The sequence below is a fragment of the Xenopus laevis genome, chromosome 7S, assembly GCF_017654675.1.
Source record: "Xenopus laevis strain J_2021 chromosome 7S, Xenopus_laevis_v10.1, whole genome shotgun sequence".
Lineage (NCBI taxonomy): Eukaryota > Metazoa > Chordata > Amphibia > Anura > Pipidae > Xenopus > Xenopus laevis.
Genome location: NC_054384.1, coordinates 71,497,509 through 71,641,687, shown reverse-complemented (window position 1 = coordinate 71,641,687; position 144,179 = coordinate 71,497,509). Strand labels below are relative to the sequence as shown.

Here is a 144,179-nt window from a genome sequence, read left to right as displayed (position 1 = left end):
CCAAATGAAAACCCAGCATCCATACACACACCCCTCCCTACTTTTAATTAAAATTCTATATACCCATACCTATATTAACTATAGAGTTTAGTATCACAATAGCCTTTGATATTATGTCTGTCCAAAAAATCATCCAAGCCATTCTTAAAGGCATTAACTGAATCAGCCATCACAACATCACCCGGCAGTGCATTCCACAACCTCACTGTCCTGACTGTGAAGAACCCCCTACGTTGCTTCAAATGAAAGTTCTTTTCTTCTAGTCTAAAGGGGTGGCCTCTGGTACGGTGATCCACTTTATGGGTAAAAAGGTCCCCTGCCATTTGTCTATAATGTCCTCTAATGTACTTGTAAAGTGTAATCATGTCCCCTCGCAAGCGCCTTTTTTCCAGAGAAAACAACCCCAACCTTGACAGTCTACCCTCATAATTTAAGTCTTCCGTCCCTCTAACCAATTTAGTTGCACGTCTCTGCACTCTCTCCAGCTCATTTATATCCCTCTTAAGGACTGGTGTCCAAAACTGAACTGCATACTCCAGATGAGGCCTTACCAGGGACCTATAATGAGGCATAATTATGTTTTCATCCCTTGAGTTAATGCCCTTTTTTATACAAGACAGAACTTTATTTGCTTTAGTAGCCACAGAATGACACTGCCCAGAATTAGACAACGTGTTATCTACAAAGACCCCTAGATCCTTTTCATTTAAGGAAACTCCCAACACATTGCCATTTAGTGTATAACTTGCATTTATATTATTTTTGCCAAAGTGCATAACCTTGCATTTATCAACTACTCCGTTCCAGTACGTGTCTATTGCTAACACCTTCAGCACACAGGCAGCAGTATAGACCAAGTGGCAGGTCATTTCACTAATGTGCCCAAATATTACTGCTAAGATTACTCAATTCCTGTAATTTAATGTTAATGGTTCAAAGAATGTCGGGCTGAATGGTCGGCCCCCACATGTTTTCACCTCACCAAATCTGGCCCTCGTTGCAAAATGTTTGGCCACCCCTGTTTTAGACTGTATATTTCAATTATGGACAATTTTGAATGAACACATCTGGTCATGAATGTGAAGATCCAGCTGGTGGACCAAATCTGTCTTATCTGATCAAGTGCCCCAAACATAAAGAGGGTTATTTACTAAAATCTGAAAATTTCTCATTATTATAACAAAACCATTTCGACCAAACTCCCATCCACATTTTTACCGTATTTACCGTATTTATTAGGGATGCACCGAATCTACTATTTTGGATTCAGCCGAACCCCTGAATCCTTCGTGAAAGATTCGGCCGAATAGAAAACCGAATCTGAACCCTAATTTGCATATTCAAATTAGGGGTGGGAAGGGGAAAGCATTTTTTACTTCCTTGTTTTCTGACAAAAAGTCACACAATCTCCCTCCTCGCCCCTAATTTGCATATGCAAATTAGGATTCGGATTAGGTTTGGCCGGGCAGAAGGATTCGGCCGAATCCGAATCCTGCTGAAAAAAGCTGAATGCTGACCGAATCCTGAACCGAATCCTGGACTCGGTGCATCGCTAGTATTTATCAATAAATTAACTTGGTGCGGGAAAGAACTCTTTTTTGGGATTTCTCTTCTGAAAACCATGTTTTTTTCTGATTCTTGTATGAAACCCAGTGAGATCATGATATCTTCAAGTTGTAAAAGGGACATCTGCCACTGAATTCTACATGACCTCAGCAGGTTTGAAATGGGGGAACTTTTTTATTCTGACTTTTAGCAGCATTGAGGTTTAATAAATCATTAAAAATTTAATTTTTTTCCATGAAAAAATTGTGTTTTCCCCTTTTAAAACTCCAACCAGAAAAAATTTGACTTTATGAAGATCCGTCAACAGAGGACTGCATCAGTGGCCCAGTCCTTGCTCTGGCTAGATATCACCAAGGCAGACTATTGTTTTGGTCTCATATACGGCCAAAAACAATGGTCTCCATAATCTCAATGGATTGACACTATAACTGCTTCTAGGGAAACAATTTAACTCAGTATTATTATGGTTTATGTATAGTACTGACTTCTTAATGTCCTTGATTATTTATATTAGGGTAGGTAATGTAAATAACAGGTCAAGACAGAGGCTGAGGCTTTATGGACCTTTAGTCTGCTTCGATTAATTCTGAAGTAATGTAGCCAAATAATTATGCATATTTTCCTTTTTCTCTTAGGGGTTTATCAGATGCATCAACTCAATCAGAAACCAGTCATCAAATTTTCTACAGTAGCTTGTCCTGCAATGTTTTACAAAACCTTTCACTGTATAGCCACACGTCTCCTACAAATGACCTACTATGCATGTTAGCCAGCTCTTCCTATTCCCTCCTTTTTTGTCTGAAAGTGCTGCGCAGGGTCAGTTTGTGCAACCAACGACTGACTTGCCTCAATGATTTTCATATCTTGTATTATCATCCACACACATATTTTGTTGCTCTGTACTAATTCAGTCAGCCTCAAAAGCCTGATCATTAGATAGTGAAGCCCATTACCCTCATATAAATGCAAAATAAAAATATATTTATATACTGTATAATCAACATGCAGGTCCCTTACCACTTATGCCGAGTCTGATTTCCCTAAAATAGCAGGGCTACCCCCAGGTTGTGTATATATAGATAGTGCACTTGCCACCCCCAACTGGGCAAAACACCAACCAGATAAGCAGCACCTGCCCAGCCTGCAAAAGTTCAAAGGCTGATACAACTTGGGCACTGCACGAAAAATATTTCGGTAAGTAAAAGGTGGGCATATGATAACTTCTATCACACCTTTCCCAGAATGTTCTGAACACAACTGTGCAGTGTGCCACCATACTGTTTTACAGGTACGTATTATTTTAAGCAGGAATATGATGCCATATTATCATCATATATATGAACTTGTTAGCGTAAAGGCTACGGCTATGGGCACAAAGGTTGAATGGCTCAGCTGCTCTCAGCCTGTGTATAGCAAAGCGTAGCTGAAGCTGAGGTCAGCCCGGGGATGCCTTTTTTCTCGTATTTGGCTGACCTCAGCTTTAGCTCCACTATGTGAATGGGTTCACATTAATTTGAGCAGGGGTACAGAGCAGATCTGGCGCTGAGTCCTTCAGCCTGTGTGCCCGCAGCCTAAGTTCAGTGTAAAATACTGCAACACTTTCAGGGTAACACTCTAAAGAGAACTTGTGCCATGTGAATTGATGCAACCTTCACTGAAACTTTGGATTCTGCTCATAAACAAAATACACTGTAAGGTTTATCAGAAATAAATAAGGTCAAACTCCACAGAAATGAAGATTAACCTTGTCTGCTGCTTTGTCCCATCTTATCTTTTAGAGCAGAAGCAGAGTCCACTTTGAGTCTCATATACTAAAAATGGATTAGGATTGCACAATTATTCACAGCAGTGAAGCAGAAAAATAAATGTCAGTTTCTATTGCAGTTATTTAGCCAGTCGTTTTTTGACCCCAGTGGCCCTCTCAGTCTCAGGCACTTACTCTATATCTTCTGTGCTTCACTGATGGTTCGCATACACATCTGAATAAATTGTTGCTTCCACCCTGCCCATGTACTGCTGAGCATAATGAAAAGCTTACTGTGTGAATGTATACTGGCAGCAGCTTGGACTCCCACCCAAGTGCCATTGTAATTAGTATTAATCAATAACAATCTCTTTTTTTAATTCAGGTATCTTATTGAAAGGTAGCAATCTTGAGATATGTTTTGCTTAGTAATGCTGCTGTGTCTTTTTCAACTTGGGCATGTGTTAAATCCACGTTCTACATGAATGCCCCCTGCAGGTATACTGATTTCTGTGGAGCACACTTGTGTGTACATTTTGGATTATGTGAACCATTATGTGGAGTTTATATTTGTGAGTGTGCATCACTGTGACTGTATGACAGAGAACCAGTTCAGATAAACATGTAAGTTACTACAAGGTTAAATCTGACCGTTTGGAGGCCCTGTGTTGGCTAAAACTATGAGTGGGCGTTCACAGAATTGAAAAACATTCATAGAAAATAGGTTTATTAAAATAAACAGAGTTTAGGATAGAACAGAAGACAAGCAGAGTAGGCGGCAGGCTGAGATACAAATATTTGATTGTTTAACAGGTTAGAGGTCAGGGTCAACGTTCGGCAAACAATATGAGGTCAGAACTGGGGAGCCAACACATACAGGGTAGGACCAGAACACACAGTCAGGGACTGCATGGTTAAGTCACAGAAAAACCTCAATGACCTAGCAACAAAGGTTTGGATAGTCCCTTATTAAGGTAACTACAGGCAGCTGGTGTAAAAGGCCTGGAGGGGTGAGAACATAGGAGACCAAGGAGGGATAGTATATTATAAGAGAACAAAGATAAAATCACTGGGGAGTGACATGTTTAGTTACTTACCTGCCACAAAGGGTAGGTGCTCCTCTTCTTCAAAAAAAAGTACAGTTTCTACAAGCACTGCACTTTTTTGTAGATATTTATACATCCCATGCACCACATTTCAACAGGCACAGGCACAGACAAAGCTTAGGACCCTGGGACAAAATGGTGGTGCAGTGCTCACAAGGAGAGACAAGAATCATTGGAGGGGAGGCATAGCAAATTGGCACACCCCAAAGATCCCTTATAGATCCTGTTGGGGATTTAACCAGGAAAAATATTGGAAAGTAAATACAAAATCCTCTTGTTGCATATTGTTGCATAACAGACCATGGGTTACAATCCTGAATACTAAATGTGAACCCTTGCATATGATGGAGAATTGTTTGCACTAGCCAGTTTTACAGGGTTACATTTGTATGCCTAAAGTTGGTCATACTCATGAAGATCCAAGTGATGGGTCAAATCAAGTTGATCCAATCATTAGACCCTTCCCCCTCATACAACGAGATTATAATAGGAAGCTATGCAGACCCATCATAACAGGATTGCAAATTGCAATAGTCTGATGTAACTATGTGATATAATTTTGAATTCTCTCCAGTAGATATCTGGCGGATCTCTGATTAGGAAGGCCACAGTGGTTTGGCATCACATTGGCCAATAAGGTGCCACCTAACTCTGAGGTTGCCAAGTCAGAAATGTCTCTCGGTGTATGACCAACTTTACGCTGCCTGTAGCCTGTAGTTTTTGAAGGAAAGAGCTGGTGGAAGTGGTTAAGCATGTTTAGCGAAGGTTCAGTAGCAGCTACATGGACACAACAGTATTTCAGAGTTTTTCAAAAAATTCAAGATTTATCATACTCCGGCCCTTTAAGAACTCAAATTCAACTATTCACCACCTAAAAACTGCAGAATTGCTGTTTAAGTCAATGGGAGTAGTCCAGGGTTCATTTTTGTGTTGTTTGCAGCCTTCCTAACATTTGAGTTTTTTTCTGAGAAAAAAACTTGAATGGAGTTTTTAAAATTCTAATCGAATTCAATTCAAATTCTATTCAAGTTTTCGGAACGATCCTATTCACCCTAATTTGAATAATTCGATTTTTAAAATACATTTAGATTGGTCGAATTTTGAGTTCATGGGTCCATGGATGAATGGACCTCAAATATTGAGATGCATTTTAACACAATATCAGTACAGGTATAAGTTTTCCACAAAGCTCTGAATTACAGAAAGGCCATCTCCCATAGACTCCATTTATTCCAAATAATCAAAGTTTTTGTAAAAATGAAATATTTCTCTTTATATGCTCTCTGGACAGACATGCAGTGATCCCCAATCGATGACTCGTGAGCAACATGTTGATCTCCATTCCTATTTATGTTGCTCCCAGTAAGAGCCCATTTTTAAATTCCTGGCTTTAATTAAAGTTTTGGAGGCATAAAGACACAGGTTAACTCCAACAGAGCCTCCTGTAGTCTAGCAGTCTACATGTTTGTGTGGTTCCCCAACCACTTTTTCATTCAAGTGTGGTTCACGGGTAAAAAAGGTTGGGATCTCTGCTATAATGCATAATAGCTTCAAGTAGAATAGGTTAACATTATTACTATGCTTTACTTTTATTTTTTTTATTGCATTGCATTGACAAAAATAGTATAGGCAAACCTTTACTCAACTTTAACAAGGTCAATTTTGCCTTTCATCTTGAAGTATTTATAGTAATAAGTAAATTCAACTGGACTTGCTGTATTTTCTTCTTCCTGGCCAGTAAAAATCATGGCTGATCCCAATGTTATTAATAGGGAAAAAAGATTTATATAAAGGAAGGCCGGTATTTTTTTTCCAGAAAAGGTGGCAAGCCTACTCTGACCCCGTGCTGGTTTTATGAATCATATTATACTGATTGGAGATAGAGTCCAGGGTATATATAACCACAAAAAATGTTTTTCTGAACTGAGATGAACTGAGATGACTAGCGAAACAGGAAAAAGAAAATGAAGTACATCCATTTGAATTGACTCATTACTATAAATATACCATGACCTTGATGAATGAAAACCTTCTCAGACATATATCATCTTGAAGATATATATATATATATACAGTATGCACATTAAAACTTTAACTTGAGGTAAAGTTGTTTTCTTGCTAAACTTTAGCTCACAGTCATCTTTATAATAAAAAAAACTCACCTTTGTAGAAGATGCATGAACATTTATAAAAAAAATGGCTTCCTAATTTGTTCCTGCCACAAGGAATATAGAGAGGTAATGGCCTATGTAATTTGATAACTTGCTAACAATTAAAAGAGCAGTAGTACTCTCTAATCTGTTCTTTCACTTCAGTTTGGTCTTTTAGTCAATTAGTTGTGGTTGGAAGAGGGTTGGTGTTTCACCTAATCAGCTTCTGATATCTTAAAGAGGTCTTACAGCTGTACGAGGAAATGTTACAGGATTTGTAATGTTGTTTGTGGGCTTTATATGTGAGTAAAATATTCTTCTAGCTCATTTCTCATTTCATCACATAAACAGCCGAATATATCACAAAAGTGAATGTCAGGTGGACCAAGGAACATTGGTGGTTTAGGGCAAAGAATAGCAAAACAGAAAAGCAACTCATTCAGTGGGGGAGAATATATTATAACAGCTGGGGTAAATGACATACTGTGTGTCATGCATTGTGAGCTTTGGTAGTCATGTTGGACAGAGCAAAGGTTCAATGGCAGGAGGTTTGTGTAGGATGGGTGAACAAACAAAATTCTGTGCAATATTAGCACAATTGGAAAGTAGACCAGATCAAGTACTGAATGGTCATGAATGTTAAAGGAAAACTATAGCCTCTGAACAATATAGGTCTCTATAAAAAGATATTGCATAAAACAGCTCGTAAATCCTGCTTCATGTCAATAAACTATTTTCATTATAATATACTTTTTAGTAGTACGTGACATTGGGTAATTACAAATAGAAAATTGCCATTTTAAAAAAATAAGGGCTGGTCCCTTGGGATCCTAGGATTCGGGGTGCACACAAATAAACCATAAATGTTAGGTCACATAAACCAATTAAAAGACAGAGTTCTGTCTTTTGCTTCCACACTTCTTGTTACAGTTAGAGCTTTAGTATTTCTGTATAGACAAATACAAGAGTCCTCTGCACTCAACCCATTATCAATATATTTAAGACAGAGACATTTTGTGCATACTGCTACTGAAAAATGCCTTACCCTTTAAACAAAACAGGGATTGTTTGTCCATATATTGCAATATATTTAAGCTGGCCAACTACGTCAAAGTCATCCCATATCTGGCCAGTCCTACGCTTAATTTTCATCTGATTCATTAAGAATTCTATTGCTTCATTATACATTTTACAAAGGGACTATCTACTGCAATATATGGACAAACAATCCCTGTGTTGTTTAAAGGGTAAGGCATTTTTCAGTAGCTGTATGCACAAAATGTCTCTGTCTTAAATATATTGATAATGGGTTGAGTGCAGAGGACTCTTGTATTTGTCTATATGTATTTTGTGGTCACAGCCTCATTGCACCCCCGCCTAATGGTTTTAAAAATTAGTGGTGAGCACAACTTTCCCTTGTTTGCTGTAGTATTTCTGGTCAGGTGATCTCTGAGACAGCACAGAGACCATCAAGAAATGGTGGTTCAAGGCAAGAGAAGTAAAATGACCAATATTTACTTAAATGTATATACCAGTTTGGTAAGATTCTTTAATATGCCACTTAATCTTATATAAACTATCTGGGGGTCATTTATCAACACTGGGCTAGCATGGTTTCATAGGGGACACTGATAGAATGTTCACGCCTGGATTTTTCACGGGCAGGCACCCCTAGGCTGCATGGTCCTAGCGTCCCAGTGTTCCTGAGAAAGCGACTGGGCTGCATGCCGCCCCTAATACTTTGCTGCCCTAGGCCCGGCCTTTGTGGCCTCACCACAAATACGGGCCTGAGAATGTTCCACAATGTAAACACCTTCCTACTCATTCTTGTTGCTTATCGCTCACTCCGCCATTCTTTGACTCTTCCAATGCCTTGCATCTTTTAGAGGGAACGTACTTTATATCTTACTTTATTCAGGGTTACACCTAGCCTTACTCATACTGACTGGCTTTGTACATGCATTTATTTTTAACAAAACCGCCTACTACAGCATTATGCAGCCTCTATAAAAGATGCAGCAATCTTCCATTGGACAACTCTGTAGCTTCAACTAGCTTCAAACTGGTGAGTAATCCACCAATTTAGGGACCCAGGTGTTTAGAGTTAGGGTAGAAGTGAATCCCTGGTAGTAGGCAATTCAAGTACTGTACCCTAGAGCTACTTTGAGTATTGTGATGGTGTTGAACTACCATTATTATATCATTATTAACTGTAATAGAACTTATTTCCATACTTTTTGCATCAGACTTGTTGGTACATCCCAGGTTACTATATGAATAGAACTTTACGCATTCTTATTTACACTGTTGGGACACACTACAGTCAACTGTGGTTCTCCTCTTCCAATACAGAACAGTTATTTAGTCACAATGTTTATTTAATTACCTATGTGACATCCATGTCATATTACTGCACTACAGCATGGCATCCAGGGGCGCTCTGCCAATGAGGCGAGTTGAGACACACATCTCAGGCGGCAGCGCCCCCCTGGTTGCCAACCCGGAAATTAGGTTCTTCTAGTGCTTCAACTGCGCTCTCTGCACTAGCAAGGTGGACCCCCCCCGACCCCCATCCGGTGCTGAAGGTGAGTGCCGTGGGGGAGGCGGGGGCGGCAAAAACGAAGGCCGCCTCGGGCGGCAAATTGGGCAGGATCGCCCCTGATGGCATCATAGCTATACAGCACCTCTATATAGTGAATGGTTATTAACTGATAATATTTTTTAAAAAGTATGTTTTGCATAACCAGCTTACATGAGAGCTAAATTGCATTAGCAGGGGAAGTACAGGGGAAGACACCAGTCACAGAAAACACTAATGTACAATCCTACATCAGCACTTTGATCCCTAATATGAAATAACCCCAAAGAAACAAAAAAATATACAACCTAGAATTGTATTCCATGATAAAATTCATAGCTATCCAACTAAAGCAGTTCTGCAAGATATTTTATATTTGTGTTTGCAAAATTATTATTGTGTCCTGTCCTCCCCTAATGTCTATCAAAGGTAGCATATGTATCCTTTAACAGAGAGGAAACAGCAAGAGGAAATGAGAATAGATAAAAAAAAATTACAATTATTCTACAAACACAGAGGCAATAGTAAGGGTTAGATAGCAGCACTAGAGACAAAAAGCAACCTGTGAGTATACAACTTCTCGTGATGAGAAAGAGAAAAATGTACAGGAACAAAGAATAATGAAAGCTTGAGTTTGGATAATAGACGCTTTAAAATGTTTCTGCAAGTTGTGTTGAAAACTTATTAGCTATTAAGTATATCTTGTTATATGGTATGTGGTTAATAAACACACTAAACAGACACACAAAATGTTATACCAATATCTTTATTTTTACATTGAAATTCATGAGAGAGGACCATGTGCCCTCAGGATGGAGGTAAATTATATGAAATATGTAAACAATACAAGATATGTACTAATTGATTTCATATTATTAATAATAGTTGCCCTCTTGGAGATAATGTAAGGGCTAGCAGCATGTAAACGTGTCCTCTCTCAGGCCAGCATCTTGTTAATGGTATATGATGAGATAAGAGGTTGTGTGAGAGAGATGTTAGGATGAGGATGGAAGCACCAACATAACATCTTCACATATAGGGGATGAAAAACTTTAGGCATCCTGTCTGAGTCTAGCTTTCAGATTTTCCCAAATCTTTGCCAAGTTGCTTCTGGCTTCCTCTGCATGGGGCACCAGACGTTCCCGAATGCTCTGGGCCAGGGGTCCATACTTCTCCTTGACATTCTCAATGTACTGTGACAGTTGGGTTCTGTATTCCTCAGATTTTGGACCTGCATTGGCCTTAAGCTCTTCCAGTTTCGCAACCAGCTTTTGCCTGATCTCATCACTGTAGGGTGTGAGTCTTGAGCGAAGGGCGTCAACATCCACTCTCACTTTGTCCCGAACTTCTTCAGCAATGGGAGTGATCTTTTTATACAAGGAATCCAGGTTGCTCTTGGTTTGCTTTTGTAGCTCAGCTACCAGGGGCGAGATTTTCTCCTGGTAAGCCTTTGCATCTTCAGCCCAACGTTTCTGAAAGCCTTCCAGGATGGGGCGGATTTTCTCCTTGATTATTGGGAGTTCCTTTTCTAGCTCTTTGGACACCTGTTCCCTGATATTCTCTACATAGGGATTGATTTGCTTCCTCAGGTTCATAGCATTGGTACCAAAGGTGTCAAGTTTCTCAGTGATCTTCAAGCTATATATTGAAAATAAAACAGAAGGATGGTTAAAATAATACTGGTAATGGGAAGAGTTGTATTTAATACTCAGTGTAGGCAATACTCAGTGTAGGCAAAATTCATCCAGTAGCTTACACAATCCTAGCCATTCTGCTGTTAGTAAAATAAACTGACCAGTGGCTATCTTTGATTGCATTACTATTTATGTTCTATACTGGAAAAGGGCATATAATGCATGTTAGTCTATTTAGTATATGTTGTCACTATTAAACTGAAACGTTATTGTTTCTTCTAAAAAATAATTCAGGAGGTTCTTAACTGAGGTTCTTAGGTGGAAAATTTAGAAGTAATTTGTATTGCAGAATCCCATAATAAACATGGATATTTGGAATTTACTTAATTTTACACATTTGCATAATTTATCTCTCTGTCTGTGTCCTCTTCTAGTTTATTAGACCAAACCAGACATAAAACCAACCTCAAAGTTGCTTTGTTACTGGTATTGTTCCATTGCATCCCATTCAAACCTTGTTGGTAGGGAGCATGTCTACAGTTTACAACCCTACATATGTTTTAGTTTAGCCGTTTCCAAAGGGTTTTGTGGTTCCTTAACTATTAACACAGATCCACCAATTAGCAAGGAGTATATACTGCTCTGATGTTTAGCTGCTACACTTGGAGCAAATCTTGTGCTTGTCTTAACATTACCACCTAGCTCTGATCCACCATCACATAGGATTATTCTGTACCACCCAGTAATAGTAAGAGTACAGGGCCTTACTCAAGTTGTTTTCCAAGATCAGAGGTCTCCAGTTGGCTCACAGCTTCTCTTCCCAAGTCACGAACTTTGTGTACGTAGCTCTCTAAAACCTCCCGTACCTGCTGAACTGGAGTGCGGGGCTCATCGTGTTGCCAAGGGAAGTAATTTGCCTGTGTTCCTGTAGAGGCAAAATATACATTTGTCAGTGGAACTCAGCTTTATGTCATGTTGGTCCATAATATAGTCATATCACATCAAGCAAATGTATCCATTATGCAGACCTCCATCTGTTGTTGAACTATCATTAATGCTGAATTTCATTAGCTGAAAAGCTATAGCTTGGATATCTCTGTTGTGTCACAGAATTCCAGAAAGACTTTTTTTAATAAAAATTATTTCACAGCAACCCCTCTGCAGTTGCCAGAATCTACAAATTCATGGGCCTCTGGGGTATATTTACACCGACTAATTTAATGACAATGATGCATCTAAATTTCAGAGAATGCACATATATTACCATTGTACGAGTACTAAAAGAAAAACCATCAGTTACATGGCACTGTTTATTTTGGATATGAGGAGAGACATTATAACAGTGAGATTGGAGCTTGCCTCAGAAAAGCTCACCCACTTTCTATTCATTCCTATGGGATTTTTAGAAGTGTATTTGGCATTTTCTATAGCAATCTCTAATCTCACATTTTCATAAATCTGACCCTTAGATTAAGAAATTAGCTCATTCTTATTTTAAATTGGTTGCTGTGAATTTACCAACAAAGAATATCCTTTAGTACAGTTCTGTAATTTCTTTTCCCTTACAGTTAGGGGCATATTCATCAAGGGTCGAATTAAGAGTTTATGGGAGTTTATAAAAACTCCCATCAACTCCCATAAACTCTAAATTTGGATTTTTTAAATTCGGGTGAATAGGATCGACTTGCAAACTTGAATCGAATTTGAATCGAATTTAATTCGAGTTTTTTCACCAAAAAAAATTTTTTTTTCAAAAGTCCACCAAATGACCCCATATTGGTTGTAGAAGGTTCCCCGTAGGCTAAAACACCAATTTGGCAGGTGTTTCGATTTTGAATTCTTAAAGGGACAGTACATAATAAATGTAAAAATTGGAATTTTGATTTTTTTTTAAACTGGAATCGAATTAGGACTATTACCTAGTCAAATTACAGTAAATTTTCAATTGGACCCATGATAATTCTGCCCCTTAGAGTATTATGTATGTGGGTGATAATTAAAAAGTATGCTGTGTTCGACTATCTTGTTTATTTTGTTGTTTTTCAAAAATAGAAAATTAATCTAAAGTACCTATCCTAGGTAGGAGTGGTGGTAATAAAGGAAGTGTGAACACCGCCACCCCATCACCTAATGTGCTTTTCTTTTGCATATATTCATGTAATATGGATGCTTAAAAACAAACATTTAAGACCTCTGTAAATGTAAAACAATATTTTATTAGTTATGCACTTATATACAATTTCTAATAACATAACTTTATCTTTACCAAAGTGAAACCCTTTGTTTAAATGTGCTGGACTTTCAATAAAAACTATTTTGGAAAATTTAAAAAAAAAAAAAGTATGCTGTGTAACTGTAATATATATTGAACTATGATGGCCAGAATGCTGAAGTCAAAAGCTAAACTTTGGGAGAAATGTTTCAGCTCAGGAGAGATGGAAAGGTACAGGAAAAAGACATAGTAAAAAGACAGTTTCAACCTATACCACTCTATCACCAGGTAGGTCTCGTTGGTCAAATGAAAAAAAGACTAGTAAAATTCTGGTTGACTACTGATTGACATTTCTAGTGTTCACACATAGCAGACGATCATATATTTAGTCATAAGGGAGCTTTGTAGATACACAGGGATACAAAACACTACTACATACCTGAAAGGAACAGTACTGCTAGTAGGACTAGGCTCTTCATAGTTGCAAGCTATGCTCTCCAACCTGTAACAAAAGGACACTGGTCTGAGGACAGCAAGAAATAAAATGCCGAGAATATAATGTAGAATGTTCATGGGCTCACTCCAAATATGCAAACAACTGATTGTCATACTCATAATCTATACATTAGAATTATAAACAACAGACAGGTATCTTGCATTTTCACCACCGCATTTCCCAGAGCACTGTGCATTGAGATGAGATAGTACAAGTAGTGGTCCTGTTAGAACAGCACCGGTTTCGTTTATGTTAATCTAACCTTATATTCCTGGCAAAGAGTAGGAGTGCAATCTCATCTTATTTTAAAAAAATAAGAGATATATATACAGTATATATATATATTCTCTCTTTATCTTAATTTTTCTTGGAAAACAGCTTGTAGGTTCTGCAGTTGACCCATATAATTTAGTGCAAATGTCATAATGTTGCGCTTTAGCTATTGCAGAGCTGGCAGCAGGAGCTGAAGGTTCAGAAGTTGCCGATGTAGTGTAACTACACAGACTTTACCTAAAGTTTAAAACTCCCATTAGCCACTGACAACGTCAACTATAGTTCAAAAACAGTTACCTTTAAATGTTGGATATAATATGTGTCTAAAGATTTTTTTAGAAAAAAAATTATAATAGTTATAGGGAACAACAATAGACTTATAAACAATAAATGTATAAACCCTTAATGCAAATTACCGTTACAAAACTAAACTCTCTTCTATCAACTCTCATACAGTGCCTTCCTCTGCCCCCTAATTTCTTTTGGACTAAAGACATCCAAGGAAGACTGAGTACTTACCTGCTTTGCTGGTTAGATGCTCCTGTGATCAGTGCTAGCCACTGCACGCATTTTATACTCTGGTATACATGCAGGCTCATCTTATCAGCTGAGATAAGCAGGATTTGCAGAATGTGATGTGGAGCTGTGGGTTTAAAGTTCAGAATGATGTACTAAGGAAAACACAAGGTTCTTTGGTTTTATCTCTGTATCACCACCTCAGACCTTTGAGAACATGATCTTTCATTATATTTGGCAAGCTTCCATTAAGAGTCATGGTGGAATATCTGGCAACTCATGCACTTCTCAGAGTCCATACACCAAAATATACTATCTGTCAGTTAAATAATATCTGGGCTTGTTTATTTAAACCTTCATATAAAAGATTCCACATAAATGCCTTATGCTTAGGAAAAAAGATGGTTTGAAGTAATCTTGTTACATTAGCGGCTGACCCCCAAACAGGTCCTGACTGAGAATTAAAATAGGCTCTGGCATTTCAGGTACACATAGGCCCAATCAGCCCACATAGAGGCCCAAACAGCTCCCACCAGCCCACTAAATACTGACTATCTATGGAACCTTATAGCAGCCCCTCTGGCATCAGAACCCTCCGAATGTAGTATGGAGCCAAAACAACAGCATGTCTGACGATTGGCCAGATATCTCTTGAAAAGGTTTAAAATGCCATTTGGCTAGGAACACATTGGGCCATCAATGCAGATCTCTCCTGACAAGTCTGCGTAGGCCCCTATAATATTATAATTATTACTATCAATTTTCTGGCCGATGATTAGATGGGCCCAATGTGTCTTACAACCTAGCGGACCTTACCAGACAAGCAGATCTTTCCATGTATAGCTAGTTTACTGACCAGAGTCAATTGCTAATACTATACTTGATACCATCCAGAGGAACATAAATTCCTAAATCGAAATTTCTGTGCACAGAAAACCCATAGCAAAAAAAAATGGGTAACTAAATATTAATCATTATGTTTGTACAAATTAAAGTTAAAACCCGTCTTTATGACAAACCTAATAAAATCTACACTGAGCCCACACAATTAGCCTAACAGTTTTATGCTTACCCAGCACTTTTTTATAGGCTCCCTATGATTAAGTGCTCAAGCCTATAATTAAGTGCTTGGTAAGCATTAAATATGTTGGGCTAATTGTGTGGGGGTTGGTGATTTTAAAAATTGTAATAAAGACAGTTTTTTAACCTTATTTTATGCAGTTTGTGTTTATTTACACGCTTTATGGCAGGTTTGTATTAGGGATGAACCGAATCCACTATTTGGGATTTGGCCGAATCCTCTGTGAAAAATTTGGCCGCATACCGAACCTAATCCGAATTTTCATATGCAAATTAGGGGGACAGGAAAGGGAAGAAGTGGAAAAAATTCTTCTTTTGTGATGAAGTCACGTGATTTCCCTACCCACCCCATATGCAAATTAGGATTCGGTTCAGCCAGGCACAAGGATTCGGCCAAATCCGAATCCTGCTGAAAAAGGTTGAATCCTGGCTGAAACCCAAACCGAATCCTGGATTCGTGCATCCCTAGTTTGTTTAGTAGATACAGTATGTGCAGGATCCCATACATTCATACATTTTTAGGTGGTGGCTCTTCATTAAAGAGTATATCAATGCAGGTTGAAAAATGGTATTATGTTTTGTGTTTATTTCCATATTCTTTTCCAGGTTTCTATAGTAGAAACAGTACATGCAGGATCCCATACATAAGTACTTACTTATTAGATGGTGGCTTTTTTCAAAGAGAATTTCAATGCAGGTTGAAAAATGTTGTTGTTTATTTGGTTCTAGACTCTTTGGTGTACAGTCTAATACTAACAAATAGAATATTCTAGGTCACTAATGATTCATATGGTACCCGCAAAAATTATTTTTAGTAGAAGCATACAATGGTTTCCTTTAATACAATGGCAAAAACCAGGGAAATTGGTCCATGCACATATGCTTCCCGTGTTCATTTATTCTGTACAGGTGCATACATTTTCAGAACCAGGGGGTTTTAGGGACAAAAACACTGTTTATTTACCTCTGATCATTATTTATAGACTGACACCCACAATGTATGAAATGGACAAAATGACAAGGAAAACTATACCCCCCGAACAATGTAGGTCTCTATAAAAAAATATATTGCATAAAACAGCTCATTTGTAAAATGCTGCTTTGTGTAAATAAACCATTTTCATAATAACATGCTTTTTACTAGTATGTGTCATTGGATAATCATAAATAGAAAATTCCCATTTTAAAAAATAAGGGCCGCCCCCGGGGATCGTATGATTCACGGTGCACACAAACAAGCCATACATGTTAGGTCACATGAGCCAATTAACAGACAGAGTTCTGTCTTTTGCTTACTCACTTCTTCCTGTTACAGTTAGAGTTGTAGTATTTCTGGTCAGGTGATCTCTGAGGCAGCACAGAGACCGTCACAAAATGGTAATTCAAGAAAAGAGATGTGAAAGGGCAATATTTACTTAAATATATATACCAGTTTGGTAAGATTCTTTAATATGCCACTTAATATGATATCTGTTGCTTAAGTGTTCATTTTGGGGGTATAGTTTTCCTTTAAAGAACTCTGTGGGACTGCCTTCAGCTATCTGAAATTCCATTGCACATTTGAGTGGTAAAAACTAAGCTGTATTACAACGGCAGCAATAACCATAACCAAAATTAACAAGTTGTTTTTGTTTTTTATAGGGGTTTACCTCTCAGTGTGCAAACCTTGTATGTTGCCCACTTCAAGTTGCAAGGTTTACCTCTGTCCTACATGTGCCAGGCCAAAGTAAAATCAAGCAATAATCTCTAAAGAAACCATGTTACTCATGCAAGAATACCTATTTATAGATTAGAATTGAACCTCAGACTCGGTACAAATTACAACAGGAGCCAGATATCTGCATATCACAAGTTTATTTCCAGGAATTTACTTCCAAAATCAGTTTCGAACGTCTCAAAAATTATATTAATCACTGAAAACAGCCATTTTAATACACTTTTTTTTTTCTAGTCCAACATAAAGAAAGAAAATAAGATTTCACCCAGAAAACAAAACAAAAGAATTACTTTGGGACATATCCCATATAGAGCGCAGTGTTCTTACATTCGGCAAATTTCAGCATGTATTGGATGCACAGAGATGGCTCAGGCTACAAGTATATTTACTGTATTTAACACTTTTTTCTTTTCATGTAGGAACTGAAATGCAGATGAAAACCTTTATGTAGGAAAAATGGAGCCGGAGAGCAACATATGGCTATACAAGTCTTTCTAGAACACGAATGCTGCAACACTGTGTCTGGAATGTAGAAAATGTGCCTTGGAAAAATGTGTTGGTAAATCAGAATGAAATCGACTGTTGCCAAATTTTAAAGGGGACCTGTCACCTTAAGAAATAATTCCAAATCCTATTTTATGATGTTAGTCAAACAAATTAAACTTCACCTGCACTTCAAAAAGTATTTAAATCTCGTTTTTTTTGGCTTGGAATTCACAATAACAGCAAGTAGGCAGCAGCCATTGTCTTAACACTGTTATTAAGGCAAACATTGCATCATGCCAAAATATTGTTTATGTACTAGAATGGAGCACATGATACCCATGCACTGGCTATGCAATTCGATGGTAGGGAGATTTGGGAGGGAGAATGCGGCGAGTGCAATGACATCTAGGAAGTGCAGAATGGAACGTGAAAGTAATTTCCTGCCTAAGGCATAGAAGCGGGTCAGGCAATATATGATTGACAGCTGACTTTCAAACAAGTTTATAACAGGTATGGATGTTTTAATAAAAAATGAATTTGGATTTCATGTTTAATTTAGAAAGGACTTTTATTATACAGATCTGCGTGACAGGTCCCATTTAAGTTTGAACCTCACTAAAAGAGTTTGCAATGTTCAATTGAGCATACATTTTTTCGAATAGCCTCCGAGAGCCTTCAATGTCACATCCAGAGGGACATGCATATTAAATAAAGTTGTAAACTACTGAACTTCAACCTGCTCACCCTTTCAAACATTTGGGTACCCACATATTGTGTAATTTGGAGGTTGGGATGACATTCAGAAAGGCCATTATTTTTTTCAAAGGCTAGTTGAGCGGTTTTATGCGGATTGGCATTGTAGGAGAACCAATCCTTTCAAATGAATTTATCATCTACGCCCCTTCCACTCCTTTGTAGTTGCACTGGCCCTGGTTTGACATTTGCACCTGGTTTAATGGATAATGAAGGAAGAGTTTTCCCACATAGGAGGGAGCCCTCAATTTTTTCAAGTGACTTCAGAAGGTAACCAGTATAGGGCTTTCTTTGTATGTTGCTCCTATACATGTTCCCCGTTATACCAGCTGAATCACAATTGTTCTTGCAAGCCTGCACAAGTTTTAGTGCTACCTGTGCCTAATTTACAGATTGGGTGCAACTTTTGCCCCAGGATTAAAGTATCAGGTCTAGTAGTAGGGGCATTCAGGTAGAATGTTACTGTAGGTGTTAATGTTCTATTGAGGGCAAAAAAACATGGTCAGGTGCACCAATTGATTTCCATTTGGCACAGAGTTGGTAAATGAGTGCCATAGTCTGGTAATCTCCATCAAATAAATATAATTCCTATTTGGGTGAAAAGGAACCCTATATAAATATGTACAATCTCTGTAAAAGCTCTGTGGAATATATCTGTGCTATATAATGGATGACAATAATAAATACACCCTGTGTTAGATTAGTGCTGAGCGACTTTATACCGATTGTCATGTCACAACAGAAATATATTCAAATAATGAATACAAAGTAGCCTTTGGAGCTCTTGATCAGATGAAGCCAGAGCATGAGCCAAAGTCTAGATTTAGTGCATTCCTGGTCAGAACTCTTTTAAACCCAGGAGCAATAACGCATTCCCAATACATATTTCCTAACAAATCTTGCCTTTTATAGTTATATCAGACATGAAATACAGTTTCAGATTTTGATTCAAAAACATTTCCAAGGCAGTTTTGGGTTTTATAAAAATAACTTATTTTCAACTATCTAATGAGAGGCAGCTATTAATTATTAAAAGGCAGAAAAGGTGTAGTTTTAGAAGTATCTATACCTGGGACACCGTTTGAGCCGTGTTGGGTTTATCCATTGACAGAACTAATGCGGGTTACTTTAGAATCAGCACCACCAGGTTAAAAAAAATGTTCATCCTTTGTTTCACAACAACACAAAAAATATGGTAACAGAATGGTACCGTATATACTCGCGTATAAGCCGAGTTTTTCAGCACCCAAAATGTGCTGAAAAACTCAACCTCGGCTTATACGCGGGTCATACCGTAGATACGCTCCTTCCGCGGCCCCAGCAGGACTGTCTGTGACTGACTGTCACGATCGCCGCCCGGAGCAGGTCCAGGAGCTCCGGGCGGCGCGTCCTTCCCTGCCGGCGTTCGCTCCCAAAATGGCGGCGCCCATGGCCGCCACGTGGGTAGCGGCCGGCGCCGCGGCGGTCAGTCACAGACAGTCCTGCTGGGGCCGCGGAAGGAGCGTATAGCCGAGAAGGAATAAGAGGGAACATTAGGTGGGCCCCCAGGGCCTCGTCAGCCCAGATCCACTCCTGCGGCTGGCAGAGCTGCTTCTTGCCTTCACTCCTTCCTGACCTCCCCCACTCAATAGCAGCTGTAATACACATGAAGAAGGTAAGCACTGGGGGAGAAGGGGGGACAGAGGGGAATTTGTGGCTGGGGGCCCCGTGCGGGTGGTGGGGAGGTAGTGTGCAGCCTCTGATTCCATAGTTTTCTGTTCCATAGTTTTTGTTACTCCTTTTTCTCAAAATTGTCTACAAACTTCTCAATATGATTTTATCTGTTAAATCATTTCTTTTAAATGTAAAAATGAGCTGACTTTTATGTCTCGATATTCACATTTTGAAATCTGACATGGGGCCCCTAGGCTTATACACGAGTCAATACATTTTTCCAGTTTTCTTAGGTAAATTAGGTACCTCGGCTTATACACGGGTCGGCTTATACACGAGTATATATGGTAACCTAAAAAATAGATTTCTTTTCTACCCATTGTAGATGATTAATCAGTGATTACTGAATGTTTTCTATGGGTTACTGCACTTTGAACCGTTTGAAAATAAGGCTCAGAATGGGAAGTGGACATTTCTTTCACCAGTAGTCAGGAGAATGTTTAACAGAAATGAATTTACGATTCAAGATTTAAGATGCTGCTGCAAACATTTACTTGGGGAGCCAATATCCCTAAAGTTTACATCTCAGCATTTCTTAAAAGTATTGAGATTAAGCTTGTTTTCAGGAATTGGGCCCAATGAAAGCATTTAAGAAAAGTGTTTAAAAAAAAAAAAAAAGTCACTGACAAAATGACAACTTCTCTTCTGTATAAATAGTAATAAGCACCATTTGGCATACTTGTGCCCATGGTAATCACAAAATACTGGGTCATACGTGTAACAAAAAAAAAATGAAAATCTCTATTTACACATTGCTAATTTCTAATGATAATGCAGTTAATCACATTTTCTTGGTGTTGCCATCACCCAGCACAGCTCTCTGTTGTTATATATTAAGGGGGTTATTTATCAAAGTCCAAATGTATCTCAATATTTTGTGCTACAAACTCCAATCAAATTTGCTCTGGTTTTTACGCTTATTTATTATTACATTTTCCTGAAAATTTGCTTTGCGGAAATTTTTATTTTTCGGAATTTTCACCCGAAAACTCAGATTTTTGCCTAAAAACTTCCAGGTATTGCACAAAACCCAGCGCACATCAAAAAATCATTGGGACTTCTCCCATTGACTTATATGCAACCTGACAGGTCTGAGATGCTGGATTTTCTAATTCTGACTTTTCCATCCTCGGGGTTAACAAAATTCCGAATTTTTTTTTAAAAGTCCGATTTTATAAAATAAAAATTTTTTTTCATGATTTTTGCATTCGGAGTTTAGTAAATAACCCCCTAAGTGTACTGCCTATATACTTATAGGCATTATCTTTTAGATTGTAAACTCTTTGGGCAAGGGCCTCTTTATCTCTTGAATCGGTCATGGCTCCTTATAAATAATGTTTATAGTATTTCAATGGATCTTGTGCCAATTTTTCTCCCCTCCATTTTAGAGAAGGTATAAACCAGACATCTGAAAATATTTCTACAGTAAAACATATATTATAAAACCCAATAGGCAATTCCATCAGTGCAAATATGATGCCATACAATACGTATCTCATGGTTTAGGACATGAAAAGTCATGGACAAGATTTAATTTGAGGAGAAACTTCCTCCAAATTCAATTCCAGTTTTATTTTACCATAGACTTCAATAGAGTTTTCACGTGAAATACAATGAGAAGTTTTTCTGAATTGAATCTCAAATTGAATCTGGTCCATTATGTCAAAGGGTTACACAAAATGTTGCACTTTGCTGTTATAATGAAGGTATTGCATTAAATAATAAAGGTATTGCATTGTATGCTATGAGAAACTGTGGGTGTTCATGGCTTGTGAAACCAAGCAGTGGTCTAACCTGCACTACATTATGTAGGTTCCATAAAGCCATTAGGATAATTAACAAAATTGACCAAATAGTAAAAGTTAAAAATATAACATAATTTGATCTTCAAGCACATACGATTTTAAGGAAGAATTTACACCCTGTGAATTTGCTTCAGATTATTTGGGAATACCTTGCAACTTTATAAAGAAATAAATAAAAAATCAGCATAATGTTATGCAACTGGTGGGTCAGAGTTAATTGTCTAATGCAGAAATTCTACTTGTAACTCATCAGATGAGCTCTATACATCTAAATGTATTTGTTAGCAGGTACATGCCTTATATCTGTAAACTGTAGATCCCAGTTTAGTGTTTGATTTCTCCTATGTATTTCTGGACCACAATTCATAACACGTCCATCCCCTACAGCAATATAAAGTCTGTTTCTGGTGCACTTTTTTAATATATGCTGTACATACTATTCATTCACCTGCCAGTTGAGGAATATTGTCTTTATTTGACATTTGTTTGGTCCTAGTCATATTATGTAAAGGAGATAATAAAACAAAAAATGGAAGCTAAAAGGTGGCCATACACAGAGATCCACTCGTTTGGCGATGTTGCCAAACGATCGTATCTCTTCCCGATATGCCCACCTTGAGGGAGGCAATATTGAACTGATTCGATCGTGGGCCCTAGAGCCCAACGATCATAATCATAATACAAGGATTACAGGCGGCCGGATTGCAGGACCGCATCAACAAACAGATGCAGGATGATTAGCTCTGCACGACTTGGCCAGATATCGATCGGGGAAGCCCGTCGGAGGACCCAATACAGGGGTCAATAAGTTGACAACTGTCGGCAGCTTTTATCAGCCTGTGTATGGCCACCATTAGAGTGATATTCTAAACACTTGTGTTTCAGTTCACATTCAGTTTTTTATATTATTGGTATATTCACTTCCAGCCCATCAACTCTCTATCAGTATTTCAGATCCCATCTCAAGGGCAAAACATGCCTAAAAATGGATTAAGATTAAGGCATGACAGTAAAAGTGAATCAGGCTTTAGCAATACCATTACATATATTTGCATGATTACATACTTTTACAAATGCCCCCATTTGCCATTGCCCTAATAATAATTACTTTTGCAAAATAAGGGGAATCAATCATGAAATCAGGGCTCCTTGCTTATAGTGCATCCAGTGTGCCAATCCTGAGGACAAAACCTATAAACTACCCACTAGACAATTTCTGTGCAGGTGAGCTTGTCAGACAAGGTGTTTTAAAGTAATAAAATTATTGTTGTCCTGCACTGGTAAGTTTGCTTCAGAAACTCTTCTAAACAAGCTGTTGTGTAGCCATGGGGGCAGCCATTCACTGCTGGAAAGGCACAGGATACACAGCAGATAACAGATAAGCTCTATAGTATACAATGGGATTCTTCAAAATGTATCTGTTATCTACGGTGTATCCTGTGCTGGAATGGCTACACAGCAGCTTGTTTATATAAACTATTGTTTTATTTCAGAAGCAAACACACACATTTTACCAGTACAGGGCGACAGCACATTATATTGTCATTCCTTTAAAACATTTTCATTTTTTAGGTGTTACTGTTAAGTGAAGCAGCATGAGCTTATGCTGTGACAACATTCTTTTGAAGAACATAGCCGAGGCAAAGACCTCCCTGTTAATTTGGCCTCTGAATGTGACATTGTTCATTTACCTGCTTACTTCACACGAGTAATATAGATGCCAGTGAAAAATACATAGATCAGTCTAAAGGAAAAGTCTTAAGAAGCATATTATATTGGTTAAAGAATTTCTCAAAACTCCAGCATACACAAGTTGGTGGGATAATGATTAAAGCCCCATGCTTCAATTGGACCTTTCCGGGAATTGGGTTGAAGACATTTGCCCCTGTAAATTTTTCAGTGCAAGTCTCCTCATCTGACTTAGCCCAAGAATACTGATGATGGTAACTCTGTAGCTGGTAGCACATAGTTAAGGGGACCAGTCACTTGATAGAGATGGGAAAAGAAGCGAACATGCCTTGGTGAGTGTAGGTGAAGCCCGAGCATGTGTATTTGGTGGAAGCATTCTTTGTAAGTCTGCACTGGAAATTCAGTGTGTGTGTTTGTTTTTAAGGAAGGCAACATGGGTATTTACAGAAGCATCAAGCAAAAGCAAAGCAGGCAAGATATCTGACTAGAAAATAAATCAAAATAGTATATGGATAAAGCAAAATGTGAAGAATGGGTGAGTATAACAAAATCATGCAAATCAAAGATACATAACATCCACCATAACTTCAAGAAAGTATTATTAATCACCACTTTAGAGGCTGCTGGAATGTAGCTAACGGCACTCAAGAAATGGCTGTGAAGCTGCACAAGCCTCAAGTTGCTCCACCTCCTGACTGCCATAACACAAAATAAATCAGAGTAAACGCTCATCCCATCTCTGTAATTTCACCTTTGCCAGATCCCAGAAAACCCGTGGATGCCTACTACAAGGGGGTAATTTTCTGTACAATCTTAAAACAAAACTGAGTCCATGTTTAAGTCCATGTTTAATCTGATAAATGGGTGAGGTTAAAAAAAATGGTTTTACGCTGGCATTTCAGGTACATCCGGCATGGTTGCAAAATAGGTTATTCAACATGTGCAACCAAAAGTCAGTCTAACTGGGAAAGTTAGGGATTCCATACAGGGGCGGCTCAGGAAAGAAATAAAAGGGATTATATAGCCCCAAACCATGTATATTGTAAGCACATTCTCAATAATTGTAACATCTGCTGAAACTGTGTTACTTCTTATGATAAAAACAAGTTGAAGAGCAGTGCTACTTCTGACAACGATTCTGCTCAATGAGTAGGAGTGTGTGGTATGTGCCTGGAAATCTTCCTCAGGAATAAAGCACAGAAACAATTTACACCATGTTTGTAAATTTGTAGAATGTCCCAGTTCTTCATCCGTGCTTCTAGGTATACCAGAACAAGTATAGGCTTAACACCAGTCCACTCACCAGTACTTTTTGTTTTCTTACCAAACAATACACAAATGCTATATGATTCATTAGAAATCCAAAATGGCATCTCCATAGGATGGCCAGGGAAAAGGGAAATTAAAATAAATGACTATATTTAAAATGAAGCTTTTAAAGTTTTTAGAGCATTTTTAAGTAATATGCTTCAAGTAACAGAGAGGACATATAAAATGATGAATCATAAAAAGCATTCAACAAAATGGACAAAGTGAATGATGCCCCACATACAAAAATGCATTTTCTACGCTCTTAAAACACAAATTTGTTTTTTTTATTATTATTATTATTATTAACAATAATATTATAACAAACATGTATGGAAAAAAAAAAGGAAAAAGAAAAACATTTCTTACATCAGACAAAATAAGGGAGCAGGATACCCTGCACTGTCTGGCAGGGTGGGAATTCCATTTATACTTTTTTTTATATATATATACATATATATTCTTATATATTTGTGTTTGTAAGAGAAAAGAGGCTTCAGGGGCTAGGATTGAAATGAGGTGAGGAGTGCAGGGACAGACACACAAACATTCACTGTGTATATAAAGACTTATGGCTGACCTGCACACACCTATTGCGATGGCTAATCAGTAAGCAATTAACAACAGTCTGAAACTACTACTGACACGTCTCAGATAACATATCAAAGGGCAGCTCTTGACCAGAGTGCAAAACATCTGACCTGATTTTTGAAAGGGGGAAGGAAATGAATTGGCAACATATGAGAGAATAACAAACTGGGCACTGAAAAAAAGTCAGGGTGCTGGGAATGTATTGTCACCATTTTAGTTGACTGGGCGAGCAAGGAACATGCAGTAATGTGGCAGATGCATTGTCAGGGCTAACAAGTACAGCAAACTGTATGAAGACAGAATGGAAATGGTAGATTTGCTAAGCAAACAGGAGTGAAATGGGATGAGATTATAAGTGCTAAAGTGGCTATAGACACACAGATATTAGCATACAAAATGAATTTTTGTACGATATTCGTTGCGTGTATGGTGGGAGACAAGCTAACTGATATCGGCAGAAGACTTGGATATCAGTCGGCCCCTCGATCGACCCAGGCGGAAAATTTTGATTGGGCACCTTTGTAGGCAGCCGAACATCGCCCAGTTAGTGCTTAATCATCAGATGCAGGTAGAATTCTATTGTTTTTACTTGTATATCTGATGATTCTGCTGTACACATGTGTATTGAAACAAACAATCTTTCCCAGGAAAGATCGTAATTGTTAGGTCTATGGCCATCTTAAGGAACAATAAAATACATTTCAGAGAATCGAAAGTGGATTCCAAGTGGATTTTTTACTAGCAAATCAAAGCCTGGAACTGCACATGCCCCAGCCCACATAAAACTTCCAGTACCAATGACAGAGAAATGTCTGAACTGTATCGCCATCCATAGTCTGATACCATAAATATGATCAAGATTAGACATGCCTTAGTGAGTATTAAGAGACATTTCCCCATGATAAAGCCCAATTGCTGTACGTAATGTGTTTTACTGGCGTTCACTGGAATGATAGTCAATGGGCCTATGGTATCACAGATTGATCATGGGGTGACAAATCTCCAGGTCTGCCACCACCCTTAAAGTAGACGGAAAGCTACAGACGCAGTTTCTTGCCAACAGATTAGCCACAATAGTGCAAGCTAGAATGCAATATTTATTCTGTAGAATGCTTTACCATACCTGAGTAAAGAGCTCTAGGAGCTCTCTCTGTTTGTTTAGGATAGCAGCTGTCATATTAGCTTGGTGTTACATCACTTCCTGCCAGTATTTTTTGAGCCAATTGGGCGCCTTTGTAGGAACTCTAACATCGCCCACTTTTAGTGCTTAATCAATTCTATTGTTTTTACTTGTATATCTGATGATTCAACTGTACACATGTGTATTAAAACAAACAATCTTTCCCAAGAAAGATCGTAATTGTTACCTCTAAGGCCATCTTAGTTTTAACCTTTCCTTCTCCTTTAAGAGAAAATATATCCCCCCCAAACTATTGATATGAGCTCATTTAGTTGTGCTTATGTACTTCCAAAAATATAAACTGTTTTTTATTACACAGATATAGCTGACTCTTGAAAGAAACCATGATAATCTAGCTCTGACTTGAACAAACCATTTTCCAACCTCGAATAGGCTTACAGTGACATGCAACCCTTTACCCCTGTTCCACTGTGAAGTGATGGATGCTGGAACTTGAAGTGGAACTACAAAGCCCATTACTTCACAACAGAACAAGGTGAGGCTGGGTTGGACAATGGATGGTACCAGTCAAGAGAAATATCAGTTTCCTTTCAATGTGGAATCATGTATGCCTATGTAAAAAAATAAAACAAAAATAAACCCACATTTTGATTTTTGAAAGTTCTAAACTGTTTAAGCACCTTTTATACATAAGCCCATTTCAATTTTTCAAAATGCACACGTAGGTCTCTTGGCTACCGGTACGAAACATGATGAATTAAATGGGCTCCTATAAATTATTTTAATTTAATTGACAGAATAGCATGTTTTTAACATGCTTAAGAGATATTAGTTTGGAAAACACTACAGAAGAATGTAGAAGAAAATGCAGTCAGAGCCTTGATTATAGGGGAAAACTAACAAAAAGGCTGCCATTTTGAAGTAAATGCCAGTTACAATAGAAGGAGCATACAGTAGAAGACAGAGGTAAAAAATACAGGCTGCAATATAAGCATGGAAAGACTGCTATGAAAGAGAATGAGGAAGGATACAGTGCAGACATCGCCAACAATTACAGCTGTTTTTGAACTAAAATTCCCCTGCAACTCCCAATAGCCTTTAGCTGCTGGTGGATGCTGGAGGTGTATTTCTTCAACAGCTGGAGACATAATTATATAGTGCAAATACATTTCCATTTTTCACAAAGTGGACTTTAAGGGGAAGATTTTTCAAGGGTCAAAGTGAAAATTCTAATTTTGAAATTTGAATTTTCAAGCTTATTTTTGAGAAATTCGACTAGGGAATAGTTAAAATTTGTTTCAAGTTTTTAAAAAAATTTGAATTAAATTTTCGAAATGTATCATGTACTGTGCCTTTAGGAATTCGAATTCAACTATTCGCCACCTTAAACCTGCCGAATTAATGTTTTAGCCTATGGGGGATGTCCTGGGATCAATTTGTAGTTATTTGCAGCCTTTCTGAAAATAAGAGTTTTTTTCAGGGGAACAAATTCGAATCAAATTCGATTTGAGTTTGCGGGTCGATCCCATTCACCTGAGTTTAAAAAATGTAATGTTTCGATAAATTTCAATTGGTTGTTTTTAATTCGGATTTTGAGTTTTTACTCAAACTCCCATGAACTCAAAAACTGACCATTGATAAATCTGCCCCTAAATGTCCCTTTGGCCTCAGATTTTAGAGCTGTAGCTTGGGTTCCATTCAGTTGTTTATTATTGCAGATATGCGTGTTATGCCTTAGCACACAGGCACCCTTCCCACAGGCTAGTAACAAATCATGGGGTTTAAAATCTCTTGCCAATTTTTATAATGCCAAGGACAAAAGCTGTCCCTATTGTAACAGTTGAGTACAAAAAAAAAAACCGATGACTGCTGCCTAAGCAGATAAACTGGCACTGAGCTTGGCGGAATCACTAGCAGCAGTGGAATCACACTACTGGTGACAAACACAGCTATTTTGTATGGACCACAGTCTTTATATACACACATTCTCACTATATATACATACACACTTTTATATACACATACATATATACACAGTCCCCACTGATACTCCACACAGAACACTTGAAGATAGCACTTTAACCCTTTGCCATTCAGCTTGTATGCATCCCTGGCACAAGGAGTTAAGCATAAATCATGATTAAAACAAAGAAAATAATAAAATTGTATGTAAAATAAGTAGCATATTGCACCAGGTCAAATATTTCCCAAGGGCCTCAAGGGCATAATGCAGGGTCTGTGCATCATGTAGGTAGCTGAACAGAAGCTGGCACCCTGAGAGTCCATATCCTTTGTACAACCTATTTAAAACACTGCTAACTGGCAAGGCAAATGTTATATACTGCTGTTAATCTAAATGGCCCAAGTATAGGGCTAAATGTTGCAGTTACACAAAAGCTATGATTTTCAGGCTACATCCGATTGCCATGATGAATTGTACATTACAAGGGGGCAGATTTATTATTATTATTATTAACATGTATTTATAGTGCGCCAACATATTCAGGTGCTAGCAAAATTGGCAGTTTTACATAGTTATTTAAAAGTCAAATATTTTAATTTTATGTTCACAGATTTTTGTATTATTTGCACTATTTGACAAAGCATTTCTTCGCTGAAATTTTTAAACAGATCTGATGAGGAGAAATCCTTACGACGTACAGCAAAAAATAATTACAAGCACATCAAAATCGGTCAACATGTTTGTGCCATGCAAAAACGTATTATTATAGAATCCTAAGAGCAGGGAAACGTTTTTTCTCCCAGTGAGAAAAGTGAAAGGTCGAAATTATGATATAAAATAATAAATGTGCCCCCTATGTTTTGCATTTTTCCAGACTTCCCTATTCCACAATCGAGTTTATTCTGTGAGTGATGCATCTGAAGCTCTCTGAAATAATGTATCCAAAGGCATCTGCAGCACTGCACACCGCTAAGGCTTATATCATATGGGGCTTTTTACTGGCCTTTGTTTGCTAGCATGGATGAAAGCTTCTCAGTCATCAACTGGAAGTGCCATAAATGAAAAAGATTCACTCCCAAAAGGGAAGCATTTTTTTAAGTGGCAGGCATGTGGATGAAACAGCTCAGTGTATAATAGCCCTTAAAAAAGGATAAGACACTATACTTTCACTTATGGGCAAAAGTGCCTGTAAATGTATACCATCTGATAATGAAAATGACTGAAGGAAGAGTAATAGGATCATCCCAATGTGGGTGGTCAAATCAGACAATGATCTGCTTTTTCCCCAAAGGTAACATGAAACCATTGTAAAACAAACCTATTCTGAGACAAATTTAAGGTCTTGTACAGATTCCTGAGTGATCTAAGAAAATATGCTTATGATAAACACCGAGTTACTACCATGCCACAGAATGTACTCAACTAATTTGGCTGTTCTGATCAGTGATTTCCAATTTTAAAGGTTTCCAGTCAGAAAAGAAAGGAAAAAGTGCATATGAAATACATCATGGGCAGCCTCAATATTCAACCTTTGGATTAAATAATAAAAAGTGCTAACATTGTGAACTTGGGGGATTGCTGCTTTGAAGTCTAGTGTACAAACCCTGCCGAGTCCCAACCTCACAGAAAAGATTTTCAATAAGTCTGAAGAGGAGAATAAGAGCGTGGAATCTTTCCAATTATAATTTTCAAAGATATTTTGTTTTTTTTGGAAGGATAACATAGTACACAAATGGCCTCCATATAAATCTCTACTGATTTTAGCCTAAAGCACCACAAGCACGTGCCTTGTGCATTCAACAACTAACTCTCTGTTGTCTGCTTGGAAAACATATCTCTGAGTGCCAGCCTCTGCAAAAAGTCTCAGCTAGTATGCCAGCCTGCTTTTGGCAGTACCCTATGGACAAAACTGCAGCCTTTGCCCTTGCCTCATTTGGTGCCAATCTCCTGTCTGTATTCATACAGCACCTTTGCTGGTTTTACTATACTTAGAACAGTTTACCAAATTGTCCCCGCCAAATATTTTTCCCTTCTTCCCTGGCTCCCATGATTAGAAGCACTGCCAAATGTCATCGTCATTCCCCAAATGGGAAGCAGTACACCCACTGATTCCAGTTTCCCAAAGATGAGAAAGGTGGCAATTTCACCACCACTTACTCCTCACCCTTCCAATTATGTCCCAAGCTCCAGAATGGATCTGTTAAAGTGGGCATATATGACAAGGAAATTAAATACAAAGGTGAAGGGAAAAATTTTAGAACCAGTTTAAGAGAGTGTAATGGCTGGTCGTTGTAAGGAAAGGAAAATTAGATGAAATTTGGCGCTAAGCTGCAGATACTGTTGGTGTTCAGAAGATGGGACCCTCTGTTGTGGCAGAAAACCTAAGGGGTGAAAAGAAATTCAGCTATTAGCAATTTTGGACATAAGTTAATTAAGGTACAGTCTTAGTAATTATAGGAGCATAATTAAAGGTTAATAGTTTGGACATGTGTCCTAAAAGCATCCTTTCTTAGGCAGAAGTAAACATTATGGCAGAGATATGAAACATTTTCACATTGTATCGGTCATAGAACTTTGATATGACTTGTATAATCTTTATGTTTTTGGCACAGAGAAATCGTTATGCCTAAGACTATGGGCACAGGCATATTTTTGCAGGCTGAGAGAAGCAGATCTGCTCAGAGACCCTGCTCCATTGTTTGAATTCAATCAGCCTGTGTGCGGTCACAGACAGGCTGAGGTCAGCCCAAATATTGACCTCAGCTTTAGCTCCACTGTGTGTGACTGTACACAGGCTGATCGGATTCAAATCAATGGAGCAGAGGTACTGAGCAGATCTGCTTCTCTCAGCCTACGACACAGGCGGACAATAGCCGCTGAAAATAGCCTGTATGCCCAAAGCTATGAGTTGGTCAGTCAGAGAACACATCTATAAAGAAGTGCAAAGAGCCCAAATTAATTAGTATAATTGTTTTGACTTATCCAGACAGCAGTACTGGATTTGTCTTGCAACTGTGTATGAATGGTGTTTGTATTAGGTAGTTATAATCGATTGTTTTCTATTGGCATAAGGTTGATAATGGTCATTTCTTCACACATTACTCTTGTAACCCGGTCTGTAAAAATGGACACTTCACGAATTCGGGTGTGACTTACATATTCTCAAACTCCTGCCTGCTCCATGCTGAAGTTCAGATCTGTGTGCTTGTAACCCAGTAACATAGTGGAAGGATAGCAGGAGGTTGGTAGATGTTGACCACTGTCACCCAGTGCAGATAAATCGGTTTCTTCTAAATTTTCCACATAGTCTAAAATGTAACCAAAGAATTAGATGCTTGTGAAGATAGGGTAGATGCCTATTTATTGTGCTATAGGGAGAAATCATCAGATCATTGCTTTTGTTTTGAAACTGTTGAAATCTAATTGCTGATCACTGGTGTTGTTTCTCTCCACTGTTTAAAATGGCATGATAAATAGGCTTCACAGTGTCATAGGGACTGTCACATTCTAATCTACAGTTAGTGGGGAACGGCTGTTGTCAGCCTGCATATGTTTGCGAAGCAGATCTGCTCAGTGCCCATGCTCCATTGATTTGAACCTAATCAGCCTGTGTGTGGTAACACATAGGCTGAGGTCAGCCCAAACACCTACCTCAGCTTCAGCCCTCCTGTGTATGACCGCATACTGGCTGATCGGATTCAAATCAATGGAGTAAGGGCACTGAGCAGATCTGCTGATAACAGCCTGTGTGCTCATAGCCTTATACCTTTATATAACTGCACTTCATATTTACCATTGCTCACGAGAACACGTTTCAGGCTGGCACTAGTACACCCATCTTTATTCTTTATTTTGAAGAAGAGTTAACCGCAATTAAGACAATAGTTGAAGGGAAGGGGTGGTGAAAAAAAAAACAAAGTCTTACCTTCACTCTCTCCATCATGGAGTTGCTGACTTCCCATAAGTGAAGACTGACTCAAAACGGCATCAGCCATGCGAGCAGAGCTGAGAGCTTTTCCAGCCAATAAACTCATCCCAGTCAGATTATCGAGTTGTACCTGTGAAAATATAAGCCATTACAAACTGCTGCGATAAAAAATAACCAGGTTTATGTGAACACCCCTTAATAATTCTTAAAGGGATACTGTCATGGAAAAACATCCTTTTTTCAAAATGCATCAGTTAATAGTGCTGCTCCAGCAGACTTCTGCACTGAAATCCTTTTTTCAGAAGAGCAAAATGATTTTTTTTATATATTATAATTATTTATAATTTTGAAATCTGACATGGGGCTAGACATATTGTCATTTTTCCAAGTGCCCCCCAGTCATGTGACTTGTGCTCTGATAAACTTCAGTCACCCTTTACTGCTACACTGCAAGGTGGAGTGACTGCCCCTGCCTCCCCCCAAGCAGCCAATCAGCAGAACAATGGGAAGGTAACTAGATAACAGCTCCCTGGTAGATATAATAACATCACTCAATGGTAAAAATCCATGTCCCACTGCAACTCCTTCATTTACATTTAGTAGGAGAAACAATAGCCTGCCTGAAAGCAGTTCTATAGTGCAGCACTAGCTCTTTCTGAAAGCACATGACCAGGGAAAATGATCTGCGACGGCTGCCTACACACCAATATTACAACTAAAAAAATTACACTTGTTGGGTTAGGAATAACATTTTACATGGTAAAGAGAATTATTTGCAGCATAAACAGTGTAATTTAGAAATAAAAAAAATACAGCATAAAAATCATGAGAGTCCCTTTTGTCAAAATTGCATAGAATATGTTTAATATGAACTTGCAATTCCACCTCCAAATACATTGCTTAAACTTGTATAGATTCCCAAGTAAATTCAAATACTTTCTTATACTGATACCACAGTTTTAGTATTAACGCTGGCTTTGAACATTGTCCCAACAAATTTTTCCTGCATCTCCCTGCACACCCCTCTTGCCCAGTGTTTTACCGCCTCCTCCCCAGACATACATAGGCATCATCACTTGTATGGATGGTGTGGTGCCTTTGAAGCATCCTCGATCGGCCATGCTCACTGGAAGAGGGTCTTGGAGGATAGGGAATACCATTGTGGTCAGGAACATCCATGACATGGGGTGGGGAGACTCTCTCCATGCAATTTGCAGCAGGGCCTGGCTCTGTTAAAAAAAAAAATAGCATGAATATGAATGGCTTACTGCCTGACCCAAATGTGCCTAAAATATATCCAGACACAGCCTAGCAGAAGCAGAAGCCACTATAATACAGCATCAGTATCATAAAGCGGTTCATACAGCATGGTATTTGTGAACAATTTAGATTTTTCTTGAAGGAGAATAATAATAGTAAGATGCACTGCAAAGAAAAATCAGTTATTCATAACTTGCATAATTCTCTAAGGTTGTATATTACACTTAGCAAGAAATGAGTTAATGTTGTTCACAGACTTGCATGTTTAAGCGATGGAAGATGCAAAGTCTGTCTAACAGAAGTCTAAAGCTGGCCATATAGACGCAAAGATCTGATCGTACGAATCGAGGATTCGTACGATTTTCGGAACGTGTGTGTAGAGTCCCAACATTTCTGTCGGCTGCTGATAATATCTCTGCATGTATTGCCGATCATACGATTTTCCGTGGGAGACTGTCACTAGCTTTTGTCGGACTTAACTTTTGTACGATTGCTGTCAGGGGCAGAACATCGGCTGATCTGTTCTTTTCTACTTTATTTGATCTGAATGGTTAGTGGCAGGTCGGGAGATGGGGAAGTCCGATTGTGCGATGATTCGTACGATCGGATCTTTGCGTCTAAGGCGAGCTTCAAGCAGATCATTTAAGGCAAATAGAAATTAAAAAAGGCAGTCACGCAGATTCCTGCAGTTCCTGCAGTTTAGTACAAGGTACTGTTTTATTATTACAGAGAAAAAGCAAATAATTTTTTAAAATGAGAATTATTTGTTTAATATTGAGTCTATGGGAGATGGTCTGCTCATAATATGGAGCTTTCTGGATAATACATTTCCAGATATGGGATCCCACAGCTATTTACAACTAAAGATACACAATCTGAGGATAAAATGATATTTCTGCTATATATTATAACTTAAAACCTACACCATTTCCCCCTCTAAAATTGCTAAACTGACTTTATAGGAAAACTATAGCTCTGAACAATGTAGGTCTCTATATAAAAATATATTGCATAAAACAGCTCATATGTATAACCCTGCTTCTTGTAAATAACTAATTTTCATAATACAATTAGAGGATCCATTATCCGGAAATCCATAATCCAGAAAGCTCTGAATTATGTGAAGGTTGTCTCCTATAGACTTCATGTTAATTAAAAAATTCAAAATGTTTCCTTTTTTCTGTAATAACAAGGCAGTACCTTGTTATTGATCCCAACTAAGCGATAGTTATTTCTTATTGGTGGAAATATAATCCTTTTTTTGTTTTATTTTTTTAAGTTTATATGATTTTCAGCAGATTTAGGGGAAAATTTAATAAAATTCGCAAAGAGCAAAATTTAAAAATAGAATAAATAAAAAAAGAATAAAAAAGAATTAAAAATTCAACTGTCGCAATGTAATATTCTTTGGTAGACTTTTATTGCATTGTGAATCTTAAATGCACTTTGCGAACCTTTAACACCTGCTCTAGAGTTTTGTTACATATTTTGTGGCAAAAAAAGTTTTGTGATTGAAAAGTTTTATTACATCCATTGCGAAGGTTCGCAAAAGCAATTTGGTCGCAAACTATATGTTTCACCTTTGATTTCTCCCCCAATAGGAGATGAAAGGGAGATGTTACTAATCAGAGCATAGTCTCCCTGTTTAATGGATATTGCTATCTGCTCCTGGATGCTATAGTGTTCTGGAAGGAACAGGCAATCTATTCCAGTGGTCCAGTTTGCATTTTGGAGCTCAACTTCCCCAGGAAGGCTATCCTGTGGAAAGGGTATTTAAACTTAATTGGAAGTTTAGAGGGTGTCTCTCAGCAGGGCACAGCAGGTAGAAGACCTGTCTGTGTTAGGAACTACCAGTGAAGCTGGGGGGGACGCCTGCTACTGCAAGAAGCAGAGGGAGCCTGTGGCTGTGACTAAGAGCCAGATTTTGTTGTCTGTGTGGGACATTGAGGAAAAGCCAGGAGGCTGAGAAATTCCCTCAAAGACTGAGTACAGGTGTGACCCCAACCTATGTTTTGACTGGTAGTCCACAAGCGGCCCAGTATAGTGTGGGAACACTTCATATGAAGGTAGCGCCCATTGGGCAAGGATTTATTTTTGTGGTTTGTTATAAATACTGAAATGGTCACCCCTGTTTGTGAATGACTTACTGTTTGGGAAAATAAACCAATGTTTCTTTGAAGAGCCTGTGTGTCGCTGTTTAACTGCTCGTTTTCCAATGCTGCCTGCCCTACCATTTGCTAAATTCCCCCCAAAGTTAGGTGTTCAAGCCACCAGCTTGCCACAATACATATATACATACATTTATATATATACACCTATACAAAGTGGCGCCAAATTCACAAAGATGACGTCATCATCAGTGGGTGTCAACATTGCATACAATGAGCCAAAAAAAGAATCATTGTGATATACTGTAGGTGAATTGACTATTATGAATAATGCATTAGTGTCCGTATCTTAGTGCCAATTGTGCCCCGTGCGGGTTTAAAAACGGCCATCGCTTAGTATGGCGCTGTCACCCCGACTTTTGTCAAGGTGAGGATCAAAACACTTACCCCCAGGCGATCTAAGATTATGGCTGATCGTTCCCTTATGGTCCCCTTATCGGCAGATCATTCCAATGTGGATTGCTGCGTCCCCTGTCCGCCCATTGATCATCCGGTTCCCAGAGACACCAAGCTCACAGTTTTTCCGTTTGCATCCGGCGTTGGCCCCATCCATGTTGCCAAGGCGAGCCCGACACTTCATATGTGGGGAATGTATTTACTCCGCTCACCGCCATCTGTGGCAACTAGCAAGCGCACATATTTACCAGCTTCTGACTCTTTCTTAGCCTCCATTTCATCGCTGCTTTTTTCCTTTCTCCTGAAATCTGGGTGTGCACCGGCTGTTAACCTGGTAACAACCCATTCTGTCATTGGGAGTGCAGTCCTATCACGCAACATCGGGTCCTGGTATTGTACATTACACTCCTCGGATTCTCGCCCTGAGCTTATTGGTTCTCAACCCAATGAGAACCAATAAGCTCAGGGCGAGAATCCGAGTTATGGAGTGTAATGTACAATACCAGGACCCGATGTTGCGTGATAGGACTGCACTCCCAATGACAGAATGGGATGTCATCGGGTTAACAGCCGGTGCACACCCAGATGTCAGGAGAAAGAAAAAAGCAGCAATGAAATGGAGGCTAAGAAAGGGTAGCAAGTTGGTAAATATGTGCGCTTTCCACAGATGGCGGTGAGCTACGTATGAAGCGTCGGACTAGCCACGGCAACGGAGAACTGGCAGCTTGTGTCTCTGGGAACCAGATGATCAACGGGCGGACAGGGGACGCAGCAATCCACACTGGTATGATCTGCCGTTAAGGGGACCATAAGGGAAAGATCAGCCATAACCTTAGATCGCCTGGGGGTAAGTGTTTTTATGCTCACCTTGACAAAAGTCGGGGTGACAGCGCCATACTAAGCGATGGCCGTTTTTAAACCCGCACTGGGGCACAAATGGCACTAAGATACTGACACAGACAGTAATGCATTATTCATAATAGTTTATTCACCTACAGTATATCACAATGATTATTTTTGTCTCATTGTATACAATGTTGACACCCACTGATGATGACGTCATCTTTCTGAATTTGGCGCCACTTTTCACTCTTAAATTGATTCACTGCTGTGGAGTTTTCACTTTCCTGAATATAACATATATACTGACAACAGGGACAGTTCGCTGCAATGCTCCTAAAGCAACTAGGGGCAACAACAGACAAAGAACAAACTGCCCCATGATCCCAAATTTAGCAAAAAACTTTTCACAAATAAATCAGTTGGTAGTATTGTCAGCTTTCTTTACACTAAAGTCACCAGAAATATTTTAAAACTAATACATTTCTTGTATACAAGATTTACCTTTCCCTCGTTATAATATTTACCTCTGCTGGCAGACTTGGCCCGGTTATAGGAGGTCTGTGTCTGGTACTGCTGTACCCCCCTTTCCTGTTCTTTAAGCGCCAGTGTCCCAAGCAAAGACTCTGTGTCCCCATGCCTAGTCTCCTGGCAAGGTTTGCACAGGCTTCTTACAGTCTCTCCCTCAGCTTCCTTTTGTCCCTCTCCAGAGTAGTCCTCCTCCATGCTCTCTGAATGAAGCATGGTTGGGTGATACTGGGATACAGAGGTGGCCGTTGATGCTGGGTGGATCTGGAGAAGGTGATGGTATGGCTCAGAAGCACTCTGGTATGGAAGAGTACCTGGGTCACCTTGGCTCAGCTGTTGGCTAAAGAGTTCATTGAGCTCCTGCTGCTGTTGCTGGTGCTGTTTAATTAGCTGCATAAAGTCAGCTGGGGGCAGACGTACATCTGTGTGGCCTGTGAGGGAATGTCGTGGGGAAAGAAGACCCTGCAGCATGTGGGGCAGCTGCTGGTGATGCCTTGTGTAGGTGCCTGGTGTGGGGGAGAGCAAGGCCTGCTGCAGGGATGAGGCTGGATAGTTCTGATGAGAAGCTGTGGAGAATCCTTGGTATTGCTCCACCTGAGGAACATTTAAAGCCTGTGTATAGGCTGCAGTGCCCCCAGATGAGCTGTATCCAGATCCTGTGGATGTGTAACCAGCTTGAGGAGGCCTTGGCTGCTCAGCAAACACATGAGGGTGCAAGTGAGTCTGGTCATAGTTTGCAGATGTAGAGAAGTGGGCCATATTCAAACTGTAAAGCAAACAATTTATGTTACCAATATAAATCATACAATTAGATTGTAAGCAACTAAACAAACCAGTACCAAGCTTTATTCTTTTTCATTGTGCACTGTATGAAAATGCAACATTTGTATATTTACCTATTACTGTTAAATGGAGCCTCCATCACACAGAAAATAAGAGAATAAACTTACAGCAATGAAAACAATTTACTGCAGAAGGCAATCTAGTGACTCTTTAAGAAGGCCACATGGATGATGTTTGGTGGACTCCAAAGAAACACTGGATGGTCAACCCTTCTGAATAAGAAGTCCTGTCAGCAGCTGTTCTGTGTATGTGGTTATGATGATAAATGAATTCTGTCTCTCACTGCACACACAGGGCACCCTGTGTGCAGGGTCAGAAGGATCTTATTCATTCCTGCCACTACACATATGGGGTGGTTGTGGGCAGGATTGTTCTTAATGTAGTGGGCGTTTTCAATCAGAGTAGAAAAAATGTGGGTCTTGTATATTTGAATAAACATTTGAAATTGGCTCATAGGTAGTAACCCATACCAACTAATTTACTTTTTCAGCCAGCTGAAGGTAGAACAATGAATCAAATATCTAACTGGTCAGGTGCTAATTTGTCTGATGTTTATAAATGACACCCACAGTGTGCCATTAGCCTTAGGACCACAAATCATGTCACCTGGGTAGTAGAGACCTGCAGGGGAACAGTTCGGCAGACCCCTTTCCAAAGCAGACCCGGATATTATTGACCCGTTAAGGCCCTTCCCACGTCCCTACCTGTAATTTGTGTTTTATTTTTTTTTTTCACAAGAAACCCTGAAACCCGGTATGGATGTTGCTGTTGGCTGGAAGTGAAGTAAATCCAGAGGCAGATCAACCAGGTCGGGGGTGGGGGAAATGATCTTTTTACTGGGAGAGATAGTGGCATGAGAGCCTGCAATTGATCCAGATACTGAAGCAGGATAGCCACAGTTTGTCTGCATGGCCAGGGAATTCTACGCGTAACAAACCTGATCCAGGACTCTAACCTGTGCCAAGTGGCAACACGAAATGGCAGTTGGTTTCACAGTATTAGTGAGATAATAGAGGTTGTAAGACAATTTATTTAAAACACACAATCTGGCAATCTGGACCCAAACAAAATTACCAAACAGACAAAATTTAAATAGTTCCAATGTGTAGTCACATTAATATGCAATAGATACAGATTTATTGGTATAAATATTGTTTTGTAGTCTGTAGTGTTCTAGTTAATAGAATATGCTGTGCAGTAACAATAAAACCAAGAAATTACAGTGCAAGTTTTTTTTCGGAATCGTAAGAGATACTTTTATGTTTACATAATAGCATGAGATAAAATCACAGTCTGGTACCTGTGCACCTCAGCATTGTCTGCACTCAGCTGCTTGGAAAGGGGTCTGTGGCTGTAGTTACCCATAGAAGACATTAACGACGCCCTCTGCTGCATCTGAATGTGGTTGGCACAGGGATTTATTGGCATGCCACGAGAGGCTCCTGGTAAATCTGATGCCTCTTGCACCTGGATGGTCACTTGCTGCGGTGACTGCTGCTGGCTTTGTTGTTGCTGGATACTCATGCGTGGCAATGCCATGCTGGGCGGGGGTGATCCAGTGCTAGAAGGCTGGTATATTGAACTGTGTGTTGGCATTCCTGGATACTGAGATGAACAAGAGGCCCCTGAAGAGAGGGATAATCGTTATAAGGGGGTGCATCAGGGTAAACTATAAGTATATAATCAAATATGCCATTGTACATACCATGTGTCTGGAGCATGGCACTCGATGATGGAGGGGGACTACTATTTGGCTGTCGGAAAAGGTGGTTGCTGGCTGGGTTTGGGGGTGGACTAGAAGGCTGGATACGTAACCTGAATGGGACAAGTGTTGCAAAATGAAGCTTGTCAATAATAAAGCAGACATTGAAATAAAACTGCAAATAGCAAGAAGATCCTCTGAAAAGGAGAACATTATTTGAATCTCCTGATATATTAGGCATCTTCTCTTTCTCAATCTGAAACTCCCTCACCATTTTAATTATAAATAACCATTTTTCAACACTATTATTGATATAAATACCCTCTCCCCATGGCCATTTCCCTTCACTACTTCATCATGAAAATACACGATTCTGCCTCCATCACAATCAAATCTAGTCTGGGCCACTGGTACCTTTGTAGTTGGTGTGTAAGCAGGGCCGGTTGATTTTCAGAGGCTGGGGCCATAGAAGAGGACTGAAGAGGAGGAGATGGCTGTGCAGGTCGTATACAATCCTGAATATAGAAAAACAAAAAGGGAAGGGAATGGGAAAAATACTGTAATGCTTTATGGAGACACTGCAACTTTTCATCAGTTAAAAAGTCCATGAAATACTTGTGTCTGCCCCCCACACTATCATCTATGGAGTCAAAATCCTAACCATCTTATCCAAATACACCTAAGAGGTATGCGACAAACATTATCCCATTGATTTAAATATTAAACCTCCACCACAGCTATATTTCAGCCTTTGCTAAAAGTAGCTCCAGGAACTAATATAGAACAATTATGTGAGAATGTATTCCTTGCAAAGAAGCAATGGAACCCCCAAACAGGTCTTCTTGTAAGAATTAGTTTGAGGTTCCAGAAAATGTTTTATCTACCTCATAAGGACTATATATGAAGTAGCTTCAACTCAAGTGCAGAGTAGAGCTTGAGTAACCAGTTTGAATGCTTTTCACGTGCTCTACCTGAATCTGATGCTGTAGGAAATGTTGCTGATGCTCGTGTTGGTACATGACATGCTGCTGTTGCGTGTGCTCCAGAGTTCTTTCATCCATGTGCAACCCATACATTTTTTGAAGCTGCTCACATTCCTGGCAATATGAAAAACACAATGTGCTCACAATTATGATAAAATGTATTATTGTGCATTCTGAGATCCCAGATTTGCATTACAATTCAGGGATACCCGCTTTCTCAGATAATGGTGGCCCATATAGGAAATTCTGGAAAGTGAATGGCTTTCAGTAGTATTCTCGACCAACAGAAAGTATGGAGTTGCAAGCATTCTAAAACTCTGGTTATACTGCTTACATATACAATATGAATTAAGAGTCTGTTCAAAAAGATGGAGGAGCGGTGTTAACTATAGAGGGACCACTTACATGCTGCAGCTGTTTGATGCTGCTATTCTGATTTCCCATCTTCTCTAGGTGAGCTTTGAAAGCTTGGATTGTAGCTGCACCATCTGAGAATCTCCGAACTGGAGAGAAACGCTCAGCAGGAAGATGAAGAGTGTTTGAGTCTTTATACATGTAGCTGAAAGAAATAGATGGTCCTTTATTACAATGACACAGCGAATAAAACACATATAAACAACTTTAATAGTTCTTTTGTTGAAAATCAATGTGTTTTCTCTACAGGCATATATAAGGTGGCCGGAAAAAATCAATCCATTGCCTTCTTTTGCATTTTCATTCCAAAATCACTGACAGGTGGTGGCATGCCAGTCAGTGCAACTGTAAAGATGAGGCAGAAGGCAGCAGTACAAATTTCGCTGCTGACAGAATTTAAAAAGGCATAGATTACCATATAAAACACCTTGTGTGATTACTTTACCTGTGCACAGATAATCCCACATCATAGTGAATTCTGTTAACAAAACATTCACAACAGGGGGGTGTATACTTACAATCTAATTATCTACCTCGCAAGGAACACACATGGAGAAGATTCAATCTCCTGGTTTGCCCTGGTTATCTTAAAGGAGAACTAAAGCTTAACCAAACAAGTATGGCAGAAATAAAAAGGCACAGGTTACACGGCAGACAACAGCTCAGCTCTATAGTAAACAGTGGGATGCTACAGGGTATATCGGTTATCTATTCTGTATCCTGGGCTTGGGTGGCTGCCCCCAGAGTTTCTGTAGCAAACACACCAGTTTTACCAGTGCAGGGCAACAGTTCATTGTATTTTCATTACTTTAAAGGAGAATTCAACCCTAAAGTTAAAAAAAAAACAACCCTACCCCCCTATCGTACATAGACCCCCCTCCCTCCTCCTCCCAGCCTAGCTGCTACACCATCTGAATTCTCCTTTAAGAACATTGAGCTTGAGGACTTGAGATGTCCCCTAAGCTTTGCTTTTCAACAGCTGTTCCAAGCACACTGAGCATGTACGTGTCGCAGTGGCTCCTAATGAAATCCAAAATGGGAAACTCCAGTGACAGCTTTGAAGGCCTGGATCATTACTACTACAGAGATGTTGGTTCAGTAAGTTTAGTATATAAAAATATAGCATTTTATGCCATATTCATTTTTAAGGTTTGGTTGCCCTTTAAGAAATAACAGCTACCATAGATATGTTTGTGAATAAACAAAAAGCAAAAAGTATTTGTTTTTCTCACAGATGTTTATCCCCCATAGGCAAAGGTGAGCCTTTCATAGACCAGGAAATTATGTAAAGAAAAAAGAACCTGAACCAACTAATCCCTCCAACACCCATTTAGGTTGAATAGGCAATAACAATAAAACAGCAATTTGTCAAGTAGCTAAACAGACGGAACAAATGAGCACAAGTACAAAGGTGAACAATAGGACTTGTCTGACAATAAACAAATGAGATCTTATAGGGTCAATGGGGAGCCAGTAACTGTCAGGCAAATGTTCAATAGTGCACTGATTTTAATCCAAAACTAGACACACTTGTAGTCTGCACCAAGACCTCAACCTTTTTAAAGATCACTATGAAAATTTTGATTAATGAGATGATTTTCCAACTTTATTAGTTGAACTCCCTTATTGTCTGAAGGCATGAAAACACTGTAGTAAACATCTCAAGACAAGCAGAATATCTCTCAAAATAGACTAAGTTTGGCTTCCAGGAGAGAATAAAGAAAAGCAAATAGGGTATCTGTTTACATTTCTCAATAACGTCTTTGAGGCTATCCACTGCCACCACTACTCTAGTGGGAAGGCAAAAGAAGCATGTCTCCTTCAAGGGGAGCGACATGAGACTATAAGGATGGAAGCGAGGCGGGCAGCCTTTTTGGCCATGCAGTTGAGGATTAGGATGGAGGGAAGGCATTGCAACAGGGCATTATGACATGATGGCAACTTGTATCATATGCACATGGGAAGAAGCCAAATTTGCAGTGCTTGGAAGGGGTATAGAAGCTGTAATGGTGCAAATACTACATTACTTTTTTTTGTGATTTCTAAGATATTAGACTCCTAATACCAAGCTTCTGACTCAGTAGCTCTTTCAGAGTCCAAGCACCAACGACTCTAGCATTAAGTGACTGCAGGCAATGCTTAGCTAGTTAGCTGGTACTATAGCTTTAAAACAGAGTTGCAGAGCCTAAAAACCTGGTATTATGAATGTAAACCTTTTGTAAATTGATCATAATATCAACCAGCAACAAGATTTCAGTCCAAACTACAAATGTAACTATTGCACCAACAGTCAAAAACATGAAGAAAGAATAAAAATTAAGAAAAAAAATAATATTGTATAGTTTAAATGTAAAAATAACATTGTGTTTGTATTAAATGTAAATTTAAATTTAAATGCAGGTTTATTGGTTCCTGACAAAATTTAACCTTGTGTGTGTGAAGGTGACAGGGCCCTCAGACTGCTTAGAATAAATGTGAACTGTTCAATGTACCATAGAGTAGCAGATAATATCTGCACTGGCAGATAACTAATGAGCTGACCAACATTCATACTACATGGATAGCAAAGCCAGGATTGTGAGACCTGCATACAAACACCAAACATTGACCAGCCAGGAAGTTAATTGCTTCCCTGTCAAGGGCAGTGACAGATGGTCATCTGCATGAAATCACCTCTCCTGAATGAGGAAAAATGCCTAAAAATACCTTTTGAGTCAAAAGAATAGAGATTGCTGTGATTGGTGTACATAAAACACTTAACGGGACTTGATCCACCTTGCTAATGGGAAAATGTGAAAGACGACAAAATAATTTTTTGCCACCCGCTGAAGAGCCAATTTCCTGCAGGCAACAAAGCATCCACTTTGTCATTGCCCTAACACTCTTTAGTCCTGGAATCACAAAAACACAAACCTTCATGGACAGTATTCTTAAAGAAATAGTAACATCATAAAATTAAAGTGTGAAATATTCTTCAGAGCTAATCTGCTATGTAACTTGTGCCCTTTCTCCTTTTTCAGACTGAATAACTACCAAGATACTAAGGTAACAATAGGTTACTGTGGGTGGTTGATCCTGTGTCTTGTTATTTTTCTCCCTTTCATTCATTCTCGGAGGGGGGGGTGTAAAACCCACCAAGAGAACTGTAGAATGAATCACTTCACCCACAATATGCTAATACAGCATGTACTAATAAGGCAGAAGCAGATTGAAGATTTTGGTTTTACATTCCTGGCCCTCAAGCAGTAAAGCATACATTTGGGCATATTGAGTTTTGTATTGGAAACTAAATACTGTACAGTGTACAATATAAACCCAAGTAAATAACTAAATTTGCTTCCAGAACCATAATTTTTTGTTGGGGTTTTCAAAATCCGGGAGATAAAAAAAAAACCTGATGACCATAACCTGAATCACAGCTCTTGTGGCGTTTCATGTGAAAACAAAGTAAATGTTTTGTCAGCTCCAACGTGGCAATCAGTTTGCATAATTGTGTGCACTCATCGGTCAAAGGTTTTTAAGCACAATAGTTCACTCTATTCCAAGGAAAAGAGAGGACTATATTTAATTTCCAACAAAACATACCCACAAATTATTAGCTGGTGACATGTGAGGACATAGGTGTAAGGAAAGGATTAAGAACCCCCCCAAAACTTATGGACCCTAAATATAGGAGACCACTGACCATAATAAGAAATAACACAACCAGAAGATTTCACACTACAAGCTAAAGCAACTTTAGTTTTTCAATGCTCACATGTATAATCATATCATTAATCACTTGGTGCACACTGTAGGCCCAGACTGCCAATCTTAATATCCTGGCAAATGCCAGAATGGTAAAGATAGTCACTGGGTATTGGGTTTACAAGGGGTTGCATTGACCTCTGTCCACTTGAAATTGCCAGTAAAATGCCAGTGCCTATTTTGAATCACAGTCTGGATCCGGAAAACTGTGCCTTTAGTTTAGAATTACTTACCGGTGTAGATCAGGAGCAAGGTGGGGGGGCCAGGCCCGGTTCCGGAAAGATTGCTGTTGCCCTAACTGACGCTGGAGATCAGGTGGAATCTCAGCAGTGGGACTTGTCATCGCTAAGGTGTGTCGCTTTGTTCGATTAGCAAGGTACCTGTAGTGGGAATATATAAATGTAAAGGAACCATAAAATATGAATACAAAACAACTATCACTTCTATCCATCAAATAATAAAAAATTTTAAAACCAAAAAACAAATAAAGCTCTTTTCTTCATTTATACATTATTGAAGGTTTCTTATTAAATAAAATTGCATAGTTCACAACATAGATCTTTCATTTTATATACAGAAAGGAAAATCACTTAAGGGGGATGTAAAGGCAAAAAAAATAAAATCCCATTTTTGCGTTCTTTAATGAAAAAGAAAATTAAAAATGTGTTGTTTTTATAAGAAACCTGACTGCATGCAGTAAAATTCCCCCTTCGGTTTACTTGCTCTGACTGCTGCAGATAGGAAACTTCACATGGTCCCTAGCTGCTCTGCAGGGAAACTATCATACTTTCAAATGGCAGGAGGGAGGTCCCCACCTTACTTTTCAGTACTCAACCAGCTTTGCTTGTTTCCCTGTAGAGCAGTCGGCGACTGTGTAGAGATTTGTATTGAATTTTATTTTTGCCTTCATATCCCCTTTAATTCCAGTGGCTGGGACAAAGATCATGGAGCCAGATTTAAACAGATAAAATGGGATTCTCATTGAAGAATTATTTTGCTGCAGACACTGGTTCTGCAGAGTTGGAGAAAGTTTGTATTAAACAATACAAAAACTATAAAATCCACATTAGATTTAATGACAACACAGCACCCAGTGCAGTCTGCATATTCTGATTATTAATCAGTCTTGTTGTATTGGATTCTTTGTCAGATATTATTTCACTTGTGCTGTTTTGATAATTTATGACAATCCCTAAGCAGCCCAGACCACACTATGCATGTGCATAGTCTTGATCTTGCAAAGAAGTTTAACATAGTTACAAGATGGTGACCCCCTGTGGCCAACTTTGAAAGCATAAATCATTTGTTTCATTAGGCTAGTGGTTCAGTAAGTTAATGTTTATATTTAGTATACAAAATACAGTATTTCTAGCATTATTCTATTTTAGACTTTAGTTCACCTTTAAAGTCAAAAAGGATAAGAACTACAGGTGAAATAGCTATAATAAAAACAATATATCTTACAGATGTAGCCAATTAAAAAATGTCAGTCTCTTAGATTATTTCTTGCCGACCCCTTCAAAGTCTCTCAACTGTATATAAGTCCAAAATCAAGCGTGTATATACTCCCAAAGGGGGTATGTATAAGAAGAGATCAGCGCCTGTGTTTGGGGGACACAACAGCCCAGAAGCAAGGCACCACAAGGGAGTCTGGAGTGAGCTGGCAGGACCATCCCTGTGAACCCCATACAAACTTTTTATTGGACTCAATGCGCAAAACCCGCCAGGGTAAATGTGAGTGTGAATTTTTTAATTGATTTTAATTATTTTTTAATAATAAATGGTATTACACTATTACTGGTTTTATTCCTGATTTGGGACCTGGAAGGAGCGGCGAACCTTGAAGGAGGGACCAGAAAGGGCGCCTTGTTATATGCATAATACCACAGTAGTGGTCTGTAAGTAGGCATTTTATATAGAAGGTGGAGGTGCTTCACCGCTGGAATATATTTTATTTTACAAGAAAGGCACCATCCTTCCTTTACCTCTATCGCTAATCTATACCCCTATCACTAGCTACTTGAAGGAAAAGGAGAATACACCTATTCAACATCTAGTGTATGCACGGGGTGATTTTTACACTATGAACGTATTACGCTATGCTTGTTTTTAATTTCTGTTGCCACAGGCGCTGATCTCTTCTTATACATACCCCCTTTGGGAGTATATATACGCTTGATTTAGGTGAAATAGCTAGCTACACACTTAAGGAATATTTATTAATATTGGAGACAAACATCACCGGTGATGTTGCCCATAACATCAGCAATACGATTTGAAGCAATCTACAAGCTAGAAAACACAAGGAAAGATCTCAATGATTGCTATGGACAACATCACCGGTGAGGCTTGTCTCCAACATTCCCTGCAGTGCCGATTCTGGGGCTGCTGCTGCCTGAGGCCAGATGTCGCCCACCCTCTCCCGCTCTGCGCTTAAAAATCAGCGTTGGAACAGGTCAAAAGGGAGCAACATCGCTAGTGCATTGAGTGCAACCCGGAAATTCAGCTCTTAAAGTTACAAGAGGCTGCCTTTTGCCACCCCTTGCAACTGGCCGCTCGCTGCCGCCTGAGGCAAGGTTGTCACCTTGCCCCATGGCAGGAGCGGCCCTGATTCCCTGCACTGTATTCTGATGCACTAGCATCTAACACATGCTTTCTTTCCCCCAGATGGACCTGATGCAAACCAATATATTAGGTCAGGGTCAGGCCCAAACTGGCAATCTGTGGGTTCTGGCAAATGCCAGAGGGGCTGCTGTATGGTTCCATAGAAAGTTACCATATAGTGGGCTTGTAGGAGGCTGTTTTGGGCTGGTAGGGGGCTGTTTGGGCCTCTGTGTACTTGGAATGGCAGGACCCCCAGTCCAGGCCTGGTCAGGGTGTAAATACAAAGGAAAGCAGACATTATAACTGTGGGGGCGTCCAAGAGATATAGGATTCCCCCACGAGACACCAAATAATAAAGCATGGTTAGAGGCTGGAGAGCAATCCGATTGGCTTGGAGACCCAGTGCATCTCTGAAAGATGAGGAGGAGCCAAGGGAGTGCCTTGCTTTGGAGCCAAATGCACAGGGTTACAGAGGGAACCCCTACTGCAGCAGCCAGGACCAGATCTGTGGAAAAGTGAAAGTGCAGCGTGTGATTAAAGAAGCTGCAGTAACAAAGAGACTGTATGTGTGTGTGTGTGTGTACTCAGCTGGATAGCTTTGACTTTTCAGTCTAAAGGGACAGGTTGCCCTGCGTCCAGTTCAGCTGTTAGATGCTTGTTGAAAGCCTTGTGTGTCCCCGGTGTGAAGACAGGTCTTGCTTGTGTACCTTCCACGTGAAAGAGGCTACCAAATCCAGGTAAGGAAAATGTTACACATGCTTAGTAAAAACTAGGGATGCACAGAATCCACTATTTTGGATTTGGCCAAACCCCCGAATCCTTCGCGAAAGATTCGGCCTAATACCGAACTCTAATTTGCATATGTAAATTAGAGGTGGGAAGGGGGAAACATTTTTTACTTCCCTCAATTTCCCTCCCCGCTCCATAATTTGCATATGAAAATTAAGATTCGGATTCAATTCAGCCGAATCTAAATCCTGCTGAAAAAATCCGAACCCTGGGCGAATCCCAAACCGAATCCTGGATTCGGTGCATCCCAAGTAAAAACATATGTTTACAAAAATAAAAATTAACGGGGGGCCCTAAAACTATTTTGCAGTGACAGTATACAGCATTTAGTTCAGGTATATAGATGGTGTTTAGCATGTTACTTTCCCAAAAAACAATAGTTTTTGGAGTTGATTATACAAAAGTGTGCCAATTGTGTGCATAATGCTGCTACTGAATTTATGACAAAATATCTTTTTGACACTCGCATCACTGGTTGTTGCGGTCTGGCTTCACTTATTGTGCCCCAGCCTACTTACTGTACAAACGTATCTATATATATATATATATATATGATACTCTTTAAGCGACTACCCCATATCACCTTAGGCAGGAGAGAAATATGATTTCTTTTATTTGATAGTTAACTATGTATCATTTATTTCATGAGTAGAATCCCCCCCCCCCCAAAAAAAAATAATTTGCTGGCAAATAAACAAGCTGCCATATTTTAACTTGTCAAGGCAGACGTAAACCGGAAAGTTGTCTAAGAACAGCATCTAGAAGATGTCCTAGACAGTATGGTTAAATTTGCTACAGGATAAGAATATTTATATTGAACCTGGCTGAGGCAAACCAAATATAAGTTCTAAAGATAAAGTAAATATGCACAGAATTCAAGAGTCTGCAATGATGTATGACCTTATACCTTACAGACAATTCAAAAAGGCAGACAGCTTAAAAAGGATACACTTAAATGGATTATATCCACTTGCTATTAATTCTTCATTAGTACTGAAACAACACCATTATATTTAAGAGAAAATATAATCTATACCTGTCATATAGTTAATATTACTTTTCCCTTCAATACACCATAAACAAAGTCATATCTTGTCTGAGGAATGCCTGAGATTGTCCATAAAGCAATAGCACCCTCAAGTGGTCTTATATAGGTGGTGCTAAGCACTTATTGTCTAGGCCAGACATTCTAAAGATCCAGGCCACAACATATTAGGGAAGGCGCTTTGTAAAAGAGGTGCCATTTCTGGGAGATGTTCTTTTAAAAAAATGCTTCCATTTGAATCATTAATTTTTATTCTGCAACATAAATGAAAACTGGGTGTTAATCAGCAATCCACAAGCACACATTAATGACAGTACTGGCTACTTTTAGGGGGTTATGTATTAATCTTCGAATGCCAAAAACCTGAAAATTTTTATTTTTTACTATAAAATCCAAATTTTCAGTAGAAAAAACCCACAAATTTTTCGGTATTTATTATACCCTGAGGATGTAAAAATTCTGAATCTGAAAATCCGGCATCTCAGACCTGCAGAGGTTGCATATAAGTCAATGGGAGAAGTCCTAAAGATATCTTGATCTGTGCTAGGTTTCGTGCAATAATCTAAAGATTTCACAGTTTTCGAGGCAAAAATCTGAAAAAAAAGTTTTCCGGATTGAAAATCCGAAAAATTCATACAATTCGATTTTTTTTTTTCGTGATTGTTTCAGGTATTTACCCACAAAGGAAATTTTCTGGGAAAGTGTATTGATAAATAAAGAGAAAAAAACTTGTGCGGAGTTGGTCAGAATAGTTTTAAGAAAATATTGAGATAAATTCGGACTTTGATAAATGGGCAGGGTTATTTATTTTTGTTACTATAATTTCAGCATCACAATACAGGGCCCTAATAAGTGCTACTGCATGTGGAAACTTATAAATTCTCAAACTATGTGGCATATACCCAAACAAAATGTTTCTTAGTGAATTACTTCCTATTATGTGCTGAATCAATGTTTGGTTTACTTAACAGAGCTGTGCAGTGAAATGTTCCATACCAAGACATCCTGATATCAATTAACACTTGGACTGACAAGCTTGGCAAACTAGAGATCACGGATTGCTTGTGTGTATGTGTTCTTTCCACATTCCCCACCAACTCAGTGTTGCTAATGCAACTGAGAATGTTAGGATGTGGAGAATATATTAGACATTAATGTGTAAACGCATAACTGACAGTTTTGCAGATGTGCGGTCTCGGTACTGCTGGTTTTTAGCTGCTTCTTACATTTGCTTTTTGAGAGCATAAGCGAATGTACAAAGGAAATTTCATATTCACAAACAGTTACAGTGCTGTCCGTGGACGTAATGTAAAAGGGAAAAAGTAAAGATTTAACACACAAGAGCCATAAATACCCTAAAATCATGTTTGATGATGTCAGTGAGTACATGACTCACTGAAAATTGTGTATTATAACAAATAATGTCCTTTGAAGGATCTGGCTTTGCAGATGAATTATAATGAATTAGACCTATGGTAAAGAAATGTATGTACACACCAAATTCTAGACTGACCGTTCTGACGTAGCGCCCAACTTCCTTTAATGTAAATCCTTTTACCCAGTTAGGGCTAAAACAATATAAAATAGTATCTACTTCAGCAATTTTTTTACATATTTGTCACTGAAGGAATTACTGAGAAAGAAGAGATAGTAAAGTTGAGTTGCTCTATGCTATGAATGCGTTTTATAGTCACTCTCCTTAGCCGAAGGTGAAGCTTTACCAGTACAGAGATTATTTTAGTCAAATATGTTTAAGTACTTTTTGTTATATTTAATGTATCTTTAAGAGGATAATGTAATAAAGCAGCAAAGTCTGCAACATACCTAATTGCAACCAATCACATCTTTACTTTAATATAGAGCAATGCTATAGATAATAATAGGTGTAAAGTGTGCCCTTTGTTACATTAATCAATAAATGTCTAAATGCAGTTGTGGTCACAACTTTAAAGGAGAAGGAAAGCTACAGAGGCATTTTATTGCCAATAGATTAGCTGCAATAGTACAAGCTAGAATGCTATATTTATTCTGTAGAATGTTTTACCATACCTGAGTAAAAAGCTCTAGAAACTCTCTGTTTGTTTAGGATAGGAGCTGCAGTATTAACTTGGTGTGACATCACTTCCTGCCTGAGTCTCTCCCTGCTCTGGGCTCAGATTACAGTAGAGAAGGGAGGGGGGTGGGGAAGAGGAGCAAACTGAGCATGCTCTTGCCCAGGGCAATGAGGTTTAAGATGAAAACAGGAAGTCTGATACAGAAGCCCATGAGTACACAATAGAAGGAAAGAAATGCTGTGTTTCTTTTGACAGAGGACTCAGAGCAGCAATACTTTGAGGGTTTACTGGTATATTTAGGTGGACCTTTCTGATAAGGCTTACTTAGTTTTAACCTTTCCTTCTCCTTTAACACCCCCAGTCAAATTAGTTTATTTATTTATTTTTTTTTAAGTGAAAGGAGTTACCAAAATCTCTGCTGGGAACAAACTTAATTGTGTATCTTAACGCCAAGCTGTACATACACTTTGAGACAATACCTGGCAACACAGGACTAGTTGCTAAGTTGTGCCTGCAGCATTTTATTTAATAACTACAAATTTGTTTCCTTTGGAACACAGGGTATAGGTAGCAACTTTTGATCTTTTTCGCTAGAGAGTCAGGTCCAGAGCTTTGGCATCAAGGCCTCTTACCCTGTCGGATGAGTTATTTAGAGATTCAAAATCTCACATGAATCCTGCTCAACTATTATGACCGTATTCGAATAAGGGCAAAGAAACAATCAGATCCGGGTTTTAGTCGCCCAGTGATAAATCGCCTATTCTTCGGGGTGACTAATCTCCCGAACTGCCTCCCATGGCTAGAATCTAAATCGCCATCGTGATGGCAGTCGGAGAGCTTTGTTTTGTACAGTTGCCCGAAGTTTCCTCGTGAGGCAACTTCGGAAAACTAAGCGCACTGATTGCCTTCCTGCCGGCGACTTACATTCTAGCTGGCAGAAGGCAGTTTGGGGAGATTGGTCGCCCCGAAGAAGAGGAGATTGATCGCTGGGCCTGAGGTGTAGTCAAAGAATTACATTTATTTGTACTGTTATAAGAGAGCAGCTGCTTTTTAATAAGAGCTTCAAATATCTTTACCATATGTTGATGTAGGATATGAAATGCATTAGCGGAAGTTTTTTTTTTTTTGTTTAGTTTGTTTTTCATCAACAGATCTAAAACATAATGAATTATTAGCCCCATGGTTCTCAAGCATCCAGATCTGCATTCTTGTTTTTTTAAAGAAATTGCTTTCCTTTCCTACACATAACCTATAATTTTGAAAAATTTATTCAGAATCACTGGATTGTGCGTCACTGATTTGTTTGCATGTTATTGCAAGGCCTCTTAATATGACATTAATACCCTTGATTAAATTCCCAGTAACACCAAAAAGATTAAAGTATATGTACTTAAATAAAATGTATTGTTTTCCTGTAAAACGTATTGTTTTCCTGTAGCTTACAGTAGGTCCCTACAACATTCAGTAGTGTAAATTTTATCAGAAGACAAAAAAAGCTGCTGGTACGTATAGGAGTGTGGGAAGAAACCAGAGTACTCAAAAGAAACCCACACAGACACAGGGAGAACACACAGTGCCCAAGTATGGAATTCTATGCAAGGTGTTTTCCCCCACTTACCCAGGGATATCTTGAAAAATGTGCACTTACCTCTGAACTGCCTCCTGATCAGGTTCTCCATCTGAACTCTCCTCATCCACTGGTGTAACAGCGGTCACAGTCTATGGAAGAGAAATATTCAAACTGCACCTTAGAACAGCTCGTAGACACCTTCCTAATGGTAATAGAAGCAAAAACTACACATTGCAGTTTTCCCAAACTGCTTGGCATGGCACTTCATCAGGCTGATTTTACCCGCTGCTTACCTCCTTTCTCTCACTACTCTGCCCCCACATCATGCCACAGAGTAGAAGTTTATATACTAAAGCTGTTTTGTTGAATAACACAGTCATATCAGCATTTGTGAATAAAAATGTTATTTTAGTGCAGAGGCAGGTTGGAATTTACTTTTTTGGGGAGAACAATGCATTGCTATATATTTATTTATGCATTGCAACCAAATTGTTTCATCCATATTGTATGCCAACTTTCAAACTGTAAGCAGTGAGTTGTTGTGTATATTCCTAGCCCCCCACTTTTATACAATGGTTGGCTTATAAAAAAATTAGAGATGCACAAAATTTTTTAGATTGGGCAGAACTAAAATTTGACTATTCGCCACTTAAAACCTGCCAAATTGCTGTTTAAGTCAACAGAAGACTCCAGGGATCAATTTGGAGTTGTTTGCAGCCTTTCTGACATTCAAGATTTTTTCGGAGAAAAAAAAAAAATTCTGGTCAAATCCCACAAATCCTGGATTCAATACATCACAATATACAATATGTTATTTTAGCCATTCAAAGAAGGAACAGAGTGGGCATCCAAGCAGGTGGTGCGTGTGGCTACTTACAGACTAGTCTGAAAGCCATTTGAGGACAGGTTATGGATGGAAACAAGGCTCCATCTGGTTGCTGCATCTATATCAAACTAGTCAATCAGCATTTTTTTTTATAAGCATGCCAGTACATGTATGGGACCTGTTATCCAGAATGCTTGGGACCTGGGGTTTTCCAGATAATGATCTTTCAGTAAATCTTGATACCTTAAGTATACTAGAAAATTATTTAAACAGTTAATAAACGCAATAGGGTGGTTTTCCTCCCAATAAGGATTAATTATATCTTAGTTTGGATCAAGTACAAGGTACTATTTTATTACTACAGAGAAAAAGGAAATGTAAAAAAATAGATTTGGATAAAGAGAGTTTTTTAACTTAATTTCTTATTAAGAGAAGGTAAGCAGGGACCTTGATTCTGGGATTGCAGTGGAAGTGATTTACTTAGACTTTGCTTAAGCATTTGATACAGTGCCACACAAAAGGTTACTGGTTAAATTAAGGAATGTTTGTCTAAAACAAAGTATTTGTACCTGGATAGAGAACTGGCTAAAAGAAAGACTACAAAGAGTGGTGGTAAATGGAACATTTTCTAATTGGACCAGTGTTGTTAGTGCAGTACCACAGGGCTCTGTACTAGGTCCCTTGCTTTTCAACTTGTTTATTAATGACCTGGAGGTGGGCATTGAAAGTACTGTTTCTATTTTTGCAGATGATCCTAAATTGTGCAGAACTATAGGTTCCATGCAGGATGCTGCCACTTTGCAGAATGATTTGTCTAAATTGGAAAACTGGGCAGCAAACTGGAAAATGAGGTTCAATGCACTTTGGCAAAAATAATATAAATGCAAGTTATACACTAAATGGCAGTGTGTTGGGAGTTTCCTTAAATGAGAAGGATATTGGGGTTTTTGTAGATAACAAGTTGTCTAATTCTGGACAGTGTCATTCTGTGGCTACTAAAGCAAGTTCTGTCTTGCATAAAAAAAGGGCATTAACTCTATGGATGAAAACATAATTATGTCTCTTTATAGGTCCCTGGTGAGGCCTCATCTGGAGTATGCAGTGCAGTTTTGGACTCCAGTCCTTAAGAGGGATATAAATGAGCTGGAGAAAGTGCAGAGACTAAGTGCAACTAAACTGGTTAGAGGGATGGAAGACTTAAATTATGAGGGTAGACTGTCAAGGTTGGGGTTGTTTTCTCTGGAAAAAAGGTGCTTGAGAGGGGACATAATTACACTTTACAAGTACATTAGAGGACATTATAGACAAATAGCAGGGGACCTTTTTACCCATAAAGTGGATCACCGTACCAGAGGTCATCCCTTTAGACTAGAAGAAAAGGAATTTCATTTAAAGCAACGTAGGGGGTTCTTCACAGCCAAGACAGTGCGGTTGTGGAATGCACTGCCAGGTGATGTTGAGATGGCTGATTCAGAAGAATGGCTTGGATGATTTTTTGGACAGACATGATATCAAAGGCTATTGTGATACTAAACTCTATAGTTAGTATAGGTATGGGTATATAGAATTTATGTGAAAGTTGGAGGGTGTGTGTATGGATGCTGGGTTTTCATTTGGAGGGGTTAACTTGATGGACTTTATCTTTTTTTTTTCAACCCGATTTAACTATGTAACTATGTGAGGTGGCCATTCCAAAATTAGGAGATGTCTGGATAACAGTTTTTCCAATGCCTGTACATCTATTATGGCTTACTAGAACAGAATAACAGGATAACTTACTGTAGCCATGGTAACTAGTGGAGATGGTCCACGTGGTCGTTTTAGAAGTAGCTGCGCATGCATTTGAATGTTTGCCCCACCATCTGAGGCTCTGCGTCCAAGAGGCCCCATTCCATTCAGCAGCTGCAGGGTAGGGGGCTGAAGGAGAGACTGCTCCTAAAATACAACAAAAATGAACGTTGGATACTGCAAAACTTCCATTATGTGATTGTGTGTGTATGTGTGTGGGGGGGGGGCAGTGTGTGGGTGTGTGTGTGTGTGTTTTAGGAAACCATGGCAATCTCTCTGTTTCAGGTGACTATCTTACTGTTTCTCTATTCATACATATATCTTACACCAGATTATATTCACATACTCTATATATCTATATCTTTAATGACTTTAATGAAATAATAATGTTGAAAGCAAGTGGTGTATCTACTTTTTCATATTTATCAATACTGCAACAAAGTAACACATTTGTATGAACTTCTATTTTTTCATGGAATATTCCTGAATGGATACTTTTATATGGACACTTGTATCACTTTATTTTGACACTTCTTCTGCTGACACAACAATGACACCTAGTGGCGAATTGTATGTTTTACCTTTATCTCCATACAAATGTTTTGATTGCTAACTATGGTTTTTTTTTTCTAGCCATGAAGTCATACTTGGCGCCAATTTACAAAGGGATATAAGCACTTGTTTGTACACATGCCATTTATCCTTAAGAAAGGTCCCACTGGGGACCGAAACGTTGGATATGCATTTGTGAATAAAGTATAACACGATTTTCGCGAAAAACCTTGGAGTGCAGTTCCATTTATCATGATGCATCATTAAGCTTTTGACCAACTTCTATTAAATCCGGTAAGAGTGCGCTTATAATGGCTCAAAAGAAGCTAGCACTCACAGGTCTTATGGTGGAAAAGAGGTTTTATTAAAGCAAAAAAATGACTATTGTTTCGGCTAGGTTCCTAGTGAGTGAAACAAACAACAACAACCATTTTAAATCACCAGTGGCGGGAAGAGGGTATGTGTGACGTCATACAGTGTCATGGACGTTGGAGGGCAGTACACAAATGTTAAAATAACAATAAAATGCAAGGGATATACAAAATAAACAATATACATAAAAATAAAAAAAAAGTAACAAAAAGCGTGGTGATAAGTACAGTAACAAAAAAATCCGTCCCGAGGGCAGTAGTCTGATACAATGTTGCCAATTCAATTATGGAATGCATCGTGATGACGACAAGGATGACATGTCAGCCAATTAACTTTTCCCGACATCATGGGTATTTAATGTATTTTTCATTGTTTGTTATTACTTTGAGAAAGGCCTCGGAGAGGCTGAAACGTTAATCGTTTGTTAATAAAACATTTGATTTTTAAGTCCTGAGAGTGCGGACCTTCTTTACTGAATAATTATTTCAAAAATTTTGGACACTGCACCCAGGCAAGTTGAACCTAGTGATGAGGAGTGCCGAGTCTATCTCTATCTATCTATCTATCTATCTATCTATCTATCTATCTATCTATCTATCTATCTATCTATACACACACACTTTGACCTCTTGCTGCTAGCCCATCATTATCTTATACTATACACTAGCCATTATAATAACTTCCCTGTCACAAGCTATGTATAGGCTTTCTAAACATCCACAGCTTTATTTTCCCCCCATGTGTCTTAAGGATAACAAACAATCATTTTGCCCTTCACACCTCTGCTCCTCACTATATTTCCTTGGTTGTCCCCACATACATTACTGGCCATCTCCTTCGCTCCCCTCAGAGCCATTGTGTTTTCACACCGTCCACATCCACTGGCATCTCTCACGCAAAACCTTTCTATATTGCTGCTCTGTACCTTACCTCTGGAAGAACATTACTTGTCCAATCTTGGATACCTTGGTTTGCTCTCCTATTTATGCCTGAATGTTATCCACCCACATAGACTATAAGCTCTACAAGGCAAGGATTTCCTTCTTATTGTTTTTCTTAGCACACAGCAGTTAATCTTTGCATATTTACTTATTGTATTTGTCCTCTGTATGTGTTCTTTTCTATATTTAAAATCTGTACAATGCTGCACTTCCTGGTATAGCTTTAAAAACAAAGTTATACATACATACTGTACGACATGCTGGATAAATGAACAGGGACATTAGGCCTATACAGAATCCTGAACATATTTCTGTCTATTAATAATTCACAGAGAAACCTTACTAACTAACCACTTTAACAAAACATTTATAAAAAAAAGGGCATTTGGCTTGCTTGTACATTTTTTGAATGTTAAGGAGCATTATGATTTAAAAAAAAAAAAAAAACACAAATGATAAAGTGGTAAGATTAAGTTTTAGAAAGGCTTGTTTGCACATAGCAGGTTAAATTAGTATGTTACAGGGTTGTTCACCTTCCAAAACCTGTTTAAGGTCAGTTGGTTTGTAAAATGTAAGTTTAATCTTTAATGTTCCCCTCTCTGCTGTTCCAGTCAGCACTTTGCTACTTTAAAGGGGTGGTCCGCCTCTAAGTTAAATTTTACTATGTTATAGAAAGGCTAATTCTAAGCAAGGTTTCAATTGGTCTTAATGTTAATTTTTTTTAATTATTTGACTCTTTCCAGCTTTCCAGGGTAATTTGATTGCTGAAACTGCAAACCAGAGAGCTGCTGAATAAAAAAAAAAACTAAATAACTCAAAACCACAAGTAATAAAAAATGAAAACCAATTGCAAACTGTCTCAGAATATTACTCTCTACATCAGGGATCCCCAGCCTTTTGAACCTGTGAGCAACATTCAGAAGTAAAAGGAGTTGGGGAGCAACACAAGCATGAGAAATGTTCTTAAGGTGCCAAATAATAAGTACTGTAATTGGCCATTTAGTAGCCCCTATGTGGATTGTTAACCTACATTGAGGCTCTGTTTGGCAGTGCACTTGGTTTTTATACAACCAAAACTTGCATCCAAGCCTTGACTTCAAAAATAAGCTTCTGCTTTGAGGCCACTGGGAGCAACATCCATGGGGTTGGAGAGCAACTTGTTGCTCACGAGCTACTGATTGGGGATCACTGCTCTACATCATACCGTAATTTAAAATGATAACTTTAATTTGTCAGCAACATCTGTGAAATGTTACCAACTATGTATCTAATTATAACAGCTGCCTTTAATGAAACTCAGGGCTAATGCTCAGCAGGGCCAAATACATGAAATATATCAGTGGATATATATTTATATGGATCAGCTCATTTGGAAATCTTTCCCCGATATGCCCAGGTAGAGGTTGGTGACATCGGGCTGATCTGATCATAATGACAGGGATACAGTCCGTCGGGGGCATGGGCTTCACCAAGTATGAAAATAAAACATAGTAACCAACTAAAAAACTACTATTGAATGCATAACAAAATGCAACTTAATCTATAACACATTTTAGTTATATTTTAGTAATATACCTTGTACTCTAGGTGTGCGCTGGGTGGCATGGGCAGTAGAGTATGTAGGACATTGGTATTCTGTGTCACTGGCAGGAATGGGATCTGCTGAGTGACCCTTGGAAATCCAGGAAATATCTTCTGCAGCTCATCTGTGCCACCACCTTCGTTGCTACAATACAAAGTTCATATTTTTGATGGCCTTTCAAAATTCAGTGACAAGTAAATTGGTATTAATGAAGTGAAGGAAGACTGTCAAGAAGACAATACAAATCAGTCATTGGTCTAAAGGGCTCCTAACAGCTAGAAATTAAAAATGTCTTAGATTCCTCTACAAACAAAATAAACATGACCATTTTTTATTTAAATAGAAGTAATTTCATTATAAAGGCTTTTTAGGGAAGGTCATCAGTATGTAACAACTAATGCTCCACTGAATAAAAAAAAAAAAAAGATAGGGTAGGGCTTTGGACAAGTTAACTGGAAAGATGAGTTAATATCACCTATAAAATAGCCTTCTATTTTTGAAGTAACATTCCAACATTATAACCAAAAAAATTAATATGTAAATACAGAATGAAATATTAAGACAGAGCAGAACAAAAACGACATCATGCTATATTCATAAAATTCGGGTTTCTTATAATAAACTTTCTGTTAATTGTGCCTGTGTCACTTAACACTATAATATAAAAAATTATCGCCACATCAATATTTGCAATATTCTGCCATATTTGAATTTTAAAATATAAAGACAGAGCAAATAAAAAACTGAAAATTAAAAAAAAATAAAAATAAGCTGAACAGGATTGAAGAACATCAAAATAAAATACAACTAACCTACACACCACGGGTGGCTTTGGCTTATTTAGTGAAATCTGACAAATATTAGCATAAGTATTATAATAAAAACTGTGCTTAGTTAAAATCATATAAAACAGAGCAATTGTATAAAAATGGTAGCAGGGTTAGACTCTGTCACATGTTTTCTAATTAGCCCAGTTCCTAAAAACATATTTTTTCAGAGGCTATGGGTTAAGGGGCAAAAAGGGAACTAGAATGGGAAAAGGGAAGATGAACTAAGGCTAGTAACCGGTCATTTCCTAGGGAAGTACAAGCAATTAAAAAAAAAAAAAAAGACAAAATGCAAAAAGGAAAACCCTCATGCTCAATTCATAAAATTCTGGTTTCCTAAAATAAAAGTTTTGTTCAATTGTGCCTGTGTCACTTCACACCACAATAAAAAACGTATTTCCACATCAATACAAATAACGGTGTCACGTCAACTTCATGGCCATGGCCATAAAATGTTTACAGGACTGTTAGGAGTGGTTCCCCATTGCACAGGAAACAGCAGCAGTACTTATTTTTGATATTGTGTATGCATTTCTTGCATACATGTTAACTCCCACAGATAACAAACAAGGGATATCTCAGATATCCTTGGAGTTACAAGATTTTGGAGCCCTTCCCCAGCTCTCCTGTGGTGATAGGCCATTCCCACAATTTCATTTAATTTAATGTCCAAAGCGCACATTGGCAGTAATCAATTTGCCGCATTCAAAGGCCCAGATTGTGATCATGTGCAGGTAGTAACGCTAGACCAAGCCCCCACAACAATTAGCAAAAGTATGCCTCTCCATCTGAGCAGGTGGTTACAGAATAAGAACTTCCTGAACTCTTGGCTGGAAGTAGTTATTGAGACCCAAAGGGCCGCCATCTAACGCCATAGTTTACAAAACTGTTATGTACAGTAGATGATGTGCAAATACAGGGGCGATCTAGGGGCTGATGTCGTCTGAGGCAGATGACGCCCCCCGATCCACGCTTAAAACTTCAGAGCGGGTCAAAGATGGGGCTGCATCACTAGTGTAATGAGCTCAACAGTGCTCTCACTAGTAGAATTTCTCACTTTGCCTCATAGCAGGAGCAGCACTGTGCAAATAGTAATGCTGAGAATGAAATCTAACAGTATAATGGGACACAATAAAAAAAGTTTAACTTTAGGGAAAAGACGCAGTTTCTTTAGCTGAGCAGAAAAACTGACATTTAATCAAAGAAACAGAGGAAACATAATAGTTAAGGTGAGGAGGGCTAAAAAGAAGGCATGTGAATACCTTCTGTTTAATCAGGCAGAGAGCAGAGACAAGGGGCGCCTGGAAGCAGAGAGAGGGACGGATTGCTACTGCAGAGTTCTACTTGTCACTCACGGACATCACAAGGTCATGCTAGTGAGAAACGGCCTGCGTCTCTCTTGACTCTGCTAGACTTTCATGAGGAAGTAAGGTACAGGGGCGGTACTGTACTTGAGAAGCTGGATCCAAAATGTATGCTAAAACCATACTAACTACAGTTTTTAACCTGTATAAATATATACGGTTAAGTAAAAAAAATATCAAGGTATATGTCCCCTTTAAAACATATTTTTTTTTTTTGGGCAACAGGATCACTTTGGAAAATTGTAAAATGTTTGCGCTTTTCCACAGGCTTATGCACTCAGGGAAGAGAGGTAATCAAGCTTTAACCTCCTACTCAGGTTTATACTTACTGTGTGTCTGGCACTCCCACTGTGTGTCTCCTCATAGACAGGTACCTGGCCAGTGCCTCAGGTGAAGGTTCCTCCCCTTCATCACTATCCAGATTCATGGTTCCATTTGTCTGCAGAGAATAAATCAAGACATTAATTGGAAAGACACGATGAACACATCCTCACTTGCACGAAGAACATTAAAACAATTTTAGGCTCTTAACCAAGCTACAGATTGTCAAACTATATACTGTATAATATGTACCTTTGATAGTAAATTCTCAAATTTTACAGTACAACAAACTGAGACAATACAATACATTGCGATAACTCGGACTTCTCTGGGAAATGGACCTCGAATAGGTACTTCTTTAGTTTTAGTATGGATAGTACTGCACATAATATGGCAAATATATAGTAGGAAGGTATACATGTAGTTTGATGGAGACAAGAAAGAATTGAACTATGGGGGCCAGAGAGCATAAGATGCTGATGTCATATTTTAAATTTATGCTTTTTTGAAACTTAAACAGGGAATAAAAAATGTCTATGAACTACAGGTGTTCAAGGATTCATTCTTGCTTCTTTTGCAATATGATGACAGCTTTCATGCCTATTAATAAGAAAAAGAAACTTAGAACTGCCCTATTTTCTATCCTTGAATAACTAGCTCTGACACACTGAGTAATAAGAATTATGTAACAAACAACGTTTCCAAAGCATGAAGTGGTAAACAGATTAAACGGAATGCTCACCTTAAAGAATTCTCAGTTGCATAATCATTGATGTTGACGTTACTATAATACTAATGCGGATGTTGATATTGGATTATTATTGTTCTTATTGCATATATCTTTATTGTCTGTATCAGCATTATTTGCTATTGTTGCTGTAACGTATCAATATAATTCTAAGTTTTATGTAAATAATATTACTAATTTCACTATAATACACCTTTCTTTTTGAAATGTTTAAAAATTATCTTTGAAAAATCCAATAAAAACTATTGAAACAAAAAGAATTCTCAGTTCATGTAAAAATGTTAGTTTTGTGCATATTTGCAATTTATATCTGTTTAAGATTTCCAACAGTTTTGCTTTCTGCAGGTCAGGCTAGGGGCCCCCAAACCTTTGCAGTGCCATGGAGTGGGTCTACATAACACCAAGAGAGCAGCAGAAGACTCAAATAGTTCTGTGCATTCCTGCCCTCTCTGTTCAGTTTGCAATCTCCTATTTTGCTGCTAATTTGTATCTAAACCCTTTTCCCCTAGTGCACAATGAGGTGTGAGCCTTTAAAATTGATAACATCACTAACCACCATCCTTGCTTGTGCCAACAGGTCCCTCTCTAACCCAGGCTTCCACAATAGATGCAGCACTGAATTTCAGTGCACTTAGGGTACACCCTATGCACATTCTTTAAAGCATTGGAGTCAATAACCATTGCTGGAAACAGTTACATGTGTGTTCATGTAAATATTCACATGTGCTTTCTTACAACAAATAAGTAATTTGAACTTTTTTTTTTGTCCATGCAATAGCCACTACAATTGAATTTCTTACCTCAACTATCTGGTTCTCCGGGTTGATTAGTTGAACCTGAGGCACATTTATACTGACTGTATTACTCGCAGAATCAGCCTGTAGGAGTGAAAAGGCAAAGAATCACCAATGGTATTAGCAGGTACATACAGGCACACTTGATAAAGGATCCTTGGGGTCCGAAACATGTTGTGATACAATAAAGAATGTTTTGCGGCAGAGACTGCGTTTGATGTGCTCCATCCATACCCTTGTTTATTGAATTAGCAGGTACATAGGTAATATGTATATTTAGGAGAATGGAAGATAATACATTTATAATGTTAAGAATAACGTAACACTTTCCATTGATGCAACAGCATGGGACTAAGTCTGTAAAAGCAAACACCCATAGATCGCTTTCTTTTAACAAACAATGGAAAGTACAGCCACGTTTTCACATAATAATCTAGGACTTGGAATTCTTCTTAAGTGTTTTTTTCCCCCAAAGGGATACAATCTATGGCAGTTCTCCTTATATTCATTGCTGTTCTTTGTAGTGCTGAACAAAATGTAAAGCATTCCATAGCTATTATAGAGAAAAAATACCCCATTTTTAAACATAAGCATTCTGTAAGGCTGAATGTAAAATAAAGTGCATAAACTTTCACAAAAAAAATTATTTACAGAGACATATTATTTTACATGAAAACATGATGGTCTCTCTTAGTCAGTTGACTGGCGAATTAGCTGCTGGGTTAAGCTCCTCTATGTTGTGTCTATTTTTGTAAATAGTTCCTTTGAGTTGGAGATAGATTATCATGGTTTCCTTTCAATTGGTAGATAAACATATGTTTGTGTTAAAAACAAATTAGGTTTACTTTTTTTGAAGTTGATATAGTGTTTATGCTCCTGGTGGAACCTTTCATGCTTTTTATGCTGCTTTATTACATAATACACTAAGGGGGGTATTATTTATTTTACAACCACTACACAGTTTGCAGGCCTTTCAGCTAACTCACCTGGACTGAAGGAGTGGAATAAGAAACAGTTCGAGGTGCAGTTGGTTGAGTTGGGAGTCGAAGAGTTTTATGCCTCTTCAGACGATCACAGAGTAAACTATAGATAGCACTATAGTGATCATAGGCTTCTGTCCTGAGAGACTGAGCAAATTAAAGAACCAGAGATGAATACTGGACACAAGTTAAAAGATAATTGGAAAAAGTTGCTAGCAAAATAAAACGTAGCAAAGCAGAAAATCAGAAAGTGAAAGACATAGGGTGCAGAACTCACCTGCAAGGTACATTCTTTATCCAAACCCATATCTGCCATTGTCAACAAAACCTGTTCATTGAGGGGCTCCCTCTGTCGTTCTAACTTCACGTTCTGACACTCTGCTATCAACTATGTAAAATGGAATCAAGTACCAAAAAAAGTTATAAAGAGTTACAGATCTGTGATAAGTGAGAAAAGCAAAAAGGTTTGGGTTACCAAGGCAGGAGAAATGTGGTGCAGTAAACAAAGCATGACTACAAAAAAACCAAGAGCAGATGAGCTGAGTGAAAAAGGAAATGGAATAAACTGAATGGTTAATGAAAGGGTTTAAACATAGAACTTGCGTGGAGGGCAAGTGAAAGTCTGATGAGCTAAAGCAGGATCAAATACAAAGGAAAACCAATAAAAGTATATGGGGGTTAGGACATGCAAAGAGAATTTGCAAAATAAGGGGGGAAGCAATAAAGAGTAGCAGATAGAAGGTATTGCTGCATGAGGCTATGAGCAATTGCAGATAACAGTTTAAAGACAAGATTTACACTATTGAAAAACAAAAAGGGCAGAAAGTAAGGAGTGAGGGGGGTAAAAAGGCAATAAGTAGTTGCTCAGAAACCCAAGTTTCTGTAGGGTAGATGCATTCTCACAAAGGCTTATGACTGACCCTTTCAAACTCCAGATCCTGCTCTCCTTGGCACATCCACTTGTGTTTGCAAATCTGCTCCATAGAAAGACGTTTACTGGGCTCCAGAACCAGCATGTGTCTTATCAGATGTTCACATTCTAAAGAGGAATAAATGCCGAAGCAGCCATATCACTAAACTAGTTGCTATTTCAATCCATAATGTTTCTCTCACTCTATACAATCGTTTTTCTTTTCCCTTAAACATTTAGATTTTTAAAACAAAATTTAATGAGTGCAAAGCAGAAAGAAATCTAGGATCAAATATTACTAAATCAAGAAGAAAAGGTCCTAGCAGCTGAAAAGCTTTTTAACTTAAACTGGATACTGTCATGGTAAAAAAAAAAAAATTCAAAATGCATCAGTTAATAGTGCTGCTCCAGCAGACTTCTGCACTGAATCGGTTTTTCAAAAGAGCAAACAGATTTTTTTTTTTATATTTAATTTTGAAATCTCACAAGGGGCTGGACATGTTGTTAGTTTTACAGGTGCACTCAGCCATGTCACTTGCACTCTGATAAACTTCAGTCACACTGCACTGCAAGTTGGAGTCATATAAAATTTACCATAGACAGATGTTTGCATAAAACTTTCATCCTTGGTAAGATGCCACAAATGAAGCCATTACTCAAAAAAGGTGTAAAAGTATGTTAGGAGTTTGCTCCAGACACATAAGTGTGATGCAGTTCCATTATGGGAGATGAGATTGAAACAGAACTTTCATGGCAAATAACAACATAACTAACGTGAACTGCGGCAGCATCTCTTGCTGTAGTACTGCTTAACATTACTTAAGACTGGAGTTAATGTTAAAACAGAATGAAGAATGGGTGGTAAAAAATACTGGAAATTCTGCAAGGGACATTGCTTTAGTGCTTTATCTTAAACACATATTACTTAAAGTGACACCAGAAATTTAACCTTTTTTTTTTTTTTTTTTACATCTACCATAAAACTGACTTTGCATGCTTGTAATTTCGCCATGAAGTATTTCCCCAATGCTTTTACATTACCTATCTGACTCCCTGTGATATGCCATATTTGTGCAGCAGGAGTCCGTTAGCATTAGAAACTCTAACTGAGAGGCTGAGATGGGACAGTCAGGTTGGCAAAACAGTCATGTTTAGGAACTTCAACTAACAATTACTTCCAAAAACAAACCACTCAGCAAAAAACATTACATTAATATTTTAATATTTTAAAAAGTAGTTTTTTAGTGTCAGTATCAATTGAAGCACAAAGATCCAAAAGAACAAAAAGAAATTGCAGATGCAAATTGGCTGTTTGAATATATCCCATTATTCTTTAGGTCATTAAGACAATGGCACAGAAGATATTTTGTCACACCATGCTACAAAAATGCAGGAGAAGACAATTTATGCCACTCACAAGATAAAAATATTTTTGCAATAAAAAGGTAACTTTACAGGAGAAATAAACCCTAAAAATGAATATGGCCCAAAATATATAATTTTATCTACTGAACTTATTGGACCAGCCTAATGTTTCAGCTTCTCAATAGCAGCAATCATCCAGGACTTCAAACTTCTCACAGGGGGTCACCATCTTGGAAAGTGTCTGACACATGCGACACATGGGATCTGAGCAGCTGTTGATAAGCTAAGCTTAGGGGTTGTTGCAAATTATCAAGCAGAAAATGAGGTTGGCCTGTAATATAAGCTGATGCTACTGGGCTGATTTTTAAATTCTGATGCTAATTGCATTGGTTTCTGAGCTGCTATATAGTTATCTGTATTAATTACTAAACAGCCTTATATTGTGACATTTATATTCTATGTGTACTGTATATTGTGAGTTGGTCCCTAAGTTGGTCCCTAAGCTCAGTAAGTGACAGCAGCACAGAGCATGTGCACTGAATAAGCAGAAAAGAAGATGGGGAGCTACTGGGGCACGTGTGCCATTGCCCTAAGAGACAGATTAAATTGTCCACAGTTGCATTTTCTAATGTAGCTAGCTCTAGGAAGAATCTTGCAGTTTAAGCAAAGTATTTAATGGCTGGGCACAGACAAGAATGCATGATGATGTTGGCGGGAGACTTACTTAAAGGAATTGTTTAGTGTAAAAATAAAAACTGGGTACATAGATAGACTATGCAAAATAAAAAAAAGTTTCTAATATAGTTAGTTAGCCAAAAATGTAACGTATAAAGGCTGGAGTGACTGGATGTGTAACATAATAGCCAGAACACTACTTCCTGGTTTTCAGCTCTCTTGATTTACCTGGTTACCAGACAGTAACCAATCAGTGACTTGAGGGGGGGGCACATGGGTCATATCTGTTGCTTTTGAATCTGAGCTGAATGCTGAGGATCAATTACAAACTCACTGAACAGATATGTTCCATGTGGCCCCCCCTTCAAGTCGCTGACTAGCGTAGCGTTATAGAACTGAAAAGCAGGAAGTAGTGTTCGGGCTATTATGTTACACATCCAGTCACCCCAGCCTTTATACATTACATTTTTGCCTAACTAACTATATTAGAAACATCTATTATTTTGCACAGTGTTTATTTTCACACTCAATATTCTCTGAGTGTTTCAGAACAGTCTATGTGTTAATCTGATGTGCAATGTGAAGTATTGGTCAGCCATGGTTAAGAACATTACTTTTTCTTTTGGAGAATTACCAAATTTAAATGTTGCTAAAACAATACTTTTCCTTTCATGGTTGTGCCTTCTACTTGCAATGACAACAGAGATCTCCATAATGTGTATGTTACCTGTGGACATAAAGAAGGGTATACGAAACTTCCCACTAAGGACACGTGCCCGCAGGTTCTGTAAAGTACTTCCATCAAATGGGAGAGCTCCACAAACGAGCACATAAAGTACAACTCCCAGACTCTGAAGAGAGAGAGAGAGCAGAAGGAACATGAGACATGTAAACAACTCTAAGTAGACTATTAAGAGACTACTAATTGGACAAAATGCATAGTAATGTGGGAAACATAAATATAGCAGTATTAGCTTTTTTTTATCCATTCTATAATATACATAAAAGAAATGGCTCACACAGAAAAATGTTCTGCTTATTGTTAGAGAAGTTCTAAGCAATGCTCAACCACTGTTCAGGGCTGCACTGGATGTCAAGCATGGCTCTCTGTTGCATTTTTGGGAAGCTAGGGGCAGCGTTCTCTCTATGTTCTTTTTGCCGGTGAGCACAAATTTTTTTTTAAATTGCTTTTAATTGAAGCCTCATCACAGTCAAACATGTTCATTTGAACAATAATGCCATTGTTGTTGCAAATTGAATCACCAATAATCAATAAAATATTTTGATCAATGACGGTTTTGTTCTTGCATTCTTAAATAGTATAAACGCATTGTACATTTGTAATACAGATTGAACAAGTAAGGTTTGAGAAATTTTCAGGTTGGGTAGCGGTGGTCACTCTTACAAATTCACCACTACTTCTGACAAAGCAATTGTGAGAGGCCTATTTCTTTTTCTAATCTAAACAAATATCAACAGAACAAACATAAAATAAAACACTTAAATCAACTAAGCCCTTGCTAGAGGGGTTTTAACGGTTCTTCCTCTACATACGTTTCAGTGAGTCCTGGGAGGCAGCCATTACACCCTTCATTTTTAGGTCATTGTTGTTAGAATTAGAGGCATGGTATCTCAGAGACTTTCTAGATCGTACCACGTGGTTCGATAGAATGTAGAGACTGTGAGCTTTCGGAGGGGAGATTTAGGATATAGGTGGTCCATACGTCAAAAAAATTGTTAGTGTGAGATATTTTGTTTAGGGATGCTTCTGGCCAGTCCATGTGGAACAAGAAATGTAATTTGTTTTTCACTAGATTCATAGAAGGTGGAGCGGGCGATAGCCATTCCTGTAATATAGTTGTGTGCTGTTTTAATAAACTGTGAACACAGAGATGGGTGGATTCAAGTAATTACTAAATAATATATTTACTTATACAAATCCCTTGACCACCAATACAATTATTTGTGTGTTCTGGATTCTACAATTACTATGCATGCTTGCAGCACTCTCTGAAGGACAATGAACGCCCTATTCACAAATATGTTAGGCACTCCCCAGTGAAATAACAGTTTTTTCCTCAAAATCCTCACTTACCCAAATATCAACCTTTGGTCCATCATACTCCTTGCCTTCAAATAATTCTGGGGCTGCATAAGGAGGACTCCCACACCAAGTCTTAAGTAGTTGTCCAGGAGTGAAACGGTTACTGAACCCAAAATCTAACACAGAAACATGAAACATTCTTTGTAAATTACCTTATTTTGAAAAAGGAGGCAACCTAAGAAACAAAGCCATTCGAGTACTACCTGAAGTACACATAACATTGCTGCTACCAGTTTAACTTGTAGAGTTTCATATACATTATAGCATGCTACACAGAGCTATTAATCACTCCAGAGGCGAAAGACCAAGGCATGAATGGTATGGCTACATCTCAACACCTCCATGAAATGAAAGAAACAGAGACAATCTGTTCAGATATGAAACACTAATTTCAGCTTGCTTCTTTTCAGGTAACCACAAGTGTCAAAGGTCACTTTACCACCTGTTAATGCAGTCATAACCAACACAAGATTGCCATTATATGACTGATTAGCTCATGAACTTCCATAATAAAAATCTCAATGTTTCAGTTAGGAACTGTACTAAAAATGTATTCTTCATGAAAAGGTTTTGTAACGCAGTGTATCCTAAACTCAGAACTAACTCTAAGGAACCAGTCTCGCTCACTCTTCTGCCTTTAGCAGCCGCCGGATGTCTATAAAATGACTTGGTATGTGTGAGTTTTGCCCCAAAAAGCCCAACCAGAGTTTAGTAAATAACCCCAAAGTGTTGCTAAGGGTTGTTGTGTGCTCACCAACCTAGCGGTTTTATTAACAGTTATAGAAAATGGGGGTGCACTGTATTGTGGTTCAGGAATGGGGAGGGAGGCCTCCAGTGGGAAAGAAGACAAAATCCAATATTGCCGACCTTGAGGCAATACCATTTTTCAAAAGGGCATGGTTGCACAATGCCAGTCACAATGATTATTTTGCAAAGAAGTTTTAGAAACTCAAGTGAATTTTTGTCCACACTGACCTATAGCAAGAAGAGATAGGTTTTATGGTTATCTATGAGGTAAGCACCATGGTCTGTATCTAGTAGAGTATGTATCCACCCTAGTGGATCCAGCCTAGGGTTTAAAGTAAACTTCTCTCTCTGGAGAGTGTTGTTAACTTATTTGGCTGTTGTGAAGGCAATGATTCTGCGATCATCCACCACTGTTGTCTTCTGTGGACATCCAGGTATTTTTGCATTGCTGAGTTCACCAGTGCTTGCTTTCTTTTTCAGGATGTACCAAAATGTATATTTTGCCACTCCTAATATAGCAGCAATTTCTTGGATGGGTTTTTTTCTGTTATGGCAGCTTAAGGATGGCTTGTTTCACCTGCATGGAGAGCTCCTTTGACCACATGTCTGTTCACAGCAAAATCTTCCACATACAAGAACCCCCCTCAAATCAACTCCAGGGCTTTTATCTGCTTCATTGAAAATGACATAACAAAGGAATTGCCCACAACTGCCCATGAAACAGCCTTTGAGTCAATTGTCCAGTTGCTTTTGAGCCCCTGAAATGAAGTGATTGTGTTAAAAAAGGCCTTTTTATGCAATATTTTTGTTCAAGTTGAGTTGTTTCATTTAAAATTCATTGTGGTAATGTACAGAACCAAAATTAGAAAAAAGATGTCTCTGTCCAAATATGTATGGACCTAACTGTACATTTACACCTTAGGTTCAGACTGTAGGCAGGGACCCTTGGTAATCCCCTCTTCATACCTCAGACGAAGCCTCCACTGTGTCCTGGATTGTGCATGGATGATTTGGTTTAGTGAGTGGTCAGGATACTTGTGACTTTACATGCCAGCATGTAACTAAGACTGTCCCGGACAGAGAGGGAGAAATCTCTAAGGTGGTCATGATAGCTAACTGTTCTGTGCTACACAGCCTATGCCTGAGGGCAAATGTATAATTCTCTTGTCTGTAGGGGATGTTTAAACATGTGCATAATAGAGTTTGCTGTGTAGTATACGTATGTGATATCTTTATAGTGCCTAGTTGATTTGGCTTTATAGGTTAAGTTTAATTGGGTAATACGTAAACTTCCATTTTTTTGGTGTATGCCAGGAAACCCGCATATACACAGAAAGAATACACAAAACGCTTTGAAGATAGTGGCCTGGTTGGAATTGAACTTGAAAGAAGGAAAAAGCTGGCATATGGGCAACAAAGGAAAACATTGACTGAATGCATAAATGCATTCACTGTGCAACAATACAGAAATATTCACACTGCAAAGCTTTCTACTATTGACAGAATGTTATTTAGTAAAGTCTTTTATGGCTCATTTAATAACATAGGTTGGTAAGATGCTCAGTGTGACTAAATAATCATGTCTTAAAAAAATATTCTACCACAGCGCTGTCCAAATGGCGGCCAGCAGCCCCCCTTTCCGTGCCGCTCCATTAAAGTCTGGCTGCTGTGACGGCTTACCTTTCTGTAAGCTTTTAAAAGTATCAGAACAGAGATTTACTGACCCCTGTATTGTTCACACTTCATATTAAGGCTGTAAAAGATCTGCATTGTTCACACGTGTAAGAGCCTGCACTTTTTACACCTCAGACTGCAAGTGCCTGGATTGTTCACTCTTGGACAGATTGTAAAAGCAGAATCGGCTTTGTGCCACTGTACATACTCTTCATCTTAGAATAGTCACAATCAGTTACGTGTGCAGCCCTGATAGGTTTCCCTGTCTCCTGTCCACCTGTGTGTCATATTCTAGCTGCCCTACCTTGCCTGTCCTACACTTACACTGCCTGTATGCCCTACTTTGCCTGCATGTGCCATACCCGGCCTGCCGTACACTGCCTGTGTGTGCTATACTGTGCCTGCGATATTCAGCCTGTGGGAGGTGAACTTTGTGGGGTTTAGTCCCGGGGATTTGTTAGCATTTGGGAAGACTTTATAGGGGGTCCCTAAGTCATTTATTTACATGCTTTTTGTTATGCTACAACCAGTAATGTGGGTATGGTCTTAACATTTCTTGTGATAACATGGATATGGTTTTAAAAAGGGAGTGGCCAACACAAACTTCCATTATCAGCCCTCCATGACGTTGGCCAGAAAAATTCTGGCCCTCAGTACCACAGAAGCCGTTTACCACAGAAGCCGTTTACCACAGAAGCATTGTTTAATTGAAAAAGATGAGAACTTTCACGTGTAAAAAAGTAAATACAGCCCAACACGTATCACTAGCTAACATACCTCGAATTAAAATTGTTTGTAATTACGAAAAACAAATCTAAAAATCACAGAATTTCGTCAGGCCCTGTTGGCGTCAATGTGCATGAGTCTACTTTAAGAAAGAGGCTGCATAAATTAGACCTACATGCAGGCAGACTGGACCCTTGGGGGCTGCAAATGGAGGGCCCTCTTGGCAGTCCCCGGTGGAACTTCCGGCGAGCGCATGCACGAAAAACACCACACTGCACCACAACAGCTGGTCAACAGGGGAGCAGGCCTGGGCAGGTGGGGGCCCAAGATGGACTGGGCCCACCAGGTTTTTTACCATTAGACAGAGCTTATTTGCTATCTGCTGTGTAACTTGAGCCTTTTCTCCTTTGAATGGCTGCCCCCATTGCTACACAGCAGCTTATTTATATAAACAATAGTAGTGTTTCTTAAGCAAACACAGCTGTGTTACCAGTGCAGGGCAACACTGCATTATATTTTCATTACTTTTAAAACACTTATTTTTTGACATTACTGTTCCTTTAATGGGAGGTGTCCTTTGCTTTCCACAACATCAGGATAAGACTGTTCAAGAGCACCCAGGCAAAGACCAGGACTTATGGAACAATATGCTCTGGACAGAGGAAGTACAATTTTTTGGAAAAAAAAAAGAAAAAGAAATGGAGCGTTCTGGATGGTCCGAACTAAAAACCACTTAGATGCTAAAGGGGATTTAAAAAAAGGCATGGGAAGCAATAAACTCCCACACATCAAATAGCTTAAAAAAAAGTCTGCATGGAGGAATGGGGGGGAATTCTTTCCAGTCGATGTCAGAGACTGGTAGACATGGGTGTACTCACTTTTGCCACAGAAAGAAATACCATAACTGTTAATTTTATTTAGAATAAATGATTGCAAAGTCAAGTTTCCTTGGCGTTTTTTTCAATTAAAGTAAAACTTTTGATTTATATAATGTTTGAATGGCGACCAAATATTGAAAAAAAAAAAAACTTGGGGTGTAAAGTGGGGTTTTCCATGCATGATATAATTGTAGCCCAATCCTTTCTTTAGCATTAATCCATTGCCATTATATATTTACTATAAATAAAATGAAAAGGGGTTCAGATTATAACAGATTAGAGGCCTCTGCTTCTTCTCCTATAAAGCAAAATAAGTCACACTTATTCTGGCTTGCCCTAATTCTCAACAATCCCTTTATTAAAAGATCTTTTTTTGTAATCACTTTCAATTTACTGCCAAAAGCTCTGCTATCACTGTCAAGCACATTTTACCAATAAGCAGAAAATGCAGTCACCATTCTACCTCCAGAGGAAGAAGGGGACAAAAGGGTTGCAATTATGTTCTACTTCAGTATGTTCTCTGGGTTCGGGGATTTAAAAAAAAAAAAAAACCATAAAAAAACAAAATAAGCAATAAACTCTGAGTGGAGCTGACAGGAAATCAGTCTTTCCATCCCACTCATCAGATGACTGCATCTGTCAAAGCAATCAGCAATTGGGAGGATCCTGGGCATATCCAAATCACTCCCTAACAGCAGGATTCCCAGGAAAAACTCAGATAAAATAAGCATTGCAATCCAGGTTTACATATATAAAAAACAGGATCAATGTTTTGCGCATCCATGCAATAATAACGGCATATACTTTTTCTGCTAAGAGGCAATTTTGCTTTTCCAGTAATTGACACTTTTCCAGACACCCAGTTTCCCGAAATACTGCATTTGCTGTTCTGGACACTTTTATGACTTACATTTCAGGAAATGCCATTGCACTCTGATGGGAGGAATGCTGACCCCTCCGGAAAAAAGTAAACAAAAATTATGTATATATATATATATATATATATATATATATATATATATATATATATATATATATATATATATATATATATATATATATATATATATATATATATGATAGATAAGATGTTTTTCAAAAATTATAGGTGAGCACAAGGTTCTCGTTTGTTATAATTTATACAGGAGCAGTGGCCAGCTCCATGTTGTAGCTCCCATCCTTTCAGCTATAGCAAGGTGATCCCACTGGTGCCAATAAAAGGGCAACCAAGTTTAGGAGTTTTACTTTGAAAGCAGCAAGCAAGAGTGAGGGAAGGCGTTTGGGGAGATTGGTCGCCGCAAAGATGAGGTGATTAGTCGCCAGGCAACCACATCTCCCCAAAACGCCCAGTGTGGCCTTACCCTTAGGCATTTTTAGTAGATTAAGGCAGAAAATGTTTCAATGTCCTTAATATATTGATAATGGGTTGAGTGTCTATGCGACATGTGAATTTTGTTGTCACAACCTCATTGCACCCCCACTTAATGGTTCTATAAATTAGTGCTGAGCACAACTTTCCCTTGTTTTTTTTTTGCATATATTGATGAATTGTCACATTCAATAATCAACATGATTTTAAATTGATTACAGGTGGTACGTGCCAAGACTCCCTGCTTTGCTTAAAGGGTAAGGAATTTTTAGTAGCTTAAGGCACAAAATGTTTCAATGTTCTTAATATATTGATAGTGGGTTGAGTGCAGTGGACCTCTTGTATTTGTCTATGTGAATTGTGTGGCACAACCTCATTCCACCCCCGCTTAATGTTTTTAAAAATTAAAACTTTTTTTTACATATATTAATGAATTGTCACATTCAGTAGTTGAAATGTGAAGTGATTATATGGTATGTGTCAAAACTTATGGATCCATTTATTTTTTTTAGCAGTGCATAACCATGTTCCCAGTGTGCAACAAGAAGGCAGAATTTGTAGCTATGGTGTTAGAACTTGGATCCCAAAATAATAATACTGAGTGTTAGTATGCGAGGTAGGTGGGAGTTAAGTGATAAATTATATTAAAATAAGGGATATAGCATGAAGATACTAAGTAACATTAAGCTATTCATTAAGGGTTAAACTAAAGAGGCTGAATGGGATCATCTATGCTGGATCTGTAGTAACCAGGGTGGAACATGGGGAGTAGCCTACTTCATGACTGGTAGCTTTGAACTATAGTGCTGAACTATAAATCACCTACTCAGAGAATGCAACAATGTTTTTTATAGTTTTTGTGAGGTGTTACAATACTGGTTAAAGATGCTATTTTGTGTCTTATTTTTAAACTTTTGGACATTGGATTGTATAAATGTTTTAGTTTATTAATGGGTATGTATTTAAATTGATAGGGGTATATGTTTTAAATGGTCGCTTTAGTATGACATCATTGATTAGCCGTTTTCCCACCATTAAGTGGATTTAAGGCATGTACATTGTAGATTTGGCACTTTGAGAAAGTCCTTGGGTTTGGCCGAAATGTCAGTCTTTAGTTCTGCAATAACATTTTTAAGCCCTGTGAATGCGGATCTTTCAGATTGAATGGAGATTATTTGATGATTCTGCACCCAGGCATAATAATGGCTTTTGTCGAGAGTGCCGGTAATATAGTGGAATATATATACACATACAGTATATATATATATATATATATATATATATATATATATATATATATATATATATATATATATATATATATATATATATATATATATATATATTTATATATATATTTTCCCTGCTTGTCACAGACTTCTAAAGCTGTTTGGGCAAATAAAGAAGAATCACTGGAAGCAGGTCTTCACACAAATAATTTGTTTTGTGGCCTTGTGATCTTTTTTCGTTCTGTAATATCCCTACTATGTTACACACACTACCAGCTCCATATAAAGCAAACAGTGGTGGTGGGTTAAAGGCTGCACATCAGACTTCCACCTATGCAGCTGGTGCCCCTTCCTGACGGGATGTGATCCTCCCCCTCTTTCCTCAATAAAAGACTGGCTGGAGGTATATCCACTTTACATTTAACTTCTCATCATTTCAGGAAAGTAAGGAAGCAGTTAGACAACATGGAAACAATAGGGACACAATCACAAGCAGTGATAAAGCAATAATTGCAAATTCCTTATATGGTCTCTGTATAACATGCAAACTTTTCCAATTATTTCTGTAAATATTTTCCATTACACAGAAAACTATTGTCATTCTTTAATACTCCATATAAAGTGGGGAGCTTGTCAGGGACAGTGACGTTAATTCCTGTTAAAACAGCTCTCACCTGCAATTTTGATATTGAGGTTTGCATCCAGTAGCAGGTTTTCAGCCTTCAGATCTCGATGCACAATATTCCTACAGTGACAGAAATGGACAGCTGCCACAATCTGCTTAAACTTTTTGCGGGCTTCTTTCTCTGCCATGCGTCCATGAGCCACCAAGTGGTCTGTTAGAGGTACAAAGAAGGAGAACATGATGGTAAGCACAAAGTTGGGGAGCGGGAAGCATTGTGTTGTGAACAATATAAAGAGGAAAGGTGCAGCAGTTAAAAGAATGTGTATGATGGAAGTGGATGAAGAAAAAGGGGGGCTGTGGTACACTGTGAATAAGCAAAAGAAATTGCTGGTAGACTGATGGGGTAAAACTGGGTAAGGAAGAATTAGAGACTATACAGTCAGGGAATGAGGAGGAGAGAATGGAACGAAAACCAAAATACTCTCAGTATTAGCAACTCTACATCACATTTTTCACATTCAGGATGGTCACTCTACAAACTGCACACAGATACAATTGTATATGATCTTTACAGCTACCAGCCACAAACTATTTGCAAATCTTCTACTGCGAAAGAAGGGTTCACCTTATCCATTTGCTCCATGAAAAACTATAGACAAAAATGTATTCACAAAGAAATAAATATATAAATATATATACACACAAGTAACAAACAGTGTCTTTATACACACCCTCTAAGAAATGTGTCTAAAGAAAGAAAACATCCCTGAAGGCTTATAAATATCAGGTGCTCCTTACTCTGGAGAAACATCTGATTACAAATCACAAGACTAAACTGTCACGCTCTTCATAAAAGGAAACTACAGAAGAACCATAATATGCTACATTCTCTTTAGTATCTGTTGTTACTGACCCACTAGACTTGAATGACTAGGTACTAGGGTTTTTGAATCATTTACATTTTTTGTTTAGTAGCAGCTCTCTAGCCTGGAAATTCAACAACTATCTATATGGTAGGATCCAATTTACTTGCTATAAGGCTGTGGCTGAACAACAGAAGATTAATAGCAGAGAGTCTGAACAAAAACATAAGTTATACAAACCAAATAACTATATCCCAATTAAGATATAATTAATTCTTACTGGAAGCAGATTCAGCCTATTGGGGTTATTTAGTGTTTACATTCTTTTCCACTACAGTAAGGTATGAAGATCTAAATTATGGAAAGATCCGCTATCCGGAAAAGCCCCACACCTGTACCATTAACAGAAGGTTCAGTTTTAATATTACAGCATAATATTCTGAAATACACTTACTGCCATTGGGTTACACTTTTATTTTGGAATAGTTCTTTGTAAAACTTGAAGTGATTTATAGGACAATATAATTCATAGCCCTGCCAAATAGGACAGATTAATCCAATTGTAACAGTCCAGAGTTGTGCTTTTTGCTTTGCCAATTTTTCAGAAAAAAAAACTGACTTTCTGGTTCAACTATTCCCATGTCAGTATCAGAGAAATGGGTCTAATGCTTTGCTTCGTTTTCCCACTTTCCCTTTCCTTAGCCTAACCCACTCATTAGCAACTATGGGAAGGAATGCCGACTGTCTGACTGAACATGGCTGTCCTATTTATAGGAGTGGCTGCTAAAGGAATGCACGGAAACCATACAGTTTCTCTCAATCAGGAATATATTTGGAAAGTGAGGGGAGGTTCAAAAAGGGGATGCAATGGAGGAGAGCTTAGGAGAGAATGCCCAGTCAAAGATGGAGAGCAGGGGATGCCCAATGCTACAAGATATCAGGATTTTGCTAGTAGAGGATTATTGCTTTTTAAATCTTTCCATTTGTAATGCCATGTAAAAGGAATCAGTCTCAAAGAAGAAATCCAATTATATAACCATGCAAAACATGGATTAATACTAGGAATAAATTGTATATACATGTCTACAAAACAGTATTTTCAGCAACAGCAAGGGGTTAACTGAAGAAATGATTCCCACACACACACATGATGCATCCTGTTTACATTGATAGGCTGCTGGACACACAACAGGTCCATTTCTCATTAGCAGTGACGAGTCATAACTAACCCATTTTCTGCTGCAAAGGCCAGCAACCAATTGGACAAAAATCTGCAGTTTCCTGGCCTTCCAACACTCAGCACAGAGGTCCACTATGTTGAAGTTAATTCCCAAACCTCACCCATCTGAAGAATAACCAAAATTACCATTAGCGTTCAAGGGGAAATCACCTTCAGTAAAGTTCTTTACAAATGGCACTACTTAGCAAAATACTACTATCTACTCTGTTCCTACTGATTACAGTGGTCTTTGCAAAATGGTGTATAAAAGAATATGAATTTCAATACAGCACTTGCTTCCAATCTTATTAACAAGAAGGGTGTTTCAGACATCGTACATGGGGCTTATACATAAGAGTTTTCTCCTGTGCTCCCAAGTTCATTTTAAATGCATTCCACTGCAGGGGAGCGCAGAATGAAACTTGGTCTTTAATTCTTCTGGGATGTACTCAAACAGACTTGTGTAAGATCTGAACATAGGTGCAACACAACATGACAAACACCACAAATGGACAGCACTTCTGGACAAAAGTTTATTGTAGTAGACTGCTGGGCAACGTGTTGCATTCCACCTGATGTGTAAAAGCCCTTAAAATTATAATGCTGTTAAAGAAACCGTAACAGCAAAAAATTAACGTGCATCAAAGTAATTACAATATAATATACTGTTGCCCTGCACTAGTAAAACTGGTGTGTTTGCTTCAGAAACTTTACTATAGTTTATATAAACAAGCTGATGTGTAACCATGGCGGCAAACCTTCAAGCTTGAAAAGGCACAGGTCACATAGCAGGTAACGGATAAGTTCTGTTGGTGTTTTATCTGTTATCTGCTGTGTATCTTGTGCCTTTTCACCTTTTTTTTTTCCAGCATGAATGGCTGCCCCATGGCTACACAGCAGCTTGCTTAGAAACACTATAGTTTTTCTTAATCAGTGCAGGGCAGCAGTATATTTTATTTTAATTACTTTAATATTAATTTTTTATATCACTGTTCCTTTAAGCGTTTCCCGTTCCTGTAAACAGACAACTATAGGGGCAGGTTAAAACACAGTGGTAGAGGAAAGGACGAGAGTGTCATCCAAATACTTTGTCTTTTTTTTTTTAACTTTCTTTCTACCATGAGTAAAAACACCGCAGCACTGAGACATCACCCCCATCACAACAAACCTCTATTTACATAGGACACTAACTCAGCAGTAGATCATTCATCATGTCCAAACAAGAACAACAAAAGAGAAGCTGCCTTCACATTCCAACTTTAATAAATCAATATATTTAATGGGGAACTATCGCCAATTTGATATCAGTTATAAATAACTGATTCCAATACAAACAAAATCTAACAAAATAACTGCCTTTTGCATCAAATCTTTCGTTACTTACTTCAGTATGATGAAGCTTATATTAAATGTTCATGATATTTCCCCTTTAACCAAAACATGTTACACAAATTTTTAACAGTAAAGCAAAAACAACAGCAAACCGAAAGTTTCAGATAAATATTCAGTATACTTAAGAACACACACACTTCTGTTTCGCTTTAACTGACAGGGCAGGAAACCATACATTAAACAAACTAAATCAGCCCAAATCACTCCCTCCATAAAGAAGGCATTCTATTATATACTTTTACATGAATGATGGAAAGGGTAACTTTTGGGAAATCATCTTTCAAGTGCTGGGAATCCACATGTTGCAGAATATGACACTCACCAAATATCTCTCCTCCACTTGCATACTCAGTAACCAAATAGATCATTCGTTCCGTCTCCATTACCTGTGGGGAAAAAGGAAATGGTGTGACAAAGCATGTATTATGGAAAAGAACACACAGAAATACATCACATGGAACTATTTGTCATAAGATGTAATGTATAAAAACACGCACAAATGTATATCTACATACATATGCATATTTATATTATATACATACATATACAGTATGGGATAAATATATATATATATCCACATACTTATTCTAAACTAATTGCAGATCTTGTGGTCGCTGTAGCCTTGGATATAATGGTTGTCTAATAAGTCAAGCAGGCTACCAAGAATTTATAGACTCTGCCATCAAACCATAACCTGAAAAGGTATTTCACAACCTCACCTTGTACTGATACTATCATTAAAGGGGTGGCTAGCCTTTAAGTTACTTTTAGAAAGTTATAGCATGTCTTATTTGCAATTGTTTTTACTTATTTAAGATAGTTTTTGAATTATTTCCTGTTCTGCCTCTTTCAAGCTTTCAAATGGGGGGTCACTGACCCCAGAAGCCAAAAACTACTGCTCTGTGAAGCTACAATTATATTGCTATTGTTTTATTACTTATTTTTTTATGCAGGCCCTCTTCTATTCATATTTCAATCTCTCGTTCAACCAACTGCCTGGTTGCTAGAGTAAAGGGCAAAAGTGCTTTAAGGGATTTTTTTTCAAAATTACACTGTTAACACTGAAAATAAATCACTCTACAGTATAAAATTTCATTCGTAATCATCAAATTTTTTTTTTTTATTTGCAATATAGTTGTGTAGGCAGCCATCTCAGGTCATTTCGCCTGGTCATATGCTTTCAGAAAAAGCAAGCACTTTAGGATAGAACTGCTTTCTGGCAGGTTGTTGTTTCTTTGACTTAATGTCACTGAATGTGGCTCTTAAAATTATATAATTAAAGTATAAACCCTGCATTAAAAGGCAAGGTCCTTTTTAAGGGATTTAAAAATGTATTTATTTATTAAATGAATTAATTTTTTTGCACACATTTTTTCTTCAGAAAAAAAGTGTAAATTGCCTCAATTTCCAGATCAATATAGGAAAAATAATGAAGAATAATAATAAGAATAATAGTAATGTAAAGATGGCATGACATACCTGGTAAAGGCGAATGATATGGGGATGACACAGCATCTTCATAATCTGGACCTCCCGGAAAATTTTCTTTAGGTTCTCATCATCCAGCTTAGTTTTGTCGATGATCTTTATTGCAACCTGATCAAGATAACACAATGAGAAAATGGCATTACAAAAAGCAAGTATATGTGTCTTAGAAAACACCATTAGCATCAATACGGATTTGTGAAGTGCAAATTGAAATAATTTTAGGATTTAGAGCATTCCATGGTTTGTAGGTGCTTTGTAATTGGTTTCCCTTTCTTTCCATAGAAACATTTTATATTTACTGAAAGGTAAAAATGTAAAAGCAAAGGATCCCTCAGATATTATGTATGATTCAAGTATCTATCAAGTATCTTTCGGTCTCTGAAAGCTCTCGGTTATAAGCCAAATTATTAACTACTGCTATATAACATTTCACACTTTTCTCTTAAATTGGGGGGTGTACAACCAACTGTCTCGTACTTAGATATGGCAGTCATTTAAAGAAGAACTAAAGATTGTAGCTATGGATTGACATTATAAGTGTTAATGCAATAAGGGATTTGAGCATCCTTTAAGAGAACTAAATCCAGCATAAATCTAGGACATGCAGCAATATAAATGTACCTATAATGCCATAAATTTGAGTCTGATCCGATCAAGCAGATGTTACATGAGAAAACACTGCTGGGGGGTTTGCACTTACATATCATCTTTCCCTTGACAGTGATGTTGATGGCAGTGAAGTGGCAATGAATAATAACACAGGGCAGATTCATCTGATCACAGAGCTGGACATAAAACTGGTATAAAATCTTGAAGCTAGCAATCATTTAGATATATTGGTTGTGTTTTATGTGGAACTGTGGAACAACCCCTTTCTTACATGCGTTCATACAGTTTGGCAAAAAAGGTGAACACTATTTGAACTGCCAAAAATAAAGCAAAGCCCCCTTCCGTTGTTCCATAGTAAACTGATAAGATTCTGAGACTTGAAGTAAAGAAGAGGGACAAGATGTCCCAGAATCCATCACTTCACATGGCAAAGCCATGAATAGTGCCAATAAGCTGCAAACTTCATCAGCAGTGGGCAATACAACAGGTAATACTGGCCCGATTCCGACAAGCTTAAGCGATAGCCTGCAGAGAACGTTATTATAAAAATATATGCAGTATGGCTTTTCTACTAACACAAACAATATTTGCTAATTTCTTATCCACCTTTTGCTAAATCTCCAAATATTGCCCGCTGAGGTGCTAGATGTATCTGAATATGTAATGTGGATCTGCAATAGGAATTAACCTCATCCCAAAATTGTTTAATCAATGGACAGAACCATAGACAGTGGTAAATATCTGCTTTTGATATCTGGCATTTTAGACAAGTGTTAGAATCAGACCAATCCATTTTTCCACAATTCAGGAGAAAAATAGCCCCTATGTAATTTATTCAAAAGCATAACATGAAAGTGACTTGAATTAAGAAATAATAAAGATTTGATGTTAACCATTTCCTTCCCAAAGTTCTTATCCAATAATGGAACTTTTTAAGATTTTGTGTAGAAGGGAAGTAGAAGGTCATATTGTAACCAATCAAAAAACAAGCAATCAATCTGGGTATCAGTTTTCTGTGATGGGATAGTGGGAGTCACTGTTTGTACATAATGCCTAACTAGTAAGTATGAGAAAAAATCCCAAGCTATTAAAGGTATCACTCTTTAATATCACAAAGCGTATAGAGATTTGTAGAGGTGGGCATTAAGGGTCAGACCACAAGAGCAGATTCGGGGAGATCTAGTCGCCAGGTGACTAATCGCCTCTTCTTCTGGGCGTCAATCTCCTCGAACTGCCTTTAAGTGTCTTCCCATCCGCTATAATGAAAAGTCGTCTGCGCTAAAGCACATGCAACGCTTCGTTTTCCAAAGTCGACCGAAGTTTCCACGTGAAGACACGCAAAGACAGTTCGGGGAGATTGTCACCCAGAAGAAGAGGCGATTAGTCGCCAGGCGACTAAATCTCCCTGAATCTGCCCATGTGGACTGACCCTAAGGGGTATATTTCTGTTATCTATGTTGCTCATAGCAACCAATCAGATATCCACTTCTTCAAAAGCATGATAAATAGAACCCTAAAGGTGGCCGATACAGGATAAGATGCACTCGATCACCAGAGAAATCAAACCTCCCAGATCAATATCTGCCGTACTGCAAGTTGGAGTGATATCACCCCCTCCCTTTTCCCCCCCAGCAGCCAAACAAAAGAACAATGGGAAGGTAACCAGATAGCAGCTCCCTAACACAAGATAACAGCTGCCTGGTAGATCTGAGAACAACACTCAATAGTAAAAACCCATGTCTCACTGAGACACATTCAGTTATATTGAGAAGGAAAAACAGCAGCCTGCCAGAAAGCATTTCTCTCCTAAAGTGTAGGCACAAGTCACATGACCAGGGGCAGCTGGATTTCAAAATTGAATATAAAAAAATTGCTCTTTTGAGAAATGGATTTCAGAGCAGAATTCTGCTGGAGTACCACTATTAACTGATGCGTTTTGAAAAAAACATGTTTTCCGATGGCAGGATCCCTTTAATAAAAAAAACCCTACCCCCTGCCCTACATAGGCCCCCTTCTCTCCTCCCCCTAGCCTAGCTGCCACCCGGGCAAATGCCTATAACTCTTTACTTACCCCTCCATGCAGATTCCGTCCATCGGAGTTCACGGGCGCCATCTTCTTCCCTTCGGTAATCTTCGGAACGAGACTGGTGAAGCGGCGCATGCACAGTTGGAGCAATTTTCTGTTTCGCGACAACTGTGCATGCGCCGAAACTCACAAAAATTGCTGAATCACCGGTCTCATTTTGAAGATTACCGAAACGGCTACAGATGAAGCCCGTGAACTATGCTGGACAGAATCTGCACAGAGGGGTAAATTAAGAGTTAGGGGAATTTGCCCCGGGGGGGGGGAGAAAGCTAGGCTGGGGGGTGAGGGGTGGTCTATGTAGGAAAGGGGTAAAGTTTTTTTTTTAATTAAGGGTTTATTGCTCCTTTAAGTAGGACAATGCCACATATGTGCTTGTGAGGTAGAAGCAAAACAAATATGTAGGCAGTAAACAAAACCATGACAAAGATGAACAAAATATTACTGTCTGCTGGTCTTTTGTGCATGGGGGAAATTGTGAATAATTTACTGTATCCTTCAGCACCTTGCTTTTCTGATAAGTGAATATCTGTACCCAATCTTCACTGAGTATTCAACACACACCCCTCTTCTCACACCTCCTTGCTTCATGTTTACAAAGCAGATGAATTGAGTGCTTGTCTTGGAAGGGGGGGAGGTCTCTCCACATATCAGGAGAGGGGGAACACTGGCGTCTGCTCCTACTCCCCCCACATATATACGGCCTTCTTTTTTCCTTTTCTGCTGCCCATGCAACGTCTACCTAATTCCTGCAAGCAACATATAAACTTCACTTTGTTGCATTCACACACACTCAATTACCTTGCCATACTTGCAAAAGCTTTTCTGGCATGAGACAATAACGTTCTCAGTTTGTGTAACTATTCATTCCACGATGCACAAAATGTGACCAAACTACAACATTAAGGGAAAGTTTGTGGGATACCATGAACAAGTTACTGTTTTAACTCTTTTGACTGAATAATCATAATGTATTATGTGTACATCCAGCCGAGATTCGAAGGCAAAGAAACAAGCAGGTCTGGACTGAGAATTAAAATAGGCCCTGGCATTTTACACAGAGGCCTAATCAGCCCACACAGAGGCCCAAACAGCCCCCACCAGCCCACTAAATACAGGAACCTTATAGCAGCCCCTCTGGCATTTGCCAGAACCGACAGATTGCCAGTCCGGGCCAGGAAAAGAGGATACAACTGGCGGGACTTTTGTTGTTTTGTTGATAATCTGTAATAGAATCACACATTTGCTTAAGGCCTGATTCATTTTAATTCCTGCAAAGAAGATGCTAATGTGACATTAGCTTTTGGCAGTTTTATATGGCTTACATAAGAAGAATTAGCATCTAATTATGTATTTTAAAGATGCCACTTTTTCAAACTCAGGCTCAAAATTCCCCTCAGAGAAATAAAGCAGCCCCCTAAGCACCAGATTCTGTAAAGCTAAAAGAGAAAATAAATTGCTTCTGTGACATAGCTGACCTTATGATGCAGTTAATGGTAACATATTTGTAGTTACTAGTGTCTCTCTGGTGCCTTGCCCATTTTACCAACCTAGGCTGATGGCCGACGGTGAGATTTGTGGCCCATCCTAAAACTGCACCACTGCAGGCAACAACTCCCCTGGCTAGAATTGAAATTGCAGATGGTAAAACCTATGAATCCTGTTATCAGGCAACCGTTACACATGTGCCTGAAGTACCAGTTTCCCATAATCTATAATGAAATTTTACTTGTTTCATGGCATTTTCTCAGAACAAAGATGTGACTACACGTCCTCAAAAGAGGAATTGCCCTTAAATGGAATAGTTAATTCAGACATGTCTACGCTGTGGTGAATGAGCACAGTTTAATTGAAAAAATGCAATCTGAAACATGATATATGCAGAAGTATTCAGCACTATTTCAATAAAAGGGCAAGTATACCCACTTGTTGAACATACAATTAAAAAGTAGGGCTTGAACATATTTTTTTCCCTGTTGTGAAGAAAAATATATGGTTTTATTTATTTCTTAATGGGGTGGTTCACCTTTTAGTTAACTTTTAATATGTTATAAAATGTGCTAGTCCTAACAACTTTGCAATTGGTTCTCATTAGGGATGCACCGAATCTATTATTTTGGATTTGGTAGAACCCCTGAATCCTTATCTTTCTATGCTGGCCCTCTCCCATTGATGTTCCAGTCTCACTCAAATCACTGCCTGGTTACTATGGTAAATAAGACACTAGCAATCAGCTGCTGAAATAAAGTTCCTCTTGAGGAAACTTCAGAAAACCGCATGTTTTTAACGGTTATTCACTTTATAGCAGAAGAAAAAGCTTTTTTTGAAAGAGATTAGACACCCACAAAAGAGGAGATTTCTTACAGGACAATAATCTTATGTGTCATTGCCCATAAGGTTTGCCTGAAGATGCTCTTGCTCCAAATCATGGAAGACGAGAAATATTCAGCCGAATACCAAACCGAATCCGAATCCGAATTTGCATATACAAATTAGGGATGGGAAGGGGAAAATTTTTTACTTCCTTGTTTTTTGTCATGCGATTTCCCTCCCACCCCTAATTTGCATATGCAAATTAGGATTTGGATTCAGTTTGGCCTGGGAGAAGGATTCGGACGAATCCAAATCCTGCCGAAGAAGGCCGAATCCCAAACCGAATCCTGGATTCGGTGCATCCCTAGTGCTAACCCTTTAAATGCAAAGATGAATCCCTTACCCGAGTAAATTCTTTATACCTTAGCATACACTTTGTAATTTCCCTTTGCTGCCTTAAATAGAAAGTAAAGACCATACATTATGCTGGCAAAGGGTTTTGTTCACCATAAACAAAGACTTTTTTGCATTGCTTTTCATCTTGTATTTTTTACAGTTATCTCAAAATTGAAGTTTAAAGTTTAAATGTCTGGTGTTTCCATCTGGCAGCTCAGTGATCCAGAAACATTCTGAACCGTTACAATTTGTTACATTTAGTTGATACATTTCTCAGTAGTATCTGTGAAATATAATGTAAATCAGAGATTCTACTCAGCAAGGACAAAGATAAATGTATCAACTAAATGTATCAATTTAGAAAAGTAAGGGAGCTACGACCCCTCACCCCCTGCTTTAGAAGGTGAAACATTTAACTTTACACTTCAAAATTAGAAAAACAATCACAAACAGAAAATAGAAAGTCTTTATTTCTGGTGAACAATCTGAAAACAACTGAACTGAAAAAAAAAGTGAAGGTGAACAACCCACCCCTTTATACAAATAAGTGGGAGCTGACATCTTGGCTGTCTCAGCTGAGGCAATTTTCATGAATATAAAACCGCTTTTCAGGGTAAAAGCAACATGGAAGTTTCCATTTCAGAGCATGGCCTAATTTTAACTTACTTGTCTATCTAATGGGAAATAAACAGAAGATACCCAATATATTAAATTATAATTAAAGGAATGTGTTTTTTCCTATTATAATGACTTTAAATCAGCCTCAGTAGTGCAAAACAAAAGCTCCCACATAATGCCTTCACTCATTAAAGTAAAGAAGGATTCCTCCTACACCTTTTCTTCCTGTCACTACACCAGTTGGAGGAGGGGTAAGGAGAGATTTCATGATTTGGGGACAATGTGACAGTACATATTAATTCATAATACAGTAACAATTTCCAAGAGAGATGAAACATACACAGTTCATTACGGAGAACCATAACTGTATCAGTATTCATTTATGAGTCACACAACACAAAGTCATTATTTTTCTTTATATCTGTCCATTTAAGAGCTTAACAATAAAGCTATTAAGGCTCATTAATTATCATCATTATTATTATAATTGTTATTATCATTAACAATAAGACTCATTATCGTTGTTCTAACAAAAACAACAAAAAACTTATATGCACGTGTACAATGTTTCACAAAATATTTTAGTCAGAAAAAAACAGAGGGAAAAAAATGATACATTGCAAATCTAAAAATATTAACATTCAAGTTACAGGTTACATTAATGCCCAATACAGCTAATCAAACAGTATAACATTCATTTAAATCGATACTGACACGTTCCTATAAAAATTATAGGAACGCGTCAGTATAAAGTAAATTCTGCCCGTAATCTTTCCCAGAAAATCCCCCCCCCCCACACACAAAGCCACCCCCAGCCCAGCAAACGTATGTGCTGCCGACCCGCTGACACTAACAGATCTTCCGGGTTGCTTCAGCAACCATGGGCTGGAGTGATCCTTCCATAGGCTGAATTTCTGTTTTCAATTGTAATCGTTATTTTAAAAACTTATTCATCGCTCATTATTTTAATATTAGAAGTATTTTAACCTTCAATTTAATATGCCTGATATCTCTAATGTTAAACCACTATTTTTTCTGGCGCCCTGAAAAATACAACACAGGGGTTCTACTGTAAATAATTAATATCTGTTCTGGTTTTTTACACTCAGCAAGCAACTACAGAGCGAACGTGTCTGTCTTTCCAGTGCCTACCCTTTGCTATTACAAGTTCCTACAGTTCTGGCTGTACTCCAGGCCCCATGACATCAGACCACACTCCCATATACCTTCTTTTCACTGCTGGTCACACAGTTGGAATGACTAAATAATTTATTTTGTGATCTGGTCACATATATCAATGAACAAACGCCAAACAATTATAATTTCACTGAGCTGTACTACACATATGTTTAGCCACAGGCACCAGGCCAGTTCAAACAAAGCACATTACATCAGAAATGTGCAGAAGAGTCAGGACCTTCACACTGTATATGAAAGTCATAGGAAAAACCAATACAAAACAGGGAACATAATTGTAACAAGATACAAACCCATTCCCTTGATTTTAAATCTATCTTAACCTTGACCATGGTTGCAAGTTCAAAGAAGACATTAAACAGTTCAAAGTTATAACATGATTGTCAATCAGCATATGATGTTAACATGGATATATACATGTTTTTTGACAGAAGGCATCTGCACATGAAAGAAAAATGTGGAGCAAGAAAAAAAAAAAATGGCCGGGTGAGGAAAAAAAAATACATAAATATGTGCCTGTGAACCCCTCCTCCCTGGGCTAAAATAACTAGTTTTATATACGCCAATAGGACTGTGTGCTTTAACAAACACAGAGGACAGTCCTTCCAGTTTCAACACCCATACTTGAGCTATGCAGGCACCGTGGGGACAGAGCAGAGATAAACAGACGCTGGGTGGCGAGGAAATCAGCATGGTCAACTATAAGGCTATTTGTGCCTCAATAACCTTCACCAGGCATAACGTCCTTAAAGGAATTGTTCAGTGTAAAAATAAAAAAAACTTGGTAAATAGATAGGCTGTGCAAAATAAAAAATGTTTCTAATATAGTTAGTTAGCCAAAAATGTAATATATAAAGGCTAGAGTGATTTGATGTATAACATGTCAGTCAAAACACTACTTCCTGCTTTTCAGCTCTCTTGGTTTACACTGACTGGTTACCCTGGCTACCAGGCAGTAACCAATCAGAGACTTGAGGGGGGGGGCACATGGGTCATATCTGTTACTTTTGAATCTGAGCTGAATGCTGAAGATCAATTACAAACTCACTGAACAGAAATGTACCATGTGACCCCCCTTCAAGTCGCTGACTAACTCAGAGTTATAGAGCTGAAAAGCAGGAAGTTGGATTCTGGCTGTTTTATTAGATATCTGTTCACTCCAGCCTTTATATATTACATTTTTGGCTAACTAACTATATTAGAAACATTTTTTATTTTACACAGCCTATTTACCCAGTTTTTATTTTCACACTGAACTATTCCTTTAAAATATATAGTAAGGAGCATACATGGTCAACTACATGGCTAAACATTTTGTGTGTGTGTGTACAGATATAAAGTATGAGATAGTTGTTACTGTAATGACACAGAAATATCACAAAATTGCTCATGCATTAAATATAGTAAATGCACCTTACACTAAGAGACAAAAAGACAACAATACCATATACCATATCCCAAAAAAGGACAATATATGATATTGAAGTGGAAAAGTGATTACTAATCGCACACATGAAATACAGCAGCTGAGCAAGGATCAAGGGGTAGCAAGCATGAAATAGCACCAGTTGAAGACTGGGGGCAGGGATCGGGTACAGCAGGTGGTTGAATATCATGGGCAGTGTGTGGACTCAGTAGCTGGTTACAGATCAAGGACAGTTCAGTATCTCAGTCACTCACAACAGGAATGCAGTTTCCTGGAAGAGACATTGCATCGGAGCCATATGTTGCCTAGAAACTAAAATACACATTACACAAGCCTGCTGGCTGACACCATGCATCACAAAAACATAAATGTGAAATTTTAGTGGCGAAGGAATGCAAGCTTATAATAAAAACAATTACCTTAAATGCTTGGGTGGAGGGGGCAATAGTTAAAGGAGAACTAAACCCCCCCGCAATGTTAAGTCACCACTGGCCCCCTTGCCTGCCTCCCCCCTGCACAGTCTTACCCCAGAATTCTGTCCCCTCTTGAAATAGCGACCGCACATGCAGAGTGAGTGCAGCAGAGCTCACGGGCGCCTTCTTCTTCTTTTCTGTAATCTTTGTGTCTTCTTCCTCCTGTTCGGCAATTTCTGTCTCTTTCGGCGTGAATGCGCAGTTGCCGCGAACCGGAAGATCGATCCAGCGTTGAATGCGCCATTACTGCACTCACTCTGCATTTACTGGTGTGTGTGAAAATGCTAGTTCTTTTAACGGCTTACCCTTTTGAGAATAAAAAAATCTGTCTACAAACAGATGGTTAACAAATTTAAAAACACACTTTTTTGAGAATGAAACTTAAAACATTACACAATTAAAAATACAAGTAAACATTTCCCCTTTCTTTCCCTTCTCTTGTTCAACTATCCATTTGAAAAAATGAAAAAAACGTAAAAAATAAATAAAATTAAAATTGATAAAGTGCACAAGTTTAAATAGAGATGACCGAATACTTATTTTTAGAATTCAGCAGAAGCCCAAATTTATCTGGAGGGATTTGGCTCAATCCCAAACCGAATACTAACTCTTAATTTGCATATGCAGAACAGAAGGGGGGGAAAAAGTCATGTGGTTTTAAGGGTTTGAATTCCAAACTAAATCCAGGATTTACTGCATCCCTAGTTCTGCATGGGTAAATAGATTAACAAACCTAGAACCAATCGCATGGTCAAGGGTTTGCAAAATACAATGCACAATATTACGAGGTACAGTAACGGTCATATTATCCCCTAATTTTATAAGCGTTCAAGTCAAGTCAACTTTCAAGTCAAAGTATTGCACAAACCAGATTGCTGTTTTTGTAGCAAACACATTGTTCAACTCTAAAAATATAAGATGAGGTAAAAAGTATCAAGGCCCAAACTGTACTGCCATGTCCCATTGGACATTTTGTTACATCCCTTACTCATGGAAGGTGCAGCTTCTTTATTGAAATTAAAGTGGACCTGTCACCTAGACACAAAAATCTGAATAATAAAAGTTGTTTTAAAATTAAACAAGAAATCCAGTTTCTATTTTTTATTTAAGCATTCATAGCTGTTGTAAGATCATTTAAAAATCTTAGCTGTCAATCAAATATTATCTGCTCCTCCTCTATGCCTTGGGCATAGAGGCGGGACAGACAATTACTTTCACTTTCCATTCAGCACTTCCTAAATGTCACTGCTCTCCCCACATTCCCCCGTTCTCTCCACTGTTTAATTGTGTAGCCAGGGCATGGGGATGGACAGCAGGTCCCCCATTCTGGGGCACAAACTAGATTATGAGATGATACAAGGCTTGTCTTAATAACAGTGTCCACAAATTGGCTCCTGCCTGCTTGTTATAATTATGAGTTCCCAGACTGAAGGAAGCAAAATTCAAATAATTTATATAGTGTAATTAAAGTTCATTTTGCTTGACTAATGTGATAAAATAGGATTTTGAATAATTTTTTTGGGTGACGGGTCCCCTTTAAGATGAAAGATTGCTGAGGAAGCACATGACAACAATTTGCGAGAACACAAAATATGAGTATAAATATTGATTTTTCCTCATCACGTTTTTTCTCTAGTTCCATTGCTTTTCTGGCATACAATAAGCAGTGATGTCTTGCTTTATGGCAGGAAACCTTGATATACACTCAGAATCAAAGCCATTGCCCCACAAGCCAAAGCAGATACCTTTAATCAGGTACATACCTAAATAACTTTAATCTAGAAGTTTGTTAACACTGCTGCTTGGATTTTCTTGTGCCTGTCTTAAATAATCCGTTACAATAAAAATTTTCAGTTTGATATGACATACTATTTACTTCTGAACTGCACATGTGAAAAATCTTTGAATCCTAAGTTTAACTGCAGTGTGTTTGCTATAAACTCTGCTGTATTCCGCTATATTATGAGGCTGAAAAGCACCACAAACTCTTGCTGTGGGAGTGGAAAAACAGAGGCACTTTGCAGTACTTTACAGGTTTTGTCTAATTTTACATGAGGCGTTTTCTCCGCAGCTGAAAAAATAGAGGGAGAAACGTCAATCTGCTCTGCTCCACAAGTACTGTATGTATTTTAAGGAAGAAATCAAGAGTTAATTGGATTGTGTGAATTTAGCTTTGTAAATAGAATAAAAATAATTTCTTGGATAGACATAATATCAAAGGCTATTGTGATACTAAATTCGATAGTTAGTATAGATATGTGTATATATAATTTATGTGAGTATATGGAGGGGTGTGTGTATGGATGCTGGGTTTCATTTGGAGGGGTTGAACCTGATGGACTTTGTCTTTTTTCAACCCGATTTAACTATGTAACCATGTAACACAAATAAGGTATGAGTAAAAATTATCCCATTACGGTTGTGCTTGGCAGCACTTTACCTTTCCCATCTCCATTTCCCAATAGGATGCCAAGCACCTACTGACACAGGCAATCTCTGCTGGAGCTACAGCCATCGCTCCAGGGTTCTCACAGTGGGCTGCTTCAATTGTAAAAACAAATGCATCTAAAGAATTGAGAGCACCTATCATTTTGTCAGCTAGCTCCTGAAGTAAAGCCATTTGGACTTGTCCCCACAATTACCTCTAATTTACTTTAAAACACCAACACAACTACGAGCATTGTGATGCCACAACTGTATAAGGAATATTGCTCCCTTGTCACTGCTATAACACTGGAATTATGATGAAGATGCTGTACATTTGGGAAATAAAGAACAGCTCTCTGAACCTGAAGGCCATAAATTACCCTTCTTATATATTAAGACCCCTTAAACGGGTGGTCCATCTTTAAGTTACATTTTAGTATATTATTTAGTAGAATGTCCTATTCTTAGCAACTATGCAATTGGGTTTCATTATTTACTGGTTATAATTTTTTTTAAATTATTTGCTTTCAACTTCAACATCTTTTCAGCTTGCATGTGCGAATCAGGGTAAAGAATGGTTAAAGAAAACAACATGCTGCACACGTGGTTAAAATTTTTCTTGTTTGTGTTACGGAAACGCACATGATTTTTAGGATTTGGTTTGGCCAGGAACTTGGATCCAGCCAATTCCTGCATCCGTACTAAAACATCAATAAACCGTCACCATCACTAGCTAAGGGTGATGGCAGATGCAGCGAACTATCACCTGTGGGAAATAATCAGAAAATAGCTTTACATTTGCAAGTATGGGATTGCGGCATGTAAATAAAATTTATATGGAAAAAGGTATTTTCCCATGATTATATCAGATCACAGCAAGTGTTTTATATAAAATATACCTGCAAATTTAAAAGGTATTTTCCAGCACCTTGTACTCTGCGGTTTAGTGCACTTTTAGCATTCATGAATTTATTCGTTACATTATTTTTTTCTATTACAGTACAACACAATGATAAAAGTGATACAAAGCAGATTGCTGGTGACAAAGAAAAGCTTGTTTTGGCCATAGAAATCCCTTTTTCATGATTACATTTCTATTCACTTTCAAAAGGACAGACAAAGGGTTTAAAATTCTATGTGCCCTTTTACTTTGCCCCAGGTTATGTCTATGGCACTTGGGCTGAACTGCAAGGGTCTTTCAGTTGCATTTTTCATTGTGTGAAAAAAGACAAATTTCCCCTGCATTGGAACTGGCGCTCTTGAGACAAGATCAATATCCACTCTATACAGCATAGCGGGCCGGGAGCAAAGTAAATAGATTCAAAGTAACCATAACTTTTATAGCAATAAATTAGGAACATAACTACACACTGCTTTCAGGAAACAATGAACCCTTTTTATTATGACCAATATCCTTTTAGAATAAAGATTAACGTATATGAGGGACTTTAATTACAGAAAAAAGGATTCAGTCAAACTCTTATAGTGTGGGTGGGGTGCCCTTAAAGAGGTTGTTCACCTTTAAATTAAAATTTAGTATGATGTAGAGGGATATCCTGAGACAATTTGCAATTGGTTGTCATTGTTTATTATGTGTTTTTTGAGTCATTTAGCTTTTTCTTCAGTAGCATTTCAGTTTGCAATTTCAAGTCCAAATTACCCTAGCAACCATGCATTGATTTGAATAAGAGACTGGAATATGAATAGGAGAGGTCTGAATAGAAAGACGAGTAATAAAAAGTGGCAATAACTATACATATGTAGCTTTACAGAGCAGTTGTTTTTAGATGGGCACAGTGACCACCATTTGAAAGCTGGAATGAGTCAGAAGAAGGAGGCTAATAATAGATAAACTAATCTAATTTGTTTGTGATATACAAAATTAGTACTAGGTCCCTCAATTGCTTGCTCAAGGGCCATTTTTTTTTTTTAGTAAACATTGGGCCACATATTACAAAGTTAGCAGGGCCCTATATTGAGGGAGGCACGATTATTAGCCTAGTGGGCCCTCCATACAGTCTATTTTAAGAAAAAAATTATTTTTAATTTATTTCCTTAGGGAAAGATCGCTTATCTGGAAAACTCGAAGTCCCAAACATCTACATGCACACTGAAGTTGAACAAACTGTTATATTTCAAAGAGAATAAAGTACTTTTTATGTTTTGACCCAAGATTGCAACCTGTTGCATCATTCTCACATACAGTCCATGTTAAGTATATAAATATATTTTTGAAAAAAAGTTTTCTTTTTCTCTGTAAAAATACAAAGTACCTTGTACTTCATCCTGACTGCTGGGCTTATTTAATGTTTCAATTTGCAGATTAGGGGGCAGATTTATGAAAATGTGAGTTTAGAGCTTAATAAATAAAAACTCACCCTCGTTCTGTTGTTTCCTATGGGATTTTTGGAATTGTATTTATCAATGGGTGAAAGTTAGAACTCACCATTGAATACAGTTCTAAAAATTCCATAGGAATCAATAAAAGATGAGTAATTTATTGATTAAGCTCTAAATTGACATTTTCATAAATCTGCCCCTAGGTGTGGTGATTATCTGGAAAACCTCAGGTCCAAAGCATTCCTAATAATAGATCCGATACTCATAAATAAGGCTAATGCCATATGGGGGGGGTGAAGTCTGCCCGCTGATATACATAGAAAATCAGCTCCTACAAGGAAATTATAAGAGAATAATACAAAAAATATTGATTAATGGAACAGATCATATGTATGAAAAAATTGCTCTATCAAACAAGAAAAATATGGAAAAAAAATTATTTACATGTTAGTACAGGTATTGGATCCCTTATCCGGAAACCCGATATCCAGAAAGCTCCAAATGACGGAATGGCTGTCTCCCATAGACTCCATTTTATCCAAATTTTTAAAAATGATTTCCATTTTCTCTGTAATAATAAAACAGTAGCTTGTACTGGATCCCAACTAAGATATAATTAATCTGGAAGCAAAACCAGCCTATTGGGTTTCTTTAATGTTTAAATGAATTTCTAGTAGACTTAAGGCACGAAGACCCAAATTATGGAAAGATCCGTTATCCGGAAAACCCCAGGTCCCGAGCATTCTGGATAACAGGTCCCATACATGTATGTCCAAATTGATTGATATTCATTTTACATGAAAGGTTATTTATGCATAAATACTTTTATAATCAAAGAGATCCAATAATAGTCACATATGAAAACATATGAAAAAGCATATTTTATAAGCCATGTTATAGTAAAGATCGAATTAAACAATGAAGCAAACAGAATTCGTTGAGGATTGCGAAGTAGTAAATTGCGTTAAATGTATAAAAGCATCCCTTAAAATGTTGAATTGTATTAACATAGTTACCGTAATACAATTTCTCTTGGCTATTTTTCATCAATGGGGTGAAATTAAACATAACAGTTAAAAATACATCAATGAGCAGTAAGGACGTCCAGGATTCAATGCAGGCCTCAGACACAGATTAAATAATGGCATACATTCTCTGGTGACATTTTTTTAAAAAAATTAGGTTTACAATTCTAGGAAGCAGTTTTTCTCTTGTTTACCACAGCCAGTCCCACACTTTATGAAAAAGTTGATCTTTTAAAATAAGCCTAACGTACCACTGCAATGATTTAGTTGAACTAAGGCTATACGTGCCATACATTTCTCGCAGGGTTCCAGCATACCAGAACAGCACAATAGCCAAGCTGGCAGTATATCCTTGCTGTGCATTCACATTCTTTGTGGGTTTTACTGGCATTAGCAGATGCAAAGAACAGAAACAGGGATGTACAGTCAGATAGGTCTGCTGTATGTGATTCTCCTGCATTCTACTGAATAAAAATCAATGCAAAAAAAAAAAAATTGCTCTACTGTAATTGTATAAAGAGTACGTTCACTTAAACATCTTAAAAAAAAGTAAGTATTTTACAGCACCTGCATATTACATGGTCAAAGAAATATTAAACTCTATGAAATGTAGCATAACAATAGGCAGGTTTTATTTTGGATTTGACTTCCTAGAGTGCAGGCCTACTAATGCTTACAATATGGCTCTTTAAAGGGGATGTTCACCTGTTGTCCTTTGCAAATGACAAAGATCCCCTTTAAGCACTTTACCAATAACATTACTGTAGTAAAAACAGACCATTGTGTTACATTTGAAATCAAATTTAAAGCTTACCAGATCTCCCGATGAAGTGAATTAAAATCATAAATGTTGGTAAGCACTCCGCAGTCCACTCGTAGGGTAAAATCATCCAAGTTTATTTCAGCAGATTAAAAACATTTCAATCCTGACGCGTTTCAGATCAAAGATACGTAGTAAAGGTATAACATACATTGTAACAACGGCTATTTGAATCCATATCCCGGAAATGACCATTAAACCAATTGTTCATTGTTCAACAATTGGTTTAATGAAGTCATTTCCGGGATATGGATTCAAATAGCCGTTGTTACAATGTATGTTATATCTATGACTACGTATCTTTGATCTGAAACGCGTCAGGATTGAAATGCTTTCAATCTGCTGAAATAAACTTGAATGATTTTACCCTACGAGCTTTTCCGAAACCTTTATGTATTGAATGAAGAGTGTTGCAAACCCAGGAGCTTGGGACCTGGGATATTTACACCCAGCTCATCTGCTAAAAAGAGTGAGCACGTTAATGGCTAGAAGGAGGCTATTAGTTGTTTCTAAAAAAATACAAAAATTATAATAGTGGGATTCAGATATCCCCCAGAAAGATTATTTAAGTATACTAATGCCTTATAAGAATTAGATGTTGAAATTGAGCTTATTCTTATAACTGAACGCAGTGGATTAAAATCCTCATTAAAGATAGCTCAGTTTTAGGTCACACTATGTCAGGCTAAGTGCAGACACATAGAGCGGATTTTGGCACAGAAGCTCCCAAGTGTGCCTTTCAACAACGAAATGCATTCCGTATGTCTGCACCCATGCGGATGCAGTGGCTCTGTATAGAGAAACAGGAGTGTGGATACGAGTGGAGCAGCGGTTTCTCAGAGGAAAACAGCCTAGTGTGGCACTAGCCTAAAACTGACAAAAAATTCTAAACAGAGCAATTAAAGACTAATCTGCATAATAGGACTCTATAAATTCATCTTAGAAATATTAAAAATTATATCACCTGATGGTGGCAGGCAAAAAAAAGATCAAGGTGAAGGTGCAGTCAAGATCAGGGAGGCAATACATGATTCTCATTGAAAAGCTCATTGAATTGCTGCCCTTTTGGCTTCACAACAGCCTACTGATATAGAGTATAGTTGTGCTTCTAAAGAATCGCAATCTTTTACCAGTGCACACTTACAGTACATTATGTTACATATATAGCATATGTAGCACTTTAATTTTTACTGTTATGAATGAGATTCTCTACCGACGGCCTTCGTTTACCTTTGTTACAATCTCATTGATTATTGAAAATTGGTTCAGCCCAATATCACCCAACTCAAGTAAGGTCCAATTTGACAGCTTATCTGCCTGTGTGTGGGGGTTTTTGATGGGTCTCCCCAATCAATATCAAGCCAAAAATCTGGCTAATTTGACTTTTCCTGTGATTGAAGACCGCATTATTGACGGTCCTACGACCCGTCGGTGCCCAATTCCTTCGCTGTAATCCGATCGGTTGGCCCAGGGCCGAATGATTGGATTAACACGATATTCTCGTGCCTTTGGTGGGCATATTGCGAAAAGATCAGCTTGTTTGACAACCTCGCCAAACCAGCGGATTATATAGTGAATGGCCACCTTATCAGGTAAAGATCTTGAGATGTATGGCCACCTTAAAACAATGGGAATCACGATGAATCTTACATCAGAGTCAAACCGTTCTCGAATTACAAACTAGAACAAATGGGTTGTGTAAAGTTGGCCATACATAGGCCAGCTAAATAAACGGCCACTGATTACCAAGTAGTCACATAATGGGCCAACATGCAGAATAACAGATCTTCCATTTTATGCATAGAGAAGACCTATTCGTTTATTCTTTTACAATACAGTAGACAAAATGCATGCTTGGGATACTAGAGTACAACGGACTATAATCTGTGGATATAAGAATTTGAATTTTCACGAGAAAACGAGATTGCTTCAACCAAATACACCTGAAAGTACCAGCTACAGGTGCTTGAAGCCAACAGGTCAGAGCACAAAGCATGCTTATCTCACAGATATAACAAAAGAACTTAGAGATGCTTGATATACATACTAAAGACATGAGCAAACACTGTGATGAGACATGTGCTGGGGCAGCATTCTACCAAATAACAGGTAAGCAATTGTCAGCTCTGACATACAAAGGTGTGTCATTAGTCCTTCACTGGGGGAAGTGGGGCATGAGGAGCATTAACGCAGCTTCACAAAGCTTTATATTATGTATACAATTGTGCACTAAGGTAGAAGTAAAGCTTCCAAACATCCTGTGTGTAATTGTGCATTGCTAATATACAGGGCACACAAAGGTACCACCTCAGAGTGATTAAAATTATGCAGCAACGTAAGGTGATCCCTTTACATGAAGCATGGTTCCAAGATGACATGCCATTATTTGCACACTTTTATGTACCCTGAATCCTTTATGCAAAGGTACCATTGCACCAATGCCAAGGACTCCACATTTCTTGGTGTGTCACTGCAAGATCAAAATAATAGGTACATAAAATGTTTAAAGGGCGTCAATGGTCATAAAACAAGTAGGATGATTGTTACAATAGTATTAAAAAGGTCACATTATAAGGTACATTTATTTACAATATAACAAATTTTAAAACTGTACTCCTTTTATAATAAAAAAAATAAATAAAAAATTGCTCATACGTCCTGGCTAGAGAGAATCGGTGACACTTATTCTAATAGGAAGTAGGAAGGAAGTAGGATATATTTACCCTTTAAACTACCTCGGTTAACATTATATTAATACAGAAAATATAGGCATCAAGGTAAAATTAAGGTATAAGGCTACTTTTTATTAATTATTAATTTATAATTATTTGTAATTATATTACTTTCTATTAAGGCTCTTGATATTCAGATTCCAGTCTCTCTTACAAACCACTTCCTGGTTGCTAGGGTAAATTGGACTCTGGCAACAAGATTGATGTTGAATGAACCACTAAACAATTCAAAACCCACTAAAAAAGTTGCATTACACATTTAAAGGGTTGTTCGCTATTAAATTAACTTTTAAGGTGGCCATAGACTCAAAGATCCGCTCGTTTGGCGACATCGCCAAATGAGCGGATCTTTCCCCAATATGCCACTAACGGCATGGCTATATCGGGGGTAATTCGAACGTTCGGCCAAGGGGCTCCGATGGGTCGGTCGGTTAAAAATCAAACCTTCCCGATTGATATCGTGGCTAGATATCGATCGGGAAGACCCGTCGGAAGCCCCGTCGGAAGCCCCCATACACAAGCAGATAAGCTGTCCAAACAACCGATATCGGCAGCTTTATCTGCCCGTGTATGGCCACCATTAGTATCATGCAGAGAATGATATTCTGAGATGAATGCTTTTCTTATCTTTTTATTACTTGTGGTTTTTGACTTATTTAGCTTTTTAGTCAATATCTCCCCAGTTTGCAATTTCAGCAGTCTAGATGCTAGGGTCCAAATTATATTAGCAACCATGCAATGATTTGAATAGGAATATAAATAGGAGTGGGACTGGATAGAAAGATGAATAATAAATTAGCAATAACAATAAATGTACATCCTTACAGAGTATTTTTTTTTTTTTTTTTTTGAATCGTTTGAAGGGCTTTAGCGGAAAGCCAACATTGGAAGTGGGTATCCAAGAATCGGCACAGCCATTGGTGGGAAGAGACCAGGATAATGACATGCAAGGCTTGTCCACCAGTAGTGAGGATAGTCAAAAATTCCAATTAAACATACAATAACAATACAATATCATACAGCTGGACAGTTAAGCTGGCCATAGATGCAAAGATCCAATCGTTCAAATCCTCGAACGATCGGACTTCCCAATTTCCCGACCTGCCACTAACCATTCCGATCAAATAAAGTAGAAGAGAACAGATCAGCCGATGTTCTGAAAGTTATGTCCAACAAAAGTTAGTGACAGTCTTCCACTGAAAATCGTACGATCGCTAATACACGCAGAGAAATTATCGGCAGCCGACAAATCTTTTGACCTGTCCGATCGACCAATCTCCGCTGGGCGAAAAATGTTGGGACTCTCCACACGATCCCAAAACCGTGCGATTCGAGGATTCGTACGATTTTTGGACCGTGTGTGGAGAGTTCCGATCTTTGCGTCAATGGCCAGCTTTAGTATACATAATCTACAGGCCTTCACATTACACATGAGCAAAATGGCTCCAAATGCATAATCATTAGCTAATACAGCTGCTACAGGTCATCTGAAATCCACTAGACAGTGTTAAACAGTGCTGCGCCTATGCATTACAAAAGCCTTGGAAAGCAAAGGATGGGAGTGAAAATCCTAAGTGTAAACAAACAGGCCCAGTAACCGTGTTTCTGCTACATTCCACGTATGAATGGTACAAGTCACGGATGAAGCTCTGCACAGTCTGCCTTTAACCCCTATCAAACAATGCACCAAAACACACTTTAGTAATGCAGCTACTACAGTCAAATAAAATGTAATCTGGGAAGGGGTGTCCAGCAAAAAAAATAAAAAAACATTACTAGAATGCAGAACATAAAAAACGGTGCCTCTCCTTCACACAACAGTCAGCAGAGACACATTCATAATACCTTCTAATAGAAGTATCAATGCAGTCACGGATCACTGCAGAGTATAATCTCTTACATTACGCAACAGCTGTACATACAGTTATAAATCAGTGCTAGTAGATAGACTGTATGCTTGCACTGAATAACAATAATAGCCGTCTCTCTGAGCTAATTCAGCATCAAAGCACAGTGGTAATCAGTGCAAACCACATGCAAAAGGAAAAAGACAAATGGATGGTTGGATAGTTTGATGTGCTTGTAACTTTGCTACAAAGGCAGCTTTGTAATACATGAGACTGAAGGGACTTCTCCAAAATATAAAGCCATTAGGAGAAATGACAAGGCATTACAGATTTAAAACGTTGTCAATAACTAATGTATGTGTTCCAATATATACTAATATAGTCCCCCCCGCTCAGTGTCAGACTGGGACACCAGGGGCCCACCCAAAAACAATAGACCAGGGGCCCACTCTCAGTACTATTATTCTTCCTCTACTTACTTAATCTCTATTCTCTTTTCTTTACACCCTATAATCTATTATTCCATCGATTTAGCCTCTTTGTTCTCATAGAAATAAGGAATGACCATGAAATAGGCAAAATGTTTAGCAGCATGAGGACCCACTGACACCTGGGCCCACCGGGAGTTTTCCTGGTATCCCTGTGGGCCAGTCCGACACTGCCCCCGCTTCTCTTTCTATCTATAACTGGTTATGTTAAAAAAAAAAAGTGTTTGATCTTTACCGACAGCACTGGCCACTAAAGACAAACCTGTATGGAGTACAGAACTAACCAATGCAACTCTGACCTGATCTTCTTTTGTTTGTTCAAAATAATAAATAAACAACTTTAAAAAAAAAACTATTTGTAGGAGATAGCCAGTGAAGGATGTACTTAGTACTGCAGTATAATCCTACACCAATAAAGTGGCATGTTTAACATATGCAGAATAGGGGACACCAGCTGAAAACGTGACACCTAAATCAATGGCTAGAAAAGTAATCATGCAAAGTATAGGGATGCCCAACGTACACCCTGCACTGCGATGATTATCAGCGTCTTCCAAAAGCAGAAGGCCTGAAGCTGGAAAAGCTTGCAAGAAGGGATAGCATCCCACTCATATACACAGTGACTAATCTGTACTCCCACAACATGCACCCGAATTACTTAACCAAAATCTTTCCTCCCACTTCCTACCATCTTATGTTCCAAGTTATTTATGACTCCCCACAATGTGAAAGTGCTCCCCCTCCTCTTAGTGGACTTTGCGAATAGAACAATGTTCATTTTTCACTAGGGATTCGGCCGAATGCTTCCGCCCGGCCGAACCGGAATCCTAATGTCCATATGCAAATTAGGGATGAGGAGGGGAATCATGTGACTTTTTGTCACAAAACAAGTAAGTAAAAAATGGTTTCCCCTTCCCACCCCTAATTTGCATATGCACATTTGGATTTGGAATCGGATTGGTATCCGGCTGAATCTTTCACGAAGGATTCGGGGGTTCGGCTTTGGGGGTTCGGCTTCGGGGATTCGTCAAATCCCTATTTTTCACTAGTATCCTCCTCATTTTGGAAAAGCATTCTGTGCCCTCCCTAAGACCACAAACAACAGGATACTTATGGGCCGACGTAGTATATGAATTTGTTATTTGAAAGTGAAATCATTTGTCACTCTGCTGCTGGGCCTGCACATGACCAAGGCTTGCTGTTAGCTGGGACTCAGTGTACCATCAGCGTACCATGCCCATCATAAATGCATTAAGTGACCTTGCAAGTGTTTTTCTTTTAATAAATAGCTTCCCCATTTCTTGGATTTGCTTCTTCCCTGCTGTGGTCACATAGAGTCCCCCAGCCTGTCATACAAAACACTTGACTTCCCTGGAGCTGGCGATTTTAATGAAGCGGTGGGATATCGTGTGGGGGTGTCAGGGCAAGAGACAAATAATGGACCAGTTGCTAGGAATGACGTAAATGAAGGAACTATATCGGGGAATGCTGGGAAATGTAGTTGATGAACAGCTGGAGAATCTGCTCAAGATCCTTGTCCGTGAGAAGCAGATATAAATGCATCCCGTTACGTTTCCCTCCTAGTTCTATTTCAGCCCATTCTTGTCCCTACGCCTTTCCCTGGCTCTTTTGGCAGCGTCCCTGTGCAGAGCTCTCAACATCCCTTCCCTCTGCTGCAGTCTATTCCCTGCATTTCCCTTCCCCCTTGGCCCCAGAGCACTAGGTAAAGCCCCATATCCCTCCAGTTAGTGGCTTTCACGGACGCCTACAAGCTACTCAATGATCTTCTTTGCTGCATCAACATTCTGTCACTGCCGCGGTCACGGTTATTGTTGTTTTTTACCTTTGCCCGGGTGACAATATGCGTGGCCAATTTCACAACCGCGAAGTTTCCTTTGCCAATGGTCCGGTCTATTTCGTAATATCCAATACGGGCCGGTGCCGCTCGGTGAGGCGGGAGTTGAGTCCCGGGACCCCCGGGAACAGTGGCCGCCATCTTGTGCAAGCGAGTCCCGGTCTGACCGGCGGACACCGCGGCCTGACGTCACGGAGGAGGGTACTGCTGACGGCACTCGGGAGGGGTAAACCCATGACGCAATAAGAGGGCGGGGAATACTGTGGAGGTGTGACAAGCCATTGCAATCTCCAGATGAAAGTAACATCCTGTGAGAGAAGCTATATGTATGAAAGAAAACTGTGGAACTGTTCAGGCCCAGACTGGGATTCGAGATAGGCCCTAGCACATCTAGTAGTACCCAAAGGCCAAAATAGCTCCTACCCCGTTGGTCTACTAAATAGCTGTTGTCTGTGGCATCTTACAGGAGCCCCATTAACCTGTTTACACAGTTCCATGCCCAGGCTGGCAGACAGTTAATGTTGCATACCCCTTTAGAACCGAACACATGGAATCCACAGCCTGCATGGCTAATGAGCAATTCATTTAGATGCACCATGTATGGCTGCACATAAATCAGTTCAGTCTGCAGCATGCATCTAAATTAATTGCTCGTTAGCCACGCAGACTGTGGATAATATGTTAGGTATGTAGACCCCAGGCTAACTGCCTCCCCCTGGGGAAATGCCCCATACTTTATACTCACCCCTTGTTGCAGATTCTGGCAGCGGACTTCACAGCATCCATCTTCCGGGTCCTCGGTAAGCTGACTGGGAGATCGGCAATGTCCATCAAATTGCTTCAACTGTGCATGCGCCGACATACCGATCTCCCAGTGAGTTTACAGAGGCAGAATCTGCGACGAGGGGTAAGTATAAAGTATGGGGCATTTCCCCAGGGGGCGGTTAGCCAGGAGGGAGGAGTGTATACGTGGGGTGGGGGGTACAGGGTTTTTTTTATACAGGGTTTCCTTCTCCTTTAAAAGGGCTGGCCAACCCTAACTGGCTGCCAGCCGGGGAGTGAACTGTGTAAATAGGTTGATGGGTCCAACTGCAGCTTAATTTTAGGATCAGTTAATGCCCCCATACACAGACTGATAAAAGCTGCCGACAGACCAAGCTCCACAAGGAAGAAAATTAGTACTAGATATCCTGCAGTAGCAGAATAGGGCTACATTTGTAGACGCTGGTGAGATTGAAGTAGGAATTACTGCAGATATGCCACTGCTACTATTAGACCAAGCCTATGCGTGAGCCCTAAAAGAAAAAAAGGTAAACCCAAAATATACATTTGTAATGGATTTTGTGACTATGGATAGTACCGTAGTCTTAATTGACTCGAGTGATTAAATATTTGAGTTTGCTTTATGAAGCTTCAAAGGAACTATGTGATGAAATGAGGCCATACACACATTTTCAACCAATTGGCTGTCCACTTATTTACCCCAGGCTACCTATAATTCCACAAATGAGGAAATTAAACGAAAACCTAGGCAACCATGTTTTATGCTGTGTGGAAGCCAAAGAAACACCTGCGTTCTATACTGCCAAAAAAGGGAGGTTGCAATGTATTGCTCACAATAAAGCAAGAATCAACTGCTTCCGCTTGTAATAGGGAAACTTACATTTTGGCATGTGTGAAAGACATTTGTGCTGGTGTAGAGAGCGAGTTTCAAAGGCTGCGACCTCTGAACCAGTGCAAGCCCCGCTTACCTTGAATTATGAAGCGGGCGGTGATCTGGAAGTGTCAATGGCCAGCGTCTATTATTCAGCCATTCAAGTTGCCGGTTAAACAGAAGTCTGAGAATTTTTCTGGGGAAGTCTAAGGAAATGGCCCCTATGTCTGCAGTTTCTCAGTAGGGGAGGTGAATGATAGTGCCTCATAGGTGCCTGCAGCTGCGGCTTCTGTGTGTGAGTCAATTTTTTTACCCCAAGCTGTTAAAATGGATAGTATGTGAGAAATGTCTGCGACTGCAGTTTCTGCAGCAAAATTGAGAAATGTTGAGGACAGTGACCTGGTAAAGCCTGACCATTTATCAATCTGCTTAAGACCCTTATGGATATGTGAAGGTAAATCAGGAAATTGATTGGGACCAAATTGCCCAGAGAGAGAGCACGCTCCTGCACATTTGGAACTAAAACTCCTTTATAAGGAGGTCGACATAAGTAAGCAGTTCTTGGTGATATTCCTCACTTTGGTTCTTGCATTTGTAATTCTCAGTCTTCAGGTATTAATTCGGCTTGTTTTTCTGACTTCTACACTTGATCACTGCCTGCCTTATAACTCCTGCCTGTGAAGGGGGGTAGGCAGAGTAGGCACATGCCTAGGGCGCAAAGCTGAGGGGGCACCAGGCACGTACCTGCTCTGTTGCCTACCCCGTGTCCGGTCCCGTCTCTCCCCGACTGCCTATGGCGCCTGGCCGGGTTAGCCTGGCTCTGGATTACGATTGAACTCAGCCAGAACTTGATCCGGCAAGAAACGCGTAGGTCAGACAGCCCTGCATATCCACCGCTGTAACCCCCAACCATGTGTGTATTGAAATAAAGCCTACTTTTTACAACGATGCTGTAGTCTGCATATTGTGTCCTGGATCAGCGCCGAACGTGATGAGAATACCGATTGTCCTATATCAGAACTTGACCTTGGCCTGTTTCTGACCTTGATTGAGCAGCCTGTTCTTGACCACGTTAGTATTCAGCTTGCTCATCTTGGCCTGTTCCTGGATTGTGTTGTGTTTATACTTTCTCTTACAAATGCTTCACCAGCAAACATGACAGCCATTTAATTTAATTTAACCTGTCCTTCCCAGTGAGGGACATAGGGTCTTGAACTCCAAAGAATAGAACATAAAGTAACTTGTGTGCAATTGTTTTCTTGCTTTATTTTAAGAAAGTCATTGTACCTGGGTGGACTCAGGAGAGTCACGCTAAAGAGGTTATAAAATCATATGTTTTGAGTAGAAATTTAAATTGTTTTGCAATATGGAAGGTAAAAGATTTGGGCCCATTTTTACAAAGTCATGGAGGAGGGACCCTGGTGCGAGGTTCAGAGTCATGTATATTCTTAGCAAATATAGTTTGGTATGTTTTCCTTTTGGGATCAAAAAGATCCCACCTCTGGAAAGTGTGCTGAAGAGCAATATTCAAAGTGTTTAAGATAATAGGCATTTAAGTGATGGTAAAGGTTTGGTATTTTTAAACAGGGGAAATGTAGGGGTGCCAGTATATTTACTACAGAAAAGCAATTAGCATTGACCCCAGACATGCCGGTATAATCATTGTAGAAATGGCCAATGAGCATTCCATTAATTCCAGACGTAAGTAAGATCAATGCAGAAATGGATAGGTTGAAAGCATTACTTGACCTACACTTGCATAAGCAGAATGCCAACAGCAAAACTATCTTTGTTCCTTCTGCTCCCACGCTGCTTGTGTCTCTCTTTTCCCTATTACTGGCTACTATAAAAAATCCAAGTGGAATATATGGCCATCTTGGATTTTGTTTTTGTGGGAAAAAGAAAAGAACTAAAGACAAGCAGGGCAACGCAGCATATTTATGCAAAAAAAAATGTGTTTTTATGATTGTTTAAAAAGGTACCCCACAAACCCATCTCTGTCTTCTATCTATCCATTCTAATTCTCTCTATCTTTCTTTATAAATTCCAACCTATTTTTTTTGCCTTTACAGCATTGCATGACTGACACACAGCAAACCAAAATGTCAGTTGACACACCCAGCAGGTGCTAACTGAGCTTTCGAATGCACCATGCAGAAATACTGTAGCACCAAATGTAAATTTAAGTGAGATTTTCATTTAATGAAATTAAATATTTATAAATGAAAAAAACATAAAGCACAGTACCACAGTATAACAAAAATGTAAATACACACCAATCATATTTGTGGCCCTGGTGCCCTAATCCCAGACCCCCTCATCAATGGGTAAAAAATATATATATATATATATATATATATATATATATATATATATATATATAGAGAGAGAGAGAGAGTCTATAGTGGTGCACTCGCGATACAAGCGTTCAACGTTTCGGCACACTAACTCAGGCCCTGAAGACGGCCCGAGTCAGTGTGCCGAAACGTTGAAATAAATTTTCCACTATTTTCATTATTTCAAGACCTTGGAGTGCGGTTTTATTTTTGGAATATATATATATATATACATTCCAACCAAAAAAAACGCATAAAAAGGGCTAATTAGGGACTCAAAGAAACCACAAAGTTCACAAAAATGAGTTTTAAAAACTTCATTTTTTTATAATCTTACACTTAGGGGCACATTCACTAAGCTCGGGGGAATGAATAGTGGGGGAAAAAACTCGAATTTCGAGGAGTTTTTTGTGCTCCTCGAATATCGAATTGGCGTAAATTCGCCTGAGTAGAATGATTCGAATAGATCGAGCGAAAAAACGATGCGACTATTCGCCCATTCGACAGTCGAAGTACAGTCTCTTTTAAAAATCATTCGACTGCCTACTTCGCCAGATTAAACCTACCGAATTGCTTTAAAAGCCTATGGGAAAGTCCCATAGGCTTTTTTTCTAAGTTTTTGATCGAATAAAAAGCCATTCGATCGATCATTCGATCGAATGAAAATCTTTCGATCGAATATTCAATCGAATATTCGCCCATTCGACTATTCGCCAGCGCGTAAATTCACCCGAATTCCCTATTCGATTCTATTCCCCAGTCAAATTTCGAGGGATTTAACCTCTCGAAATTCGACCCTTGATACATCTGCCCCATATTGTTCTCCATGAACACTTAGGGGCAGATTTATCAGTGTGAATTTAGAACTCACCACAATAAAACTCACTCAATTTCTATTCATTCCTATGGTTTTTTTAGAATCATATTCATAAATGGAGTTTACCATTTGGTAAATATGCTTTTAAAAATCCCATAGGAATGAATAGAAAGTGAGAGTTTTATTGTGTTGAGTTCTAAATCCACACTTTAATAAATCTGCCCCTTATTCATATGCTGAATAAGACCAACAGGAAGTAGTTATTTACACAAACATCCACCAATAAAACACAGATACAAAAAAAACTTACACAGACACGACATTCTCTTAGAGACTCATCCATTTTTTATACATAAATATACATATATACAAGGATTCAAAAGTAAAATTCAATTTAAATTGGTACAATAGAATATGGCTCGACAATATGATTCAGCTCTCAAAAAAAACCAATCATATAATAATGTGCATACAGTATTAAAGTGCAATATGAAATAAACTGAATCAGAAAACATCATTAAGAAGACTGATGAGATCCAATACTTTCAGAGGAGGGATTCTGTCCAGCGGAGTTCACAGGCGCCATCTTCTTCTCTTCGGAAATCTTCAGAATGAGACCGGCGTAGCGGCGCATGCGCAGTTGGAGCAATTTTCTGTTTCGCGACAACTGCGCATGTGCCATAACTCACGAAAATTGCTGAAGCGCCGGTCTCATTCCGAAGATTACCGAAGCAGCTGAAGATGGCGCCCATGAACTGTGCTTGACAGAATGCATGGAGGGGTAAGTAAAGAGTTAGGAGCATTTGCCTGGGGGGGTCAACTAGGCTGGGGGGGAGGGTCTATGTAGGGTAGGGGGCTAGGGTTTTTTTTTAATTAAGGGTTTGTTTCTCCTTTAAGAAAACGTTACTGAGTGTGCTCCCACAATTATAAGCCACACCAACTATTATAATACGCCTTAATCACCAACACAACCCACTCACCAACGTTTCAGCCATTTTGCTATTTTCATTATGGTATTTTATTCTAATGAACAGTTTGATGCTCAATATGCATAGATTTACTTAAATATGTTGCCTTTAGGGACCCAAAAATGAAAACGGTACATACAACTTTCCTTGGCTGCCAATTCTGCCTCTGAAAACACAACACCTTGCCTGAGTATTGTGTATCATAGCTAAGCATAACCGCAGCATATTCTATATTACCCCTCAATATTATATATATATATATATATATATCATTGTCACCATTTTCTTCTTCCTCCTGTAACCCTCTCTGATGCCCCCACCTTCTTAATCTGTAAAGAACTTCTCTACATTTGAGTTCCAGGATTCAAAACTCTTGCATCCCCCTGGGGGGATACTATTTGACAGAAATAAAAAAGTGGATGGATGGCATCCTTCCTCAATTCTAGGACTGTCATTTGATTTCACTTGAGTCCTTGAGGGTCTGTATCTAGCAAAATAATACAAAGTGCGTGCCTTTAGAAGACCTTAGTGAGTGACAGTCCACCAGTGTCCTTACACAATGGATAACTTTTAAGTAGACTAGAACACACATGAGTATAGATTAAGCTTTATAAAGTGCCATGGGGGGGTGCATTTAATTTAATCACAAAGTTCTGCCCACAGAGTATTTCAAGACCAATTTTTTCCTGTTTTTATGTTTCCTATTGGAAACATTTTTTGTGTTTTACATTTCTTTCTACATGAAATGTGAATTTTTCTCCCCATATCCTATAGGAGGTTGCTGAAATGAAGGTTGTTTTACTAGCAGACAGGCCACTTTAACATGATGGTACACCACACCTTTAACTTATATTAAAAAAAAAAAAGATGTGAAAGAGTGAGCATTTCCAAATTCAGCTCTCAGCATTCCTTTCTGACATTTAGCTGTCAGCTGGGCGTTGTGGTTTAAATAGCCATGGTTTGGATATTTTTGCTTTGCAAACTTCTTGCCTGATCTACTTTTCATTGCTGTAAATGAGATTTCCAGGTTGGTTGTTTTGTTGCAGGTGTTAATATACAGTAAGAGCACTTTGGGTTAGATATTAAGATTATTTGTCGGTACTACACTTCACTAGATGCAGTTGTGTCTGGATACTTTTTGACCATATAGTATACTTTTGGATCATATAACTCATGTACCAAGTAATGTACACTGGTCCACACTGCATGAAGTTTCCAATTCTTTCTTTCTGCTCCAGCTCTGATAAACATTGTGATTCCTGGGGAATAAGTTCAAGTTCAAGAACGAAAGTCAACTTTCCAAAAATCTCCAAGAAGCATCGCTGAAAGTCCCTCTGTTTCCTCTTATCTGTAGAACGGTTTCATGTTGGCTACACTCGCTTCATTCCTTTATGTCTTCCCCAGTGCGCTTGGGTGAAAAAGTCCACACCCTTGACCTGAACGTAATCTATTAATATGGGCAGAGGAATATTTCAGTTATTCTATCCACTGTACAATAATTTTTTCTTCCGCTTGGGTGGAGACATGCTAATAGTATGTACAGTAGTGCTTAAAAGTTTGTGAACCCTTAAAAATTTTTCTATATTTTTATATGAATGTGACCCGAAACATCATCTGAGTTTCAAACAAGTCTTAAAAGTAAATGAAGACAACATAGTTAAACAAATAAAACACAAATTATTATATTTGGTCATGTATTTCTTGAAAAAAAATATCTAATAACATATCTGCATATGGAAAAAGTAAATGAATCAGTATTCACTTACTTTCGCTCTCCCTTGTGCAGCAATAACTGAAACTCCTCAAAAGGATGGCCACTTTCTGGATATTGGGGCAAATTCGCTAACCTGCAGAGTTGCGCTAGCGCAGGCTTCGCCACACTTCGCCAGGCGAAGTTTCGCCAGGGCGCCGCTAATTCACTAAAATCCGAAGTTGCGCTCAGGGAGGCGAACGGTAGCGAAGTTGCGCTAGCGTTAATTCGTCAAGGAAAGCGTAGTTACGCTAGCGATGCCTAATTTGCATACGGCGCCAAGTTAAAGTACAATGGACGTATATGTAGCAGCAAATACATTACACTACACAAGCCTGGGAAAGCTTCATAAAATAAAATAGAGTTTTTATATTGCCCTACACATGTGCCCACTGTATAGTTTAGGTGCCATATGTTAGGAAATGTAAGGGGGAAGGAGGGTACCCCCAAAACGATGTATAATCTTTTTCAGCCTATCACCCTTAAAAAATGAAAAGACGCCAGCGTTTTTTGGGACTTAGAAAAAAGTTCAACTTTTTTTTAACCAATCCCTATCTACTCTATTGCACTTCGCCTGGTTTGAGGTGGCGAAGGCAAGTCTGGAGCAAGAGGTAACGTTCAGTAAAATGCGCAAGTTAGTGAATTAGCGTAGTTACGTCCCATCGCCATAACTTTGCCTGGAGTAAGGGTGCGAAGTAGCGCTAGAGTAGGTACACTTCACTAGCGAATTTACGCCAGCACCCGTTAGTAAATCGGCGAAGTAACGAAATTACGTCACACTGGTGAATTTGCGCTAGCATTAGCTGCTTCGCTCTTTAGTGAATTTGACCCTTAGGGGTACATTTATCAAAGTTAATGAAGTGAAGTTAATAGTGAAGTTCCGCCACTAGAGTGAAATTCCGCCACTCTCCATTCATTTCTATGGGATTTTTATAAGTGTATTTATCAAAGAGTGAACTTTCACTTTCACCCATTGATAAATACGCCTTTCAAAATCCCATAGAAATGAATTGAGAGCTGCGGAATTTCACTCTAGTGGCGGAACTTCACTCTTTGATAAATTTACCCATTAGTCTTTATTAAAAAACTCTCTCTCTCTGGCTTTAACAGTCACCCCTTCCCCCTTTCCGATCACCATTTGATTACATTTTCCATTTCTCGCTCTCTCTGCCCACCTGCTCCTTTCCCCACTGTCTTAGTTTGGGATACACGTCAAGTGATATTGACCTCCCAGCCTAAGCTAAGTATTTCTGGTTCAGTCTCACTTCCTTTAGATGTCTGATCCTGATACCCTGGTAAGTGAGTATGATCACATACTATCCTCAACCATTAGCTCATTTGCCCCTTTTTACAGGCTAAGTGGACACTTGCTTAAAACCCAAAACCCTGACTGAATTTACAAACCAGAGTTGTACGCTCCTGTACAAGATCTGCTGAACGTATGTGGTACGCAAGCAGACTTTATTCACTATAAATTTGTACTGTCATGCCTCAATTCTGCCCTGTCGAAGGCCAAGCAAGAGTACTACAGTACCCTTATAAACAATTACAAATCCAACCCACGACACCTGTTTTCTTTATTCAATACTCTTCTCAATCCCTCATCAACAGTATCGGTCAACCTGACGCACTCTCTTCAGGACTTTGCTGATTTCTTTAAAGAAAATAAAGTCCATCTGCAATCACATCTCTACCTCTCTTAATGCAAACCGGCTCCTCCTTCTTAAGCCCCCTTCTACACATCTTAATTCCTTCCCTCCGGTAACAATGTATGAAGTCTCCAAGCTTCTCTTGTCCTCCCCACTTGCCCTCTTGACCCTATCCCTTCTTCTCTGCTCAAACACTGTGCTGCAGAGCTTACGCCACCACTTACTCACATCTTCAATTCTTCTCTAGCTTCTGAAATCTTCCCTTCTCCTTTCAAACAGGCTTGTTTAAAGCCTATTTTTAAAAAGGCCACGCTTGACCCATCCTGTCTGTCAAATTACCATCCTGTCGCACTTCTACCATTTGCCTCTAAATTCCTAGAATGTATTGTGTTCTCCCGTATTGCTAACTTTTTACACACCCATGATCTGTTGGACCCTATGCAATCTGATTTTCGGCCTGGTTACTCTACTGAGACTGCTTTGTACAGAATTACAAAGCAGTCCTTTCTCCAAAAAGAATCCTCCTTCAATATATTTAAAACTAAACTCAAAGACTACCTCTGGGAGCACCTGGATAACACTTATACCTGGGAACTGGCACTTATATGACAGTCAACACACTGTAACCTACAGCACTTTAATACCCCTCCTAATTAAGTCTGTAAATGACCCTCCCATTTAGATTGTAAGTCCTACAGGGTAGGGTCCTCCAGCCTTTTGTCTCCTTGACACAGAGCACTTAATCAGTTTTCTAATTATACTTTATATTTATGTGAATTGCATTTCTAATAATGCACTTTTTATTGCATTGACCCCTTGGTTGTTACTACTAATTTATTGTTTTGCTGTACAGTGCTTTGCCCTCAAGGAACGCTATACAAATAAAAATATACATATATAAACGTTGCAGTAACTGTTGATCAGTCCTGCACATCGACTCGATCGATTTTTAGCCAATTTCTCCATACAGAACAGCTTCAGCTCTTGGATCTTTGTGGGTTTACTTATGAACCACTCACTTTAGGTCTTTCCATAACATTTAAATTGGATTAAGGTGAGGACTTTGACTTGGCCATTCCAGAACATTCACTTTTTTCTTCTTTAACCATTCTTTGACTTGTGTGTTTAGGATCTTTGTCTTGCCGCGTTACCCACTATCTCTTGAGATTCACTTCACGGACAGATATCTTGACATTTTCCTTTAAAATTCTCTGGTATAGTTCAGAATTCATTGTTCCATGAATTATGGCAAGTCGTCCAGGCCCAGATGCAGCAAAACAGACCTAAACCAGGACATTCCCACCACCATGTTTCACAGATGGCATACGGTTCTTATGCTGGAATGCAATGTTTTCCTTACTCTAAATCTAATGCTCCTCATTTAAAGTGATACTGACACAAAAAAACTACATTTTAAAATATGAATGCACATTTTAAGTTACCTATAGGTCATGCTGATTGTTTTTTGCCGAGTGCCTGACTGTCCCATCTCAGCCTGTCAGTTAAAGTTTCTAATGCTAACAGACTCCTGCTGCACAAATATGGCAGCCCCTCATAGGCGATCACAGGGAGTCATATAGGTAATGTAAAAGCATTGGGCAAATACTTTATGGAAAAATTATAAGAAGCATGCAAAGTCGATTTTATGGTAGATATAAAAAAAAGTTTAATTCTCGTGTCAGTATCTCTTTAAGCCAAAAAGTTCTATTTTGGCTTCATCCATCCACAAAACATTCTTCCAGTATCCTTCTGGTTTGTCCACATTATCTTAAGCAAACTATAGTGGGGTATGTGATGTCCAGATTGGATGGAAAACCAATAGAGTGGGCAACACCTCTCTGGGAGAAGAATTCTCCTCTGACCTTCGGTGGCACAGCTTTTCTCCAAGCCTTATGAACTGTGTTTGATGCCCCAGGTTGTGTCGCTAATGCCTCTTCCCTACTCCTACAGATCTGACTTTAGAACATTTATGGCCTAAACCAACTGGAATAACGAGGCTTATGGAGCCGTTTTCTATCAAGGCTTATCAAGCAGACTCAAAGATGACCTAGTCTCCATGGATCTTCCTGAACAATTGGAAGAATTGATTGCTCTCGCCATCAAGGTAGACACCCGACTCAGGGAGCATCAATCCGATAAGGAGCGTAGCAGAATATCCCTGCTTGTTCTGGCACTTCGGTTTCAGAGACCACTCCCTCCTGCTCCTGTTTTTCCTCCTCCTGTCGATCCACCAGAGGAACCTATGCAGATTGGTCACCTCTCCAAACAAGAGAAACTCCAGAGACGTTTGGCTGGACTATGCCTATACTGTGGCGGTAAAACCCATTTTGCCAACAACTGTGCTTCGAAGGTGGGGAGATCTCCACGCTCAGGTAGAACTGGGGAATATTACCTGGGTGGTATCGAACCTGCGCCCCAAAAGAACTCTCATAGATTTTGCCATTACAGATTTGGCTACCTTCTAAGACTATCAATGTCTCTGCTTTTCTTGATTCCAGGGCTGCAGGAAAATTTATGGATGCTGCTTTGGCCAAGCTTCTGGAGATTCCCCTATTCCATCTATCTATTCCCCTGAGGGTTTTGGCAATTGATGATCGACCATTAACATGAGATAATCTCTGAAACAATGGGAGAACTCCCAGTTGGTGGTCCAATGGCCCCCTGGGGGAGGGGTAGGGTTGCCACCTTTTGAGAAAATGCGCACCGGCTTGTGGTGGGGGCGGGAGCAAATTGGCGGGCCATGACGTAAAAGGGGTGGGGCGTGACGTAGAAAGGGGTGTGTCATAAAGGGGCGGGGCCTGAATGGTAAATGTGGAGATTCCCCTATTCCATCTATCTATTCCCCTGAGGGTTTTGGCAATTGATGACCGACCATTAACATGAGATAATCTCTGAAACAATGGGAGAACTCCCAGTTGGTGGTCCAATGGCCCCCTGAGGGAGGGGTAGGGTTGCCACCTTTTGATAAAATGTGCACTGGCTTGTGGTGGGGGCGGGGTGTGACGTAGAAAGGGGCGTGCCGTGATGAAAAGGGGTGGGGCCTGAATTGTAAATTCCGAGCAGGTTGGGGGCGGGCCAAGGGCTTTTGTTAGGTGTATTACAAATTTACCGGCAGCTACATTGCCGGTAAATTTGTAATACTGGCCCCGGCCTTGACAGGTGTTTTACCGGCTAGGCCGGTAAAATACAGGCTGGGTGGCAACCCTAGGGAGTGGGTACTGTCAGGAGTTCCCGATGGTGATCCCGTCTCCGTCAGCACCACTTTCAAGATAGCGATGCAGAGGCCTAATTATAGGAATTGCTGACTTGTGTTCCTAAATTTCTAAATTGCTGATTCCTGCATTCCTGAACCTTCCTAAGACCATGATTCTGATCCTTGCTGCCTGGCTATTGAACTCTAACCAGAAACTTGTCTACGCTTACATCTGACCCCTTTGGATGCCGCAAACTTGGACTTAACCCCTAGACTTCCTCCTTGGTCCAGACTTCTCTGAGATTGGAGCCGCAAGGCCCCTGACAGTTAGTCCATATATCCGTCTCCAACACATACTCCAACACATACGCTTTCCAGCCTCACAGACTTCCTGCTTTCTCTAGGGGAGCTCCTCTGCTTCCTCTAGCAGAGCTCCCCTCCCCCAGGGTTTGACTCATCAGAGAGATATATAGTGTTTCCCATCCACAGCGGTTTGACAACAACGTCACAAAGCAAAGAGAGATTATATACACCTACTGGTGTGACAAAATGTGCTTTTCTCATATCTTCAAACATATTATTTCCTTTTCTTATATAGCACCAAGACTAACTATGCAGAATGGTCTTCATAATTCACATTAGTCCCTGCACCTGTGGAGACTGGCATATACAATCTAATGGGAAAATTGTAAATGGTAAAAAAAATACATAAAAGGAACAAAATATAGCATTTCACCGTAAGTAATGTGGCAGTTCTAAATGGGAATATTGGTTGTGCATAGCACATTTCTAGAGACCTGCTTAAAAGAGTGTCTTTTTTGGAAGAAAAATTAAAAAAAAATATTCATTATAAGTTTTATTTCCCATGTTTTTTTAGGGTTGGAGACCCTAAATACAGGTTCCCAGAAGCGTTATTAATTTCACAAAAGACTATAAACCTGTCTGTATGGTTTTTACAGTGTTTTTACAGTGTGTTCAATCTGCTATCATCCCAACTACTCATGTCATTGCTCTGCCGATTTACTTAATAACCACTCTCCCTAGATAAAAGCTATTTCCAGAAGCACCCCAGGTGCAGGTATTTTAAAAAGTGGCAACCCTACATGCAGATAATGCTTAGGATGGAATCAAAGGCCATAGTGCTAACTAATAAGCCACCAATACCTACATATTATACAAATCTGAAATGAAGGTTTGGCTACTACACCCCACTCTTTTAGTGTAATGATAGCCTGGTTTTACACGCTGTACCTAGAATATCCCTGCTGTTTTTTTGGGTTTTTTTAACAGAAACTTTTTATTGAAAAGCATTTTATTGATCAGCATAATTTCTGAAAAGAATTGTACAGACAAGTAATATGTTAGTTATATAGCATATTAACATATATTAATCACATGTATTGCAAGACCTGTACATTTGTAAACTCCAGTTTTTTGTAATGGTTTTAATAAAGAAAAATTATAAGAGGAAAAATAAAAAGAACAAAAAACTTAAACTTTGCATTGCTTATGGTTTTGTTGTTGCATACAAAAATGGAATGTATGGGGGTAAGTTGTCCTCTTGGTCGGAAGGGGTGAAGGAGGATCTTATACCGTTTCAGGTGCTTTTCAGATGTTAACGGGCATGTAAAGTCTAAAACAGAATAAGGCTAGAAATGCTGTATTTTGTATACTAAATATAAACATGAACTTACTGCACCACAAGCCTAATCAAACAAATAATTTATGCTTTCAAAGTTGGCTACAGGGGGGTCACCATCTTGTAACTTTGCAAGACTAAGACTGTGCACATGCTCAGTGTCGTCTGGGCTGCTTAGGGATCATCATAAACAAAGCTGCTTGAGTTCTGCATTGCTGGGCGGGGGGCTCCCCCTGCTGTTCATAAGTATGATTGTTTCCCTGCTCAGCAGTTAGGGACCATCTGAAAATTCCTATCCACAGCAGTAAATGAAGGGAGAACTTTACTGCAGAAAGCCAGGTTTCTTATAAAAATGGTACACATTTTTTAATTTAAGTATGTTGGAGATAGGTTTATTTTTCATTAAGGAAAGTAAAAATGGTATTTTAATTTTTTTGCCTTTACATGACCTCTAAATTGTGATTCAGTCTGGAGATGTTAGTATCAACCACTCATGTTGTGTAAATCTAGCCACGGGGACCAGATTTTTTAAAAAAAATTTGGGGCAACCTCTTCTGATATATAACAGTTTATACAATGGCCACTTTGTTTACCAGGGTTATCCAGAATTTCGAAGATGGAGCAGATTGTTCTTTCCATTTCATTGCTATAGATTTTCTGGCATATGCAAACAGAATAGATATAAGGGCTCTTTCTGATACTGTTGGGGCTAGTTCAGAGACCTGATTTAGGAGCATCCCGGAGGGAGTCACCATAATAGGGGAACAGAAAAAGGACGGAGCACCGTGAGAATTCAGTAAAATGTTAAAAAATAAAGATTTTATTCAGTAGACATATAAAAACAGGTTACAGCAGCAATGAACCCTTGGCAGCCAAGGGTTCATTGCTGCTGTAACCTGTTTTTATATGTCTACTGAATAAAATCTTTATTTTTTAACATTTTACTGAATTCTCACGGTGCTCCGTCCTTTTTCTGTTCCTGGAGTTCTTTTTGACCGCGTGGGATGGCGGCTAGCAGTGCAGCACGTTTGAATTCAGCGTCCGGTAAGTGCTCCCACTAAAATACATTTTTTCTGACCATAATAGGGGAGTCCATCAGGTCAGATATATAGCCCGCCACCTCTGTCCAAAATCATTGTATTTTATTGCAGGCCCAGACCATGTGAATGAAATCTGCTGTAGAGTGGTGGCATCAGGGGCATTCATCTACCTGTAAAGGGGACATCTTTGCTAACATGTTAGGTGTAATATATGCCCAGTGCAAAAATTTATATTGTATAAGTTTATCCTTGGTCACCACTATGTGGCCAAATATTGATTCCAAAGATTCTTCCCATTGCTCTTTATTCATTTCTGGTATATCAAGCCGCCATTTATTATTGTGTTATTTATTATAGAGTGTCATTGGCCCGTGCCAGGAAGGCATAAAAGTTTGAGAGAGCCTTTGCACGAGTATAATTGTGTGCTTGCTCCTCTATGCGGGAAGGCGCAGTGTGTGCTGTTCTGTCAGGAAATTGTGATTGTATTGCGTGTTTAAGTTGGAGATAACAAGAGCATCCTGCTAGATTAAACTTTGTTTGAAGTGCTTCGAAATCTAAGAGCTTTCCCTCCTTGAATATGTCCTGAATATATTTTATTTTGAAATTAGCCCAGTGTTGGGGGTCTGGTATGGTTTGGAGATGTTAGTTTTGGGTTACACCAAAGTGGTGTAAGATCAGAGCAGTAGTTTGGTCATTTAGGGAAGAGATTTAGGGATGTTTTCCAGGCCCACACTACCTCTTTCATTAGTGGAGTTGCTTTTTATAATTCTGTAAGAAGCGCTCTAATTTTGGTGAAAAGTTTATTAGGAATGCTGTGGGCGATTGTCTGAACACTTAGGTAAATTTAGGTAGCATAATCATTTTAAATATATTGATTCGACCCACCAGGGATAGTGGTAGAAGGGTCCAGGTCTTGACCTTTTGTTTCAGTGTTTGGATCAGCGGTAACAGGTTCAGTTCCACATATTTAAGAATAATTTTTTTTGGACTTTGATGCCCAGATACTTGAATTCCTCTGGCCATTTTAGGCCACCTGGCAGTTTGGGCGGGGGGAGTGGTTGCGTGTCTATTGGGAGAACTGCCGATTTATTCCAGTTTATTTTGAGTCCTGAATATATCGTGTGCATGTTTATGATGTCTAGGGCTACATTGAGATCTACTCCAGGATTGGCAAGATAAAGTAAGGTGTCGTCTGCGAACATTGATATTTTTTCTGTGACTCTGCCCAGTTTAAGTCCCTCTATTTTGGGTGACTGTCGTATGAGTGTTGCTAAGGTTTCCACAGCTATAGCAAACAAAAGAGGGGATAGGGGGCACCATTGTCTCGTGCCCCTGCGCAGGGCAAAGGGCGTTGACGTGTTACGATTTGTGCGTATGATTGTGTGCGGATCATGGTAAAGTGCTTGGACCCATTTTTTAAAATTTTGCTCCCATGTTTTTTAGGGTTGTCCAGAGGTAAGGCCACTCCACAGAGTCAAATGCTGTACGTTATCGAGGGTGGCAATGACTCTAGATCCCTCGTTATCATGAGTTATGCATAGGTTTGTATATAGCCTTCTAATATTTATGTCAGTGGTCTTAGTTGGGATAAAGCCCGATTGGTCCTCCCCTACTATTTAGGTTATCACCTGGTTGAGGCATCTAGTGAGGATTTTTGCTAAGATTTTTGCGTCACAGTTAATAAAGTATATTGGCCTGTACAATTTTTTTTTTACCTGCATCTCCTATGATAATCTCTGAAAAGCAGTGTTCATGCCACAGTTGTAGCATGTTATAAAGCAAGGATTTGCCACAAATTCAAGAAGCTAACCAGGAGCTTACTATACAAAGAGATTTGCATTGCCTTGCCAACTCCCTCATTGCCAGAAGCCAGTCACTCTGTCACACTTCAGGATGAATGGCCTTGCTTGCGTCTAGGGTAGGAACAGCTACATAAGGGGACCATGCTATTATGCAAACAGGGTGGGGTCCTGACATCAATGCAAAATCAGAAAGAACCAGTCCCAGCCTTGGTTGGTATTTTACCAGCTAGGTGGCAATCCTACTTCTGATGATTTTCACCAATGCTGTCCATCTTATTTACTTATTTACTTATAAAAAACAACTTTTAAATTATAATACATGGTCTATATAAGAGTCAGTACAGCCATCACATTTTTATTATTTAATGTAGTACTAAATACATTAATAATGCAATACCCATATTCATGGGTGTCCACATATAGGGGCAAGGGAGGGGGCACTGCCCCCCCGGACTTGTACTTCATGCCTATCTTGCCCATGTGCATCTGTAATAGCACAGCCCGGGACCCTGAGGTAGAAGGCACTTACCCCGCCACACAATCATCAGTGTCAGACTGGGATACCAGGGGCCCACCCAAAAACCTTAGACCAGGGGCCCACTATTATTCTTCCTCTCCTCGCTCAACCGCTATTCTCCTAGTCTCTTTTCTTTACATAATATAATACTATCATCTATTATTCCATCTATTTAGTCTTTTTGTTCTCATAGAAATAAAGAATGACCATGAAATATGCCAAATGTTTAGCAGCATGAGGACCCACTGACACCTGGGCCCACCGGGAGTTTTCCTGGTATCCCGGGGGGCAGTCGACACTGACTCTAGGTAATTACACCTGGTGAAAACATTTTTATTATCATACCTCCTTTCTCTTTGTGTTGCCTGTGAAAATGTTATATGCTGCTCAGACACCATATGACTTCAAATATTTATATAATGTAAATGATACACTTTGTCCCAACTCACTGCAATGTTGCTTCATTCAGTAACTGCTTAGACATCCCACTATGCTGCACAATAAAAACTGCCTAGATAGTATCTTAAAAATTTGTATATTTCTTTTTTTTAAAAGGTATTGTGTTGAGTTACAAAAATGAAGTATAATGTGCAGCACTTTTGAGTAGTTAGGGGCCCCTGAAATGGTGCATTTTGGTGAAGAGAAATACCATAAAACTGTCATCTTGGGCATTCCTCTGGGCTTACCAGAACTCTGCTGTAATATGTAAGTGTATAGAATCCCTTTTGGTGTACTTATCTAGATGTGCCAGAAAGAATCCAAGTACAGGTATCTCATTCACGTACTCTGACATAAACACAATAGGCTTAACTTATTCGAAAGTTGTAGCCACATTAACAATAGATATCACTTGCAAACAGAGATCAGAGCTAATGTACTATTCCATGTTTTGAAATAAATACCACAAGCAGTGCTGTTGGTTCCCTTTACTACTCGTAAAGATGTCATGATATTGAATATTTTAAGGTACTAACATTTAATTTCAAATAATTTGTTTCTCTCCTAGGGCTGTATTTAAGTAAGATGCCCCCCTAGGCACCTGACCTAAACACGCCCCCTACACTGTGCGCATGACATCACTTCCACCAACCAATTGCCTGCATGATCCCTTTATCTATAATACCCTCATTCATACTGTATGTCTAAACTACTGGTCTTGCTGTCATTTAACCACCCACAGTCTCGGTATTACCCTGTTGCTTTATCACCTTTTTACAGAGGGAATTGTGTAATGCACTTTTAGCTTGTATAACCTTCCTCCATACAGTACAGCTAGCTATGTTCAACCCAGTGTTCATTCCAGGAGTCTGATTCTCAACATCTGTTTCATAAAACCTCTATAGATTATACCTTCTTGCACTAAGAAATGGGTGTGATAAAGGCTGGGCAGTGTCAAGTCTATATAAATATCCCACCTAATCCAGCTGCAACCCAGTATAATTTGCCTTTTTATCATCAACTGAAGAGGCTAAATTAGTAGATTCCTCCATAATTCCAGGGAATTTTAGACAACTAAGGTAAAAGAGCATGAGATGATGATTCTAAAACAGAATTTGTTTGCAGATCTTCATGTAACTGGGTTTCTCTCTAAATATTCATTTTCCATGGCTTCCTTAAACCAACACAGACCATCAGGGCCCTTCTAAACTACGGAGTCGGCCCTTTTCCAAAGGCCCAAAGGGAGGAGTTGTCCGAAGGCCAGTTAGGGTGAGATTTGGGAAGGATGTTTATCATACCTCCCAACTGTCCCTTTTTCGGAGGGACAGTCCCTCTTTTGACAGCTCATTTGTACTGGAAAGTCCCTCTTTTCTCTGCACTGAACAGCCAGAAAAAGATACAAAGTTTCTCACTTAATTGGCTTTTAGCAGAGAGCCCAGAACAGCTAACAGGTGCAAATAAAATACTTTGTAACAATTTTGAGACACAAAAACACAGTTTAGATAAGGAGAAATATTTTCAAACTTTCATAACCTGCCAAATTTTGTAACACGAACATGGTAATTAGGGGGTGTGGCCACAGAAAGGGGTGTGGTCAAAAAAATTTCTGCGCTACGTGCGGGGAAAAATTTTTTGTCCCTCTTTTTACTTCCAAAATGTTGGGAGGTATGGTTTATTGGCTCTCAGTATTACATAGGTTCCTAAAAGTCCTATGGAGGATAATAGGACTGACACAGCAGTTATATGTTGTTTCAGTTTCATTGTTAGGAACCAAGGAGACAGAACCAATGCAACCATTTCCTGCTCTATAAGAGCCTTATTCTAACTTCTCTCTCTCCCCCTCTATATGTTATCTCTGCCAAATACCTAGCCCAATACCCACAATAAAGATACACACAATGACTTTGTGGTTAATCTGTGTAATTCACAGCTTTATTAATAATTAGATAAACTGCGCTTTTTGATCGCAAGGAAGGCAAAAAACCTCTGAGAAGCGAATTTACTTCACTAGAGGGAAAAATTCCTTCCTGACCCCTTAAAGGCGATCGGATTTGCTCCCACGATCAATGCGCCAAATTGAATCAAGGGAAGTGGAGGGGGGGGGAATATGGTAAGGTAAGGGACTGTGGTGAAAGGATGAGAAAGAGAAGGGAATATGGCAGCATAAACAAAGGCACATTTAAGCCGCACGATGAATGCTGCATTCCTTTCCATTCCATTGGACCCCGGGCAGCATTCAGACCCCCACATTTGCAGTCTGAGGGATGGAATGAAAAGGAATGCAGGGTCTACCAAGTGGCTCAAAGGAGTTCCTGTGTATAACACCATATTTTGGATAAAGGGGAGGAACCACTGGTGGAACTACAGTGGCTGAAAGCACCGCTGGTGAAAGTGCAGTGGATGAAAGAGGGGCATCACTGGTGGAATTGAGATGTCCCATAGTTACTGCTGTTTCCTGAGGATGTGGTGCCTAGACTGAGGTGCATCGGTATTTGGTACCGAGGAATCTGCTGGTGGTGCTGGTATCATTTGCCGAGTTGTTCCGAGGACCACCTGTAAAACCAAACAAGATAAATATTTTTTTTCACCTTAGCAAGTGATATCCCTGTAAAATCTTTATACGGGTATGGGACCTGTTATCCAGAATGCTTGGGACCTGGGGTTTTCTGGATAATGGATCTTTCTGCAATTTGGATCTTCATACCTCAAGTCTACTAGAAAATCATGTAAACATTAAACCCAATAGGGTAAGTTTTACTTCCAATAACTATATCTTAGTTTGAATCAAGTACAGGTATAGGATCCCTTATCCGGAAACCTGATATCCAGAAAGCTCCGAATTACGGAATGGCTGTCTTCCATAGACTCCATTTTATCCAAATAATCCAAATTTTTAAAAATGATTTCCCTTTTCTCTGTAATAATAAAATGGTAGCTTGTACTTGATCCCAACTAAGATATAATTAATCCTTATTGGAAGCAAAACCAGCCTATTGGGTTTATTTAATTTTTAAATTAATTTTAGTGGACTTAAGGCATGAAGACCCAAATTAAAAGGAAAGATCCATTATCCAGAAAACCCCAGGTCCCGAGCATTCTGGATAACAGGTCCCATACCTGTACATGAAACTGTTTTATTATTACAGAGAAAAGGGAAACCATTTTTAAAAAATTGGATTAGTTGATTAAAATGAAGTCTATGGGAGATGGACTTTTCATAATTTAGAGCTTCTTGGATAATGGGTTTCCGGATAACGGATCCCACACCTGTAATATTTAGGAGCACATTAAGCACAAATCAGATGGTTAAGCAAAATGAAATGATTGACCAAGTGTGGGAAAGAAAAGGATGGATTATTTACTGCACCTGAATATCTCTCATTGTTCTTAATCAGTATGGCCTTGTTGATCTTCTCTAGGTCTTTGTAGAGGTGTTTCAGGTGGGCCTTGATGTATCTGTAGTCCTGCCAGAACTCGTTCTTAAGGTGTACTTTCCACCATTTTGTTATCTTCACACAGTCCTTGGCCATCCACAGATCGTAGAGTGCAAACCTGATGTCAAAGGTGATCTTGTCCCTGATGCACTCGAGATAAGGGCCCGCGTGTGGATCCTCAAAATCCCTGATCTCAAAGATGTCCAGATCAGGCGAGATCCACGGTGAGGGCTAGAAAAATGTAAGAAGCAAGAAAACATTGAGGTCAGGGCACACACTATGCTAAACCCTGTCAAATTTCTGTTTCATTGTATTTACGCAGAAGATATGACATGTTTAGCATTGGGTTAGCCCCTCCTTTAACCCCTTGGATACCTTTCTCAGCAGTCAGAAAATAAAATGAGGAAATTAGCTGTGAGCACCTTTACCTTTTCAAAGCGCCACTGGTAGTAAACCCGGCTACTTGCACTCATGCCCATCTTTGAAGTTCCTGTAATATAAAATAGAGATTTGGGAAGGTTAGAGTTAACGTGATGTAAGACCCCCAAATAAACACAATAAAGAGCAGAGGTAAAAAACAGCAGCATATTTACACCCAAGAACCCTTTTCATTCAGAAACTATGGTTTTAATATGGTTCCAATTAGAAACAAATGCTTACTTATGTATATAGAATGCCCCTCCCACCAGCTCCCCATGTCCCCATTTTAAGACAATACCATCTCATTTTATTTGGTCCACAAATAAGCCCATTATTTCTGTCAGGGCCCTACTTCTGGATCAGCAGTTACACAAAAAGGTAGAACTTGATGGACGTTTGTCTTTTTTCAGTCTCATCTACTGTGTAATAAATATTACAGATGGGAACAGAGCCACCATGAGAAATCACGGGGCCCCAAACAACAACAATTTTGGGGCCTCATAGGCCAGACCCACACTAGCGCCGAGCCCCACCTCAGATCCCGCCCACTCCACATCACAGTTAAAAGACCACACAGACATCAGCGCTAAAAAAATGTAACCCCCCCACACACAAGTTATAAAAAGCTATTGATGGTCAGGGCCCCCTTATAAGTTTAAAAAAAAACTTTGGCACCAGGGCCCCCCAAAAAATATTTAAAAAAAAACATTGGCACCAGGGGCCTATAGAATATTGAAAATAATACATTGGTGGCCATGGGATTTAAAAAAAAAAACACACAAATTGGTGTTCAGTAGAATTGAACTCATGGCTTCAGGACTTCAACTTCGCCTCCTTTCGTGACTTTCGGTCTTTTTGCCGCTTCAGGACTTCAACTTCGCCTCCTTTAACGACATTGGGTCTTTTCGCCGCTTCAGGACTTCAATTTCGGCTGTTTTCGTGACTTTGGGTCTTTTCGCCTCCTCGGGACTTCGGCTATTTTCGTAGCTTCGTGTTTTTTCACCACTTCGGGGCTTCGGCTATTTTTGTGACTTGGGGTCCTTTGGCTGTCCGGCTTTTCAGCATTTCGGCTGTTCAGGACTTGAAAAATGGCCGCACGGCTCGGGCATTTTCAAGGGGGACCGGCTCTTTCAAAAGTGCAGCACTGCTGGGCCCCCCTTCATGCCCGGGACACTTGTCCCCCCTGATGGTGGCCCTGGATGGGAAAATGCAGGATCCTTACCTTCCTCCTAATAACCCACAATGGGTTGGGCAAGTTGTTCTTCTGCTCCTGATGAAAGTTGATAGTCTTTAAAAAGACTTTTGTGTTTCTTCTTTATCTCCTTCTGCTCCTGGGAATCGCTGAGAATCGCTGAGAATCACTAGGAATCACTGGGAATCGCTGAGAATCACTAGGAATCGCTCTTATTTCACTTTATGGGGAGAGAAAGAGAGAGAAGAGATTGTGAACTGAACCCTCTCTGCCATATCTATCTGTATATACTGGATTTACCTTAATAGCTCAATACTGCGCTACTGAATATGGTTGTGCCTTATAAATAACCAGTAACACCAATCAGCAGCAACTTTAATAGAATGAAGGCGCTGATTGGGAGAGACAGAATTGAATGGTGCAATCAAGGGCCCTAGACACCCCTGCTAACCAAGATTGGGTCCTGGTGACACAATGCACAAACTAATAGTTAAATGAACACTTGGAATCACCCTCATTCATTTCTATGCCAATTGCTTTCACCAGGGCTCAATAAATTGAATTTAGAAATGAACGGGAGTGATCATTTGGGAGTGAGCATTTGGTTGGCCATACACTGAACTGGAAATCACATGGGGGCAAAACATCCTAAATCCCCCTCTGTGCCATTACTGTAAAGCTGTATGTTACTGGCAGGGTGTAATAGGGGCACCCTGCCAGTAACCAGGTGGGTGGGGCTTTTCATAACCAGTCAAGCTCTGATCAGTGCCCCTGCAGCCATAACACAAGGCACCCTAATTCTAGGCATGTAATTATTGTTCTGGCTTGTGCTACTTGTCTTTCTTCTCAGGTCCTCCCTTACCCATCATCTACTCTAATGTTGAGGCCACTAGGATGAGTGGGACAGTTGGCCAATGGCAGTTGGAAAAATGGCAGTTGACAGTTACAGCTAAAGAGCAGCAGAGTAAATGGTCTAACACTTCAAAAGCTGTAACAAGTAAACAATAAATACCAAACATACTATATTCTATAACTACAGGCCACAGGGGGTGCTGGGACTTGTAGTTAAGGCACAGCTAGATAAGCACAGGTTTAGAGTCAGTGGGACAGCAAGTTCTCATGTTGTCTCACTCCCCCTTAGCAATGGCACACAGGCAGATTTTGGGTACTTTGGCACCCACAAGTTTTAGTAGTTTGGGAAGGGACAGGGCTGCCACCAGAAACCATTTTCAAGGCCCCATCATTGATTGTCCCCTTCCTTGTAGTTGTACCCCTTTGTATCCCCTGATGGCTTATAACCAAAAATGCCCCCCCCCCCTTTCCAATGAAATCGGAAAAGATGGAACTGGAAAGACAAACTGACATCTTCAATGGACAATTTCATGACAAGCACCTTTCCAGACAATTACAATAGCAGGCAATGGTGGGGCAATTTTGAGAGCTTTGGCTCTAGATTAAAGTCTGGACTGAGATTTAAAAATGGCCCTGGCATTTGGGACACACAGAGGCCTTCACAGCCCCCCCAGCAGCCCAATAAATAGTGACTGTCTATGGCATCTTACAGCAGCCCCTTTGGCATTTGCCAGAACCCACAGATTGCCAGTCCAGGCCTGGCTCTAGTCCCCCAACTACTATAAATCATGGAAGCCACACTGCCCAAACTATCCCCTTGTATCATTGACTTTAGCCCCCCCCCCCATAAAATCTGTTCCACTTACCTCTGAATCCAGAAATGAAATACTGGTCACTTCTGCTTGAGCTGTTAAGTCACCTTTCCTGGCAGCTTTCAGCCAATCAGTGCTGAGCTTGGAGTGATGTCATCCTCAAGTAAGGCATGATATACCAGTAATTGGCAGCCAATCACATCAGTCACACACATGTGCATTTATGAAAATACAACAAATAGACATCAAACATAAGCAGTCATAGAACCAGGGCCACCATCAGAACTCACTGGTAGCTGACTGGGCTCTCCCATGCCCAATGAAGGAAGGTCCTGCTGAGATCTCCTCTCTTAGCACATCAGCTACAACTCTGCTACTGGTTCTGGCTTTGAATGCTGGGAATTGTAGTTTAGCAGTGGCTAGAGAGATACAGTTATGGGATCACTGAGGCAAACAGTAGTATTCTGTTGGGAATATGTTTTTTCACTTTACTTTTTTGCAGCTCTTTATGTTTGAATTGGAATAGTTTTTTGTTTCCAATGTTCTACCTCCCTAGCAACCAGGCAGAGGCTTAAATAGACATAGAAAGGCATAGTATCCCTTGAAGCTTGCAGCCTATTGCCACAGCCTATTGTCACTTGTCTATAGAGACTGAGACTAGAGCTGCACCCAACAAATATGCTTTAGTAGGGTGCAGCAGACCCAGCAAGGGCCTAAACATTCCCCCTATGCCGTGCACCCTAACCCCTCACCATCCCCCCCAATGATCTGTGGTAGAAGCTGGAGAATCTTTTTTTTTTTTTAATTTAAAAAGTAAATTTATAGGCACCCGAGGGCCGCCCCCCAAAACCTGCCGCCTTAGGCACAGGCCCTCGGGTGTCTTAATATAAATACGCCCCTGTCCTCTCCAAGAGATAACACGGCTCCTACATCAGTTGCAGTTTCTGGAAACCGCAGATATTTTGTATGTACAATACTGTAGCAGGTGCTGAGGAAGGCATCCACCTTCTAAATAAATCTGACAAGGACAGTGTTTGCATGCAGTGCTTCCTTTAATGAGGACTGAGAGAAAAACACATTGTTTGTTGCATAATATTTCCATACACACACACTCTCACACACACGCTCCCTCTCACACATACACACTCTCATACACACTCTCCGGCCGGGTGGCAACCCTACATATGGAAATACTTAAAATGAGGCTATGTAAAATGGAGGCATCACTGTATTTATCTAGTTGTAACAGGAACTCTAGAGGGAATAATATTCTACAAACCTCTGGCTAGTAATTTTGTTAAGAAAGTAGAAAATACCAAGTGTTGTCCTGGCAAACAAGGAGTTTGTGTCACTAACAGAATGGCAATGCTATACATGTGCAACAGTTACTACTCTATATATTTATAGAAAAGCTGTTGTTAGGGTTGTTTGGAAACCAAAAGGTGGGTACAAGTAATTTGTGTAATATGTTTTCTTCCTTGCCCCCCCCCCTGGAAAATTTTCTGTGGACGCCCATGCCCATATTATTGTATGTTTTGTATCTTATAAAGTCAGCAGGAAGATGACACGCCCATATGTGGTCATTCTGACTCTCCAACACCTCTACCTATGATTACTGGCACTTTTCTGGTTAATTAATCTATTGTTTACTCCATTACCTAAGGCTGCCTAAGACTTTGGGCATTTGGGACATCAGGGGCACCTGATGCTCTATGTCAAGATGGCTAAAGGGAATTACATTGGTATGAGGCTGGAAAAATGTATCTATAGACCAGAGATGCCTGTCCGTCTACTACATATGTATTATATTAAAATATATCTAAAGGCCTATACATTTGAAAACAAATCATAGATACATCAAAGCAGTCGCTCACTGGCTCTACAGCATACTTCCCAACTTAGGACAGTCCCGATTTCAACATTGAAGCCTGCAGTCCCCGGTTTCTTACTGAAATGTCCAGAGTTTCTCTTTGATCCCCTGCACTGATGCCAGAAAAAGAGTGTACTTCACCACTGACAAAGGGGGGCGTGAGGCCCTTGAAACGTTTGGTTTCCTTTTGTGTGCACTCCGCAATAAACTACCTGGAGCCGGAGGTATATAATTACATTAGTTAAGATTCTGTGTGAATCTTTCGTGTAAATTTCCGGGAGAATTGCACCTTGAATTGCAGATTGAAATATGAATATCTGAGGGCCTAAATAGGAAGCTAAGTAATATAGAGTCACAATAACAACCAAATTGTAGCCTCTCAGAGTAAGGGCTCTTACACATGAGCGTTCTGACCTGCGCTCCCCTGCGTTCCGTTTTTTGGCGTTCAGCCGCAGGGGAGCGCAGGAATAGACGCAAGTCATTATTTGAAATGGAGCTGTACTCACTCAGGCGCGTGTAGGCGCCGAACGCAGGTTCAAACGCAACATGCTGCATTTTTCCTGCGTTCGGCGCCTACACGCGCCTGAGTGAGTACAGCCCCATTTCAAATAATGACTTGCGTCTATTCCTGCGCTCCCCTGCAGCTGAACGCCAAAAAACGGAACGCAGGGGAGCGCAGGTCAGAATGCTCATGTGTAAGAGCCCTAATAGTTTTTTGGCTGCTGGGGTTAGTGGCCTCCATTTGAAAGCTGGAAAGACTCATAAGGGGAAGGCTAATAATAATAATAAAAACAAACATTATATAAAAATAAGCAAAACCAATTGCAAATGCATTAGTAATAGGACATTCTATAACATACTAAAAGTTAACTGTGAGCCATCCATTTAAATGTTCTGTGCTGCTCTGCTTGTTACTCCTATTGACTTCCATTGAGGAACACAGCCATATTGAATTGTTTTACAAGAGTTTAAGTCAGGCAGAGGGAGGCAGAGAGAGATAAGCAGCTTCGGAGCACTAGGAAAGAAGAACTTTGGGTTTTCTGCTTTTGCAGGTGTAGATGGGGTAATTATTTAAATTTATCCTTTTCTGCATTGATCTGACTGGCTTCTCTGGGGTTGAGAGCTAACTGCTCATTTCTACAGCAATCTTACTGGCTTGGCTGGGGTTAATATGCTAATTAGTGATTTTGCGTATTAATTAGACTGGCACATCTAGGGGTTAATATGCCCATTATGCATGTTATTTAGTGATCATTCTGGCGTGTCAGGGTTTAATTTGCTGATTATCCATTTTTGTTAGTAATTATCCTGGGATATCTGGAGCTATTTTTCTGGTTAACCGTTTTATTTAGGGATGATTCTGCCATGTTTAAGGTAAATAGGCACATTTGCCAATTTCTGTAGTAATTATACTGCCTAGTTTGTGAATTAATTTGCTTGTTACCTATTTTATTTAGGGATTATACTGCCATGTCGAAGGGCTCATACTCACCAGCGTTTTTTTCCTGCACTCTCTTGCGTTCAAATACAAGGGAGCACAGGCCCAGTAGCAACTGACTTTTCCTTATACTCATGAATGCAGGTGGGGTGCAGCATGTAGCATTTCACCAGCAGTGCAGACAGAGACGGATAAATACTTGGACAAATATTATTCAGAAAAGGATATTGGAAAGTTGCTTAAAATTACATTTAAAGGGGAACGCCACAAAAAATTAACTTGAGCTTTTTGAAAATTAAACATAATTTTGAAGAACTTTGCAATATAAATCAATTAAAAAATATGCAGACTTTTCATGATTTTTAATGGTTTCTGAATGTTCCCTAAGCCTAGTCCCCTGCTGATCTGTATGTAGGGTTGCCACCAGCCTTCTTATAAATGTATATTTTTCCCTATTAATAACATTAGGATCAACCATCATTACCAAGCCGGTAAAATACTGGCCAGGTGACAACCCTATCTGTCTGGCTACTTTGTAGAGCTGGCTGACTACTGTTACTTTGTATCAGCAGCCATCTGTCCTCAGCCTGCATCCTCCAAACCCCACAATTCCCTGCACATGTGATTACAGTGCAATGCATTGTGGGTTATGTAGTTCCTGCATGCTGTCTGTAAACTGTGGAGAAGTTGTTACAATTTGTAACATCAGTGTTTTAGTCCTTTTTTCCCTGCCAGGATTTCAAATGATGCAGAAAGAGAAGAACTGTTAAACAGCTGGATTTAAGTACAGAAAATGTCATTTATTTATACTTTTTGAAGAAACAGGTAACAGTGATGGGTATATTAGGGGTTTCTGTGTTATGCGGGCCTCTTTATCAAAGTTGGGTTTGGAAGCCAGAGTTCCCCTTTAATTAGGAATATGTGATATTTGTGTTGACATGCCCTTTAATGACGACTGCACGCCCTCTGCTGTTGCCATTGCCAATTACAGCACCTGTCGCTTTTTTATGGAATGTCCTTCATTAATTTCTAGGGATGCACCGAATCCAGGATTTGGTTCGGCCGTTTTCAGCAGGATTCTGCCGAATCCTTATGTCTGGTTGAACTGAATCCTAATTTGCATATGTAAATTAGGGGCACAAAGGAAATCATGTGAATTTTCGTCACAAAAGATTTTTTTCCCCTTTTTTCTTTCCTGCCCCTAATTTGCATATGTAAATTAGGATTTGGTTCGGGATTCGGCCGAATCTTTCAAGAAGGATTTTGGCGAATCCCAAATAGTGGATTCGGTGCATCCCTATTAATTTCATACGACAAAGTCTTTTTCCCCCCTATTTCTATTTTGAAGGATTATCCTTAAAGAAAAAAACTCTCCCAATCAAGAATTTGGGATGTCAATGACAGCAGGTGCGACTGGCAACCAGGAATCTTTATCAGTCCCCTGCCACACACTAACAAGTGTGAACTGTGAGCAGAAAATCTTAATAATTACTAAGAAAACTTCGGAGCTTAGGTGGCAGAGGAAATTGTAGGAAACCATTAAGATAGAAAAATATTTCTCTTATTTTACACACAAGGTTGCGTGTTCTCTAATTAAAGTTTCAAACATTGTCACGCACGTTATCCGACTGTGTAACGCACAGTAACTTGTCACATAGCGGCTACGTGTTGCGTCACTGCGCTTGCGTACAGTTGTGACGTCAATCTCGCGTGACGAGACTTGTGGCGTTCGGCTTTTCTGTAAGACAGGAGGCTAGGAGCCTACAGTTTTGCGGGTGGTGTAAGTAGTGATCCTGGACTGCGGTCTGTGTTAGGGAAATCGCGGCTGTTTTAGGACTGTTGTATGATCGCTATGTAGGAGAAAGATGATGCAGGCACCCTCCCTCCCCAAATCTGCAGCTAATTGACTGACTGCAGGGGCCCCTCTAACAAAACCCAAACCCACCGGGCTCTGGACCCCCAACCATGGCGCCCTGAGTGCAGGAGAGCTTATACTACAGACACTGCCGACCTCTTGCCCCTCCATAAATCAAAATAAACATTAATAGGCACAGCTGTGAATGAGGAGATTGTCAAGAAAGCCATCAGGCTGCTCATTGATGGGCTACAAAACAGCATATCAGCAAAATAAACAGTATTGCCTTGTTATGTTATTAGAGACCTGTTATGTTTATGGTGAAAATGATCAGTCAGATTCAGTGTATTACTGTATTCATGTTCACAGGTGTAGATGGGCTTTGACTGTAGGTCGGACTTAAAAAGTCAGCCAGTAACCCGCTTTATTCATTTGTTTCTTTTTTTTCTGGACTAAAAACAACATGCTTGACGGCACTGCCATTCGATGGATTACGTGTCAGAGTTGCCTTGATTTAAAATCAAATACTTTTCTTTTAGTAGCTTGATAGTTCCTAGCTGTCGGTTTTTTTTCCTGAGGACTTTATCATGTGGCAATTGTAGAACTATTGACTGAAAACCCTATGGTGTAGGCTTAGGATCAACTTTTGCTTCTGACCAATTGAGGTATTCCTTTTATATAGGCTTACTGGCTACAAAATGAGTCAAGGGGACACAAACTCCGCTGCTGTCCCTCATGTGGCAGAGGACTTACACGGAGATGACCGCTGGCTGTCACAGGTGAGAACTACTTAGAGAATAATGTACAGTTCCCTTTTTTTTTTAAACTTTTCTTAGAAGAGGGCTTCATTTTCATAACTGCAGTGTGGGACACTTAAACTCCCTACATAAAACAAATGTTTGTTTTCTTTAGTGAATTCTTCAATTTCACGTGACTAATGGTGGCCATACACGGGCAGATAAAGCTGCTGATATTGGTTGTTTGGACCGATTTGACAGCTTATCTGCCCGTGTATGGGGGCTTCCGACGGGTCTTCCCGATCGATATCTGGCCACGATATCGATCGGGAAGGTTGGATTTTTACCCGACCAACCCGTCGGAGCCGCTTGGCGCATCGTAATTCGATCGTTCGGCCATACGGCCGAACGTTCGAATTACCCCCGATATAGCCATGCAGTTTAGTGGCATATTGGGGAAAGATCCGCTCGTTTGGCGATGTCGCCAAACGAGCGGATCTTTGAGACAATGGCCACCTTATTGGAAAACTGTAAGGGTCATGGCACACAGGCAGATTCAGGGAGATGAGTCGCCCGGTGACAAATCTCTTCTTCGGGGCGACTAATCTCCCCGAACTGCCTCCCCGGAACTTTCCTCATGAGGCAACTTCGGAAAACAAATCATTTTGAGTGTCATCTCGCCGGCGATTTACATTTTAGGCAGGGGAGGCAGTTCAGGGATATTAGTTCCCCCGAAGAAGAGAAGATTTGTCGCTGGACGACTAATCTCCCCGAATCTGCCTGTGTGCCTTAAACCCCTAAATTGTTTAATATACCATTTGTCTTATTGATTTTAATCAGCTATGCCTAAATATAGGGGCAAATTTACTAAGGGTCGAATTTTGAGGGTTAAAAAAGCCTCAAATTTGACTCTACAATGTCCCCATAGGCTAACATTCAATTCGGTAGCTTTTATTTGGCGAAGTATTGAGTCGAAGGATTTTTTTAAAGAGACAGTACTTCGATTATAGAATGGTCGACCGTTTTTTACTTCGAATCATTCGATTCGATCAAATTTGACCAATTCGATGGTCGAAGTACCCAAAAAATTACTTCGAAATTCAAATATTTTTGGATTCGAACTATTCACTCGAGCTTAGTAAATCTGCCCCATAGTGTTATGTGCTGTATTGTAATAAAGATTGGAATGTTATTGTTTTTAAAGTTTTGCCTACAATAGTAATGTATGATGAAAACCGTATGAAAATGTTTATTATAAACATTAAATATTTAATTGTGAATGCACTTTAGATCCTTGTTTTAATTTTACTTAAAATAGTTTTAAATATATTATAAGCAAACAAAAATAACATGCACAAATACTGTTTATATTTCCTCCTGCAGCACAATAGATTTGTCCTGGACTGCAAGGACAAGGAGCCAGATGTTCTGTTTGTAGGTGACTCATTGGTGCAGCTAATGCAGCAATATGAGGTGAGGCTTTACAAGAATTACAGTAGCTTTTGTGCTATTTGCCTTCCCTTTATTCTGTCTTTATTCTCTCTATAGGCTTACATTTAAAATGCTTTCTCTTTGCTGGAGTGAATTCATATATGTTAGGACTTATTTTTTTTTATCGTCTTGTCATTCAAAAAAATACATACATGCACGCATACACGTGATAACAGATAATACTTATCTAACACTTAACCAAATAGTCAATTGGCTAGTTGATCAACAAAATGTTAAATAATTTTAAAAAAAAACCCTTTCCCTGTGCAGTTTAACCATATTTCTTAATTGATTTGTACTGGATGTACAAGCTTCTGGCTTGTTATGCAAGACTTACTAGTCCTACCTACATTAATTAATTACGCTGTCTTTAGTACTAGCACCACATAAGCTTTATAGCAATCACTAGGTACAGAACTGAATTGTTTTATAATATATTATATATACAAATATGCATCCTTTCACTGATGTCAGAGAGTATGTGTTGTAGACATGTGAATAGAGCTAAGCCCCAACATCAAAGGGCTCATTTAAAATGGATGTAAAATTGTTCTCTGCTGACACTACTCATAAATGTACTTGCCTCCAGAAGTGATGCCTTTGGAACACACAAAAAAAAACGTGCAAAACTTGACAGCAGTGGTTGCTTATTTGCTTCTGCGTTCGTACGTTCCCATATTAAGTCACTCGGTTTGCAGATGATAGTGTCTAAACATGAAGACACACAGAGTTTATTAGTAGCAGCTACTTGTCACGGCTACAAAATAGACAATAATGATAATTGGTTGTACTAAAACGCTACATGTGTTAGCAGAAGCAATTCTCAGTATTGTCTATGGCAGGGCATTTTGTAGCCTCAAAAAGTAACTAATACTAGTAGCTCTGTGTATCTTCACCTTAATACCCTTTTATCTAAGATGTATATGTTGTTTTAAAAATGTTTTTAAGATGCCACCAGTCTGCACCTTTTGTACTTTAGGCAGACTCTTATGTAATATAGTTGAACAGGGAAGTAAACATTGTGGCTGCTGGTGATCTGACAGCCTTCTCATGTAGCCGCCCCTAGGGAATTAGCTGGGATAATCTGAGATTATACAGTGTTCTCCGCCTTATATATTTTCTATTTAGCAAACTCCTTGTTTTCATGCACTGCTTTTATTAGGATGTAATCGCTTAGGGGCAGATTAATTAAGGTTCGAATTGAAAATTAGAATTTTCAAATTTGTTTTATGGTCCAAACTGTCAAATTCCACTAGGGAATTATCCAAACTCGATTGGCGTTTTTTTGAAAGAAATTTTAATAACATTTCCGAGATTTATCATACTCCAAATTTATCCTTATCCAAATTCGACTATTCGCCTGCCGAATTACTCTATAAGTCAATGGGAGAGGTGCAGTGACCAATTTGGAGTTGTTTGTAGCCGTCCTGATATTCAAGTTTTTTTTTCAGAGAAAAAAACTAATTATATTCGAGTTGGTAAAATTCTTCCAAGTTTTACATATTCGGTTTAGTTAATAAGTAATCGAATTTTGAGTAAAATCGAATTCATGTGAGTTTAAAAAAAAAAAAAAACTCATGAATTCAAAATTCAACCCTTAGTACATCAATTAAATGCAAATGTTTTATTTTAAACAAACCATATTCGGGCTTACTAATTAGTTTAATATATTGATACATCCCTTTTCATTTACCATATAATTGTTTTGGGTTTTTTTTTGTGTTTGTTGGTTTGATTTTTTTCACTTGTGATATTGGAGAGCTTGTGTTGGCTTTGGCCCTTTATAAAATTAGTCTTCTTATTATTTTCTTCATTTCAGGTCTGGAGGGAGCTTTTTTCGCCACTCCATGCATTGAATTTCGGTATTGGAGGTGATACAACCCGTCATGTTTTGTGGAGACTTCAGAATGGGGAACTAGAGAATATCAGACCAAAGGTAGTGAATGAAATGTAAAAAAAAAAACATTGCCGCTTATAGTGTAACATTTTGGTCATGTCAGTGTTTTATGGGAAAGAAAAACATTTAAACAAGAACTAAACGCTAGCCCATTTTTACCCCACCCCACTCAATTCCATTGCCCCCTAGCTTACTCCCCGCAACATATATTAAAATCTGCAGAGTTCACAGGTGCCATTTTCCTCTGTCTTTGGATCCTCATCTGTCATTTCTTTGATACAGGTTTTATGGGATTATGCACAGGTCAAAGCTGATTCAGGATGTAGATTCAACTGTGCATGCTTCAGTAAGACCCGTGTCTACAAACTAATAGAAGTGCATCAGAAGACAAGGGAACATGACCCCTTTGAACTCTGCTGTGCAACTCTGCATATTTATGGCAGGTTGGCACACAGGGAAACTTTTAAACAGTGTAGATGTTGCAAAGAGGGGCTGAGAATGAGCTAGGGTTTAATTTAGTTAGTAAAGTACAGGTATGGGACCTGTTATCCTGAATGCTCAGGACCTGGGGATAATGTATCTTTACGTCAATTGGAACGTCATACCTTAAAGGAAAACTATACCCCCAAAATGAATAGTTGAGCAACAGATAGTTTATATCATATTAAGTGACATATTAAAGAATCTTATTAAACTGGAATATTTATTGAAAGGAGAAGGAAAGTCAAAAAATAAATAGCCTTTTAAGTAAAGTCTTTTGCACATAGAACTTGCAATATGCAAATTAGGGTTGTGACTTTTTGTCACAAAACAAGGAAGTAAAAACTGTTTTCTCTTTTCCAACCGTAATTTGCATATGCAAATTAGGATTTGGATTGGTATTTGGTAATCGTAAAGGATTCTGGGGGTTTGGCCGAATCCAAAATAATGTATTCAGTGCATCCCTAATTTGCTTATATACATCTTGGGTCCTCTTCATGCATGTCCATTTAGTACTGATCTCTTGTAATTTAACATCTTAAACTTGCTACAGGTATGGGACCTGTTATCCAGAATGCTCGGACTTCGTGTTTTTCTGGATAACAGATTTTTCAATAAATTGGATCCTCATACCTTGAAGAAAATCATGTAAACATTTAATAAACCCAATAGATGGGATAATTCAATTAAGGTTAATTGTATCTTAGTTTGGGTGCAAGTGCAAGGTATTGTTTTATTGTTACAGAGAACAAGGAAATCATTTTTAAAAATTTGGATTATTTTAATAAAATGGAGTCTACGGAAGATGGCCTTCCTGTAATTAGTAGCTATCTGGATAATAGGTTTCTCGAAGACAGATCCTGTACATACAATGCAGTTAGAGGCATTCTTTCATAATTTGCTTAAGGCACATTGGTTTATTACCACCCAAGGTTATTAACAAGTACACATAATTGACCCAGTTGCACCCTGTGGTCCACTTGGTAAATGAACCCTTTACACTGGTCAGGGAGGAGTATTTTAAATATAAACTGGCATCCCTTATTAAAAATAAAAATCACCTTCATATGCTGTCATTTGTCTGTGATTTCCTGAGGCAGTATCAGTAACCTTGGGCTTTGCGGGCAAGTACTGACCTATTTTCTCAAAGAGAGAGAGAACATTTGCCAGCGCACGGTTTGCCTTTAAAAATAATTATTAACAAAAATTGAGGTGTTAGTACCACACTTTGGCCAAAATATGTAAGGTCATGTGCCACATCAAGGCCCCTCGTACGTGAGTCCTACACTATTTGTGAGCATTATAAGTTTGTAGTGCGTTTAAAATCAAGCAACCAATTTGACTGAGTAGTAAGACCATTGTGCACTTACCCTTAGCTCAGGAGGGCTAGTGGGAAAGCAGGGAGCTTTTAAGCCCCAGCCAACAAACATACACCTGTGAATAATTACCATCCTACTCTATTAGCATTTTAAGCTTGTAGTGCATTTAAAACCAAGTTCTCCAGTAACCTATGTGACTGAGTAATAAGACCATGGTGCACTTCCATGTATAGCACTATATTTATTCTGCAGAATGCTTTACCATACCTGTGTACACAGCTCTAGACATTGTCTCTGTTTGTTTAGGATAGCAGCTGCCATATTGGCTTGGTGTGACATCACTTTCTGCCTTCCTCTCTCCCTGCTCACTCATAGCTCTGGGCTCAGATTACAGCAGAGGAGGGAGGGAGAGAGGAGCAAACTGAGCATGCTCAAGCCCTATCCCTGGAGGTTTATGCTGAAAGAAGGAAGTCTGATACAGAAGCCCATGTGTACACAATAGAAGGAAAGAAATGCAGTGTTTTGTTTGACAGGGGACTCAGAGCAACATTAACTTTGAGGGTTTACTGGTGTATTTATATAGACCTTTCTGATAAGACTTACTTACTTTTAACCTTTCCTTCTCCTTTAAACAGGTTAAATAGTGGATAACAGATAACACCATTATGTTACAGAGCATACAGAGCTTATCTGCTATCTGATGTGTAATCTTGAGTCTTTTCTCCTCTCAATGCTGCCCCCATTGCTACACAGCAGCTTATTTATATAAACAATAATAGTATTTCTGAAGCAAACACAGCAGTTTTACCAGTGCAGGGCAACACTGCATTATATTTTTATTACTTTAAAACACTATTTTTTTTATGTTACTGTGCCTTTAACTCAGGGGCTATAGTGAAAAAGCAGCTTTTTAGCCCCAGCCAATTAACATTCATCTATTAATAATTCCTTGTTTTAAAGACTGAATGGCAGCTATAGGCAATATTTGGCTACAAATCTGACCTGTTTTCTGTTTCACTGAAATGATTCTAAGAAAGCATTACTATTAAGGCTGAGGCTGATGAACTCAATCTTATTTAGAACTATGTGGCCACTGTCACATATGGTATTAGAAGAGGCAGATGACAAGATGCCAATCTGCTGGCATCTGACTAGTGTTCCAGTAGCAGCGAAAGGCACAATATCCAGCAGGGTGGCTTTTGGAGCAAAAATGCACATTTACACAATTACGCAAAGCTCCATAACATTAGAATAAGAAACTAATACAAGGTTAACAGCATTACTTCAGGAATCACTTTCTGGCTTGCATTTGTTTTAACTTTCCCATGAGCTGCAAAGTAGAGACCAGAAGTTTACTATTAGATGTAATGTTTCTTAAAACTAAGCAGCATTTTTGAGTGTATGTATTCCTTAAACTAATATTCTCTGAATGTTATTCCACCAATTCCTAATGGTTTTACAAATGGCTTTACTTAGTCTAAATGTTATACAGATATCTGTGTCTCTTAATTTTTTCTAAATTGTGGTGAATTTGTTTTTGCAATATTTTGTGATGCAGTGCCCTAATTATGTTTGCTGATTTTTGTTTTCATAATTTCCAACCTCCGAAGGTCATTGTGTTATGGATTGGGACCAATAATCACGATAACTCAGCTGAAGAGGTGGCTGGAGGAGTGGAAGCCATTATAAAACTCATCAACACACTGCAGCCACAAGCCAAGATTATTGTCATGGTAAACAGATTATATCTGGCTGCTGGACAGGGAAAGGTGGAAAGCACTGGAAGATCATATGGATTGTTTGGATAATGACTGATATAGCATTTATTGACCTTAACAAACAAGGGAAAGTTGTGCTCACCACTAATTTTTAAAACTATTAGACGGGGGTGCAATGAGGCTGTGTCCACAAAATACATATAGACAAATACAAGAGTCCTCTGCACTCAACCCATTATCAATATATTTAAGACAGAGACATTTTGTGCATACTGCTACTGAAAAATGCCTTACCCTTTAAACAAAACAGGGATTGTTTGTCCATATATTGCAATATATTTAAGTTGGCCAACTACATCAAAGTCATCCCATATCTGGCCAGTCCTATGCTCAATTTTCATCTGATTCATTAAGAATTCTATTCCCTCTTTAAACATTTTACAAAGGGAATAAGTTGCAGGTAAAACTTAGTCCCTTTGTAAAATGTATAATGAAGCAATTGAATTCTTAATGAATCAGATGAAAATTGAGAATAGGACTGGCCAGATATGGGATGACTTTGACGTAGTTGGCCAGCTTAAATATTTTGCAATATATGGACAAACAATCCCTGTTTTGTTTAAAGGGTAAGGCATTTTTCAGTAGCAGTATGCACAAAATGTCTCTGTCTTAAATATATTGATAATGGGTTGAGTGCAGAGGACCTCTTGTATTTGTCTATAAGCATATAATGACCTTGTTTCTCCAAGGAAACGGACATAGTAAAAGGATTAAAATAATTTGAAGGAGAAGGAAAGCTATCATAGAAGTTTATTGCCAGTAGATTAGCCACAATAGTGCAAGCTATAACGCTATATTTGTTCTGCAGAATGCTTTACCATACCTGAGTAAACAGCTGTAGAAGCTCTCTTTTTGTTTAGGATAGGAGCTGCCATATTAGCTTGCTGTGACATCAATTCCTGCCTGAGTCTCTCCCCACTCATAGCTCTGGGCTCAGATTACAGCAGGGAGGGGAGGAGGGAAAAGGGAGGGGGTGGGAGAGGAGCAAACTGAGCATGCTCAAGCCCTGCCCTGGAGGTTTAAGCTGAAAACAGGAAGTCTGATACAGAAGCCCGTGTGTACACAGTAGAAGGAAAGAAATGCAGTGTTTCTTTTGACAGAGGACTCAGAGCAGCATTACTTTGAGGGTTTACTGGTGTATTTATATAAACCTTTCTGATAAAGCTTACTTCATTTTAGCCTTTCCTTCTCCTTTAAAGGAGAAGGAAAGCCACGGAGACATTTTATTGGCAATAGATTAGCTGCAATAGTGCAAGCTAGAATGCTATATTTATTCTGTAGAATGTTTTACCATACCTGAGTAACCAGCTCTAGAAGCTCTCTGTTTGTTTAGAATAGGAGCTGCAGTATTAATGTGGTGTGACATCACTTCCTGCCTGAGTCTCTCCCTGCTCTGGGCTCAGATTACAGTAGAGAAGGGAGGGGTGGGGGGAGAGGAGCAAACTGAGCATGCTCTTGCCCAGGGCAATGAGGTTTAAGCTAAAGGCAGGAAGTCTGATACAGAAGCCCATGTGTACACAATAGAAGGAAAGAAATGCAGTGTTTCTTTTGACAGGGGACTCAGAGCAACATTACTTTGGGGGTTTACTGGTATATTTAGATGGACCTTTCTAATAAGGCTTACTTAGTTTTAACCTTTCCTTCTCCTTTAAGAGTAAAGCCACAGTACCTGTTAATCTGAGGAAATAAATAAGCATTCCGGTCCTAGGGCAGCAAAAATGATAAATTTACTGGCAAGTAATACTGGCCCCAGCAGCATTAATTTGAGGGTTTACTGTTGTAATTATATAGACCTTTCTGATTGCTTAATTTTAGCCTTTCCTTCTTCTTTAATGTCTCCCCATTACAGATAATAAAGGTGCTTATGGCACAAATAGAGATATACAAAAAGATAAGGATTATGAATAACATCTTCATAAAACCTTTATTTATTGTCCTTATTATTCTTGGAGAAAGCAAGGTGTGGGTTATCATCATACAGTTCAGACTGTTATAGTTGTAACATTTTTCATATATTTTTAGTAACTCTTATTTTTCAGGGTTTGCTGCCACGTGGTGAAAAGCCAAACCCACTCCGCGAGAAGAATGCTCGTGTGAATCAGATCATACGCTCATGGTTGCCTCGTTTGCCAGGGGTGCAGCTGTTAGATGTGGACAATGGTTTTGTGCACTCGGATGGCGCCATCTCCAGGCACGACATGTTTGATTTCCTCCATCTTACTGCTTCCGGGTATGCAAAAGTCTGCAGACCACTCTATGAACTAATCATGCAACTTCTTGAAGAAACTCCAGAGGAAAAGCAGGTCACCCTAGCCTGACCCCTGCTTTGGCTCCATCTTCGTTGTCCGTTTTACAACATTGGCTGCCCCTCATGCTCAATGCAACTGCATCAGCTGTATAT

At 39.0% G+C, this 144,179-nt stretch overlaps 3 protein-coding genes across 6 annotated transcripts in view; 1 reads left to right on the top strand and 2 right to left on the bottom strand.

Moving 5' to 3' along the window:
* Positions 1-9,895: 9,895 nt before the first annotated feature.
* On the bottom strand, positions 9,896-14,304 carry apoa1.S (apolipoprotein A-I S homeolog). The gene is given in 4 exon segments (NM_001086263.2): positions 9,896-10,782; positions 11,547-11,703; positions 13,430-13,492; positions 14,279-14,304. Coding segments are annotated over 3 exon segments (783 nt in total). The 5' UTR covers positions 13,470-13,492; positions 14,279-14,304; the 3' UTR covers positions 9,896-10,196.
* Positions 14,305-29,164: 14,860 nt separating this feature from the next.
* On the bottom strand, positions 29,165-105,165 carry sik3.S (SIK family kinase 3 S homeolog). 2 transcript variants are annotated; one of them, XM_041571380.1, is made up of 25 exons: positions 105,146-105,165; positions 81,743-81,859; positions 80,586-80,649; positions 76,839-77,000; positions 69,533-69,657; positions 68,165-68,288; positions 65,408-65,526; positions 64,765-64,875; positions 64,494-64,634; positions 63,514-63,591; positions 61,974-62,083; positions 59,447-59,597; positions 55,998-56,153; positions 53,471-53,541; positions 45,564-45,710; positions 41,575-41,728; positions 41,158-41,283; positions 40,601-40,701; positions 40,190-40,299; positions 39,785-40,109; positions 37,641-38,407; positions 33,512-33,678; positions 32,447-32,579; positions 31,678-31,829; positions 29,165-30,902 (listed from the first exon to the last, which is right to left on the bottom strand). In XM_041571380.1, the coding sequence occupies exons 2-24, from the start codon at positions 81,782-81,784 to the stop codon at positions 31,684-31,686; spliced, it is 3,630 nt and encodes a 1,209-aa protein (XP_041427314.1). In that variant the 5' UTR covers positions 81,785-81,859; positions 105,146-105,165; the 3' UTR covers positions 29,165-30,902; positions 31,678-31,683. The 2 variants fall into 2 exon arrangements, with proteins under 2 accessions (XP_041427314.1, XP_018083239.1); XM_018227750.2 differs by lacking the exon at positions 105,146-105,165 and adding an exon at positions 104,389-104,625.
* Positions 105,166-132,138: 26,973 nt separating this feature from the next.
* The window catches only part of pafah1b2.S (platelet activating factor acetylhydrolase 1b catalytic subunit 2 S homeolog), a 14,485-nt gene continuing 2,444 nt past the window's right edge, over positions 132,139-144,179 (top strand). Inside the window, exons 1-6 of one of the 3 annotated variants that reach the window (XM_018226799.2) lie at positions 132,139-132,157; positions 134,759-134,855; positions 136,197-136,286; positions 138,124-138,240; positions 141,611-141,733; positions 143,818-144,179. The exon at positions 143,818-144,179 is cut by the window's right edge and continues 2,444 nt beyond it. In XM_018226799.2, coding sequence (XP_018082288.2) covers positions 134,775-134,855; positions 136,197-136,286; positions 138,124-138,240; positions 141,611-141,733; positions 143,818-144,096 — 690 coding nt within the window. In that variant the 5' untranslated portion in view covers positions 132,139-132,157; positions 134,759-134,774 and the 3' untranslated portion in view covers positions 144,097-144,179. 3 annotated transcript variants of the gene reach the window in all.

Excerpts from the sequence above, each read along its gene's own strand:
- sik3.S (XM_018227750.2), bottom strand. The coding sequence starts at position 104,541 with ATGGCGGCCACTGTTCCCGGGGGTCCCGGGACTCAACTCCCGCCTCAC. Across the intron at positions 68,289-69,532 it reads GACCAAAGGTTGATATTTGG|AGTCTGGGAGTTGTACTTTA; the intron begins GTAAGTGAGGAT and ends CTCTCTCTTCAG. Across the intron at positions 31,830-32,446 it reads CCATGATGGAGAGAGTGAAG|ACTATGTGGAAAATTTAGAA; the intron begins GTAAGACTTTGT and ends GTTACATTTTAG.